Source organism: Clytia hemisphaerica, unplaced genomic scaffold (genome assembly GCF_902728285.1).
Source record: "Clytia hemisphaerica strain Z4C2 unplaced genomic scaffold, Clytia hemisphaerica genome assembly, whole genome shotgun sequence".
NCBI lineage: Eukaryota > Metazoa > Cnidaria > Hydrozoa > Leptothecata > Clytiidae > Clytia > Clytia hemisphaerica.
Window position 1 is genome coordinate 691,957 of NW_027104233.1, and position 133,816 is coordinate 825,772.

General features: G+C 35.2%; 6 protein-coding genes and 1 long non-coding RNA gene across 7 annotated transcripts; 4 read left to right on the plus strand and 3 right to left on the minus strand.

Annotated features, from left to right (window-relative positions):
• Positions 1 to 3,502: 3,502 nt before the first annotated feature.
• On the minus strand, positions 3,503 to 24,705 carry LOC136815966 (uncharacterized). The gene is made up of 12 exons (XM_067072389.1): positions 24,620 to 24,705; positions 24,357 to 24,445; positions 9,641 to 9,745; positions 8,919 to 9,067; positions 8,492 to 8,637; positions 8,109 to 8,283; positions 7,630 to 7,753; positions 6,767 to 7,109; positions 6,331 to 6,400; positions 4,968 to 5,096; positions 4,665 to 4,784; positions 3,503 to 3,746 (listed from the first exon to the last, which is right to left on the minus strand). The coding sequence occupies exons 2-12, from the start codon at positions 24,421 to 24,423 to the stop codon at positions 3,642 to 3,644; spliced, it is 1,533 nt and encodes a 510-aa protein (XP_066928490.1). The 5' UTR covers positions 24,424 to 24,445; positions 24,620 to 24,705; the 3' UTR covers positions 3,503 to 3,641.
• Positions 24,706 to 25,317: 612 nt separating this feature from the next.
• LOC136815967 (uncharacterized) lies at positions 25,318 to 55,486 on the minus strand. Its single transcript, XM_067072390.1, has 10 exons — positions 55,360 to 55,486; positions 55,056 to 55,202; positions 34,381 to 34,516; positions 33,937 to 34,101; positions 33,648 to 33,764; positions 32,905 to 33,342; positions 32,499 to 32,624; positions 32,190 to 32,309; positions 31,916 to 32,080; positions 25,318 to 29,375 (listed from the first exon to the last, which is right to left on the minus strand). The coding sequence occupies exons 1-10, from the start codon at positions 55,417 to 55,419 to the stop codon at positions 25,507 to 25,509; spliced, it is 5,343 nt and encodes a 1,780-aa protein (XP_066928491.1). The 5' UTR covers positions 55,420 to 55,486; the 3' UTR covers positions 25,318 to 25,506.
• LOC136815968 (uncharacterized) lies at positions 45,942 to 51,459 on the plus strand. The gene is made up of 16 exons (XM_067072391.1): positions 45,942 to 46,249; positions 46,376 to 46,480; positions 46,563 to 46,907; positions 47,098 to 47,205; positions 47,358 to 47,596; positions 47,986 to 48,164; positions 48,374 to 48,473; positions 48,672 to 49,004; positions 49,170 to 49,287; positions 49,385 to 49,476; positions 49,565 to 49,661; positions 49,820 to 49,915; positions 50,113 to 50,259; positions 50,438 to 50,575; positions 50,973 to 51,019; positions 51,134 to 51,459. Exons 1-16 carry the CDS (start codon positions 45,991 to 45,993, stop codon positions 51,374 to 51,376), a joined length of 2,646 nt encoding a protein of 881 aa, XP_066928492.1. The 5' UTR covers positions 45,942 to 45,990; the 3' UTR covers positions 51,377 to 51,459.
• Positions 55,487 to 73,666: 18,180 nt separating the features above from the next.
• On the minus strand, positions 73,667 to 76,882 carry LOC136815969 (uncharacterized). Its single transcript, XR_010847788.1, has 3 exons — positions 76,477 to 76,882; positions 75,150 to 75,246; positions 73,667 to 74,341 (listed from the first exon to the last, which is right to left on the minus strand). It is a non-coding gene; the product is annotated as an uncharacterized lncRNA (long non-coding RNA).
• Positions 76,883 to 88,317: 11,435 nt separating this feature from the next.
• Positions 88,318 to 89,352, plus strand: LOC136815992 (uncharacterized). The gene is made up of 3 exons (XM_067072414.1): positions 88,318 to 88,551; positions 88,599 to 88,802; positions 89,197 to 89,352. Exons 1-3 carry the CDS (start codon positions 88,318 to 88,320, stop codon positions 89,350 to 89,352), a joined length of 594 nt encoding a protein of 197 aa, XP_066928515.1.
• A 34,825-nt stretch (positions 89,353 to 124,177) lies between these two features.
• LOC136815974 (ADP-ribosylation factor-related protein 1-like) lies at positions 124,178 to 124,893 on the plus strand. Its single transcript, XM_067072395.1, has one exon. The coding sequence runs from the start codon at positions 124,215 to 124,217 to the stop codon at positions 124,821 to 124,823; it is 609 nt and encodes a 202-aa protein (XP_066928496.1). The 5' UTR covers positions 124,178 to 124,214; the 3' UTR covers positions 124,824 to 124,893.
• Positions 124,894 to 125,625: 732 nt separating this feature from the next.
• On the plus strand, positions 125,626 to 130,631 carry LOC136815971 (poly(ADP-ribose) glycohydrolase-like). Its single transcript, XM_067072393.1, has 2 exons — positions 125,626 to 125,834; positions 128,545 to 130,631. The coding sequence occupies exons 1-2, from the start codon at positions 125,672 to 125,674 to the stop codon at positions 130,443 to 130,445; spliced, it is 2,064 nt and encodes a 687-aa protein (XP_066928494.1). The 5' UTR covers positions 125,626 to 125,671; the 3' UTR covers positions 130,446 to 130,631.
• The last annotated feature ends 3,185 nt before the right edge of the window (positions 130,632 to 133,816 follow it).

Consider the following 133,816-nt stretch of genomic DNA (forward strand, 5'->3'; position numbering starts at 1 on the left):
ATTTTTGCTCCATTTTAGAGGTTTTAATCAAGATAACAGAGTTTGCATAAGTCAACCCTGTTCTTGTTGAAAGGCGTGAGCAAGATTTTGTGGGAATCCCATTTATAGTGCGCAAGGTATTTAAAAGGTATTTTTGCTCCATTTTAGAGGTTTTAATCAAGATAACAGAGTTTGCATAAGTCAACCCTGTTCTTGTTGAAAGGCGTGAGCAAGATTTTGTGGGAATCCCATTTATAGTGCGCAAGGTATTTAAAAGGTATTTTTGCTCCATTTAGAGGTTTTAAACAGGATAACAGAGTTTGCATAAGCCAACCCTGTTCTTGTTGAAAGGCGTGAGCAAGATTTTGTGGGAATCCCATTTATAGTGTGCAAGGTATTCAAAAGGTATTTTTGCTCCATTTAGAGGTTTTAAACAAGATAACAGAGTTTGCATAAGTCAACCCTGTTCTTGTTGAAAGGCGTGAGCAAGATTTTGTGGGAATCCCATTTATAGTGTGCAAGGTATTCAAAAGGTATTTTTGCTCCATTTAGAGGTTTTAAACAAGATAACAGAGTTTTCAATAGTCAACCCTGTTCTTGTTGAAAGGCGGCTTGCATAAGTCAACCCTGTTCTTGTTAAAATACGTGAGCAACATCCGTTTTCTACAGTTAAGTGTAAAGCTATAGGAATCATTTTTGGCCTCATGAAAATTTATATTGCCAAAATATAAGAAATAAGACATAATTGATGTTGGTCAATGCACCCAGGGTTTGATGCACCTTTGAAGCAAGCTTAATAATAGTCTTTTGAGAATACATAATTTCCAACGGTAAACTTTACTCTGAAACTCGGTCCCACTCCCTTAGTTCGGTCCCACTTTTTTATGATTCTGATGATAAAGCTCATGAAAAAGTACATTTATTTGAAATCTGAATTATATGACCGGCCGGTAATATTTACCACAGCTTTTGTATCATATCCTGAGAAAAATCAAATATTTGGTCCAAGTGACCCTGGGTACGATATTTTATGTTGGTTGAGGTTCACAAGTCTCCATGACAGATAAAATTTTTGTCACATTGAGTTATCCTGTGTTTAAAGCGCTTCTTTTTAAATTTTCCTCTAAGTACTCTTAAAACTTTGACAAAAGTCCTCTCAAAGATGAGAAGCGTACCTAGCGATAAGTTCAAAATATCATTGTTAGTGCAAGAGGCTCTGGGTGGCGTGGGTTAACGCAGTGAAAAGAGTGGAGAAAACCAAACCAAATACTTGCTTATATCGGGTAACTGTTAATTGCAGACAACAGCAACGATCCTAGGGTCGTTGTCATCATTTCATTTTAATATCTTGGTTAACGATACTAATCCCTAGCAGTTGAGATTTACGAAAATAAAAATTATAAACTGTTATTTAGTAAGTTGGTTCTGAATTACCTAGATTGCTTGCATTCATCAATCAACACATTTATATATTTTCAACTTGATGGATACCATAGCTGGTAAGTTTAAACCATGGTTGGGTTTACCGCGACGAATGTACAGTAAAGTTAGAAACCTGATAGGTCAGACTAGAACCTTTAACCTATACAAGAAAAGGATTTACGCCGTGTAGTAGATGATTACGGATTGAATCTATAATCATGGTTGAAATATATTGAGAATTCCGGTTATTTTAACGTTTTTCAAGATTTAAAGTTCCGGCGAGAAAGTCAAGTTTGGGTTATCTCTTTAATTTAATCGAATATTTCAATTTGAGAGGGGTTGGCAGACTTCCAGGCTATATTCTGAGCCTTATTGTATTGGACTATTTTTTAACTTTTGGATCCTAAGGTCTTCAGTCTAGCGTTAAAACTCAGAGTTAAAACTTTACCCTTCGAACCTACTTTAGAGCACTTACAAATCCGATTGTGGTTTCAAAACTTCCCGGTGGATTTCCCTTTTTTCTCAAATGTGATGACCTTGGTTGTAGCGCTTATTTCTTTATTTTATTTCTTTGTTTTTGTGTAAAAGCCAGACCCATGCGACATAGGAGATTAATCTCTATTCTTATTTGGCTGTATTTCTTTTATTACAAACAATTTTTTTCGGAAAATGAATTTAGTTTTAGTTATTTTTCTTCTTTGTTCATCATATTTTTAGTAGCTTTTTAGACTAATTTACAGTAGAAGACTATCAGCTAAAAAGTCTAATAAAAACATTCTTACAGTACTTATTGTCAGAGTGAACGATAAGCAAGTAGTTCCGCATCTCAACAGATAAATAGTTTTCCATTTGAATATTCATAACCTACAAAAAAAACTAGCAAAGGTTCCCGGGAAAACTTTTTACAAGACATTTTGCTTTTCGCTGTTTTAGTTAAAATTTACCCCAGGCCATAGTCTGAAAGGGGTACGGGGATGTGCCATAACTTTTTGCGCAGATTTTGGCATTTGTCAGCAAGGGTAGTATCCCCTCGAAATTTTAATTAATGTATGTATGAATTATATTTGAAAAGAAAATATGCAACAGGACCAAACCGAAAAAACAGGCTACCAATCTGTTTATAGTAGACCATCATCATGACCGAAATCATGAATTTTCAGGGCTTACAATTTTGCCTAAAAACGCAAAAAATCGCAAATTACGTAAAAACTGCGGGTTTTCAAGCTTGGTAACATTCAAATTCCGAATCAGCACCCTCAAATTGAGTAAGAAACATGTCAAAAAGTTGGTCACAGACATTTTGAATTTTTTCTTTATTTTTGAAACAATAACAATCCACTGGCCACGGCCTATAGTTTGTAGTTCTGAGATAACAAAGTGTAATCAGTTCCAAATGCCTCCTAAAGTGACTTGTGACATTGTGACTTAATTTCTTGAATAAAAACCAAACGCATAGAAATTAACGAAACGATATATGGGAATGTAGATGTCCGCTCAGAAACATCAGTCTTTTTTATTTTTAAGGGGGCTTCAGTCCGTTAACTATATACGATAAAACTTTATTCAGAAATTGACAACGTGTGTACTTTACGAAGTCGATGATCGTGTACACGTGAGGCTTTGTTCATATAGCAAGAAAGTTTCTTGTTCATAGCAAGCTAGGAAGACCACAAGCAGACTGTATATTAGAGAGCTTTGTACACCGAGATAAAGTTTCTTTTTCTTTTCTATATAGAAAATAATCACTACTATAAAATACAAAAATATGATTTCATTTACATAACAATCTGACAATAGGTTAATATGAATAAGGGCTTTTTACTTTTTGATCCAAATAAAGTGGTTTAAAACTTCTCGATAAAGGCCGGGGCGTATCATCTAGGGGCGTATGCTTAACAAAAGGGCTAGATATCCAGAGGGGAAGTAGAAAAAAAGGTATTTATCTTAAATAAATAATTTTTTTTCTTCAATCTTTAGGGTTGTTAGTCATGGATACCCATAAAATATGACGAAATATTAATAAACTGTATTCAAGTTTTAACTACAAGGAATGCAAAGCAAAAAGCAAAGAGCAAAACAAGCAAAATTATGTGAGAAAGAGTCAAGATTCAATGTATCAAATTGCAAAACCTGAAATCTGTTCATGAATTGATATCCTCGACATCCCAACGCAATTTTTTGGAAAAGTGCAATACGGTCGAAGAAGAGTTATTTCAAAATTGAAATGAGGGGTATAAAAATCATAAATCATATTCTAAATAAAAAAGGATATTGGAAATCGTCATCTCCGAAACATTCCGAATGCCATTTGTTGCCGCCAAAGTTTGGCAAATCTTGATGACAACCTTAAAGAGATATAAAATATTTATTACAACAAAGTGTTTTTTATTGCATTAAAACATGGTTTCCACTGTGTATTAGTGTGTGACTTAAGCTTTGTTTACTAGAGACACACCTGTTGAGGTGACAAAGTACTTATTCGAATTCGTTACTGAGGTTACTGCTAACCTATCTACTTATTTTTCCCATCAAGAAAAGTCGTAAGTCGTATTCTTTTTGTTATAAAAACTGGATTTCAAATTCATTTTGATATGTAATCTTTGCTTCCATTCGGCTTTTCCAGAAATAGGCCGTGCCCAATGAAGTATAAGCCCGAAGAGCTAGAAGTCAATCTCCTTGGTAGGATTTGAAGCCAACAAATCCTACCAAAGTAGGCCTTGAGCGGCTCGCCTGGTTTTTACACAAATGACAGATTGAAACTAAAATTTGCCGCTACATTTCGAAAAAAAATATCAATCGTAAACAAAGGAATTGCTAGATTCAATCTGTCGTCAAAAATGCGGCGTATTTTTTAAGGCTTCACTTTTTCTTGCCTGAGAAAGGTTAGAGATTGAACTCTAGCCCTTCGGGCTTTAAACTCAATGGCCGTGCCCCCCTGTCGAGGATATCAAATATCCACGGGGTTAACGATTTTTGTTCAAAGTGGATATCCATGGGGTTAAATATCTACACGGGAGTGTCAAGGGAGTGTCTTTTCAAGTAAAAAATACGATATCCAGGGGGTAAGCATCTTTATAAGAGAGGATATCCAGGGGTTGAGCATATTTTTAAGAGTGGATATTCAGCGGGTCTTTTCTAATAAAGTAGGATATCCAGGGGGTTCAATACTTTGAAAAATCAATATCCTCAACAGTGGGGGTAAAAAATTGTTCTGGAAAAGCCCATTGTCTTTGCATGGTCAAGCAAGCAAGTATTCTACTTACATCTGGCATAAGCCATTCTTCGATCAATTTCTCGATCTTATCCTCAGGGAATCTCTTCATAAGTTCTTTCCTCGACTCGTTCGTAATAGAGTTCTTCACGAATTCGACTGCTTTATTATACTAAAATAAAGATTATAAATTAATGAAACTAAAACCAGCAATTTTATACAAACCTTATGAATTGGTTAGTTGTAATAAATTCATCTGATAATTTTTGCTTGAGATATTTTACAGTTTCAAGAATTTTTCAGTATTCATGATCTCTTCGGCATAAAGAATGAGTTGAAAAAAAATAGAACATACCGAGTTGGCTGGCATAACATTTTTGAAGAAGCCATTCCACCACTCTGCTTCTTCTTTTTCAAAGAGTTTCGTCGCTAAATTGCCCCGAAACGTTCTAAACATACCATTTGCCAGCTGTTTTACAAAATCCTGTGATAGTATGAAAAGAATAAAAAAAGAGCCAGTGAAAACCTTAACTTTTACATTCAAACTATGCATCAATTGTTAAAAGGTCTAAAAGCCATTCAGAGAAAAAAGTCACCCACAATTAGTCAAGGTCCTTTTGGTCCACCTTAAGGGCTCTGACCAACGGATTAGAATAGGTGGATTAAGAACTCATAGAAAACACTCCTCGTTAGGTTATCAAACTTTTTTACGAGTTTGCTAGCAATTAAAACTTGATAAGTTGTAAAAAAGTTGTAAAAAATCATTACTTTCAACATTTTCATTGGTCATTACGTATCACGTGGTACATTTTAAATAAGAAAATGCACTTTTTTAGCCCTTTCTATCCAATGCAGAAATTAGCCAAATAATTTGAAATTTATTTTCCTAATTCTAAATACAGTCTTCTTTCACCAGTATGCAACCCATTCGTGACCCATCGATAGTTTCTTAGTTATAGACCATACGTTAATTTTCACTTATCTGAAGATTGCCATTGACAAAAGATTAAAAATTTACATTAAAACTGGTCTAGCGTTTGTTGATGCTAAAACTTAAGTGCAGGATTTAAAATATTTGCAAAATCATAAAAATGATCGAATCATAGGACAAATTCGTTTTCGAAACTGTATAAATTGGAAAATTGTTCTTATAAAAACAATGAAAAAACTAAACGAGGAGTGCGCAGAGTCATTTACAGATTTTTCTTGTAACAATGAGAAGACAATGGATCTCTCTTGGGAGCAACGAGAGAAGTTAATCCACCTATTCTAATCCGTTGCTCTGACCATAGTTTCTAATATTTGCCAAGTACAAAATATAAATGTCTGCATGATGTAGCTTTGGCATGTTATTTTCTGTTAGGCCGACTATCCTTGAGCCTGAGAATTTAAGAAACATAATGAAAAAAATTAACGAAGACGAAAACGAAGTCTTTTTAAAGTTCATACAGGTTCATAACGTCATTTTTGCAATTAAATTTTTAATTACTCTTAAGGGATTTGATTAAAAGGCAATTCTTTGTTAAAACTGTAAGGAACCTATAAATGTTATGTTCAAATAACAAAATCAACTTTTCGAGGGTCATAGCCCTTAATCGATATTATAAATTGGTTTTTGGTAAACAACGTGACATACCCTCTTGGTCTGAAATGACCGCAGAAATTATTTTCAAATCGTTGGATAACCAGACAGACAAAAATAGTAGATATTTTCTTACCCCAAGGAAATCTACTCCTATGTCAAGATATTTGTCGAACGTATCGGGATCGAGAATTTTTGTTTTTACACTAGAAAAAAAAATTCTCTATTTACAAAATGAATTATTTTATTGAAATAGAATAATTAATAGCGGTTGTTATGCCACATGGGCTTTCATACAGTGGGCTATGGGCTTAACGTTTAGGCCAGGTTAAAATAATACCCCAAGCCAAAAAAAAAAGAGAAAAAAGAAAAAAAGAACGGTCCCCAACAAAGATGAAAATATAATCTAAAACCAGCTCTTTTTACAATTTTGAGACAAAACTTAGACCCATTAATGTCATAACTTAAGCTCCAAAAGCATAAACCATTCGAGCTATTATGAAGATAGATACTTTCAAGGGAGGTGCCTGCCGACAAAAGATCAAATGAAAGAAATATAATTTGATACAGACCTTTGTGCCAGAGGAACCAGGTTATCACATCCACAGAATTCCTCATTCCAAGCCACACAAAATTTATGGTAAGTCAAAGTCAGTCTACAATGCTTGCATTTCATGACAGCGTGACTTGAAATAGGAGAGGCCCAACAATACGGGTTCTCCCCACATGGACCATTGTTGATGGGCTCTTTAATCTTCATTAGACTACAATAACCCGATTCAGACTTCAGTATTGTTATTGTTGTGCTACTGGGATGTGAAGTCTTCTTTGCAATCTTGTTTTCTATCCCTTCCATATCAATAATATTGATTGTCAGGTCGAAAGCAAGAACACACCCAAAAAGATAATACATTTCTAAAAAACAAATTTTATTTTATAGTTACACATATTATTATACATGTTTTTTGGAGTCAATCAATGTCAGTGACCTTTTGTTGTATGTCAATTACCCCCGTTACAATCATTTAAAAGTAGTACAGTTCAGTTGTTATTCGTATACCGTCAAGTTTTGTCACTATTCGTCGGCAAACAGTTCCGTCAGTCCTTTAAAGGAAGAAAGAGTAAAACATCAATATATATCAATATGAAATAACATGTTAACGCCTTAGATTTTGGTTCTCCCTTGAGCTTTGTTGCCTTCTTTTTTTATCTTCCTCCCTAAAGTTTGAGCTCTCTTTTTTTTTTAAAGAATCTTGAATATGGTTTTTAGTTATTGCTTTTAAACCCCGGTAAATTTCCAGATCATCGTCAGGAGACATATTAAACCTTTTACTAATTTAGTAATACATCTAAGAATTATTGGTAACATTTATGGTAAGGTAGCAAGTTAAATACAAAAATTCATTGCACTTTAGAATAAGACAATAATAATTACCACTAGCACTGGATATATTCATTAAATGGTCCTTAACGATGTAGGCCTCCGTGTTAAAATCACCATCAACATTCAGCCAGGTTTTGATTTGGCTTGCATCTATAGAATCAGTACCTTCTCGAACCTAAAATTACGAAATAAAAACTAAAATAAAGTGTTGACATAAAAGTGCTTTACAGAAAATGGCTACCGTGGCATTAAGTTAGAGCATCCAGCTACGGTGCGCAAGGATGTGGATTCGATCCCCAGCCGGGTTGTACGGAAGATTCTCGGTACTTGATGCCTCTCTGCTTAATGATCAGCAACTAAAGAGACGGATCAAGGGTAAGTGGAGAAATCCAGGAAAAAGAGTGGCGCCCTCTCCCCTACCTTCGGTAGACAGTTAGAGAAAAGAGAGCCTTCAGGTCGCCCTCGACTGCGGTCGCAAACTTACTTACAGAAGTAGTGAGAAAAAAAGCAAATATCCCAACAAAACTTACAAAGTTTAAAAGAGCTGAAAAATCTTTAATGCATGCAGCAAGTGCAAGATTTTTAATGAATTTTTCTTCTTTTGATGTGGCGAAAACAGCAAAAGAAAGAGATTTCGTTAGATTTAGCCACCAAAAAGGTTCTCTTTCGGAGGATGCAATCCAGTCCGATGTGACAGATCTAAATCTGAATAAAAGTAGAAAGGAAATGAATTTAACTTATTCTTTAAAGTTAATGATTGGCTGTTTAGATTTTAGGTTTTTATCCTTGTATCAAAGGTATTGTTTCGTAAAATAGTTGTACGGTTGGTATTCAATACTAATCGCAACTACTACGTATTCGTTCCAAAAATGACATGAAATAAACCTACTTAAACGGAAACTAAGCAACAAACCTGCGCGAAACAAATCTTTTGTTGATCGTGGGTTCCTGCCAGTCACATTTTACCCAATCTACCACCAAATCAACTTCTTCAACGGTCGTATCTGCCCATTTCTTCAGTTCTAACCAGGGTTGATTAGGCATCTCTGTAATTTGATTCTAAATCCAAAATTTAGTTAAAAAGTCGAATATCTGACAGAGTAACGCATCATTGTCATTGCTACATACAGATAAGATCAGATAAGATACAGATAATTGACCATACTGTATTATCATTGGGTTTATGTTACTAGCATTTTCTTGCATGAGTGCGTGAAAGTTGGGTCCGCTGAGGTCCATACCGATATTTTCAGTCCAAAATTGGACAGAAGTGCCTATATCATAATTAAATAAATAAAATAAAAGACGGGTTTATGACAACCATAATAGAAAAAACTCACAATCCTCGACTTTATCAACATCTTTCGGTAAGCATCGAGTATTCGATCGCAAGATGCAACATTCACACTTTTCATGTTACCGAATGTAAGGTTAGACGGCCACCAGAATGGTGTTCTTTCCTTGTCCCATTTGAAAGCGTCCCCCAAACCTGAACAGAAATTAGAAAACCAATAAAAAGTTTTGTTCAAGACGAAAAGATACTTAATTCGAAAGTTTGTACTTAAACAATAAAATAGATTTAAAATGAGTTAATTTTTACGGAAATTCTTAGATTTGAAAAACTACGCTTAGGTGCCAAATAAACGGGGGGGGGTTCGAATAAACGGGGGGGGGGGGGGGGTTGGAAAATTTTCAAAATTTTAATAAACGGGGAGTACCTAATTGCCGGGGGGGGGGTTGGAAATTATACTTCGGAAACCCCAAAAATAAGGTAAATATAGGCTAAAATCAGGCTATTAAGAGCAAAATAAGGGGCCTTCTCTTTGACAGCTGAAAATATTCTTAAGAATTAATAAACGGGGGGGGGGGTCCTTATAAGGTCCGGGGGTGTTGGAAAATTTTCGAAAAATTAACAAGCGGGGGGGCCCGTTTATTTGGCACCTAAGAGTAAACAGGAATACTCATAGGTTGAAAATAACTGACCCATCCTCTTTATATTTTGTTCATTCTTAGAAAGACTTCTTTGCAATGATAATTAAAAGCCGTACTGAAAATCATGTACCTGAATCCCAAACCACGATATCTCGGATGACTTTCCTTTTTTTATGGACGTTGCCAGTATTCCATCCTTCCTCCAAGGGATATGTTGCACTTTCTTGCTTACTGCCTATGAACAAAATAAGTAAAAATAAGGATAGGGGATGGCAATTCAGATTCAATTTCACACTTCGGAAAGCACGGTGTGAATTAATTCTTGAAACTAATATTTATTTTATTATGTATTCTCAATGTTGTTGTCGTTGTCGTTAAATGACAGTTGGGTACTTTTATAACCACTCATTTTGAGGGCTTGCTCGTACTGCGGTTTCGCCTGGTTGAAAATGATTTCACTTGATGAGTTTTTCGACAATCTTTTGATCGATAGCAGTAGCTGCTTGATAATATTACTGGGGTGATTGGAAGATGTGTGGATATATTGAAGTGTATCATTTGGCTTCTTGTAAGGTCGGTAAGTTCCGGTGGATAAGTCTAGCGTTAGGTTTAGGAAATCTACCGTTTTCAGGTAGATGTTTATTTCGATATCAAATCCAATGGTTTTGAAAATTTTGATAATTTTTTGACGTGTGGATTCGGCATCTTTGTTTTTCAGATTGTGAAAAACCATTAGACTATCATCACGATATAAACCGATGTCACGTTTTCTTGTCATTTCTGCCAGATGGTTTAAAATGTAGATTCCCACAAGCTCGCAAACTTCGGCACTGTCGAAGCTATCCATTGTAACATTGAAGCAATCGTGGGATTTGTTCTTTTTCCATGCTGTGTTGTTGGAGTAAAGGAGTGATTTCCGACAGTGGTTTATAGTTCTAAGTTCCTTCTCGGTAAAAGTAGCGTATTGCATGGCAAAATTCAAAGCGTTATCTAATATACTTTTCGTAATATTCGGGTAAAACTCCTTTATGTCCATATGTATAAAGGAATGTTTGTGCTTGTTGTTTATTGAAGAGAACCACTCGATGACTTGATCAGAGTTTTTCCATTGATTAACGTTTAGCGTATTACGGAGATCTGAATTTATCCAATATGGATTTACTGATCACACCGAGTTCGCTTTTACAGGGGTTGATGAGACGACAAGGATGCTTCTGATGGAAGTTTGACTTGTGGTCTTTCAACGTGATAAATGCGGGTGAAGGAGCAAGTGACTCTGCACGGTCCTGGACACTGAACGAGGTTGCAATGCATTTGGCTTCGTTGTTGATAGCACTTTCAAGGTTGATAGGTGCCTGTTCGTAATTTTTCGTAACGTTTTCACGAAGCAATTTGTTATGTTGCTCGACGGACATGGTGTAAATATTAGATATTTTGTCAACAAAGACATATACTTTATCGGATTTGTTGATTGAGGCGATGACACGATTCAATTTGTGTTGAAACGAATCATAGCTGTCACGAAATTGGAGATTTTCAATCATATCAAATAAATCAGATTCAAATTCTTCAAGTTCTTGGCATGGTGGAGGGGTGTGCATAGCACTACTTCGTCACATATCCTTACTTCGTCTCCTATTGTTATTTTCTTTTCTACGTCATAATTTATGCTTAAAAATTAAACAGCTGAATATACATGGTTTCTACTAGATTATTGTTAATCATTTAAACATGACGTAACATATGCTATTATGCAAGCTAAGAAGTTGATTGACAGATATAATTTTCTAAAATACATAAAATAATTACCGTTAGGTGTGGAAATGATGGGCGCAGAGGTAAATAAAAAACATATTTTGACATTATACATTTCTTTAACCATGAACATATAAACGACTGCACATATCTTTTATTATCTCTTTGAAGCGAGCTTCGTTGCCGCCTGTATTTCAAAATTGGTATGAAAAATCCGACAATATTCCGTCATAATTTTATTTCTTTGAATTATTTAGGTAAAAGGATTGATAGAGCTTGAAAATTACTCCTAATGCACAAAAAATTATTTTCGGATTTTTTCACAAGTTTGCAATATATTTGATCAACATTTTCAACTCTGAAATGCAGAATTTCAACTGCATGTATACTTTTGAATCTCTTTTGTAACTCCAATAATTTTTTCTTGACTTGAAAAAAAATAGCTTGCCAACGTTGAGAGCCTGTACCATAAGAATATCGAAATTAGAATGTGACACTTTCTAAAATTATTAGACACTTTTAAGTCAAAATTTAGAAATAAAGAACAACATAGACTTTTGTCGAAGTTTTGACGTTATTAGCAAGGTATTCCCAAGTGGTATATCACCAAAATCTATTGTTTCATTTTATGCTTTTAACGAGGCGGCAACGAAGCTAGCAGCCCTTTCTAAAAAAAGACAAAGGAGATGGATGTCCAGTCGTTTATATGTTCATGCTTTAACTGATCAATCAAATCACTACTATACATGTAACATTTTGAAGAGTGAATGCACGATGAACAATCGTGATTGAAATTCTAAAGAAATATCTCGAAGAAACCATAATACGCATGCGCAGGTGCTCTACACATGATAACATGATTTGAAAGTTAGATTTTGCAGATCAGTCAAAAAAATTCATCCTTACTTGGTCACCATTCATTGCGTAAGAGTTCTTTAAAACTTTCACAACAATTTATATTCCCACTACACGGTCACGTGATTTAAAAGTTAGATTTTACAGATTAGTCAAAAAATTTATCCTTACTTGGTCACATGACTTGAAAGTTAGAGTTTGCAGATAAGTCAAAAAAATTTGTCCTTACTTGGAGACGATGCATTGCGTAAGAGTTCTTTAAAAAGTTCGCAAAAATTTATATTCCCACTACACGGTCACGTGATTTAAAAGTTAGATTTTAAAGATTGGTCAAAAAAATTTTCATTACATGGTCACATGACTTGAAAGCTAGATTTTGCAGATCAGTCAAAAAAATTTGTCCTTACTTGGTCACATGATTTGAAAGTTAAATTTTGCATATCAGTCAAAAAAATTATCCTTACTTGGTCACATGACTTGAAATTTAGAGTTTGCAGATAAGTCAAAAAAGTTTATCTTTACTTGGTCACATGACTTGAAAGTTAGATTTTGCAGACCAGGCAAAAAAATTTATCCTTACTTGGTCACATGACTTGAAAGTTAGATTTTGCAAACCAGGCAAAAAAATTTATCCTTACTTGGTCACATGACTTGAAAGTTAAATTTTGCATATCAGTCAAAAAAATTTATCCTTACTTGGTCACATGACTTGAAAGTTAGAGTTTGCAGATAAGTCAAAAAAGTTTATCCTTACTGGTCACCATTCATTGCGTAAGAGTTCTTTAAAATTTTCACAAAAATTTATATTCCCACTACACGGTCACGTGATTTAAAACTTAGATCTTAAAGATTAGTCAAAAAAATTTATCCTTACTTGGTCACATGACTTGAAAGTTAGAGTTTGCAGATAAGTCAAAAAAGTTTATCCTTACTGGTCACCATTCATTGCGTAAGAGTTCTTTAAAATTTTCACAAAAATTTATATTCCCACTACACGGTCACGTGATTTAAAACTTAGATCTTAAAGATTAGTCAAAAAAATTTATCCTTACTTGGTCACATGACTTGAAAGTTAGAGTTTGCAGATAAGTCAAAAAAGTTTATCCTTACTGGTCACCATTCATTGCGTAAGAGTTCTTTAAAATTTTCACAAAAATTTATATTCCCACTACACGGTCACGTGATTTAAAACTTAGATCTTAAAGATTAGTCAAAAAAATTTATCCTTACTTGGTCACATGACTTGAAAGTTAGATTTTGCAGATAAGTCAAAAAAGTTTATCCTTACTTGGCCACATGACTTGAAAGTTAGATTTTGCAGACCAGGCAAAAAAATTTATCCTTACTTGGTCACATGACTTGAAAGTTAGATTTTGCAGACCAGGCAAAAAAATTTATCCTTACTTGGTCAAATGACTTGAAAGTTACATTTTGCGGATCAGTCCTGATCAGTCAAAAAAATTAATCCTTATTTGGTCACATGACTTGAAAGTTAGAATTTACAGATCAGTCAAAAAAGTTTATCCTTACTTGGTCACATGACTTGAAAGTTACATTTTGCGGATCAGTCCTGATCAGTCAAAAAATTTTATCCTTACTTGGTCACATAACTTGAAAGTTAGAGTTTACAAATCAGTCAAAAAAATTCATCCTTACTTGATCACATGACTTGAAAGTTACATTTTGCGGATCAGTCCTGATCAGTCAAAAAATTTTATCCTTACTTGGTCACATGACTTGAAAGTTAGAGTTTGCATATCAGTCAAAAAAATTTATCCTTACTTGGTCACATGACTTGAAAGTTAGAGTTTGCAGATAAGTCAAAAAAGTTTATCCTTACTGGTCACCATTCATTGCGTAAGAGTTCTTTAAAATTTTCACAAAAATTTATATTCCCACTACACGGTCACGTGATTTAAAAGTTAGATTTTAAATATTAGTCAAAAAAATTTATCCTTACTTGGTCACATGACTTGAAAGTTAGAGTTTGCAGATAAGTCAAAAAAGTTTATCCTTACTTGGCCACATGACTTGAAAGTTAGATTTTGCAGACCAGGCAAAAAAATTTATCCTTACTTGGTCACATGACTTGAAAGTTAGATTTTGCAGACCAGGCAAAAAAATTTATCCTTACTTGGTCACATGACTTGAAAGTTACATTTTGCGGATCAGTCCTGATCAGTCAAAAAAATTAATCCTTATTTGGTCACATGACTTGAAAGTTAGAATTTACAGATCAGTCAAAAAAGTTTATCCTTACTTGGTCACATGACTTGAAAGTTAGATTTTGCAGATAAGTCAAAAAAGTTTATCCTTACTTGGCCACATGACTTGAAAGTTAGATTTTGCAGACCAGGCAAAAAAATTTATCCTTACTTGGTCACATGACTTGAAAGTTAGAGTTTGCAGATAAGTCAAAAAAGTTTATCCTTACTTGGCCACATGACTTGAAAGTTAGATTTTGCAGACCAGGCAAAAAAATTTATCCTTACTTGGTCACATGACTTGAAAGTTAGATTTTGCAGACCAGGCAAAAAAATTTATCCTTACTTGGTCACATGACTTGAAAGTTACATTTTGCGGATCAGTCCTGATCAGTCAAAAAAATTAATCCTTATTTGGTCACATGACTTGAAAGTTAGAATTTACAGATCAGTCAAAAAAGTTTATCCTTACTTGGTCACATGACTTGAAAGTTAGATTTTGCAGACCAGGCAAAAAAATTTATCCTTACTTGGTCACATGACTTGAAAGTTAGATTTTGCAGACCAGGCAAAAAAATTTATCCTTACTTGGTCACATGACTTGAAAGTTAGATTTAGCAGACCAGGCAAAAGAATTTATCCTTACTTGGTCACATGATTTAAAAGTTAGATTTTACAGATTAGTCAAAAAATTTATCCTTACTTGGTCACCATTCATTGCGTAAGAGTCCTTTAAAACTTTCACAAAAATTTATATTCCCACTACACGGTCACGTGATTTAAAAGTTACATTTTACAGATTAGTCAAAAAATTTATCCTTACTTGGTCACCATTCATTGTGTAAGAGTTCTTTAAAACTTTCACAAAAATTTATATTCCCACTACACGGTCACGTGATTTAAAAGTTAGATTTAAAGATTAGTCAACAAAATTTATCCTTACTTGGTCACATGACTTGAAATTTAGATTTTGCGGATCTGTCCTGATCAGTCAAAAATTTTTATCCTTACTTGGTCACATAGCTTGAAAGTTAGAATTTACAGATCAGTCAAAAAAATTTATCCTTACTTGGTCATGTTTACATCAAACACTACTTGGTCACGTTTTTTTATTCACTAGAAATGTTCATAACTTCGACCAACAACTCCAAACACTACTTGGTCAAGCCTTTTTACTCATAAGAAATTTTCCTAATTTGGACCAAAAACTCCAAACACTAATTGGTCAAATTTTTTTATCCTTAAAAATGCTCATATTTTTCACCAAAACACCAAACACTACTCGGTCACGCCTTTTCACTCATAAGAAATGTTCATTATTTAGACCATAAACCACGCCTTTTCACTCATAAAAAATGTTCATAGTTTGGTCCAAAGACATCAAACACTACTTGGTTACGTCTTTTTTCTCATTTGAAATGTTCATAGTTTGGACCAAAAAGACCAAACACTGCTTTGTCTCGCCAATTCACTCATAAGAAATGTTCATAATTTTGATCAAACAAACCAAACACTACTCCGTCGCGCGTTTTTCCTCATCAGAAATGTTCATAGTTTGGATAAAAAACACCAAACACTACTTGGTCGCGACTCTTCACTCCTTAAACATTGAGATACTTTTCAAATAAAAACCCCACCAAATGTTACTTAATCATATCTTTCATTAAAAGCTCTCCTCACTTCCATTATTCGTCCAAAAATTTCTTCGATATTTAAAGAATTTTACGACATATTGAAAGTTCAGCTCAGGTGAAGAGGAGTTGCTAACTTGCACTTTTAGTACATTTGCGGCCGAAACACCCGACGAGACAGAATGACATATATACCTTTTTCTATTGAGATTTGTTAAGAATATTCAAATTTTTTTTAAGCTTTAGGGTGTTCTTTCTTTTGAATCTTAACCCTAAAAATATTATTGAAATTTTTACGGCGATCTTTAACCGGTATGACCGATTTTAAGGGATCCCAACCGTGATCAGGATAGGACAGAGTGATCTGTCGAAAACGAAAGTGTCCCAGAAATTGTGACCTGTTTGATGTATGTATCAAAAAACTTCTTTCTTCTACATTTTGACTTGTCATAAGGAGACTTTATCATTACTTTTAGAGATACTAAAGAAACGCTACACAGATAGTGATCTGTGAAAACTAATTTATTTAAAATTATTTAAAAAATAATGTCAAATTCGATTCCATTATTTTATAAATTTTCTTGTGCCGCTTCTTAGAAGCCGTATACAGTACGTTCTTTATAAAGTTTTTGACATTGAGATTTCAACCATTACTTTTTGCTAGACGGAACAAGAAAGCGATCTTCCATTCACTTTAATAGTTTGTTTGTTAACACCTTTAAACAAAGAGAGAGATCAACCATAGACTATTTATTGTTTCATTTGTTTATTAACACCTTCACATGAAAGAACAAATTTTCTTGTTTAATTTCAACAGCTATAAAGGTGTTACAGAACAATACAATTAAAAAAAAAAGCAAGTAGAAACCACCTCTAATCTCAAGATCAATCAGAAATAATTTATGCGATTATTCATGCATATATTATGACGTAAAAGAGAAAATAACAATAGGAGACGAAGTAAGGATATGTGACGAAGTAGTGCTATGCACAAGGGGTATTTCTGGATTTGAAACCATAATACTCCTGAGGTTCTTCGTAGTCAGGTTGGTTGATCCAGAACATTTTGCAACGCATTCTCTTTATCTGCTTCAATTTTATCAAATTTATACACTCGGATATCTTAATAATTCTCAGAAGCTTTAGGCTTCCTCCGGTGGCAATAAGGCGAAAATAAAAAAAATGTAGTGTTTCCGGAAACCGGCCGGGTGAAAGAAAAAATTCCTTCCCCGGCCGCAGACTATGGGTTCATCTATATGGTAATTGATACATTATTATTCAGGGCTTACTTCATTCTGTTTGTACATAAAAGTTATCTGTAAAGTTTTATTTCAATGATCTTAAGTTATCAAAAATAGCAAAAAAAATGTTTTTTCCGGCCGGCTGCATGAAATCTTTTTTCCTTCACCCGCATTCTGGAAACACTGCATTTTTTTATTTTTGTCTATGATTAAATATTTTCACATTTTAATTAAAGATCTAAAATTTGGAAAATGGGCAGCGAATTTTCTACATTGGTTAACACAAACAAATATTGGACCAAATGCGTTTTGGCCCTGATTGTACATGGCAAAAAAGCGTTACTGCGTGTTTTCCACAATGATATCGGTGGTAATTATGCTGGATTACCAAAAGATCCAGCCCAATTGTACAACTTTTTTAACCAGCCAAAGAACAGAAAGATTCTTAATAAGCTGAAGAGCTTAAAAACTTTGAAACAGGATCAGTTTGACCTGATTTTACCACCGAACAGTAATTTATGTAACTCAAATTCATTCGATATCACGCTTATTGTTTTACTCGTCATTACTTTTGTGAATATCCCTGCACCTTTGGGTGGTTGGAAGAAAGTACCAAAAGCAAATGATCAATCTCTTGCAGCATTTGTTGTGTTAATTCGAAACCTGAGGAATTTGATTTTACACGGCTCGTTAGATGATTTTGACGAGCCGTACTTTAAAAAGATATGGAAAGATATAAAAGACTGTTTAATTGGATTGCAATACGATCAAACCATGCTGAAAGATTTTGACGAACTGTTAACAAACGACAAAGTTGTGTTTGATTTCCAAGATGGAGCAGACTTTGTTGAGGGGCTCTTCAATGAATTGGAAGAAGAGATCAAGAAAAAATTCGATTCCAATTTCAAACAGCAAGAAAATGAACTGAAAAAGAGGTTGTTTTCTATGAAAAAGGACATTTTACAAAGTGCACTAAACACTTTGAATGAAGTTGCAGAGAAGCGTTTAGAAGATTGCAAGTTAGAAATACGCAAGGAAACGAGTGAGCGAATAGAGGATCTGAGGACAGACTTTGAGCACGAGCAAGACGAAATGAAAGATGTCCAGTGCAAGATCATAGATGACCAACAGAAAACGGAAGAGAGAATAGATGTCATCGAGCATGAGCAAGACGAAATAAAAGTTGTCCAAAGCAAGATCATAGATGAAAATTAACAATGACATTCGTTTTCCTTCTTTTTTTGAGGTATGCGGCCGGTTTTCGGAAACACAACATTTTTTTATTTTCGCCTTTTTTCCACGAAAAAAGTGTTAAGAACCTTTTTAGAATTTAGCTAAAGAACAAAATAGAACACATCAATAAGTTTTTGACTACCTTCAGGGAAATAATTTTGGCGGTAATTAGTTTTCGCAGATTTCACTTTGAATTTTTCACCGTAATTAATTTTCGCGGTTGGTCAAATTTTGTAATAGTTTCAAAGTGATATCAGAAAAGTTTTTGTTGAATTTTCATTCGATGATCTTTTGAAACAGTAAAATTGTTAGTAAGTGAAGTAAAATAAACATCTACTTAAAAAAAGATCAAAGGCATTTTTTTCAATTTTTCAATTTTGAAAGCATTTTCTTAAATTCTTCGCGGGAATAAATTTTCTCAGTTTTGAGCTTGAAAACGTTTTCGCAAGTTTAAAAAGCAAGCATTATTTCCTGCGAAAATTAGTTCCCTTAAGGTATATCCCTTCTCAGAAGACATTCATCCCTAAAAAGATCTGATTTCGCTACTATCATCGGAACTTATATCAAAATTTCTTGAAAGATCTAATTTTCCTAAAAGATCTGAAAATCAATAACATTCCATATGGAAAGATATTACAAATTAGTAAAGACCCTTTACTTTCTTAATTTAGAACCCAGTCACACTCTCCATCCAAGCAAGATTCTCAGGCAGGTTTAACCTTATGTTGTTTATAAACTCACATTGGTAAATTTCCACTAAGATTATCTAACATTTTTCAAAACTAGAGTTTTTCAAGCCATTATGTTCTGTTCACACGTGTTGACTTATTAGTAACATTAAGAGAATCTGAAGAAAAAATATACAATACATTTTATGAAGCCCGGGGGACACTCCATTACTAAACGGTGACATGTGCCGCCAAAAAATGGCTTTAAAAATTAACTAGCCATAACTTTCATTAAGGTGCCACCGCAGCAAAACGAACACATAGAGTTGAATTTGCGTTCAAAAGGAATGATCTTAGCCCTACAGTAATTTTTGTTAAGAGTGATCTCTCATCTGAGACAAAATTCTTTCAAATGCGAACAAATGTGTCACTTAGAGTGACACCCGTGCCTTGTCTTACACGTTTTTTATAAGAACAATTTCGTAAGAATACGAGGCTGAAATTTGGCCAAAACCTAAGAACAAATTAAGAATAATCTGAGTCTCAGATCTCAGAAATTACTGAGAAGTACAGGTTTCCATTTTCATTAATATTGACATTTAAGCCTGAAAAACTCATATAAAATTAAGAGCAGCCCAGTCGGAAAGAGTCATATGACTTACTGGTTTTTCCTATAAAAAGCGTATATATCTGAAGATACTGCTCTTCATATGTTATTTTACTAATGTACACGTTTTGCAACATAACTGTTCGAATACGATGAATAGAGTAATATTTTAAACATATGAAGAGCGTTTAATAACTACTTGTGGTTTAAAAATAGAATTTCCCAGAAAAGGGAATTTCCTTAGATTCATTAACTCGCCAGGGATAAGAAAAAGACAAACTGAGATTTCAAAATGAGTAATCAGATCAAAATAACTCTGGAAAAGTCTTTTTGATGATGATAAAACAATAGAGAGACCGTAAGATAAGAATGCTACCGTTAAGCGGAACTAAAATACTGAAAAACGCGCGCAAATTATGAGATGTTTGCCCTACCGGGCAGGATAAGCTCGTTAGCGTTGCCAGCAGTTATCCTAGGAGAAGGAAAATCTCTGATTTCAAAACCCGGGTAGGATGAGCTCGTTAGTGTTGCCAGCAGTTATCCTAGGAGAAGGAAAATCTCTGATTTCAAAACCTGGGTAGGATGAGCTCGTTAGTGTTGCCAGCAGTTATCCTAGGAGAAGGAAAATCTCTGATTTCAAAACCTGGGCAGGATGAGCTCGTTAGTGTTGCCAGCAGTTATCCTAGGAGAAGGAAAATCTCTGATTTCAAAACCCGGGTAGGATGAGCTCGTTAGTGTTGCCAGCAGTTATCCTAGGAGAAGGAAAATCTCTGATTTCAAAACCAAACAACTTCTATCTCTTGGGGGTAGTCGTAGTGTCAAAGGCAGGTGTCAACATATCGACTCTCTGGCTTTATTCACATTGCAGCTCTTTTGGTGCACTGCTCTGAGACAGAGCACTCCAAGGCAACGACAGATCCGGCCAATCATCGTTGCATCTCATCGGCTACAAGAAAACATGATAATGTCTCAAAACAGCACCAGGGTTGAAGCCCCTGAATTATCTCGTTCTATACTCATGTCTGATCGTGTCCAAAGGACTCGTAATGAAGTTGATATCCAAAACCCCTTTGGGAGGGTAAAGACTGATGTCAGAAAGAGAAAAGGACTCTTAAAACAAACCTCTTATGTGTTTATTGGTCAGCTCAACTGCCGCACCCTCAACTCTTTGTCTGCAAAAAAAGAGCTATCAATTATGGCCCTCAAATACAATATCTCAATCTGTGCTGTACAAGAACATAGAATAATGCACTCCGCTGGTGACCCTATATGCACCAACACTATAGGTCCATATACGCTCTTTACAGCCTCAGCTTTGAAGTCTTCAGTTAACGCGACAATTGGCGGTGTTGGGATTCTAGTCAAGTCGTCACTTCTCAGTCTAATACAATCAATCGACAAGATTTCGGATCGCATTGTGTCTATCACATTTAAAGGCAACCCAAAAACAACAATCATCTCCTGTTATTCGCCTCATTCTGACCACTCTGATCTTGAAGTCGAACAGTTCTTTGAACCCCTCACGAACCATCTAATATCTATTCCTCGTCACTCTTTCGTATCCGTTTGTGGTGATTTCAATGCCCATCTCAAAGGAGCTTTTTCGTACCATTCAGAAAACAACAGGAACGGTTCGTATCTACAGGACTTCATGAACGAATGCAATCTTCTCGCGTCTAATACTTGCTTTCAAAAGAGGAAAACTAGCCTCTGGACATGGAAATCACCTTCCAACCAGTTATCACAAATTGACTATATTCTATGCCGAAAGCGCTGGAGAAATAGCATCCACGACTGCCAAGCCCACTCATCATCCGATCCCGTTGGATCAGATCATCGCATCGTCGTTAGCAAATGCAAATTGAGCCTTTGCTCTACCAAGAAGAAACCTTTAAATAGACTAAACTGGAATGTACTAGAAAACCCCACCATTGCCACAGCTGTTAAAAATGAAATTCAAACCAAATGGACTGAATGTACCACAAAAGATTATAAGCACTTCTCAGAAATCGGTATGGCTGCTTGTATGAACCACCTACCAGTCAAGAAAAAGACCAAGGACAGTGAACCCATATCAATAACAAACGCACACAGACAGGTCTTACACTCCAAAATTACCGACCTTCAGAGGAACCAGACCAATCTGAATAACGCTTATGTCAGAGAAGAAGAAAGAAGGATAACTCATAAACTCAACCAGGCAAACAAATCAGAATCTACTGATGGTCTAAGAAATGCTTGGAAACTTGTCAAGGAGTTAAGCGGGAAGAAAAAAGCAGCATCTATCTCTAATAAAAGTGACGACCCAAAAAAGTCGTGGAAAGATCATTTTGAAACCCTTCTAAACAATATTCCTGAAAACGTAAATGGTGAGGCCAATGAAATTTATCCAGTGTTCCAATTGAACGAGGAAATCAATATTGATGACTTTACTCTTGAGGAAGTCAACAAGGCACTTAAACAGATGAAAAACGGAAAAGCTGCTGGACTTGATGGTTTACCTCTGGAATTCTGGAAACTTGATTCTCTCAGTTCCGTTCTTCTACACTTCTGCAATGCAACCCTAAACGGTGAGCGCCCAGATGAATGGGGCCTATCCTGTATTGTACCTGTGCCCAAAAAGGGTGATTTAACCAAAGTTGACAACTATCGCGGTATTAGTCTAACTCAAGTTGCTGCCAAACTCTACAACAGACTAATATTAAACAGACTTCGCCCTGAGATTGATCAAAAGCTTCGTTTCAATCAAAATGGTTTTCGTCCGTCCCGATCGACATCATCACAAGTTCTTGCCCTTCGGCGCCTTGTAGAAGAAGTCAACAACCATAAAGTTGAAGCTGTATTAACATTCATCGACTTTAAAAAGGCGTTTGATAGTGTTAACAGAGAGTCAATGTTCAAAATCCTCCTAGCCTACGGCATTCCAGATAAGCTTGTTAACGCAATCCAGATTATGTATACCAACAACAGAGCCAATGTAATGACATCTGAAGGAGAAACCGAATTCTTTGATGTCGTAACTGGTGTGCTTCAAGGTGATCCATTAGCACCTTACCTTTTTATTATTGTGCTCGATTATGCTCTGAGGACAGCCATTACTTCTGAAGATATTGAAAAACGCAGAAGTAGACGACATCATACCGAGAAATTAGCAGATCTTGACTTTGCAGACGATATATCTCTTCTAAATGAAACAGTAGTCGAAGCTGAAAACCTCCTACACAAGCTAGAGATATCAACTCAATCTATCGGTCTCTTTCTCAACGCTAAGAAAACCAAGTATATGCACATCAACCCTACAACAAACGATGGCATCCAATCTGTTAATGGTATCGCCCTGGAAAAGGTTGACGATTTCAAATACCTCGGAGCTTACACAAACTCTAACCATGACATAGAGATAAGACTTGCCCAAGCTTGGTCGGCACTTAATTCACTTGAGAAAATCTGGAAATCAGAAGTTTCACTCAGTATAAAAGTGCAACTCTTCAAGTCAACTGTCGAGTCCATCCTCCTATACTCCTGTGAATCATGGTCACTAACGTCTACTCTGACAAAGAAACTAGACGGAGCGTATACGAGAATGCTGAGAAAAGTCAAAAACATCCAGTCTAATGTCCACATTACAAACAAAGTGTTGTACGGTAAGCTGCACCGATTGAGCAGTCTTATCCAGAAAAGAAGATTGCAGTTAGCAGGTCACGTCATCAGAGGAAATGAGCCGGCATCTAAACTTCTCCTTTGGCAGCCAACATTCTTGACAAAGAAGAGAGGTCGTCCACACAAGACACTACTTAAAGTCTTAGAACAAGACACTGGACTTGACAAAGGCGAGATGGTTTGTTTGGCGCACAACAGGGTCAGATGGAAAGACATGGTCATCACTTTCAAGTGGATGATTTATGTATGTATGTATGTATGTTGCCCAACCTCCTTATGCGTGAAGCTATGAATGTCATCCTCGGGAGCTTTAGGCTCCATGCGGTGGCAAAAACTAAAAGTGCAGCCCTTGAGAAGTGCAAGGGTACCCTTAAAGTGTATTTTACCGAACGTTTCTAACCTTTACAGTGTAGTTTTATTTCATATCTTATTTTTCTGGAGCCACCTAAAAATGAGGCTGGAATGTCGACACAATGTTTAAAAAAAATAAAGATGGGTGCGAGTCAAAACTATAAAGATACAACAAATGGCGTATTAGAGGGCTAAGATTGAAGTTTTCTCCCATCAAAGCAAACCATGGTTGCGCTTCCTTCTTCAGTTATCCATTAGCTACTCTAAGACCATATCATTACAAATGGGAATTAAAACTTTAGCCGATCGGCGCAAGGTTGAACCCCCTTAGACTTTTCATCACAATACCATGATCCTCATGGCTATAAAAACATAGAATTCGCTACTCACTGCCATCTCCAAAGGGGGAAATGTTATTTAGTTTCGATTTCAAAAATCAAATGTGGAAGGTTTTGTGGTGTAAATTCGAAAAAAATGACGTGCTACACCTAGACCAAAATCACCCAAAAAAGCTAACACCCCTGTCTCAGTGACCCGGTAGAGTTTCAAGATCCACCGGGGTGACTTTCAGAAAAATTTAATTCGACCGGGTTTTTCCTCAAGGGTTAGAAGATCCACCGGGGTGGAAAATTTCGACTTACTTTTCTCCGGGGTGAATACAATATCTGCCCAGATGCTACAAATGTTGGTTGAACAAAACATCAGCATCCACAACTTTAAAGTGATCTTTCTGTAAGAAGAATAAAACGTTTGATATTTATTTATCTATGAATTAACAAAGCATAAACGAAAGCATTTAAATCAAACTATCAAGGAAACTTGGCGAGCTCGTAAAGATCAGAAATAAAGAACATTTGTCAGTCAAATGTATTGAAGTCACTTAATTAAACGCGAAGCAACTTACTTTCGAATAAAGGTTCTTCAAGCACCACCAATGAGTTAGTTTTAAGTTGCATTTATCAATTTCAATTTTGCGTTTTTATTTTTAATTTAACTGAAAAAGAAGAAAAGCATCAGGAATAAAGGCATCGATCAAATTTATATACAATATTACAGGAAATAAAAAGGAAGGCTCGTCGAATACGGGTTCGATATCAATCAAGGAATCAAGACACGTTTTTAATGTTTTCTAAGTTTTATTACAAATCAAAAGTTCCAGACACTTCATATTATTATTCTAATAAGGTGACGACGACATTAAAATGTGCAATAGGTTCTTCATTAGCAGTGCCGTAGGAAGCATTTTTGTTTTGGGGAGTGTAAAGTTCAGTGACGCCGCGAGGGCCAACCATGGTTTGTCCCGAGGGGGGAATTTTAAAATTTGAGCCTCTAGATGGTCTAAAAACGCATTAGAAATAGACTTTTCTGGAAAAAAAAGTTTTATTTACTACTAATTTCCATTAATTAGAAATACTACAACTACCGCCTCCTACGGCACTGATTAGCTTACTTGATTTACACTTAACAAATAGATAAAGATACCCCTTTAAAAAAATAGTAAAAGAGGGGAGAATCGATTTGGATTACGCGAAGGTTCTCTGTAAGTATATTGTAGGCTATGAACCTACTTAAACAAGTGTTGGTAAGTTTTTTTGATGACAAATGACCCGGATCTTTGTTGGCAAATTGATATCAGAAATATCGAAGAAAAAATGTGAAAATGTTTTAGTTACTTTGTTTCAACCTATTATACGCCCGGGAAATCAGAGATTAAACAGTCATAATATATAAAACAAGTCTATTTTAACGGGTGACGTTGTCATCTAGTTCACTGTACGCGACAAAAAGTCTTCATTGTAATAAGCTGGCAATCACACCAGCATATCTGTTTCCCCGATTTCTTCTCTGTCTTCTTCCAACAAATGGTTGCTGTTCCTCTTCATCGGCATCATCCTCCCGTTCGTCTTCATTTTGTTCGACTGGTTTTTCGACGGTATCTTGTTCTTCATTGGTGGTTTCTTCTTCAGGCTGCGCAGGTGTTCTGTTTAAAGAGTTCTCAAATTCAATTGACAGACTGACAATCTCGTCGTAGTCGCTTCTTGGCAAGATGTAGGTGACGGTATTATCAGACATATCCAAGGACATGCTGACAGTGATGATGCTCCCGTCTTTATCAAGCACAGCATCTTTGAATGGTTGACTGCCCCCTTCCCAATTTGGATCTTTGAAGAACATGACAGATTCGGTACCGATTTCATCATCATTTGCAGCGACCAAAAAGTTTCCAACTATTTTGGTATTGTGTTTTAAATCAGCTATATTCCACACCTGCGTTAACTGGATAAAATTTATGGGGTAGCCATCGGACCCCCTCATCACTAACACCTCGCCAACAGCCAAAGCGTTCAACTGTAATTCGGTACTTCCTATTTGATGGCATTGTTGCAATAGCGTTAAGGTGTTAGGAAGATTTTCGATGGCACGGCGTGAAGAGTGAACACCTAGAATTGTTGGAGCGGTACCAAATTTCCGCTTGCAAAAGCCACGCAATCTCCGCATTGGTCTCGATTTCAATGCACTTTTAACCTCTCTGAATGAAACTTTAGATGCAGCACTTACTTCAAGTTGTACTTTTTCCATGTAGTCGAAGCACACTCTTTTGTTTCCAAAACTGAAATTTCCCGATTTTGGTTCTTCTGGATTTTCGATGTATTTTTTCTTCAATTCACCTTTTCGCCCAATCGATAGAAGTTCTCGTTGTTTCTTTCTTAGCTTCCAAATCAACGCAGAATCCTTAATTTCGATATCACCTTGGCTATAAGAGTATGTTTCCACCACACGATCCTTTTCCGTCCGTATTGATACCCCGCTATCTGCAGAATTGACGTACGGTAATAGGAAAGTAAATGCATCGTTGGTTAACCTTCTCTTGATATCCATGTATCTTAGGTTATTTCCATTCACATTGGTTGTCATGTGACCGAAAAAACACTCAATGAGGCGGGTGGTAAAGCATTTGGCTTTCATCTTATGGAGAAGACTCTCTTCTTCCAAATGAACAAAATAAGCATTGATAAAATGAATTCCATTCTTCATAGTTCGAAAGACGGCCTCCGCAGTTTGTGACGCCATGGAGCCATCTGTAATGTTAAGCCTCTCATGCCCATGGATCTCTTTCACTTTTCTAATCAGTTGTTGCAAAGGCTCAGCCACATCGGGAAACTTCGCATTCATTTCGAAAAGATTCAAACTCTGTGGTGGCTCTATATGGTTCTTTTCAAGATACTTGCTTTCCCGTTTCGAAATCATGCCAAAGCAACGAGCAATATTTTGCCAAATTTCTTTAACGTTTACAAGTCCATTTAGGTTAGTAAAGACGCGAATACCACCTTGCCAGTTTTCAGGATGTTCTGCCACGTACAATGTTGCTTGACGAGCGACAATACCAATAGGAGAAGTCAGTTTACCTTTTGGAGCAGGTCCATCTTCAAAACCAGCTACGCCGACATCACCAACAATTAGATTCAAATCATCACTTGGCCAATCATAAGAGTAGATGGCGTGATATTTCGTATCGCTGATTACAAGTTTACCATTTAATGTGCACAAACCAGAGGGAGAGATGTTTTGATTCATCGTGTGGATAACCTGCTTCGAAGAAATTGATACAATGTGTAAAAGATGTGTCGCATTTGATTCAGTTGGTAGATCGGTTACAGCTATTTCACCAGAAGAGAGTTCTGTACAGTCAAATAGTTTCGCAGTTGATTCAGGAAAAACTGATACTGAGGCCAGACAAATTGCGGATTTTAAATCTTTAGCAACATCGATAACATTAATGCTTCGATCGATCGGATCAGCAACAACAAGATGCTTGGACTTTGTTTCACAAATACCAAATGGAGCAAGACATGCTTTGTTTTCGACATTGAAAGCATGCACCGATATCTTTGAATTTGGAAACTTGCGCAAACTAGTGATCGGGATGCTTTTGATCTTTTCTTCCGCTACTTTTGACTTTACGACCTTTATGCATTGAATAACTCTGATGGTCCGGAACCCGAAGTCAGCAACAAGAACCGCGCTGTCATTTCTGAAAAATAGTATACCAGATGCAGCCTTCCAAATGGTGTTAGAGGCACTACTTGGTGACACCAGTAGAGGATCGTCTGCGGGGTTTGTATCCTCTAGACATTTTTTTCCAATGAAATTTACTTTCCTAGGAAGACCAGATGGACGGTAGAAGAAGACATTTTGACGTTGATCATCGGAAGCAAAAACCAAACCACAACTGCTGACCGCAACAAAAAGTGGCTTGTCTATCTGATCATGCCCTTCAGAAAACCAGGGTCTTCTCTGCTCCGGTATGTCTGTTTTCAGGATCGTTTTTACCTTAAAAAGTGACTTGGTGACATTGGCTGATATCCTTTGGAGCGACAATTCGTCACTTTGCTTGTCATACTGTAGAACGGCTCTGTGTGACAATCCTGCATTCAAAAAATGGTAATCCTCTTGGTCGACGGAAGAAAGTACAACGGCTAGGTCCACGCTATCGTAAGAATAGTGACCATCAAATTGTGTACCTCTCTCCAACGATGCTTCCGCGTTTTTGATATTATGGCCAATGTCATGAAGATGTAATGTACCCAATTTATTACCCGCTAAGAATTCTTCGAAGGTAAAGGACACTGCTTTGCCATATTTCTCGTACGAGGGATCCATGTCAGATACTGATACCAAGACTTTGAAGCGAGTACATCTTTTCTTGGAATGTAGACATTGTAAACAAGGGCGATTATCTGGGTTCCATGTATCATACAAATCTTCATGTTTTGCGCAAACCATTTTCTTCTGAAAACAATCATGGCAAAAACTTTCACAAAACGGGGGTTGTTTGGAAGATATTGAGATTTTCAAACATTGATCACATGCGTTTGCATATTGAAAAACCTCATCCATTCTACCAGTGACAACTTCTGCTTCACCAGTCTCATCAAGACCATACGATGCAATAGGTACAGCAACACATATATCGAGCATCTGGATCATGAAAACTTCCACTTGTTTCACCCATTTCAAATTTTTCTCTGTAAACATTCTAATCAGATTTTTGAGCATTTCTGGATATCCATTTTCACACAATTTGGACACGTCATCAGGTCCAAGATTAGGGGTGATTCCATAAATCATACCATCATACTCATCGGCCCCAGGTGAAATTCCTTTCTGGTCAAGAATTAGACAACCATACAATGTGCAGGATGTTTTCGTTTCCAGCTTGACTTTGGTGACATTAGGCATGACATCAAGAAGGGTCAAAAGAAATTGAATTATGATTCCATCATGAAGGGCTGGACAAACCTGCTTTTTCATCCATGAAGAAGGAGCCAAGCCAAAGTGAAAAACAGACTCTGGCTTCGGGAGAACAGGTTGGCTACTCTTCAAAACATTCCTTGTACTGCCGACACCATGCTTTCCCAGGTAGATATTGTAAGCAGCTTTACCACTTGTTGCTAATCGCATTCTTTCCTGGAGATACATGAGTCCTGGATATCTTTCATGTAACCCAGTGAGACCACGAACAGGATCAGTGGCTACGTTTCCATACATTGACGAAAAATATTGTATCTCTTGAACGAATGGGTGGGAATCATTAATTCGTCCTTGGTTGAACATCTCTTGGATCTGCATTAAACAGGGGTGCATGTCTCCACACGATACTAATAAGAATAAGTGAAATGATTATGTTGGTATGATCTATGAGAATTTTCTTATATATATTATTACCAAAATATCTTTGGATATCAATTATTTAGGAAAGGTCTTATATAGTAAAAGCTTCAGATAAGTAAGTTTATATTCCAAACAAAATACTTAGAAAGACGAAAAAGGCATAATCTTGGGAAAGGTGTACATAGTATATACCAGAAAACATTGTTGCATTTTGTTTATAAGAATTGCATTCATGGATGTTCAGGATTAATGTTGAGCATTTGTATTTGTTCATTTGGAAATGAACTAATTAATCGTTATAAATACAAAGTAAAACTATCAAATCTCTTTCAAATTGAATTCTTTTGTGTGTTCTAGCATTGGACACATAAAAGTAGTTGATGATGCATTTGAAAGTGCAAATCTAACGATTTCAACAAATCTAAAACAAGACGATGAAGTGTCACATCTCTTGGGAGTATGTAATATTGCAAATTCGGCTAAAGGAATTGATTGATATGTCGAGCTGTTTGTCAGTCTTGATTTGAGTGACACACTCCTTCAGAGAGTTTGAAAAGGAAATATTCAAAATAATCCACAATATTAAAGTTTTTGGGTTGCAATTCAAAGTTCATGTATTAGACATAGCTACTCCTGTTATGCTAAGAATGTTTTCCGAACTCGGAAAGGCTCCAATAAAGTCGGACAGCTCGTTAAAGAATGAAACGTTTTCATTGGATGAATCTACCTTTTCTTTTGTGAATTTATAAAGGAATTGCACGCTTTTTAAAACAAATGCATCCAAACCTCGAAACAAAGACAGCTCCGTTATTTCGTCTCATCTTTTTACAAACCCTGGTATTTGTAAGCCGAAACTTGAGCACTAATAAAATTCGAAACCAAAAGTTGGGAAATATTCAAATGCCTGATTCCTTAATTTCTTAAATAATTCTTAAAATTTGACGATTTAAAAGCCTTGTGATTCTTATTCAAAGAAATCCAATAAAAAGAGTGTACTGAAGATAAGAATAAATTCAGCCATTTTAAATACAACTTTTATAAATAACTTTCTTTTTTACTTATGGATAGGATAATGCGTTTAGAATCGGCATAAAATAGTTTATACTAGTTATACTTACAAAAAAAACTAAATAAATAAAAACTCAAATACAATACAAAAGAAATACAATGACGAGCCTAGTAAATTTAACAAAAAATATTACACGAAAGATGGAAAATTATGAGACAGATGAGTTATCCAAGCTTGCTTTTTTTCTTAGCATAATAGTTAATAAAACTAGGTCAGTGTGTGGACACACACACACTGTCAGGCGACCGCATGTTTAAAGAAATGTTAAAAAGGTAAAAAACGCGGCTAAATCTGTCGCGAAAAATTATGATTTCACTTTGAAAGATCAAAAACAACTTCAGAACTCACTTGCAACATAATAAATGAAAGGAAAAATAAAAGATAAGAGAGAAATATTACTTTGTTGCATGAAAATTTCGCGGTTTCGCGGTCGAGTTAGAAAAACCGCCAAATTAAAATGTATGTGCAGCTCGACCGCGAAATTAAAATGCAGCGAAATTTAATTTTTGGCAAAAAGATCCATCAAAAACACTAAAATACACTTTTTCTCTTGGAATGCCGCAAAATGTGCATTTCGGCTTCGACTGCGAAATTTTCATGCCGCGAAATTTTCATGCAATTAATAAAGTATATTTCATTCACATATTGATAAAAGTTTTCATATAAAACCCAAAACACTTTCAACCAATCAGGTATACAAGGGTAGTTTTTTATTTGCTTCATATCTGATTGGTTTTAAAAAGCGAATTCTCAGCGTCCGCAACGAAAAAGGCAAAAGGCTCTGTAATCAAGACGAAAAACTCGCTACTCTAAAATCTTTAAACGGAGATGAGGAAGTCAAACACAGAGGGTATTTCCCTCAACTCAACTTTTAAACGTGTATAGTAAAATAACCGCTTCAGCGGTCGATTAACCCACTTAAAAAAGTCTCTCTCCGGAAAGTAAGTGGTAAACATCAACGTACATTATGTAAAATTAACAAAGAAAAAGTTAAGCATATCAAAAGAATAAAAATGCATGTGCATATAATAAAAAAATATCAAAAGTTAAACTAAAAAAACCAGCTAAGGCTGGAATGTCAGCCAAGATAGGCTAAAATAGGCTCCCTGCTGAGCTAAAGAGCTTATGAGGAGCCCAGAGGTGTAAATGTGCGAAATAGCACTTCATGTGTACTAGAAACGTATGTAAAATTTTAATTGGAAAGCTAGTACAAAAATAATTAGCAACCTACAACCTCGATCATAAGGTTGTAGACTTTTTTAAAATGACAGAAAATCACCAAAACACAGAATTACTTACATCAACCTTTGAACGAGATTGTACAATAATATAAGTCAGTAGCAAAAAAGAATAAGACAAAGAAAATTATATACGGAAATGAATGCTCATCTTTGCTGACCAAAAAACTAGAAAATGGATCTAAGTAGTGGTGTTTTTTTAAGTAAAATATTTACTTACCAATTATTCCATTTCTGGCGGCATCGGCTGTATCATTTATCACTATTTCGGCATTTGGACCTTTGAAGAGAGCCTGACTTGTGGCACTAACGTTGATATGAGGTGCCAGCGAAGAAATATAATGCGTAAATTCGGTATTCGTGAGCCTTGTTTTTGTGGTGATATCTGAAACACAATGTGATAAATATATAGAAATGTGCAAGGAAATATAAAAATAAATATGTGAAACAGAATAAGAAAAGGAGTACTTGAAAAAGTATTTAAAATCACTTACTAAAAGCAATATCAGCACTTGTTAGATCTGTATCCGAGTGTTCCTTACACTTCAGGGGTTCTGGAATTTTGGGAGGGTTCAGCGTTATTGGGCTGTTATCGAAAGGTGACTTTCTTGTACCTTGAAAAAATGAAAATGTCTAAATGAATTGTCTCTATCATATACATGGTACATAAAAACTTGGTCTTGGTGACAATAGCTAAATGGTAAAACTATTTTTTTAGCCGTAGCTTCAATCTTTTAATTTAAATTGTAAAAACCTACAATAGCTTAATAAATTAAATAATAATGCACACATTCAGGCAGTACCTGGAACTTCAACTTGACAGAATTTGTGAAGTGAACCAGAGCTGCATTTCTCTCCTTTTGGTATCTCACAAACCTTGTTGTTTGTCTGATATTGCTCGTTGCGTTGTATGTACATATAGCCCAAACCTAAAATGGTTAAAATTTTAATAAATTTTGATACCTCTCAGACACCAAAAATTATAGCTCAAATTTTAGGATTTTAGGACATTTTTTTAATAGAATTTTAAGACATTTAAGGGTGATTCTTGGGACAAAATGGGGAAAAATGATTTCAATCTTTCTACTTCATATACAACCCCAATTTCTTTTAATTTTAGGACAGCTGGGAGCCCTGAGATCGTATGGATGGGTCACTGTACATATTTTAGACGGCATACTGAATTATATTTCATAATTTCAAACTAACCTCTGTGGCTACTTCTCACTGGATCACTGAAGTGTTTTGCTCTGATATGTTCAATTAAATGGTCCTTTTTCTGACAAATATCATTAAAGTGGCCCAAAGATACAATTGTGCCACAAATTGGGCATTGGGCATACAAGCAATTCAGTAGCAAGCTACCATTTCCATATATTGTTTCGAATATTGCCCTCTTCAAAGATAACATTCTAACTTCTGTAGGAATCATCAACGTTTCGATGTTTTCACTGGACAATTTATTTATATCAATAAATTTAATGTCATGCCTGTTTGTGCAATCGGAACACTTGGTTGTGCTCAAAGCTTTCGTTACTAAATATTTCATAACTTGCGTTCGTTCTTGTTCAGCAAAAGTATGGACATATGAAATATCCCAATCTCTTTCATTTAATCCGGCAACAATGGTTTCTACGTTCATCTCATCTGCAAAGTAAAGTAATTTATTCAAAAATAAAAATATTTGGCATACAATTTGGCCTTATTTCGACCTAATATTTCGATAAAATGATTGAAAATCATAATAAAATATTGCAGTGTTCACTATATTTACCCTCGCATACTGATGATTATTGAAAGCCCAGGTGAAAGACCCAACTTTAAGTTGAAATGATGTGGTTTATAGACTAGACAACATTGATAAAAAGAGATCGCTATTCAAATTTGAATCAAAATTTAAAAAAGAACTACTGATTGAAAATGTTTAGTACTTAAGAGATTAAAATTACAACCTTTTTGTTTAGTTCTCTTATTTGAATTATGTTGCATCGTTGAAGAGCTGGAGGGTTGTTGCTCATCCATTATTTGTTTGAATGGAATCGTTCCCATATTCAGTTCAACTGGTGTGTCTGAAAATTTAATGATATATAATGAAATGATACGTTTAGTCCAATTTAAAAAGCTTTTAAAATGCATTTAAATGATATGACAATGTAGTTAATATATCATTATATTCTTTGATTCATGAAATTGTTTGAAAAATCCTTTTCTGCCTAGCAGAAAATAAAAAATAAAACATACCTGTAAGGGCTTGTTTTTTTATGAATGTGTTGAAAGTTTCAAAGCTTTTTCCATTCAGGTGGCATTTGATCTTTTGTCCAGCATATACTTGTGTATATGTTAAGCTTGTCTTGACATTGCTGGTAGATGTCAGCTCTTCAAGCTTCTTTTTAAAATTTTCCCAGTCTAGCGTCAAAGAGTAAGAAATATGGGATGAATATAAAAAACCTTTATCTCATGATTTACTACCAAATCATGTTGATGCTTGATAATGGACACATACCTAAATATTTGTTTTCATCTTAAATCCAAATCTTTGATTTTCGTTAAGGGGTCACTCATAATTTGAAAATTGATTTTGTTCTTAGTGGATAACTGCATGGAAATACATTTAACTGAAAATTAAAATTGATCTGAGGATAAACACTTAAAATTTAAAAATATTCATTACATAAGGCAAAATACCTGGTGCATATTGCAAAGGATGGACACTGTCATCCTTATCTTTCCTGATGAACAGTGTAACCTCAAGCTTCTTCTTCTTTTTTTTTAAAGAGCTGCCAGATTTTTCTGATTTTCTCTTACTTGACATTATTTTATCCTAAAATGTGAATAATGAACAATGATATAGAAATAGATATAGTTGTTATAAAGATATTGGTTCATGACAAAAAAGGAACCAATGAATTCTTCCTCCTACACTACAACCCAAAAGAATTAAAAATATTCCAGAAATATTTTACATAACATTTACTTTTAATTGCTATCAATTGCATTTGAAAAGTTTGATGGATGTTTTAGATTTTTAGCAATAAGGCCATTCTTGATCTTTTATACCAACTTCATCATTTTTTTCCTTTCCTACAATTTCTGTAAAAATATTGTTTTGTTTCTGGCTAGATGGAAAAATATAATTGCATGTGTATCCATTCTGCCTCAAAAAAAAAACAGTATAATTCCAACTTTAATCAACGTTGTGAAATAATAATTGCAATGATGGGCTATTCCATTTAGGGGGTGGTTACACGTATGCTTTCACTTCGGACTGCTGAAGTGAAGTGAAATGAAGTGAAGTGAATTCACTTCGGTCAATACACAAAACTCACATGTTGTATATACACAGACAGAAGTGAAATTTCACTCTGGAGTGAAAAAAGTGAAAAACAACGTGTAACTCAGTGTAACTCAAAATTAGGTAAAGTGAACTGAATTTTTGCAACTTTCTTTCTAATTTTTGATCGGAAAAAATGATTCTTATCATTCTTTCTTCTCAGATATGGTTTAGTTCACCTCGTCTCAAGAGATCTATGCTTTTGAAACAGAAAAAAATCAACTTTTATTTTTACCCGAAGTGAAGGTGAAGTAAAGGCAAAGTGAAAATAGCTAAAGTGAAGTGAAGTATAACAGGATTAAAATTTCACTTCAGTCTCCAATTTCACTCCGGCGCGAGTTTCACTTCGCCTACGTGTAACCTCCTGCCCCCCCCCCCTTAGAAACCATAAAGATGTATAGTATAAGAGCTAAGCTCCACAGCCAAAATATCTTAAAAGGCTGAAATGATAAAACACAAGAACACAAAATAAAAACAGGAAACACACACGTACAACACAGACGTATTACAAACAACATGAATAAAACAAACAAGCAAACAAATAAAAAATATAAACCTATAAATTTAGAACGAAGGATATCTATAAGAATTTAGATAAAAAGAAAAAAACAGATGGTTTGAAAAAATCTGTAATAACCCCTGCCTTTGCGCTTTTTTACCCGTGATCAATTTTTCTTTCTCCTAACAAACTAACCCGCAACAAAAACATAACAACGTATTTTTTCGATCAAATACATTTTCTCCTTACCTTACAAAAAGAATTCTCGTCTTTTAAAAAAAGGTTCAATTTTCTGAAAATGTTGTATGGCATGGTGGAAAAAGTGAAAAAACAACAAGCAACAAATCAAAACAAACACTTCGTCAATACAATACCCCTCGCATCATTTTGAAGCATCGCTTGGTTTGTTTGGGTATAAACCCATTTGCATTTGGAAAGAAAATTGAAAACCCGCTGTAAAGGTTCAGTGTCAGTAGTTAGTTATTGGAATATCTCAGAAGATATATATCGCCTGACTGTCTTTAATGATAGTCAGCCTGTCCCAAGCCAGGAGAAAGACAGAGGGACCCAGAGAGGACTAATTACCCCTTCATTGGGTCCATTTGTTTCTTACCTCAAAACTTCCATTTTTGCCATCTTTTCCCCAAATGCCACCATCGTGTGAAACAAATGGAAACCGTGTTAAAAATGGCAAAAGTCTACCATTTTGCGAACTCTTGGTTACGTCAATAATGGCCGCATAAATTATGTCGGAAATATAAACAAACTAACAAGAAAACGAAAGTGGAACGCATCGTAATTATGCATTCGATTATTGCCGCCATTTACAATAACATTCTTCCACTTTTGACCCAGAAAGCAGAAACAAATGCGAATTTCTTTTTGCTTGGAAAAGCTTGGCAAACTTCCACTTTTGACACAAAGAACACAAATGACCAATGTAAATTAAGGTGGTAAAAATGTAAGTATTTTTTAACACTTTTGAACACATTTTGATGAAACAAATGGGAAAAAGGTGACATAAGTGGCATAAGTGGCATAAATGGTGATGAAACAAATGGACCCATTGTAACATCGTCTTTCTAAGAGAAAAAAGAACTCTTTGTTGTTTGTAGGTCTGACAGGAGAAAACATTTTATTTTTCATATTATATATATATATAAGATAAGAGAGCACCTTCACATCACCTATATAATTCCATACTTACTATACTTACAATAACCCACAGAAACAACTTTATCAAACCCCCAAAAAAATTTCCTGACAATATTCTGAGAAAAAATTTACTTTTATTTTCCAAGAATTTCGATTGAAGTTCCCACGCTTATCTTCCGAGCCAAGTCATCGACAAAAACAGTTTTGCTCTTCATATTATCCGTCCATAATCGATTCGATTGGGAGTATTATCGGCAATTAGTGGCTCTCTAAGACTAGCGTTGATCACTTTTTACTCTATCAAAAAAAAATTCATTTGCGGAAAAAAGAAAATTGGTACATAAGCTCCTATGAAAATGGTAGCAAAGCCGCGGTACCCATTCAGTTAGGTCAAAACAAGGTCGCAAGCTTGATGGTGGATAAGTGCTTGGTTTGATTAGGAGTGAGTTTCTAACTTCAGTTTTATGTTTTTTTTGTTTCACTTTTCTGACAAAGTGAAATTTTAAGTTATGTTAATAATAGAATTTCACCGGGGAAATCAGATTCACCAGATTTCCAACCGGGGTTAGCCACTGTTTTTTTGTTTTTTCCCCGGGTTATGGAAAACTTTGGCCCTATTGCCCGGGTTAACTCTTTTCCTCACCGGGGCTTAAATTTGGGCTATTTTGGAGCATTTTTTTCACCGGGCTACTCACCGGGGTGGATCTGACCGGGCCACTGATTCAGGGGTGTTATAGTGAAGATATTATTTTTTGTTTTACCGTTACTAAAAGTGGTATGTTTTTCCTATAATTTCTTCATTTGAAAAACAAAAGCATATTTAGCATATTTTGTTTAAATGTCTACATTTTATTTCATTTGATATAACGCTTAGTAACCTTAAAACAGACCTGTTTTAGGCGATCAAGGAGGGCTAAAATTGAAAAAAAATTGCTCTATTACTTTCAAAGTTAAACCCAGTTAACCCACCCTGTATTGACAAAACAAAACCGAAAAAAACATTTTATAACAGTTCTCAGCTTGGATTGACTGAATCTTGCCAAATTGACGTTTAGTAGTAAAAGCAGGGAGTATAAACCTGAAATGTCTTAATATTAGCTTCAAGAAAAGCATTGCATCAAAAAGTTTTTATCTAAAATACTGTACCCCGGTGAAAATTTACCTCAAATTTTCCAACCCGACGAATTTATTCAGTCAAAAAATCTAGCCCGGTGAAATCCTGTAATTTTCTTAGCCACCCCGGTGAGCTTAACTCCGCCGGGTTACTGAGACAGGGGTGTTAAAAAGGAACTTCAAAAAATATGCGATGAACAAAGTAAGTAAAAAGAACTTAGTCGGCCCTAAGTGACTAAATTTTGGCTTGGTGGCTAAAAGTAGGGCCGACTAATAATTTGGACCGACTAAAAATTTGGGCCAAATTAAAAGTTTACAATTAAGCTTTCCTTATTTTGCAGTATTTTAAACTTTTTTCTATTCTCCATCTGCTTGTAAATTTAGAAATGGCTTAGTTGGTCTTAATTATTAGTGGGCCCTTAGTGACTAAATTTTGTCGAGGTGACTAAAATTAGGGCCGACTAATAATTTAAGGGACTAAAATTATAGTCGACTAAGTTTTGGCCGATAAGGTAGCCTTCACTACTTTCAGGCTATTTTGAAATGTTTTCAACGAACCTCGGGACTATTATTCCCTAATCACCCTCCATACCTTGTTATTACTAGTACTAATAGCTGAGGTAATTATCTTTCAATTATCATTTCATTTCGTACCTTATCGGGGAAAATTTTCGTCAGGGAAAATTTTCGTCGGGGAAAAGTATTCGTCACTTGCTAAGATTTTTGTCACTTCTGCCCGATGAAAATTTTCACTGGGGTATTTTTCAAACAAGAATTTCATGTTGCATCTATATATATTTGGCCCAGCCGCGCAGCGCAAGTGGGCCTTTAAAAAGCAACTGAACGAAAAGATTTTGGCTTTGTCGGAGCCTGTACGCGCAATAGATTAACAAGTCCAGTAGTCCAGGCTAAACCAGCGGCCGATTTAGAATTTTTGCCTCGCCTACCCGCACTATGTTTGACCTACTCTTATATTGGATTGAATTGGTAGTAAAGTCAAATTTCATTCTCTTTATGGCAAAGTATTTTTTAGGTCAGGGAGCAAGTGGGAGCATTTGGATGTTGGAGTTTTATATTTCAAGCTTGACAGAGACTTTTTTCAAGTAAACTTATGTTGCAATTCATTAAATGATAATAAAATGCAGCTCATGTGTAAATTTGAATAAGTTTGGAATGTTTTTCATGATGCTACCCGTGAAGATGGTCAGTTTGGATTTTATATCGCTCTAAACAGTCGGTGGCTGGATTTTTTAAACCTGACAGAGAATTTTTCAAGTAAATTTATGCTGTAACTCATTAAAGGATACTAAAATGCAGCTAAAGTGTAAATTTGAATAAGTTTGGAATATTTTTCATGATGCTACCCGTGAAAATGGTCAAATTTGGATTTATTACTCTAAATAAACTAAACAATCGGTGGTTGGATTTTTCAAACCTGACAGAGAATTTTTTCAAGTAAACTTATGTTGTAATTCATTAAATGATAATAAAATGCAGCTCATGTGTAAATTTGAATAAGTTTGGAATGTTTTTCATGATGCTACCCGTGAAGATGGTCAGTTTGGATTTTATATCGCTCTAAACAGTCGGTGGCTGGATTTTTTAAACCTGACAGAGAATTTTTCAAGTAAATTTATGCTGTAACTCATTAAAGGATACTAAAATGCAGCTAAAGTGTAAATTTGAATAAGTTTGGAATATTTTTCATGATGCTACCCGTGAAAATGGTCAAATTTGGATTTATTACTCTAAATAAACTAAACAATCGGTGGTTGGATTTTTCAAACCTGACAGAGAATTTTTTCAAGTAAACTTATGTTGTAATTCATTAAATGATAATAAAATGCAGCTCATGTGTAAATTTGAATAAGTTTGGAATGTTTTTCATGGTGCAACCCGTGAAAATGGACAATTTTGGATCTATCGCTCTAAACGGTCGGTGGCTGGATTTTTCAAACCTGACAGAGAATTTTTTCAAGTAAACTTATGTTGTAATTCATTAAATAAAGGATACTAAAATACAGCTCATGTGTAAATTTGAATAAGTTTGGAATGTTTTTCATGATGCTACGGGTTAAATCGATATTTCTGAAACTTTGACGGTCAACATTTGACATTTGAAGTTTGTGAATTTATTTAAACCGATTTTTTCTTTCATACTAGTAACAAAAACATAAAGCAAATCTATTATATACATATATTGCGTATCATTTATCATTGCTGACCTTCCCCTGACCTTCCAGCGCAGCTGGTTTCTTTCTTTTCATTTTTCACTTTTTTAACTTTTTGAATGTTCAATGTTCCGTATTTCAATCTCTGCCGAAAATGTGCATTAGGATTATAAGACTCGATGTTTCCTTTAAACCCTAAAATTGCAAAAATACGATTCCGCAAACATTGATTCTCTTAAGGTACCCGATACAAACGACATTTGGTTATTGCCACGTCAGCTGGGCCTTCACGCCGCTTCGGCTTCTTGTTTATTCTTTAACAACATCTAACTCCATATTTTCAAAACTTTTTTTTTTTCGCTGGGTTTTTATTCATTATTATCCGACTGTTCATCCTTGTTAACATCTTGAGGGCACTCTGGTTCAAGGCTCGAAATCCACGTTTTAATCGTCTGTGTCTTCATCTTCACCGGCAACAATCCCTGTATATGTACACGAATAGAAATTTTCAACAAATTCTTCCATTTCATCTTGAATTTTTGAGTTGAAAGGATGCCTCGGTTGGACAATTTTTGCGAAGCGAATATACATGAGCGAAGCAGTTTTGCTATCGTGTATATGTACCTTTAAAATCTCACCTACGCTGGGGAGCGCAAATGAAAAATTACTATATATATCCAATCTTTCAAACGCAGAAATGATTGAGAAAGCCGTCCGCCCTTCCTCAGATCAAACCTAGAACCGCGGCGGAGAGACCTGAAATTACAGATGGTTTAATTCGTTTTTTTTCAAAAAGTGTCGCCTCGTGCGTTTAGATATACCAATTCTTAAAAGCTACGGAGATAATACACCTGGTTACCGGTACTAGATAAGCCTTGTTTTTATCTCCTTAAGTTAGGAAATCTAAAGAAGAGATCGGAAAATCAGCGCGGGCTGGAAGCGTTCAAGAAGCGTTCAAATGGCGCTCATTTTTCAAGAAGTCATTGCATTGACTCGAACAAAGACTTTCGAAGGGCTTTCGAACTTTTCCAAATTCGAATGTTGACAACAAACATTTATTGTTGTTTTGAAAAGGGAAATTGGTGTTTTGAAAAGAGATGGTGCTTGATGGAAAGAAACGAAGAAAGCAGCTGAACTTGCGGAATGAGAAGAAAGAAGATGGAATTTTTATTCTTTCATCGACAGGCAAGGCTCAACAGAGTTGTTGCTTCATTGCAAGAAGAGGATCTTAGCTGAAGAAATGAACTGTATACATATGGTGGGAAAGCCATTCCCTTATTCAGTGGAAGGAGAAATGTTTGTTTGTCGTTGTTTATGAAATTTCGGCTTGGCCGACCCTCGATGATGTGGGATCTTTGGTTGTTTGTTTTTTATGAATATGCATCGATGGTCAGAGATATAGAACTTCATTGACATGTGACTGTATTATAAAGGATTTTATCGTTGGTAATGGTAATTAATGGTAATGACTTGTAAAATGTTGAAATACAACGACAAAACATGACATTATGTTTATGGATGCATTTGAACTGTTTTAAATTCCTGTGTTACAGCCGAGAAAAAAGTCACAGATTTTTTGCTTTTTATGTGAAGAGTTTGCTCCTGTTTGTCAACAACTTAAGGGTAAAAAACTGCCAAATATTTTTCTCCAGCAGACTTAAGACGTTAAGATTAGAGCCTTTAGATTTCCCAACTTTGAAAAAATACACAGCCAGGAAAATTTATATGTTTTGCTGAGTAGACTAGAATCGTTGGAGAATTTTTTCTAAATCTCTGCTTTTAATCTGAATTTTCTTCATTTTCATATCAGGATTTTACAGCCCTATATAATAGTTTTAATATAATTTCAGAAATTTGTTACATTTTTCAGAATTTATGATGCAATAATACTGGTTATTTTAATTCTGAATATCGAAATTGCATAAGTTAACTTATTTCCATTAAATTCTAGTCTTGAAATCCTTTGTATTTGTCCTATACTGTCTCGACAACACATTATCACATCAATATCTACTAAATAGGGAGATATGCAAATGAACTAAAATCTACGCAATGATGTAGAAATTCGAGATCTCAAATATCTACTACTATGCGTAGAAATAGTCATAAACCTTGCAAGTGTAGTATGACGTAATGTTATTGCTGAAAGGAAATCGAAATGGCGAACCTTGCAGTGGGAACAAAAAGTAGAACGAAAAATGAATAATGAAAAGTTAGGCAATTCAGGTGGGAATTCCAATTAGGTAACCTGATGATGGTGTCTGAGGCAGGCTAGGTGAATTGATTAGGCAGATCATATATCAGTTGGGCAAATTGCATTAGTCCAATTGGTACTGCAGATGATGATCTTGCATGGCATGGGACGACATGGCATGATGGGCTGGATCACAAATGACAAATCAAATATATGTTGTGGGATCAATCATCTGGGATGATGGGATAGGAGGATCAGTTGGGTAAAATCAGCCAACACTGAATCATCTGGTTATAGGGTGGGGAATGGCTAGATGTAGGACAGGATGGGATTGGCTTGTTATGATGGATTCAGCTGGGTTTCTGGGATCTGATCTGTGGATGGATGGAAGGAATTTGACGCATATTAGGGTAGGGTGGAATTTGGCAGGATAGGGTTGAATTTGCAGGATAAGTTAGGGATCTCATTGTATTGGATGGGATTTGGGATTGGCTGGGTAGTAGGGTGGGATCTTCTGGGTGGATGGATGTATGGAATTCATTGGCGGGAAGTGATGAGTTTGGCTGGGTAAAGGGTGGGATTGTCTGGGTGGATGGATGTATGGAATTCATTGGGAAAGGATGAGATGGGATCAGCTGGATAAATGTGATTGGCTGGCTTGGGTGAGATAAGCTGGGTGGATCAGTTGGGTACGGTGAAATCGGCTGGGTAGGGTGGAATCAGCTGGGTATGGGGAAATCAGCTGGGTACAGTGAAACGAGCTGGGTAGGGGGAATCAGCTGGCTATGGTGAAATCAGCTGGGTATGGTGAAATCGGCTGGGTAGGGGGAATCAGCTGGGTAGGGGGAATCAGCTGGGTAGGGGGAATCGACTGGGTACGGTGAAATCGGCTGGGTAGGGTGGAATCAGCTGGGTATGGGGAAATCAGCTGGGTACAGTGAAACCGGCTGGGTAGGGGGAATCAGCTGGCTATGGTGAAATCAGCTGGGTATGGTGAAATCGGCTGGGTAGGGGGAATCAGCTGGGTAGGGGGAATCGACTGGGTACGGTGAAATCAGCTGGGTAGGCTGGAATCAACTGGGTAGGGGGGGGGGATCAGCTGGGTATGGTGAAATCAGCTGGGTACAGTGAAACCAACTGGGTAGGGGGAATCAGCTGGCTATGGTGAAATCAGCTGGGTATGGTGAAATCGGCTGGGTAGGGGGGAATCAGCTTTGTACGGTGAAATTGGCTGGGTAGGGAGAATTGGCTGGGTAGGCTGGAATCAGCTGGGTACGGTGAAATCAGCTGGGTACGATGAAATCGGCTGGATAGGGGGAATCAGCTGGGCACGGTGAAATCGGCTGGGCACGGTGAAATCGGCTGGGCACGGTGAAATCGGCTGGGCACGGTGAAATCGGCTGGGTAGGGGGAATCGACTGGGTACGGTAAAATCAGCTGGGTAGGCTGGAATCAACTGGGTAGGGGGGGATCAGCTGGGTATGGTGAAATCAGCTGGGTACAGTGAAACCGACTGGGTAGGGGGAATCAGCTGGCTATGGTGAAATCAGCTGGGTATGGTGAAATCGGCTGGATAGGGGGGAATCAGCTTTGTACGGTGAAATTGGCTGGGTAGGGAGAATTGGCCGGGTAGGCTGGAATCAACTGGGTACGGTGAAATCAGCTGGGTACGGTGAAATCAGCTGGGTACGATGAAATCGGCTGGATAGGGGGAATCAGCTGGGCACGGTGAAATCGGCTGGGCACGGTGAAATCGGCTGGGCACGGTGAAATCGGCTGGGTAGGGGGAATTGACTGGGTACGGTAAAATCAGCTGGGTAGGCTGGAATTGACTGGGTACGGTGAAACCGGCTGGGTAGGGGGAATCAGCTGGCTATGGTGAAATCAGCTGGGTACGGTGAAATCGGCTGGGTAGGGAGAATCGGCTGGGTACGGTGAAATAGGCTGGGTAAGGGGGAATCAGCTGGGTACGGTGAAATTGGCTGGGTAGGGAGAATTGGCTGGTTAGGGGGAATCAGCTGGGTACGATGAAATCGGCTGGATAGGGGGAATCGACTGGGTACGGTGAAATCAGCTGGGTAGGGGGGGATCAGCTGGGTATGGTGAAATCAGCTGGGCACGGTGAAATCGGCTGGGTACGGTGAAATCAGCTGGGTAGGGGGGAATCAGCTGGTTAGGGGGAATCAGCTGGGTACGATGAAATCGGCTGGATAGGGGGAATCAGCTGGGCACGGTGAAATCGGCTGGGCACGGTGAAATCGGCTGGGCACGGTGAAATCGGCTGGGCACGGTGAAATCGGCTGGGTAGGGGAATCGACTGGGTACGGTAAAATCAGCTGGGTAGGCTGGAATCAAATGGGTAGGGGGGGATCAGCTGGGTATGGTGAAATCAGCTGGGTACAGTGAAACCGACTGGGTAGGGGGAATCAGCTGGCTATGGTGAAATCAGCTGGGTATGGTGAAATCGGCTGGATAGGGGGGAATCAGCTTTGTACGGTGAAATTGGCTGGGTAGGGAGAATTGGCTGGGTAGGCTGGAATCAACTGGGTACGGTGAAATCAGCTGGGTACGGTGAAATCAGCTGGGTACGATGAAATCGGCTGGATAGGGGGAATCAGCTGGGCACGGTGAAATCGGCTGGGCACGGTGAAATCGGCTGGGCACGGTGAAATCGGCTGGGTAGGGGGAATTGACTGGGTACGGTAAAATCAGCTGGGTAGGCTGGAATTGACTGGGTACGGTGAAACCGGCTGGGTAGGGGGAATCAGCTGGCTATGGTGAAATCAGCTGGGTACGGTGAAATCGGCTGGGTAGGGAGAATCGGCTGGGTACGGTGAAATAGGCTGGGTAAGGGGGAATCAGCTGGGTACGGTGAAATTGGCTGGGTAGGGAGATTTGGCTGGTTAGGGGGAATCAGCTGGGTACGATGAAATCGGCTGGATAGGGGGAATCGACTGGGTACGGTGAAATCAGCTGGGTAGGGGGGGATCAGCTGGGTATGGTGAAATCAGCTGGGCACGGTGAAATCGGCTGGGTACGGTGAAATCAGCTGGGTAGGGGGGAATCAGCTGGTTAGGGGGAATCAGCTGGGTACGATGAAATCGGCTGGATAGGGGGAATCGGCTGGGTATGGTGAAATCAGCTGGGCACGGTGAAATCGGCTGGGTAGGGGGAATCGACTGGGCACGGTGAAATCGGCTGGGTAGGGGGAATCGACTGGGTACGGTGAAATCAGCTGGGTATGGGGGAATCGGCTGGATAGGGGGAATTCAGCTGGGTAGGGGGAATTGGCTGGGTAAGGGGGATCGGCTTGGTAGGGGGAATCAGCTGGTTAGGGGGGAATCAGCTGGTTAGGGGGAATCGGCTGGGTATGGTGAAATCAGCTGGGTAGGGGGAATCGACTGGGTACGGTGAAATCAGCTGGGTAGGGAGAATTGGCTGGGTAGGCTGGAATCAACTTGGTAGGGGGGATCAGCTGGGTACGGTAAAATCGGCTGGGTAAGGGGGATCAGCTGGGTAGGGGGAATCAGCTGGTTAGGGGGGAATCAGCTGGTTAGGGGGGAATCAGCTGGTTAGGGGGGAATCAGCTGGTTAGGGGGGAATCAGTAAAAATGAAATCAGCGGTGAAATCAGCTAGATACGGTGAAACCGGCTGTGTAGGGGGGATCGGCTGGGTATGGTGAGATCGGCTGGGTATGGTGAGATCGGCTGGGTAGGGTTGAATTGGCTGGGTAGGGTTGGAATGGAATGAGGTCAACTGAATGAAAATGATTAGTTTAGTTTCTATTTTGTTTCTTTTCTATTTTCAGGAAATAAATTACATTCTCATAAAATGGCTGAATTAGCAAAAACAATGCTAAAAGAATTGGAAAAAAACAATGGAAAAGAGAAAAAGAAAAAGAAATCAAAAGAAAAATCACTTGGTGAACTTTTAAATTTACTTCCAACCAGCAAGAAATTATCCACATCTGCCAAAAGAAAATATCCTCAAAATGTATGGTATGGATTAAATGGCTCGTCGTCAAAAAGTTCAAAAAGAAAACGCAATTACAATAAAGGCAAATCAAAGTTGCAAAAAGCTAGTAAAAACGGTACGTGTTCTCTTCTTTTCCATCTCTATATTAATTATATCTTTGTTTTTTTGACAGACTATTTTTATTTGATTTGGTTATATGAAATTATAGGGAAATTATGATCAGAATATCTTTATTGATTAGAATGTCAATCCATTTCCACAAATGAAGAAGATGAATTCGAAGAAACTTATTTTGAACAGTGTGACGACATAAATGACAGTCATGATACCGATGACGAAAAAGAAGGTAAGCGCTGTTATGCCAAATTTGTATTTTAAAACAACTAGCAGAATTATGAGTAAATGAACTAAAAATAACTTTGTTGCAGATCTATCAAAGGCACTGGAGGAAGTAAAAACTATGGTAGGCGAAAGACCAAAGCGGACTTGGGGAATGAGGGCAGAGAGAAACGATCAAAGATGGAGAGAATCAAAAGAAGGTTTGTTAGAAGAGACGATCAGGAGAGAAGAGCAAGAGACATTTTGTTTTAAATGTGGTCAAAGAGAGGCTGAAATTCGATGTTATTCGTGTACTCATGCAATATTTCTTTGTACTGTTTGTGACACTGAAGTGCATAAATCCAAATCTTTTCATGATCGCCAATGGTTTAAGGAATTTTATAAACCTCTCACCCCAAAAGAACATATTGAAGATGGTCAAGTTGTCATCATTGGTAAGAAAGATTTAACAGTTATAAGTTATCATAACCAATCTTTTTCCATTTTTAAAGAATTTAGGTTTTTTATTAGTGACTCAACTTAAGTTTTTAGCTGTTTGTGTTGGGGCCGTAGTTAGAGTAAAATTTATTCTATGAAAGAATATTTTGGTATTATTTTACTATTTTATTATGTTTGGATATTTAGAAAAACCATTGCTTCTTACAAGTAAATGTTCTTTCTGTGGCCACTTTTGCGAAAGTTGTGACGTACAAGTCTTGTCAACCGCACCCATTACAGTTATTACAACAAAAGGTAGCTATATTTTTCAGTAGGAGTTGTTAAGAAATTAAAACCTTGATGAACATATTGTGTCCTTTTACTTTCCGTTATTTATATGTTGAATGCGGTTGTATGGAATATTCCATCAAGTTGTTATGACCGACCATTCTTATCTCTCTTTGTAGGACGCTTTGATTTGAACAAATTTGAGCGAATTTGTTGTCATTGTACAGAGAAATCCAATCCCTTTCAAATACGAACGTTACTAAAGAATGGATATTGGCCTGTATCGCTGAACTACGCTTTAACAGTCATTCGCGAAGATTGCTTTTTACTTTGGGATCGCTTTTCAAAGAACATGCCTGGCTCTTCTCTTGGAAGTTTTTTGAAATCTTTATCCGACATCTCCATACATAATGGCAGGGTTTGTTTTTCTTATATAATTTTTATTTATTTAGTTTAACTTTTGGATCAAGAGTTTGGATCACAAAAAAAGGCACAACATAGGAGCGGGCTGGGATTATTCGAAATATTTGGGTATATAAATTTTTAAGGTGAGGGTGGGGGCTGGCTATTTTTTTCTGTAGCATTTAGAAATTTTCCATTGTTGTTTCACACTGCTCCATATTGTTTACTTTCATATCAGAATTACTAAATATTTGGAGGCTAATCAAAAACCTCAGATATTTGGGGGGACCTGAATCTTTTTTAGGGGACCTGATTTTTTTGCCTGGGGCCTAAACCCTATGGAAGTTCAATAAAGCTTCAGTTTGACTCATTTGTATTTTAATAGTTCCGGGATTTTCCTATTAGGTTGGAACAATAAACCAACCGATGTTTGCTCACGCTTTCAAAGAGTACCAACATTTGAAATTTGATGTCGAACAGTTGTGTTCACTGTCTTGGTTTGAATGTCCTGGCTGTGGTGATCAGCAGCATTCTTGCCACGTGGATGGAAACAATAAGTTGTATCGATACAAAACGTCTGGAAAGTCAGTATTAATTTCTTTTAAAGGTTGATCTTTAAAAAATTTTAAAGAATAATATCTCAGATAGCTGTCTTGTTTTTGTTTATGTTTATCTTATGATTGTCTTTTTAGTTATATATAGTTATTATGTGAATCATCTATATTCGATTTTCTGATTAAAGATAGTGGCAAATCTATGCAATAACTATATTTTTCTTATTTTCATTTTTTAGACGTACTGCCAAACCTTATTATGGTGACATTTTTATTGTTAAGAACGAAAAGGTCAATGATCATTTGGCAAAGCTGAATTACAGTGTCCGTCAACCGAAAGTATGTATCATTTTATTTTATTCTCTACGTATTACTTTACTTGTTAGAGAAGATATGAAACCTTTTTCTTTTTTGAAAGATAAATGTTTATTGCTTGTTCTTTTTCAACAATACAATCAAAAACGAATTAGCAACAATTGCGAAATAATAAATCATAAGAAAAATATTCCTTGGATGCTGTTTGTATTTAATTTTTAGAATTCTGAACCTGTCAATTGCGGAGGCAATATATTAAAAGCTGCTCAGAATGTGTCCAGGAAAAAGGCGTCTTTGGATGAAACGGGGTTAGAGTATTGTGTGTGTCGACATGGTATTGCACAGAGCGGTGTCAATATGTTTAGGGGAGAAATCTTCGGCTATGCTCATTACTTGCAAAAAGATCACATGGTGTCTAAAAACGTTAAGTTTATATGGTATGATGTCATTTGCAAGTACTGGTCATGGTTGAAGTCAAACGACCCGTTCTTAGCTGAAGAAATGAAACCTGCCCTGTCAGTCTTACATGGAAAAATGCACCAGATGTCTTGTCAGGTTGTCTTAAATTTTTACGTCTAATGTTCCTTTTTACATTTAACACTGATTCTTTTTCTTCTTAACATTTTTCGCACTTTTCAAAGCTTTTAATGTAACATCGATGATAACAGAATCGTAACTTTTAAAAGGTGGTGTTAACGGTTTTTTCATGTATCTCGATAGATTGGCTTTGGTGGTAGATGGACCAAGGGTGCTGCATTAACTACAGGAGAAGAAACTGAGCAAGTTAACAGCTACTTGTCAAGACTCACCAACACAACAAAATACATGCTTCCTCAAAGTAAATTTCATAGACTAAAATTGGTACATTGATTGGTATACAAATTTATAACAGTTTCTAAAAGTGAATAAATGCATTTGAAATCTCTTTACCATAGACCGCGAGGATACTATCACTGAATTTGCCATGGAGTGGAATCAAAGAAAGGTGAAAAGATTATCCAAAAGTTTGATGAAAAAGTATACAAAGGTAATTTAGTTTGAAGGATTAATTCTCTGTGGAAGGCTTCTCATTTCTTCTTTTTTCTTTTGCCACTTTTCTGTATAAAATTTTACAGGTAGAAAAAGAGCTGAAGAACCTTAAAAGCAAGAAACAAGACGATCCAACATTAATAGACGAATTGAAATGCGAATTGCTCATTTATTCACAAACAAGTAAAGCTTATCGGTTTCATTTTTATTGTTGAGAATCAACGTTTACAATTTGAGAAACCTTTTCATACTTTTTATAAGACTTTGTTCTCGTATGAATGTATCATTATGTACTGAAGTCTCAAGATTAATGCTAAATATTTCATCGCTTTCTATCGTAGATAAAATTAAAGAAGGCAAAGATAAATTGATTGACGACATTGCGAAACTAAGATTCGAGATTGGAATGAGAAAGATGTCAATGGGTAAATTAGCAGGTAAAAAAGTACAAAATGCATGATTTTTTTTAAATGATCTGTTTATTTTCACTCATAAATTCTAATCTTAAGTGGACGTATGCAATTACATTTTAAATTTTTCACTGAAGATATTATAAAATACCATTCATGTTCAGGAAAAAGAAAATAATTTATATTTAAAAAACTTTAAAAGATCTAACTATTATTGATTATAGATTCAAGCAAGCAAAGAACTAAACTTCGGAGAAAGAATGCCAAAGACAAAGTAAAGATTACTGGTTTGGAGAACGAGCTCAAAGGTTTTTTTAATGGAGACGATTCTAGCTGGAACAAGTATATTGAAGAGAGAGAACGCGAAATTAGTATGTTTTTAACAAGCATGACTCATCTATCAATCAAGATCTGAATTCGATGATTTCTTCCATTTTCCGAGGGGTTTTCGGAAAGCATCAAATAAAATTTTTTCGGAGATTTAATATCAAGAAATGACAAAAATGAAATAAAATATACAGTAAGCATAATATAACTTAAATTTTTTAGGCTCGAGGAAAGAGAAGAAGCAAAAGGTTGAAGATGCAATGATTCTCACAAGATACTTGGAGGAAAAGAAGCTTCTTGTAGAAGAGATGAAAAACATGCTGTGTCATTATCGGGAAAAGCTAATTTCATTAAAAAATGGTATGATATTTGTGTTCGTATTTATTAAAAATTCTTCAAGATATTAAGGGAAATATGTTTTGAATATTTTCATCAAGATAATCAAACAAACTTTGGCGCGTATTAGTTTTGGGCGGACGAGGTTATTAATTATTTTTATGCACTACCTGACTAGTCGTAAGATTTGATTCCCTTTCCATGATAAAGAAATGCATTTAATGCACCCTCGAGGTATTATTTTGACGCCCTTGATAATAGCTTCATTAGAACATTCCTGTTATTATCGTCATTTAAATTGATAAAATAACAAGTACAAAAGCATTTTATTAATGTCTTCTTTTCGTGGATTTGAGATCTATGTGAAAAAAATTAGCAAAAATACTATAATAAAATATTTTTAACCACTATTCTACCATAGGGGAACTGTTTGACAAATTAAACGCAGAAAATGGATTCCAGCGTTCGGTAAATACCTTATTTACATATTATTTGAATGTTAGATAATTTCCCATGAATTTAGAATATAATTCTTACAATAATTTATCTCATTATTTTTCACTGTCTCATTATGTTTTTCAGAGTGTTACAGAAAAAGGAATGGAGAGTTTGAGACAGAAAACAATCTCGTTCTGCACACAACAATTATTTGACGCAGTTGATTTATTTGATAACATTCTCACCGGTCAATCAGTGAATCTAGAAGAAGAAGAAGAAGAAGAAGTAGAAGAAGGGACAGTAGAAGAACAAAAAGAAGAAGAAGACGAAGAAGATATTATCTCAGACACTGAGTCTGAAGACAATCCAGCCGAGGATAAAGACTGAGTCGGCAGACAGACAGACTCTTATTTTGTATTTTGTATATATTACTTATAGTTTGTTATTATAAATTGCTTGAAATTCTAATTTAGTATTCTTTCATTTGCAAAATTTGACATTTTTCAAATGGAAGGATTTTAAAAAATAGTTTCAAATGAGTAGCATTTTACGACAAGTTTTTTAATTTAACGTCGTACGTTCTTTGTAAAAAGATTGACTTTTGTTTTTTCCTACATTTTGAAATAAAAATGATTAGATAAAATTTCTCTTTCCTTTACTGGCCAATACCGGGTCCAATTTCCAATAAAAGGAGAGGTTCTTTCTCGGTAGACAACTATAATCATCAATAAGTCAACCTAAGAATAGCTGCAGTAATAGATTTTGAGTATTTAACCGCAGACTATGGGTTCATCTATATGGTTTATCATAAAGAAAATCAAGTTGACCGTTCAACCTATCAAACGTCGTTTGGTTAGATATGCCCGCTTGTAAATTAAGTTTTGTTCGTTATTAGTTGATACATTAATATTCAGGGCTTACTTCATACTGCTTGTACATAAAGGATATCTTTAATGTTCTATTTCAATGATCTTAAGTTATCAAAAAAAGCAACAAAATTTTTTTTTCCGGCCGCATGAGAGTTTTATTTTTTCACCCGCATTCCGGAAACACTACATTTTTTTTTCACTTTATGTCATAAAACTTTAATTGTTAATCGAATTGCTGGTCGAAATTTGTCCTCAGAAAAGAATTTCCGATATGCGACTTCATTCACTCCAAATTGCTCAAATAGCTGTATGATGTATAGAATATAATTCGATAGTCCCCTATTTTGTCAAAATTTGTCCCCAGAGAAGAATTTTCGATATGCGACTTCATTCACTCCAAATTTCTCAAATAGCTGTATCATGTATAGAATATAGTTCGATAGCCCCCTATTTGGTCGAAATTTGTCCTCAGAGAAGAATTTTCGATATGCGACTTCATTCACTTCAAATTTCTCAAATAGCTGTATCATGTATAGAATATAGTTCGATAGCCCCCTATTTGGTCGAAATTTGTCCCCAGAGAAGAATTTTCGATATGCGACTTCATTCACTCCAAATTGCTCAAATAGCTGTATGATGTATAGAATATAGTTCGATAGTCCCCTATTTGGTCGAAATTTGTCCCCAGAGAAGAATTTTCGATATGCGACTTCATTCACTCCAAATTGCTCAAATAGCTGTATCATGTATAGAATATAGTTCGATAGTCCCCTATTTTGTCAAAATTTGTCCCCAGAGAAGAATTTCCGATATGCGACTTCATTCACTCCAAATTGCTCAAATAGCTGTATGATGTATAGAATATAGTTCGATATTCCCCTATTGGGTCGAAATTTGTCCCCAGAGAAGAATTTTCGATATGCGACTTCATTTACTCCAAATTGCTCAAATAGCTGTATGATACATAGAATATACTTCGATAGTCCCCTATTTTGTCAAAATTTGTCCCCAGAGAAGAATTTTCGATATGCGACTTCATTCACTCCAAATTGCTCAAATAGCTGTATCATACATAGAATATACTTCGATAGTCCCCTATTTTGTCAAAATTTGTCCCCAGAGAAGAATTTTCGATATGCGACTTCATTCACTCCAAATTGCTCAAATAGCTGTATCATACATAGAATATACTTCGATAGTCCCCTATTTGGTCGAAATTTGTCCCCAGAGAAGAATTTTCGATATGCGAATTAATTCACTCCAAATTGCTCAAATAGCTGTATGATGTATAGAATATAGTTCGATAGTCCCCTATTTTGTCAAAATTTGTCCCCAGAGAAGAATTTTCGATATGCGACTTCATTCACTCCAAATTGCTCAAATAGCTGTATGATGTATAGAATATAGTTCGATAGTCCCCTATTTTGTCAAAATTTGTCCCCAGAGAAGAATTTTCGATATGCGACTTCATTCACTCCAAATTGCTCAAATAGCTGTATGATGTATAGAATATAGTTCGATAGTCCCCTATTTTGTCAAAATTTGTCCCCAGAGAAGAATTTTCGATATGCGACTTCATTTACTCCAAATTGCTCAAATAGCTGTATGATACATAGAATATACTTCGATAGTCCCCTATTTTGTCAAAATTTGTCCCCAGAGAAGAATTTTCGATATGCGAATTAATTCACTCCAAATTGCTCAAATAGCTGTATGATGTATAGAATATAGTTCGATAGTCCCCTATTTTGTCAAAATTTGTCCCCAGAGAAGAATTTTCGATATGCGAATTAATTCACTCCAAATTGCTCAAATAGCTGTATGATATATAGAATATAGTTCGATAGCCCCCTATTTGGTCGAAATTTGTCCCCAGAGAAGAATTTTCGATATGCGACTTCATTCACTCCAAATTGCTCAAATAGAAATAGCTCTATGATTTGTAGAATATAGTTCGGTCGAAATTTGTCGCCTCGTGTGACTTAGGGCAAGTCTCAAAAACCTAGCAGTTTACCCTAAGTTTTTGCGCCCAATAGCAGTCAGATTCAAAGATTCACTTAAGGGCTCTAAAGTATCTCTATACCTTAAAGTTTAGGAATCAGAGGTTCTGACTTAATTAATTATCACTCCAAAAATATATACATAACTAAAGAAATTCATAATTTGATCAAATTTGGAGACGTCATTAATCGTATAATCGCTATAATATTAAAAACACATTTGTAAACTTTCCCAAATTTTCGATTTTTTATCATTTTTTGATGACGACATCAAAATTTCAAAAAAAATTTATTAAAGGGCCGAAAACTTCATTTGAGTAGATCTGAGTCAACTGATGACCTCCTATAAGCTCTTCAACTTAACAAAAACAACAGATAATCCTTAAAATTCATGACATAACTATTCGAAAACATTATCTTAAAAAATCTCAATAATCCAAGAAGATAATGAGTTATAAATGAGTTATAAATCATAAAAATATATTATCTGTTACATCAAATTATGAATATTAGAAAAAATTTCACTCTAAAATTTTTTTTTATGACTTCTATACCTTCAGAAACATGACTTCATTATTCCATGTATCTGCTCTCCCTGTTACAGCCTAGGGTCTCTATCTCTTTAAAAATCTTATCGGCAGTACTCTGACCATTTTTCAAAACTATTTACTGACGATTACCTCGGAATCGTATGTTTTGTCGTGCAATTAACGATTAATCACTCGTAACAAAGGAGAAAATACCGTAATTTGCACTCGTCCTTCGGACTCGTGCAAATTACTATTTTCTCCTTTGTTACTCGTGATTAATCGTTAATTGCACTCCAAACCATACGATTACTAGTACTAAAAGGTTATACCTAAGTTTCAGACAGAGTTCTCTGAAAATTATTACCAATGTCTTTTTGCCTAAAACGTGTGCTCTTCTGAAGGGATGGTACTTGGTACTGTTAATTGGATATATTAAGCCCTTCTTGCCCAGTACTTTTATGTTTGTTAAAAAGTGACACTGACAATAAAAAATAGCTAATTACCTCTTTGTCAGTTACTGTGTATCAAGAAATTAATAAATATACAATCTACCGTAGACCAAAACAATACGAACATGCAAGACAAATTCATTGACAAACCAGTTTACATGCATAGATAGAAGACAAACTTTGGGTAGTGAGATAAAAATGCTGTTTGGAAAACTTACGATCTTTTTTATGTCCCCCTTTCTTCTCGATGCATTTATCGTCCCACTTCGTTCTTTTACCTGACTTTCTTTTTTTGTTATAATGTGGCCACAGTGGGCACAACTTTTAGATGCCACCCCAATCTTCTTCGTGCATTTCGGACAAATCTGTAAGAGAAAAATCATATACTGTATTTAAAGAAACCAACTTATACGTTTCAACTTCTTGTCTCCAACATTAAAAAAATGTTAAATAATAAGGTCGATTTAGTTTTGAAAGACTTAGTTTTGAAAGAAATTGAACAATATATAATTTATTTATTACCTTCATTGCAATGAAGCCTTTTTCAGTAATTTTGGGGGCAGCAATTATTTTATCAGCCATGTTTTTTTCTTTTACCTAAAAGAAGAAAACATATATACAATAAATTAAGGTTACTTAATTCAACTATTACAACCACTAAGAGTGTTATATATATTTACAAACCATTCCCCAAATTTAGAAAAGAATATAACAAGAAAAATAATAACTTCAATTCAAGGATTTTTTAAATAATATTTTCATTTGGCTTCCTTTAATCTGAAATGTTTCTAAAGATTATCTCTGGAAGAAATTTGTATACCATGTCAATCATTATAAAATCATGCAACATTACAGTATGTCAATAAAAACTCTTTTCATCTCACTTTTATCATGGCTCCGAATGGGGTTCTAGGTCCCCCCAACAAATTTAGGTCCCCCCTAAGTTTTAGGTCCTCTCACTTTTCAGTAAGGTTCAGGTCCCAGTTGAAATCTAAAGGTTCAGGTCCCTGCAAAAAGTACTTTCAAGATTCAGGTTCCAGCAAAGAATATTTGGCACCAAATTATTTCGATTTCAATAAAACAAAAAAATATTTTACAATTCCTTAATCATTGTAATTAGCCCCCAGAACTTCAGTGCAGCCCTTCAGGTCCCCCCACTTTTTTAGGCCCCTGAGTTTAAAAAATGAGACAGCTCCCACCCACTTTTAGGCCGATTTTAGGGGGGGGGGCGGAGCCATGTTTATTATCAAGAACTCCAATATACTCATTTGCTAATTTTTTCAGAGAATTCAAGTTTGCAATTAAAATATGAAAATTTTTCATTGATAAAATCTTTTGGTAAATTTGTTGGCTAATTTTGCCCTTGTAAACCAAATTTAGGTGGCGTATTATATATTTTACAAATGCATTTTATTCTGTTTCTTGTAGTTGCAAAATGTATATTGGATTTGGATTTTATCAATTTTATCAATATAATTCCAAAACTATTGAACGACCATAAAAAAGAAAACTTTGATAATTAGAAAAACATTTCTCAAGGTGAACAATTTTTTTAAACTTTTCAATAACCTACTACAAGGACATCCATCCCCATCTTCTGATCTTCTTAACAAAATTCTGTACTTATGAAAAATGGTTGTTTTGCAATTTACATTTACAATCATTGAATTGTAATAGGTAAAGGTAAAAAGGTTTCATTAAAACTATTTTTTCAGTAAAAATCACAAATGTTTTAGAAATTCATGGACTTTCAAGGAATTTCCAGGACATTTTTTTACTTTTTTCCAGGAATTTAGACAGCGAAATTGACTGTAATGGTTGATACTCAATATTTAATTATTTATAATTTTATTAGAATGTACAATATAACAAAAATTATCCAGTAGTTTTAAACATTCCAGGAGATTCCAGGACATTCTGGAAAAATATTTGAAATTCAATTGAATATCCAGAAAAATGAAATTCCAGGATATTCCAGGAGCATGGCCACCATGATATGCCATTTTGCCTAACTTTCAAGATCTTGTGAATATTGAATTTTGAAACCAAAAGTAGAACTCAACGTTGTTCTGGTGAAATTGCTAATAAAAACTTTTTGTTTTAAAAGAAAACAAAATTATTTGGTAGTTACAATAGGTTAAGTTAAGTTTGTGTCCTATTCCGGATCACCCCAGACGCCATAAGTAATCTGATCAACATTTTTTGTTACCGTAAGTTGGTCTAATACCGTGAGTGGTCCTAAATCCGACAGCCCTGCCTAATTCTGCCCCCCCCCAAATAACTGTTATGAAAAAAAATTCTATGTTTACAAACATTCCCTCTCCAAGTTGAACGATAAACTATTGCAAGAACAAGACATCTAACAAGATGACTTAAATGTCAAGATGTCAATTAATATGATAAAAAAAGTGTGAGTTGTAAAAAAAATTTCCGTGAGAGGTCCTAAATCCGACACCACTGCCTAAATCCGATTGGGTCTTTCAAAAATACAAACTAAAATAAAAACAAACCTTTCGCTGTGACGCAACGAAGATACCAAAGTGTCAACGAAACTGAGAAATTTGATACACTGAACCAATTGAACCAAATAACAATAATTGCTTCTTATAACAAAACATATCTTTTTATTGCAATATGCACAACGTCATAAATGACAACAGTAGTGACAACATCATAAAAAGTAATGAGATGTTTTGATTTTCCAAAGCACACGAAAATATAAAAGAGGTCTGTGTTGTGTACGAAAGTGCTCATTTTGAAACGTTACGTAATCAAGCCTGGTTTTTATTACTTTACACTGGCACTTCCGTAAATAAACATCTGGACTTATGGGTGGTAAAGAGGGCGTTGATAGTTGCCGCCTCATTGATTCGATGTTTGTTATTCGAATTAAGTGCTACCGCATCCGCCCTTTTTCAACTTCGCACCATTTTTGCAATTTAGTCTGTTTGTTTCTTGATGGAAACCAGCCCAAGTTGTTTCGTATTTTTCCCGCACAAGTCACTTTTATTACAAAACTGTTATCGTATTAAACATGAGCAACTGATCCAGAATAAAAGGTAATTATTTTTACAACTTACACTTTTTAATTACATTAATTGACATCTTGACATTACAGCTATCTTGTTAGATGTTTTGTTTCGAGAGTTCTAGCAATAGTTTATCGTTCAACTTGGAGAGGGAATGTTTGTAAACATAGAATTTTTTTTCATAACAGTTATTTGGGGGGGGGTCGGAATTAGGCAGGGGTGTCGGATTTAGGACCTCTCACGGTTTTATTCCGAATCCATTGTTTGTGTTCAAAATGTTAACAAATGTTATTTGATTTAATGGGTTCAATGTATTAAATCTCTCAGTTTAGTTGCCACTTTGGTATCTTCGTTGCGTCACAGCAAAAGGTTTGTTTTCATTTTAATTTGTATATTTGAAAGACCCCTCGGAATAGACCTTTTCGCCTTTGCGTCCGCCATCTTGAATTGTATGCAAAAATACAGGAACGAAAATGCCGTGGTTGGATTTAGTTGGAATGTATGCAAAACATATGCAAGTTTACACAAAGATTAAAAAGACAACAAAGCATCTTATAAATAAATATCATAATCATTAGAACAATAAAAGATGGAATTTCTTAATCCAAAAGGAAATATTTACAGAACAACAAAAGCCTTTTAATTAGGAATTTGTTCTTAAAGACATTGCATATTCTGTTTTCATGCCATTAAAAAATTCCACGAAGACGGAGTACACACATCAAACTTTCAAAACACGCAAACTGAAAGCAGTAATTATGACGTCACACTTTATCAATGTTTTGATTTGATCATTTGGCGGCTCTACTCCCAGGAGAATAATTTACCGTCAGCCGAATAAGGTTTATTTTTTACCTTCGCGGGTGATTTTTCAGTTTGAGTTTCTGTCTAATGTTATGGTTTTTTGAAGTGCATGTTCTAAGAGATGAGTGAATATAATTGTTTTTAGTTTTCAAGAGAAGCAAATTTAATCTTTCTTCTACAAGATTACACTTTAATATAATGCAAATTATGCATGTAAGTTTTTATTTAATACTTTCTTTTTGCATATGTTTTGCATACTTTCTAAGGGAATTTCACCACGGCAATTCGGCCACCATAATTTTTGCATACAATTCAATATGGCGGATGGAAAGGCGAAAAGGTCTATTAGACAGGGCTGTTGGATTTAGGACCACTCACAGTATTGACATCCCTCATCCACGTCTAATTCTGACACCCTTCTTTAGAGAAAGGAATAATATGAAAGCTTGAATCACTGATTGAGAAAAGGTTGAAAAATGATTATTCCTCTCTGACCACTAAGCAAAGAAAAACAGTTTCAACTTTTCTATAAAATTTAGCTGATAAAAAGGGTGTCGGAATTAGAGGAAGGGTTATTTTTCTCAGTCTTACCTTTGTCTTTATTTTAAATCCAAGAGAGAGACACTTGCATGTTCGCACACTCCAACCAGGAGGAATGATTTCTAAATTTCATGAAAAAATCTTACAAACTAATTTAACATAACATAAGTCAGAGCTGTCAAAGTCTCTGGCTGTCTGAATTCAAAACCCCAAAAGGAAAAGGTAAGACTGAAACAGATCAGAGAACAATAAGGTTTATAAGGAAACCATGTTTGAATGACAGCCAACAGCAAAAGCCTAATCAGGTGGCTATTCTATCACTTTCCCAATAATTATAGACGTTTCTGGCTATCTTTGATAACTCTGCACAACAAACAGTTATCTTATCTATCATCATCGACCAGTCAGACTTCTATGAAACAAAGTTCAGGATTCCAGCATGTTGCTTCAGCCGTTCCCGCCAGCTAGCTTGTGCTATGATAACCTATAAAATTACTTTTTTCCTTAAATGAAAGGCTAGGCGGTTTCTAGGCGGGTAGTTATGAGAGACGCTCGCAGGTTATCCACAAATTAAAAATCTACAGAATGAGTAGATTAATACTTGATTACTATTTCTACGCATAGTAGTAGATATTAGAGCTCTCGAATTTCTACATCATTGTGTAGATTTTAGTTAATTTACATATCTCCCTATTTAGTAGAAATTTGTGCGATACTGGCCTGTTCTTTTACACTAGCAATCGGAAAGTTTCGCTGGGAATAAGGAAGTTCTACGGTATGTAGTGTAAAAAACCTTTCGCTTGCGAACACGAGATTTTCGTATCGTGCGTAACCCCTTTTACAAGAACATGTTCAAAAATCTGAGGCAATGCATTGGACATCTCAAAATTCACTAAAATCGATATTTTGCTATAAAATTGACATTTCTCAACATTGGGATCTGAAATTTTCAGAAAAGACCCGCTGCAATATTTAAAATGATACGGCTTTGTCAAAATGTCAAAATTTGCATTCAGTACAGAGAAATGATAAAAAAATAACATTGTTACTATTTTATCTCATGTGTGTAGTAATAAGTTAGTTCATTGCTAATAACTCACTTAATTGGTTAGAATTACCTATTTAGGTAGTCCCAATGTCTTCAGGCCAGTGCGTAACATAGGTAGAATTCAAGATATTGATAAAAATGTAACATTGCATAAATAATGACAAATTCCTTCAAGATTTTCATTGTAACAGTGATTTACCAATGTTTGTAAGTTATTATGATGTATGTTTTGAATCAAAAGAATTATAGTGAATTTGAATTAAGTTCAACGACACAAAAAATGATAAAATTGTAACAACCCGTCAGTTTTTCAAGCTTCCGTCAGAAGATTTTTCTAATTCTGCCATATCTAATTTATTTTTATCAAACCATTTAGCTTGGTCAATTTTTTAGCTGTTTATGTATCATAGGAAAAGGATTTTATGTATATCTTACATTCTTTAAAATGATTCCTTTTGTTTCTTGATGTGTTGAGAAATAAAATGGAATGATGAAATTGAACATTATAGTATGTCAGAATTAGACCTACCGTATTAGAGAAACCTAATCAAAGAGGCATACTGATGTATCCCATTTTGCTTTCAATGTAGAGAATTTACTGTGAAGATGTGAGTAAACAGGTTTAACTTTCTCTCTATTCCTATACAGCGACTCAGCCACTAAGTTTACACCCTGATTGTCCGGATTTTAGAAGGTAATATATATTGATACAGATAAGTGAGGATTCCTGACCCAATTACAGGTAGTGTGAAAAACATAATAAATTTCATTGTCATGACCCCTTTAGAGTCAGAAAATAGCTTAGTGGTAGTGTAGCCTTGCCTTTAGATCACCCAAAGTGTTGTTTAAAAATAGCACTAGATTTGGAGAAAATTGAGTTTAAAGTTTCAAAAGTCCTGTCAAAGCCCTAATAGACTCGTTCTTAATATCATGAAATGGGCAACAAATTGTTAGAATTTCGTATATTACTATACCTTGATGGGTTGTACTGATAGAATAGAAACTTTTTCATTTTTTCAGTTTGATTGCCAACTTTAGGCATCATTTTTGTATAATGGCTGGTTTGGTTCAAGCAATGCCTTGACAATGAAAACAAACAAAAATGGTCATCAAACAAAAACAAACTTTTTCAGAATAGCAGGTGCTTGTTGCATTGACATTTCTTTACTCAGCCACTATGAAAACTGCTGCAGGTAACAATATTTTTGAATAATTTAGCAAGGCTTATTATCAATGAGACCTTCATAAAAAGAAAGAATCAATATCCAATATAATTATGATGCTTTTTATAAGAAAATAGTACAAATATTTATGATGTTAAGGAAGCCTTTTTTACATAATTCACTTTTTGCGTTTGTTGAATGATTTTTAAGAGAGAGACTGGCTAATTTCAATTAAACTTTCATTGTAAAAAAGAAATTTATAAAAGGGTTTCTTTGCTTGCTTTTTCAGACAAAAAAGACCGCAACAAAGACCTCAATGAGATTCAATGCACAAACACTGGCTGTACAGAAAAGTTTAAATGGCGAATGCAGCTCAAGCGCCATCTAAGAAAATGCAATCACGAAAGGCCTATTGCTAAAGTTAAGAAGTACACTTTTTCAGATGGTCATTATGTTTGTAACACGTGTTTTAAAAGGACTAAACATCAACCAAACATGAGTCGCCATGTTAACAACTGTAACCCAAAAAAGGCTCAAATATATGCATGTGATTTATGTGCGCAGACTTTTGAATACAAATGTCGCCTTGTTAAACACATGAAGAAACATACATCTGACAGTGAAAAAATCTGTCCAAACTGTGGAAAAATGTTTAGAAGAATAGATCAATTCAACCTTCATAAAGATCTTTGCGAAGACTTTGTCCCAACTTTTCCAGAGGAGTTAGAATCACCATGCCCTTCATTAAACTTTCACGTTGAAAGTCTGATTAGTAATACCCTTGAAATAAGCAACGTTGATGTTGTTGATGCTAATGTTGATGTTATCGAGACTGAAAATGATCAAATAGTTCCTGGCAACACTGAAAATGATCAAATAGTTCCTGGCAACACTGAAACTGTCATCCAAGATTTAGACCTACTGTCGATAAATTCAACTCCATTATCGTCAAGGTACAATGAAGTGAAAGATAAGTCTTGGAGTGTACGTAAGCAAACCCAAAGAAAGTCAGCAAATCTTGAAAACATTATTCAAAATTTAACTTCTCCTATCAAGAAAGGTGTGATATCTAACGTTATTAGTAATCACAAAAAAACAGTTGAGGAGATTTTAGCGTACACTGATATAGACACTATTTATGAAGCAAGGGTATGCGGAGCTCTTTTAAATGACTTGAAACAAATGCATAAATCAAGAAGATACAGAGCTTTTCATGAAAAACTGAACATTTTGTTTGAAGAACACCTCGAAGAAGACAATTTTTTAGACTGGTTGGCAGATAAAATGGATATCAATCATAAATCCAGGTTCAGAGAGTCAATCAAAAGTTGGAAGATAAACCAGTATCAAGAACAAAGAGGAAGAAATGGTCTTTCACCAGAGACAAGGCAGGCAATCTACAACTCCTGGATTGAAAACTGTTCCACTTCTACAGATGGAAGTAATGGTCGAAATATTGTTCAATTGAGCAAAATGAAGTTCCTTGCAAAGTATGGCAGTCTCATCCACCCATCAGAGATAAAGATTGAAGAGAGGAAAAACAAACGTGGTCATGTTTACTTTGCATCTTCACGGATGGTCTTAACATGCACAGTAAGATCCATACGAGAAAAAATCATAAGCAAAGGTTTCAATGTTTCACTGGGATCTGTTCTTTCCCTTCGACCATTCTTTGTGGCTTATCCAACCGAAAAGGAATTGTCTCTTTGTCTTTGTCAGCTATGTTTGAATAGTAGGCTATTGTTTGAACCGGTACAAAAACAAGCCAAAAAAGATGGTGACCAAATCACAGGGTCAGTGACCAGCTATTTTATGTCTGCTTCTGTGTGTCCAAAATCTTCAAACGGTTTCTATCAGTGGAAATGTGTAAATGGAAAGTGCAAAGACTGTAAGTCAGTTCAGCCATTGAATTTAAAATGTCAAAACGATGAAACTCAAGTCAAGGTTTCGCAATTTGAGAAAACTGTTACTGAATACATCAATCGAAAAAATGAAAAAAAGAAATCAACCAAGACAGAGAGAGTTGACCATCAAATGAGTTACAAGAGCATTCTTGAAAAGTTAGGATCAATGAAAAGGGAATATTTAATACACAAATATCAGATTTACAACGATAAAACTCATTGGCCTTTAATATTAGCAACAATAGAGAACCTTGGGGAAATCTACCATATGGATTTTTCTGAAAATTTGACCCAAAAGTTTAAATATGAACCACAATCTAGTCATTTTAATAAGAACCAATATTCTCTTCATTGCACGGTTCAGCATACTGGAAATGAAAACTTCCCATTCAAATATTTGTACCATTTATCAGACGAAAAGCTTCACAATCATGCATTCACTTCGGCTGTTATTACTGACATCTTGGAGCGTAATAGTGTACCTAAAATGATTCGGTTCAAATCCGATAATTGCAGCACTCAGTACAAATGCAAATGGATGTTCAGGTTCTGCAGCAATCTTTCAAAAGAGGTCAACACTAAAATCATCTCATATTATGGAGTTTCTGGGCATGGAAAGGGATTGGTTGATGCCATGAGCGCATTTGGGGTTAAATCACCTCTTACTAGAGCCGTAATCTCGGATAATCTTCAATATAGTTGTGCTGATGATATCCATTCATTTTTGATCAACCACTTTCTCAATGACAAAGCTAAATTTTATAAAGTCCTTGAGCCAGAAGAAATCAAAAAATTCAAAATTGATGAAAATCCCTTAGTAATCAAAGATTGCAGGAAACAGCACATGATCTGCTTTTCACCTGATGGCTCAGTTCAGACAAAGCTAAATATTTGCTCGTGTGACTCTTGCTTGGAAGGCAATTTTGTGACCTGCACATTTGAAAACGGTCAGGTAATTGTCGCTGGTAATGACGATGATGAAACAGATAGTGAATTCGAGTTTGATTATGATGATGAAACTGTTGAGCCTGAAGACAATACAGAGTCGTACGAGTTGAGGTCTGAAAGTGTAATAAGTGTGGTTTCGAAAGACACAACAATGGCATTGTATTCTTCCTCAAATTCTTTGGAGCTCTTTTACTTGTGTAAAGTGCTGGATTACGGGATTGCCCAAGTGGATATGATTGATGATTACAGGCACGTTGTTCAAAAAGGATCACGATATATTGAATGTCAGTATTATCAAAAACTAAAGGAAACAAGATCTGAAGTAAAATACAAGCTACTTCCCAAAAAAGTTTATGCATATCCAGCACAAGTCCTCTCGCCACTAGTCAACTTTGATATGATGAAAAATAGTTTGTCCATTGAGGAGTATCAATGGCTTTCAGATAGCTTGTAGTTTTTTTGTGACATTTAATTTATTAATAATATTTATTAGGTAATAAAATTAGCAAAATGTTCCAAAGAATTTGAATATAATTATGAAAATTTTACATATCAGTATTTATATTTCATTTTCAGTATTTATTTGTAGAGTTACAAAAACTTCATATATTTTTCACAATTTTTATAGATTATTTTCTAGGGAACTTTTTGATTTTAATGGCTATTCTATTATTGATTCCACAATTTGAGTGATAAAAATTTCCTAAAGTTCCAAATCTTTTCATAAATTTGTTACGGTTTTATCAATTTTTCGAAATTTTAGATAATATTTTCAGGGAATTTTTTATTCAAAAAGGTTATGATAACTATTGATTACACTATTTGAGTAGTAAAACCTTCCTTAACCTTTTTTCATTGTCATTTTCTTTATTTAAAAGCTGACAAGCTAATGATTGAGGTATTACAAAATTGTAGAGTTTGAAGACTTTTGAGTAGTCCAAATTTGTTTGCTACGTGCGTTACATTTTGATCAGATTTTGTACTTGAAAGTAATTTTCTCGTTATAAAATATATGTTGATTTGGTAAGTGAAGGGTCCTAGATAGGTCGTTCTAAATCAGATGCCTTTAAAAAGACAAAATATTGATATTTATGTAACAATATTTATAAAGTTCCAAATCTTTTCATATATATGTTACGGTTTTATCAATTTTTCGAAATTTTACATAATATTTTTAGGGAATTTTTTATTTAAAAAGGTTATGATAACTATTGATTACACTATTTGAGTAGTAAAACCTTCCTAAACCTTTTTTCATTGTCATTTTCTTTAGTTAAAAGCTGGCAAGCTAATGATTGAGATATTACAAAATTTTAGAGTTTGAAGACTTTTGAGTAGTCCAAATTTGTTTGCTACGTGCGTTACATTTTGATCAGATTTTGTACTTGAAAGTAATCTTCTCATTATAAAATATATGTTGATTTGGTAAGTGAAGGGTCCTAGATAGGTGAGTTCTAAATCAGATGCCTTTAATAAGACAAAATAGTGATATCTATGTAACAATATTTATAAAGTTCCAAATCTTTTCATATATTTGTTACGGTTTTATCAATTTTTCGAAATTTTAGATAATATTTTTAGGGAATTTTTTATTTAAAAAGGTTATGATAACTATTGATTACACTATTTGAGTAGTGAAACCTTCCTTAACCTTTTTTCATTGTTATTTTCTTTATTTAAAAGCTGGCAAGCTTATGATTGAGATATTACAAAATTTTAGAGTATGAAGACTTTTGAGTAGTCCAAATTTGTTTGCTACGTGCGTTACATTTTGATCAGATTTTGTACTTGAAAGTAATCTTCTCATTATAAAATATATGTTGATTTGGTAAGTGAAGGGTCCTAGATAGGTCGTTCTAAATCAGATGCCTTTAAAAAGACAAAATAGTGATATTTATGTAACAATATTTATAAAGTTCCAAATCTTTTCATATATATGTTACGGTTTTATCAATTTTTCGAAATTTTACATAATATTTTTAGGAAATCTTTTATTTAAAAAGGTTATGATAACTATTGATTACACTATTTGAGTAGTAAAACCTTCCTAAACCTTTTTCATTGTCATTTTCTTTAGTTAAAAGCTGGCAAGCTAATGATTGAGATATTACAAAATTTTAGAGTTTGAATGAAGACTTTTGAGTAGTCCAAATTTGTTTGCTACGTGCGTTACATTTTGATCAGATTTTGTACTTGAAAGTAATCTTCTCATTATAAAATATATGTTGATTTGGTAAGTGAAGGGTACTAGATAGGTTATTATGAATCAGATGCCTTTAAAAAGACAAAATAGTGATATTTATGTAACAATATTTATAAAGTTCCAAATCTTTTCATATATATGTTACAGTTTTATCAAATTTTTGGGATTTAACTATGTTTCTTATGTCTTAAATCCTAGTTTTAAGTTCAGTTGGAACTTTGAAGTAACAGTTCACAAAATATAATTCAATAATAAACAATTATACATTGTATAAATTCACTTGATGATAAACCTATCTAATTTAGCCTAAAATTCAGCATCTTCACGGTGATATGTTTTTTGTTACCTTTTTATCTTATTCCTGTTGATAAAGAAAATTGAAACTTTTTGAAATCGATAGTTGGAATGCTATGAAGGGCTTAGTTTGAGTTTTTTTGTCATAAACAATAAATCTTTCAAAAAAAAGGATTGATAAAATTGCCCATTTCTTGCTGGAAAAAGTGTTACAAGTTTATCATTTCATTGTATTGGAAGCTAATTTCTTGGAAATAAGCTTAGAATACCCCCTTCTACCCATGTTGAAAATTTCAGAGCAATACGACAACTATAACTCAAGTTATTAAAGCTTTTATCATTTTTCAAAATCTTGCTTTGTTACATTTTTATCATTTTTTTGTTTTGGAGTAATTTAACACTTATTTCAGATGTAGTCAACTTTGTCTTGAATAAAGTATATATTTATAAAGAGAATTTATTTTTTGAAAGGACTGACAAAAAACCAAACATCTAACCAAACTTCAATAGATTTTATTGATAAAAATGTAACAAGAATCCAAATGTCCAAAAAACAGCCAAATTTTGCCTCAGATTTTTGAACATGTTCACAATTGATTTGATTTTTTTGATGACTTAAGTAATATATAAGATCATTGAAATAGAACTTTAACAATAACTTTTATGTACAAACAGTATGAAGTAAGCCCTGAATATACTAATGTATCAACTACTAACTAAAAAACAATAGACCTTTTTTCAAAGAGGACGTCCTGTTGAATAATTATGTAGTCCAGTCATAAAAACAATGATAGAGCCATGCATAATTACTGTATCAGTCCGTCACAAACCACCATATAAACAAAATTCAACATTCTCACAAAGGTGGTCTTTTTGATTTCCCAAACATTCCTCTAAAGCGTTCACTTCCACAATAATTTATGTAAATTGCAATTTCGGTCAGTCCACAGTCGGCTTCAACATATACACATGTTTTTATTTACGTGACCGAAGTGTCTACTAAAACAATCCGGGGAATGTGGCGAAGCAACACAGCAGATTTTTTTCAGCTGGATTACATAATTATTCAACAAGGTGGCCTCTTTGAAAGAAGGTCTATTCTTGATCTACAAGTGGGAATATCTAACCAAACTACTTTTATAGCTTAAATGCTCCAACTTGATTTTTTTTGTAATGAACACCGGTTGGTTTCAAGAAACGCCACATTTTTTTATTTTTGCCTCAATTGAAAATTTTTTCAAGCAATATCCTGGCATGAAGACTTTTTTTCTTTTTGGAAATTTTGGAAACTATGATTGCCAATTACTGTATGTGACATTTTTTGCTTTTGCAGCATGCTTTCGAAAATTACAAAATGCCTTCTGCTAGGGGAATTTTTTCCTTTCGACGTTCTTTCAGATTATGAAAATGTTTCCCAGTATATATATAGTGAAGATATGTAATATCTGTCATTTTAGAAAAAGAAAAGTATTGATATATAAATAACTCAAACTGATAAAAACGAAAAAAAGTTAAGAATATTTTTGTTGATTGTGTATATTTACGATTTTTTTGGTATTTTTAATTTTTTAATCATTCCGAAACATAGGGTAATTTAGCAAAAAGTTAAAGGGAATTTAAATAGTGGTATGTGAAAGAAAAACCTAATCCAAATGAAGATAGAAGAAAAGTAATAGTGGAGAAACAATGAATTGCAAAAAACTTTTTTGATAAACAGACTTCCGTACAATCATTTACACAAGTTCATCAAAATACATAAACATACAAACACAAAACAAAACCCGAAGTCCCAGACTTGTGACTGGCATAGTGACTTTCCACGTGTTTAAGGGCCCACACTCAGTCGCCTTCGGAAAACATAGTAGAAAAAGGAACTGACCAGCAGCTTCCAAACAAAAAACAGACAACAAACAGACACTACAACAAAATACAGTACAAAAGGGCAGAAAGACACACTGTACCAACTATCCCACATACACTACAGGTGAAACAAACATTTTGTAACAAACACAATCTTACATAAAAATAGAAAAAATCACACAAAAACTGAAAAGAACAGAATCGTAAGTTGGCCGCGAACCCGGTTCGGCGTGCCGCGACGGGAGGACTGCACAGGGAAAAGAAAAGTAGGAAATGAATACCTCCGATGCTAATGCTAATTCTTTAGACAGAAAAAAAAAAAAAAAAAAAACAAAAAAAAACAAAAAAAACACACTTACAATACACAAGAAACAATTTCACAATTTGAAAATATGTAAAAATTCTTCGACGGTTTTCCCGTACTTCATAAAACAGTCAACCTGGAAAAACCTGGAAAAACATTTGACAACTTGCTTCTTCAAGAAAGCGTTTGAAGCACCCTGGTTTCGCATTCGAATGAAAAGCTCAGTGACTCTAGGAGTCAGATCTTCAAACATGAGTGTGCTACGTGCTATCCGTAAAATTTCTGAAAAGACGGATCCATAAAAAATGCACGATGGGATGTTACTGTCGGCATGTGGCATCCTTACAATGAAGAAGGGAAAGGCATCTCTCTTATCAAAAAGTTTATATCTAAAAATATTGTTTTCAACGGTGATATCTAAATCTAAATACGATGCATGGTTTCCATGGTGCTCAACTTTGAGATCTAATTCTTTAGGGTAAATCTGTTTGTAGCAATTATGAAACTCATCTCTGTCATTTAAGGCACACAAATCATCAATAAATCTACCTACAGAGTGGAAGTTATAGGCCATAGGCGAACTAGCAGAAATGAGACCTTTAACATACTCAGATTCAAAATGGTACAAAATATATATACTGTATATATGAGATTTTTTTTTCTTCTTTTGCATTACACTTTTTTTATATAAGAACCAGTAAAATTTTTCGGAGCCTCGAGTGTTCTTTTTTTTTTTTGCACTTTGAGCTTCTATCATGTTCTTATTAATAGGATGTAAGTCAGGTATTTTAAGAATTATACCAATCATACTTTGACCCCTAAATTGATTGAAATTGAGTAGTTTCAGGCTCAGCATTGTTCTTAAATTGTTCTTATTTTTTGGCGATTTTGAGCCTCGTTGTTCTTATAAAATTGTTCTTATATTAAAAAAAGTGTATGTTTGAAATTATGAAATTGTTTCCCTGTTTTGAAAGTTTTTTACTTTTTGACATGCATTTCAAAAGATATAACTTTTGGATGCTATAATTTTTTACCTTTTTTTCAAAATTTTATATATTTTACCTTTTCTCCAATATTTTATATATTAAACCTTTTTTCCAATATTTTATATATGAAAGAATATGCAAAATATTTCATCTATTTTGAAAATATAAATTTTCCTTTGGTTTTCTTATTGTAAAATATTCTCAATTTTTGATGAACAAGATCAATTTTTGTAGATATACATTACCCCCTGATTTAAGAAAACGAGAGAAGAGAAAAAGTATTTTAGGTTGAAATTTTAAGATATTTGAGTTAAAAAAAATTCAAAAAAGCAGTTTGTCTTAAAAATAGAATTAAATTTCTTTTGGTTCACCAGAGTTTGTACATGTTTAAAATGCATTGATAGAAATTTTCCTTGCTCTCGTGACGATCATGAAAATTACCAAAAATTACTTTTCACTTCATATTAATTTGGTTCACGAAATCTCATGATACAGTGCTTTTATCGAGAAAATAATATCCGCATTCCACAATTATTTCAAAGTATTCTGAAGTTTTTTAGTCAACAGTCTCCAGAGTTGAATTTAAAAAAATCATTGGATGAACAAAAATGTCCCATCTTGAAGAACAAACCATGAAAATTTTCTTTGAACGATGCTTTCTTGTCTTGATGAGTTTCATTCACTTCTCAGATCCATCCATACACACTTTCGAGAGATGAACAAGTCTTTCTTGTCTTGATGAGTTTCATTCACTTCTCAGATCCATATATGTACACTTTCGAGAGAAAATAGAAGTCTCATTCTCCTCTTGAGTGTTCAAAATTGACTACAGAGAATATTATACACAATATCTGTAGGTCTACTTGTTATTTAACTGAAAGAAGCAAGAGAAGAGATAGTTCTGTTTAAATTGGTTAGCAAAAGAATTCAGCCTTCAGAAGCAGCCACCGACCTAAAATTTGCAAATATCTGTTCTGATTTGCCAGCTGGAAAAATTTCCCCGAAATTAAGAACAGTTCCTCGTTTTCCAGGGGAGAAATTTTTACTTCAGAACAGTTATATTTTTCCAGCTAGGAGGTAAGAAAACTTTCGGAACAGGTACGAAATTATCAGGCGATTGATTTTACGCGAGTTAACTGTTCTTATCTACCAGGGCTGACAAAATCTTATAAGAACAGATCGCTAAATTCCAGCTCGACATTGAAGGACTTTTAAGAACAGAAACTTAATTTCCAGCTAACAGTTTAACTTTAAGTATTTTGTGCGAGCAGACCGACAATTTCCAGATGTTTTGTAGAACAGATGGAGAATTTTCAGCTGCCACTCAAGGCAACCACATTCAGAAGGAAAAGAACAGATCTCAAAGACTTTTTGACTTTTTTGAAATTCCCTCAGAACAGATAGGAAATTCTTAGACACCTTATTTTTTGGATATCAAACTATTTTTTCATAAGAATAGATCATATTTTTCCAGCTGGTCCCAATTTTCAGTAGAACAGACCACTTATTTCCAGCAAACTTTTTTCTTTAGTTCGCTAAGAACAGACCACCATATCCAGCTGGAACGTGCCTTTAGAACAGATGTTTTGAAGTCCCCCTTCGGTGGATGCTTTCGAGCCTTGTTGGAAATATCTTCTTGTATCTTCAGCGTCATAGAAAAATAAACATTGAAACTTTGCACAAAGATAGTTGAATAAAAACACTTCATGATTTTGATAATATAAACATGTTATAGACACCTAAAAGTATATTTAATCGGTGGTAAAAAAATATAAACATTTCACTGATCAAATTATCTCGCTTCCATTTTGCTTTTTAAGGCCCCAGGTATATTTTCCAAGAATTTAATTTATAGTATTCTGCGGAACGAGATTTTAACTAATCTGATAAGCCCGATAAACCCGATAATCCGGCATTGTATCCCCGCAGTTTAACCCGGCAGTCTGGTTCGGCCGTTCGACATCACGACACGACCTTTTGATATTACGACCTGACCCTTTGATATTACGATCTGACCTTTTGACATTACGACCCGACAGTTCGACCCGACGACCTGACCTTTTGACATTACGACCCGACGGTTCGACCCGACGATCTGATAGTTTGACATTACGGCCTGACGGTTCGACCCGACGATCTGACAGTTTGACATTACGGCCTGACGGTTCGACCCGACGATCTGACGGTTTGATATTACGACCCGACGTTTTGATTTTGACACCGATCTGACTTTATACTTTTCCGCCTTGTTTCAAAGCACATGTTAAGTTATAACTATTCTGATAAAATACTTCATTCCTCCTAATATTCCCATTCCTCCCAATTCAATTTTATTTGACGTCAAATACAGTCGCATTGCGAGAGCAGCAAAAAATGTGCACAATATGGCGGAAATAACTGGAAAAATATACAAACGAAATTCCGAGGAAATTGGTTCTTGTACCCATCAAGCTGCCTTATCCATGCAAACACAAATAAAAAGGACACTTTACAATGCAAGAAATGCAAACGTCGACTTCATTTGCCTTGCTCTGAGCTTCCTCTTTATCAAATCCAGCTTTATCTTCAACACAAATCTAGAAGCTATCAATGCATGAGCTGTGTGATCATAACACCAGAATTGAAAAATAAATTGAACTTCAAGTCTGTTGGAGATTTACAAAAAGATATCAATGCATGTGAGAACATAATAAAAGCACAACGGGAGGACATTTCAAATTTGACGGCTAAAGTGTCAACTAACAATGTGAATAAAGCAGTCGCAGAAATTTAAAACACCTTCAATAAAAGAATTGACGTGCTGGAAGGCAAAATAAATAAAATCGCAAACAAGAAATCTTGAGTCGCAAACGAAAACGATAAAGTGTTTCCTTGAAAAAGAAAATAAGGATAAAAAATGGATAGAAGCGACTTCGTGTAATCTCATGATACATCACCTATATGAAACTACGGAAGACACGAAAGAGATAGTGGATAAGAAAGATATCGACTACATAGAACAAGGCGCCCAAGGGCGTGAAGGCCCAGCTAAAAAAATCCGTAATAAAGACAAAATACAAGGATGCTTGCTGCAGGGTTAATTTGAAAAATAATCCGCAAAATTGATTTTTCTATAATTTCCGCTTTTGTTTTATCTTATGACTTACAGTAGATTGATTAAAATGAATTGATTGATTAATCTTAAAACGAATTTTTCAGTTATTCAAAGTAAATTCTCATCCACCTTGGAGCTTCGAATAACCGGGAGTCTACTGTTTTTTTCTCATTGTAGGGATCGATGATCAAACAACTGGACGACCCAATTTGCATTCCTAAGGGGTCGTGTAAGGAGCAAGAGTTCCTGAATATGTAAATATCAATAGCAGTTTTTAACATATAATATATCTAGACATTGTCACTTTTAAAGGTACTAAAAAAATTCTCCCTTCACTATTTCACCCCACCCCCCTTTTTTTTGAAGGGAAAATTGTACCCTTCGTTTGCAAAATTGATTGTCACTTTGTAAAGATAGTAAAAAAATCTCCCGTCACTATTTCACAAGTCGTCTGATATGGAGAGTTCTTCCATGACCACAGACAAAGAAAGTTTTGAAGTTTTGCTTGAAATAGAAGAGTTGACTACTAAATGACGATAAATTGAGCGGAGATCATATTGCCTTGTCCCGTTAAAGTTGCCGATTGAACTACGGGATGCTTCGATCGATATCATGTTTTGAAAAGGGGAATGTAAAAAAAATGATAAATACGTCAGTTTCAAATATAATGTATATTTATTTTAATAACCTATTGTTTTTTAACAAGTTAAAAAAGCTGAGCAAGTAAGTGGTAAACAATGAAATGTCAAAAAAAATCATAAATTCTGGTTTAGCCTCGGAAATCTGAGTTACCCAAATGAAACACAAGTTAATTGAATCAAGTGAGCCGAGTACTGTCAAGTTAGCCGAGTAATATCAAGTTAGCTGAGTAGTGTCAAGTTAGCTGAGTAATATCAAGTTAGCCGAGTAATATCAAGTTAGCTGAGTAATTTCAAGTTAGCTGAGTAGTATCAAGTGAGCCGAACATTATCAAGTTAGCCGAACATTATCAAGTTAGCCGAGTAATATCAAGTTAGCCGAGTAATATCAAGTTAGCCGAGTAATATCAAGTGAGCCGAGTAATATCAAGTGAGCTAAGTAATATCAAGTGAGCCGAGTAGTATCAATTGAGCCGATGAGAAATATCAATTGAGCCGTGTAAAACCAAATAAACTGAGTAAAACAAAGTACTCCAAGTGTATTCTGGTGAGCCAAGTGAATCGAGGGGAATCCTTTAAATCTGAGTTAACTGTGTGAATCCAAGTTAGCTTTGTATAACCAAGCTATCTAATGTAAATCCAGATTGACCAGAGTAGCTATACACTGAATGATGTGGACTTGATGAACCCTGAAAAATAAAAACAAAAACGAAATTACCCAAACAGTCGCGTTCAACTGGAGTATACTACCATGTTCATAAATCGTAAAGCTCAAGTGCAGCGTAAGCTTGTTCCAAGTTCTGGAAGACTTTCATAATTATGTCCACCTGTTAGGAAGATACTTGCTTTTTTTGAAAATTGAGGCGTGCAAGCAATTATAGGTCACAATTTTTTCGCACAACATAAAGAACCCGAGATGAAATCTGATCATGATGTTTTACAAATACAAGTGAAAATCTCATTTCTAGGGCAGCAACTTTAAAGGGATAAGCAGATAAAAAATAAAATTCAGCCCAAAGATTCCTTCCATAGTCCTTAGCAAAACCTCCAAATTTTACAGGCTACTTGTTTTTCAAAGTCGAAATATTTAGGTAATTTTTAATTTCTGCTGGAAGACAATAGAATTTCAACATGAGGTACGTATGAGGTACGAAAAACTGAGATTTCTTATTGTCATATCTTGAATCTGGAATGTTATTTCTCAAAAATATTTGGAGGGCTTACTAAAGACTGTGTAAAGAATCTTTTAGCCAATTTTCATATTTTATCTGGTTATCCCTTTAAAAGTTTCAAACAAAAAGGACAAAAAATTACGAATCAAAAAAAGAAATCCTTCTCTAGACTATAACCAACAATGAGCTTCTCTTTACCACGCTTCCCCCAACCTCACAAAGATTTTGCAGTAAATGGTAATACACAGCTTGATTTTTCACTTAAGTCATTAGGTTACCAAGCCTTTTAATGATAAATCCTGAAGAAAATCAAATTCAAACTCACCTTAAGATTGGGTATCAATCAATCAGTGGGAACCAATCAGTCTGGATATGATGTACGATAACAGTCTTGATGTATATGGATGATAGATGGTCCAAAACTGTACAAAAAGAAAAATAAATATGATTCTTATTAACAAAAAGTAAAATCATAAGGCATGGCCTGGAGTAATACCTTTAAGGGAAAATTTTTTGGCGAGAACTTATTTTGGCAAACAACTAAAGTCAGCAAAAATTTTTATCTTCGTGAGAACGAATTTTGGTGAATGAATATATTTTAAATTTTGACAAGAACTTATTTTGGCGAATGGCCAGGCAAATCTCCCCTTTCTTTACCTTTTTTTAATGATTGACGGCAAGAATCAATTTTGGTTAGAGCTGAAATTGGTGAATTTTAAGTTTTTGCTACCTCAAGTGTCAAGTAAAAATTTTTTCTCCATTTCGACCAGACGATCTTAATCGAACGGAATTGAAATTCGATTGTCAAACGCAATTGAATCTCAATCCAACGACCAAATTCTGGGTAATATTTGATTCGTTTGATTCGTTCGAGTGATTGAATCGATGCAATCGAACCCAATCGAACGCAATCGAATCTCAATCGAACAACAAACGAATCCGAAAATTGGGGTAAGGCTGATGGAATTTAATAATATGTTTATCGTAATGACGATCTTCAGAATTCGATGCGGCCAAGTTTTCATTATTCATTATTTTAGGGAGAAAATTCTCAATAAGTTGTGAGCAAAAAAATCATCTCCATAATTATAAAAATCAAAGAAGCGCACTTTTAAAGAGATGGTAGGGCCGTACGGGTTCGTTTTTAACCGGATATTTGCCGGACCGTTTGTTTTGATCTTTCAAAATCCGAAGCGCCAAAATAACAAAATAATGGCAACTTGGTTGCAGCAGTTTTTTTGACATGCGGGCGGCTTACGGTAAATATAACATTAAATTCCATCGGCCTAATATTCTATTGAGATTCAATTGCGTTCAACAATAAAATTTTAATCGTTCGCTTGGTTCGATCATCGGTTCTGTTCGATTGAGATCGTCTGGTTTCGAGTATCGACTGACCGACCCTATTATTGGCAGACGGAAGTAATAGATAGAATAGCTGTTTTCAAAATCAGATGCCAAACAACCTGATAGTGATCTGCGCTGCATTTTTTGTAAGTGGAATTGCCTGATTCTTACCCCTCCTACCTAGCATAGCCCTTAATTTGAGAATTAACCTTGCAGATTTTTTGTATTTCGCAGAGTGTCTTGTTGCTAAAGGCCAATAGCAATATTCTTATGATACTACTGGAGCACACACAATAGAGATTTACCTTTATGAATGGCAGCAGCAGTCAGTGACAGTTAAATCTTGATTTATCCTTTTTACTGCTTGAACTCTTTAATTCTCAGTCTTTGAGAGAAAAAGAGGATGAACACTCCACGTTCAGTTGAGTTGAAGATAGTCTATGTAGGTGGTAGACTATACGAAATACAGACAATAACAAGATACGGTCTTCAACCATATATCAACATATGGCTTTGCTCGGCTTTGCTAGAGGATAGATAATTGTATGCTAGCCGACAGACGATCCCTGTCGATCCCTCTACATTATAGCGCTGAGTTTAGCCTGGAAAATATATGTACTCTCGCGGAACACCGCCTAATTGCTTTGCGTAACTAACAAACGTACGGGCACTGTGCAGATGAAAGGCCCACTACGCTGCGCTGCTGGGCCAAAAACATGTAATTTCAAAACTGAATATAGGAGAAATCAAGGTAAAAAAATCAGAGAGAATCGGTACCCTAACACTTGAAAACGAAGAGAAAAAACATTACCGTCCATTGAAACTTACATTTCAAAGTGAGGAAGATAAAGAAAAGGTGCTAAAGGGAATCTGCATTTCAAGACGCCGTTACGAATTTGAAGCAACAGACGATCTGTCAAAAAACGAACGAAATCTCGTTAAGGAATGGTGCCAAAAGGCAAAAGAACGAAATATGAAGAAGAACGAGGACAGCTTCCAGTGGAAAGTCCGTGGAAGCCCAAGAACTCGACTTTATATGAAAAAAGTACTTGTACAATAAGAATAATCACGACCAGCTACAGAGGCCCTTGTGCCTAGAACTTTGTTACATTATAAAGATAAACTGTAAATTTAAATGAGATTGTTTCATAGAGGTCAATAGACCTGCGAAATATACTTCTATAATATAATATAATGACCAAGCAGATAGCAAGAGAGAAGTAATCATTACATAAGTGAACATACCTGTAATAATTTGCTTGGTGTTTGAGCCTTCATCTTGAACAAAAATAAGAAAACATCCAAGCAAAATCAGTTGTGTTGTACAAAATACAACTTTCAAAACAGTCTTTCAAAGCTTTTAAGGTCAATAAGTATGGGCAGCCACTTCTGTGGGTGTATTTCAGAGCTACACTAAAATAAATAAACAACTTAAGAAGATATTCAAAATGAACCAACAATGGTGACATTTTATTTTTGTGACTATATATATTTCGATCTTACGATCATCCTCAGGTCTAAAATCAATAAAAACAAGAATTAAAAATCCGTTAAAAAAAAAAAAAATTTATCAACATATCTACAAACACTCCTTCCTCATCTAAAACAAATTGCAAATGAATAACCTAAGAAAACATTTTTTTCCCTAGAAAACCGTATCTGTTGGGACATAAAATGAAAAGTCTCCAGAGAGGAATAAAACAATTATAAACTATTAAAATTTTAATGTCAACGCATGACTTTTGTATTCGTCCCTAGTGTTTAATTTTGGTTTTAGTTGATTAATTAACAAAGCCTCAAGAGTCATTAGATATTCTTCTGAGATAGTGGATGATGCAATTATCTCGACATCATCGATAGAAAGTTCCCGTGCGCAAGCATTCATGTGAATAGAGACAGGTGCCCTTAGTGAACAATGTTCCTTTATTCGTGTGATCAAATGTCGACAAGTAATAGTCCCGCTGCTGAGATCGAAAAAAGTGGCTAGAAAACGATTTACGTGACACACATCTTAGAACTAACTTTTTTTGGTGGAAACTCGCAAATTAGTATATGTAGATTCCAAAATCAAAAAGTTTCCACGATATTATCGTGTAAGTAACGAGTAATTCGCGATTTTTTGCGTTTCCAGGCAAAATTGCATTTTTAGGGGGTCTTCAAATTAAAAAAAAAACCTATATCACATGATAGAGCTCTTCAAACTGAGCAAAAAATTGTATTACACCAAAATCCCAACTTCTCTAGATCAAAAGTTATGGGCCTATTTGTGGTCAAAAAGGTGTATGGAATCTACATATACTAATTCGCGAGTTTCCACCAAAAAAAGTTAGTTCTAAGATGTGTGTCACGAAATGAAACATTCATCGACCTCAGCAGCGGGACTATAAAGCCAACATAGCACGACTGACATCGTGAACATTCAACTCCTAAAGGATATTTCGATCGGACACTTCAAAGATGGTAGCACTGTTTTTAATTTTCTGATTCTAAAAATTATCTTACACGGTGCATTCAATCTAAATAGTGATTTCTGGAACTGTTCTGAAATCTTTCCTCTGTATTCAATGAAGAACTTTTTCTTTTCTTCCTGATCCTCAACCTCATTTTCCTCAGGTTCATTCGAGACACTATTGATTTTTGCTAAGGTAACTGTAATGACTGATTCAACAAATTTCTCTGGATACTGGTTCCGTTTTAAGATTCTTCTCGCACGATTGACACTTTCATTGAGATTTTCAGATGTACTACAAGCTCTGTGAATTCTATATACCATCCCTATTAAAGTTGGTCGTTTGTACTGTAATGGCGCAAGAGCATAAAAGTTTATAATTTTTTAAACCCGTATCAGTTGGCTTTGTGTACCAAGTAGAGACTAGCTTTTTACCTTTACGGATTACTCTCATGTCAAGAAAAGGTATAGAATTCTCGTTTTTTCTCTCTATCGTGAACTTTAGGTTATTGTTTAAACCATTCAAATTCGTTAAGGTTTCATCAATTTTAGATTTTGCAATATCGCGTAAGATATCATCCATATAACGATTGTAGATCTTAGAGCCTTCACTGATTTTTGTTTCGAAGGTGCTCATCCAGCCATTTGCTAACATTGGAGCTGGAGGGCTTCCCATAGCGAGGCCGTTGGTTTGGCGGTAGAAGCCATCATCCGTCAACATTATTACGTCCTTACTACAGATCGTTAAAAGTTCAATAAAAGTTTATTTATCCTATGGAGGTTTTGGGTAATCACCATCATACAATAGATCCGAACAAACTTGGATGGCGTCATCTACGGGCACGTTGGTGTATAACGAGACAACATCGAAACTCACAATCTCCGCATCCTCGTCTAACTCAATTTCATCCAAACTCTCGGATACTTCCTTCATTGAAGTATTTATGTTACACTCAGAAACGACACCTTTTTGGAGATTTTATAATAAGATGATCCCGGCATCGATAAGACAGGTCGAAGAGGTACATCATCCAAAATCCATAAAAAATCAAAACATTGACCAAGAGCCAAAACGTGAATTTCAGGCGCCATCTTGGATTTGGTTCGGCGAAAAGGAAAGCCACGGTCGCAGTAGAATCGGTTTTGTTTAGCCCAGGCATCCAAAGACGGCCCGAGCAAATCGATAAATTTTATGCGAATGCCCGCGATTGAATCGTGAAAAGTACTCTGAAATTTCAGAGTGTCGGCCATCAAAGAAAACCCGAGAACCTTCGCAGGTCTTCTTGCATAACCATTCCCTTTAGAGCGCATGCGTAGAATGCGTGGAGCACGAAGAGCTGCTTGGAGGTTTACTCCAGGTAGCTACAGGTTTGCAATCAGGAACGGAGGGGGCAATACATTTGATGAGAGAAATTTTTGAGCAAGATGATACCAATGCAATTACCCTAGTAGATGCAAGCCATGCATTCAACTCACTTAACAGAAATACTACTTGGCATAACATACCCACATTCTTTGCCCACAGTTCTCGTTCATTCTATAATGAACACCATAGTTAATAGAGAAAAAAAGATGATTAGGAAGGCGGCTCACTTCAAAGGGCGAACTTATTGTTGCGAATTCCTCGTGTTGAATGAACCGTGACAGTGCAAAACATTATCAAAGATGGTACCTTCGCGCTTATGTTTTGCTCTGTTTTAGCTGGAAGCTTGCAGAAATTTACTAGCTTAACAAATGATATGAAGTTTGGTTTGATTTTTTTTATATTAATATTATAGATGATAGAAAAAGAGGTCTTTTGTATCATTTTATTAACTTCCAGTTGTGTTTTTATTATGATTTTGAACATTCTGTGAGAAGGAAGGGTTTTGACTTTTGTCTTGTTTTGGTGATTTTTGTAGCAGAACAGTGGAGAGTTAAAGTCGAATGTTTATGTTTTTTATTTTGAAATATATGATTGCTCGTCTCCATTTTAGAAGTAAAAAAGCATTTAATATTTGAAATAAACTTAACTGGAACCCAATTGTAGTATTGTAGGATCAAGATATAAAAAGAAGAAAGACATTGAAAAATCTGATATAAACTTTGACGAAAATATTCCTCCTGACCCTGATGAAAACACTGATGTTCCCGTTAGAATCTTCAAGCTTCCATGCTCTAAACCCAGAGATGAAAAACACGAAAAGTGGAGAAATGACTTTTTGAAAGCCATAATGTCAACTAGAGAGGAAGACTCGACCTTCAAAAATATGATTGCAAAAGGAAATATTTGGGCATGTGAGAGACATTTCAAAAAAGATGATTACACCACTCGTAAATTATTATCGTCAACCCAGCCATCTTTCACACAAGGCATAAAACATTCACACCCCCTTTTCATCAAGTTTTTTGGGGTTTGTGACTTTAAATCTTAAATTTAGTAATTCGTTTTCAGGTTTCTAGACAAAACAGAACAATAGTTTTGAGATAAGAATTCTTTAGATCAGAAAAATGTTGATTTTTGGGGGTGTGAATGTTATATGCCTTGTGTGAAAGATGGCTGGATTAACGGTATAATATACTATTGCCAAATTGTATAATTTTATAGAAAAATGAGTGATGAGAATACTTATTTGCTTTTTCATCTTCACATTAGGCATTCAGGAGTGTCTCTCAAGCTTTTATTTATGATCGAGTCTTGTTGTTGGTTGCCCATAATTAGTAGACATACCGGGTGACCCACGAAAAAGTATAAGAGTTTAGAGGGTAACTGTGTCCGAAAAAAATTGAATTTTAACTAAATTCTCTTTTCGTGGTAAAGAGGAAAGGCAAACTTAAATTTTGATGTATCATTTTTTATTTTGGAAAAGTAGTTATAGAGATATGGAAGTATAAAGTCAAAAGTCATTATAAAAAACAGTCAAAAAACGTCAAAAAGACAGTATCAAATTTGTATCAGAACAAACATCTTTCCTTTGATCATTTGCTATTTCTTTGTCTTTTCGCTAAGAAAAAAGGGCTAGGGCTCGTCACTGTATTAATGCTAGGGGTCGTACTTTTCCAAATGAATAAATATGATTAAAAAAGAATTGTCAACCTTTGTTATCCTTCTGGTAAAAGAAATTAATGTCTCTTTTTATTTGTTAATTAATTAATTAATTTGAATTTGATACTGTCTTTTTTGACGTTTTTTGACTGTTTTATATAATGACTTTTGACTTTATACCTCCATATCGCGATAACTCCTTTTCCAAAATTAAAAAATGATACATCAAAATTTAAGTTTGCCTTTCCTCTTTACCACGAAAAGAGAATTTAGTTAAGATTCAATTTTTTTCGGACACAGTTACCCTCCAAACTCTTATACTTTTTCGTGGGTCACCCGGTATAGCATCTTGTGGTAATATTATATATCAATCTTCAATTTTGTACAGCTGGAAATCAAAATATTATTTTTTTATTTTTAGACGTTGCAGCCAAATTGACCTAAAAGACTCTTCGTCCAGGAGCAATCCCAACGCTGTGCACCCCTAAAACGTCCAGACCGTTGCCGAAAGAAAGACAGTTTTTTATTCAAACATCAATGAGGTTATCGACCGAACCAAGCTTAAATGTATCGTTGATAATTGGGTTGTCCAATCAGTTAGATACGAGTCAATGACAATTTACACTGCAAACAATACACTTGTGCTACCGAAATTTCAAATCACTTTAGATAAATTCCTCAGATTTACAATTCTTGTTTACGGTTGGATGTTGCCTTACCAGAAGGATAACAGTAAAGACAGTCTGAAACATGTAACAATCTCTCAGTTGATTGATGATTTGATGAAGAAAACTATTTGTATTGGGTTAGAAAAGCATGAAATTTCTACAAACGTTCTCATTCATTCCATTCCTTACAACACAACCTTATCAACAAATATGGAGCTACCCTTTAACAGTAAAGATTTCTTTCGTTCCAAAATATGCCATGTTCTAATCCAAAAACAAGAACTCTGCAATACATGCACGTCAATCAGAAACATTTTATTGGGAAAGGAGAAAATCAGGAGTAAAAACAGTAATGAGCCCGCGAAATTGAATGCACCACTGTCATCAACATCAAATGAAAGACTGACCCTCTCAGTTTAGAGTATGCAAGCTGAAAACACTGCATTGAGATTTGAACTAGAACAGATGAAACAAGAACTCGAAAAGAACAGTATTGCAATAAATGACAATCTTTGCTTTGATCTAACTGGAAAACAAGAAAAACACACCAAAAGTTGGCTTCAATCCGGCTGTAACAGATGAGCTCATTTCCTTAACTAAAACCTACACAGCTGAACAGCGGTTTGTTACATTGTTGATTGACGAGATGAAAATCAAATCAAACCTTGTCTTTCAAAGGAGTACAGGAGAATTGGTTGGATTTATGGACCTGGGAGACCCTGATCTAACTTTGCATCAATCGACAAAGAACGCCAAGATGATTTGGCCTCATATGCATTGGTACTTATGCTGTTTGGACTAGTATACTTTGGTACTGCTGGAGCCACTGGACCACAGATTTTTTCACTGTTCTGGGATGCAGTTGCCATTGTCGAGTGTTCGTGTAACCTTAAACTTGTCGCAGTGACTGCTGATGGTGCATCACCCAACAGAAAACTGTTTAACATGCACAAAGGTAAATATTGTTCTATAATATAGTTTTGATTTGATCATTTCCATTTCGGAGTTCTATCCAAGATGGGAAAATTTGAACTGTTCTGCTCTGGGTTCTCTCATAGTTCTTTGGGAATTCTAACTATTTTTCATTTTCAGGAGTTCAATCTTCTTAGTCTTTCAATATTTTCTATGCATAATATACCCTTCTTTTTAAGGTTTTGTAGACAAAGCAAACGAGATTTCAAGCGGCGACCCGATCGACTTCAACGTAGACTCGATGAATGAAGCCACTCTAGAAATACTATACTATACTATACAAATACTAGTGCGACCTTCAATGAGAACGGTCATGCTGTAGAATTTCGTTTCTGAAAAAGGGCGTTTGAAATTTTTGCTCATGTTATGATAGATTGCTGATTCAAACTTTGTTTTTATTTAAATGTTGATATAAACTTTGATTGTTTGATTTATGCTCATGATTTAACTCTGTTTTGCTTGGATTACTGGTTTGATTTTAATAATGAGCAACCAAAGGAATTCAAGATCTAACACTGAAATGGCCAAATTTGAGGAAGTTATGGAAAAGAAATTAACAGAATTTGGTAAATCCTTGGCTGTAGAGGAAGGTTTTAACGATTTGAAAGAAATGTTTAAAAATCTATGTAAAACTCTATCTGATCAAAAGTTGGAAATTGATAATCTTAATGTTAAAGTGACTAGAAATGATCTGAAAATCTCCCAACTTGAGGACAAAGTGGCTGTTCTGGAAGCTTCTGTTGAAGCATTAAAATCTCATGCTGACAATAACGAACAATATTCAAGAAGGCAGTGTCTTCGAATTAATGGTATACCAAAAGCCAGAGAGGAATCTAGTAAGCAATGTGTTGATAAGGTAATCGAGGTATGTAAAGAATCATTGAAAATTGAAATCAAGAAAGAAGATATTGACAGGGCTCATAGATTTGGCAAAGAACGAAAAACTATGATTGTGAAACGCAGTAATATCTATAGAGCAAGAAAAAGTGGTGGTGATAAAGTGAAGGTGTACTTAGATTTGACAACTAAAAGGTTAAATCTTCTCGACAAGGCTCGTGAAAAAATCACACCAGATTGTAATGTTGAATTTTTTTTCGCAGATATAAACTGCAACACTGTGGCTAAAATCAAAGATGGTGGATTTTTTGACAGCGAAGAAAAGTTTGATAAAATGATTGAGTAAATACGCCTTTACGCCTTATGTTTTTTCTTTATTCTTCTTTCACTCAAATAGACACACTCTTTAACCTTTGAAATCTCGTTTTTCAACACAAAATCAGTTTTTTTTTCTTTTCAGCAAACTTAACTTGATATAATTAATCGCCTTTTTACCTATTCTTAACGACTTGTAACAATGTTTCGAGTCCTTTGTTTGATACATTTTTCGTGTTTTTTTATCATCTTTTCTGAGATGATTTGCTTTTCAATTTTTTTTGTCATCTTTTTATGTTTGAATATAATTAGTGTATTGAGCTTTTATCTGAATAATGGTTCTTTACGCATCATACATTTCTTTTCTTGTTTTACAACTTTTTTCGGAATTATCTTTTTATTTATTTGTTTTTACTTTTTTGGCTTAGAGAGCATCGAGAGCAAATTTCCTATGTCATGTTGTTTGATCGTTGTTGAAAATAAGAGTTTGTCATGGGGGTAAGTCTTAGTCAATACAGAGCATGCATCGTATTTTTCAATATTTTATGTTTGAAATATCGTGAGCCTAACCACTCCTTTAGTTTCTCTATGCCTTCTTTTATCCGGAATATTGAGGTTAATCATGGGCCGGAGAGGGAAACCACGCTTAGTGTTTGTCATTGGAATCTGAATAGCGTTTGGGTTGAAGATTCTATGGGAGATTTTATTAAGATTAAACAACTTTCTGCATTTCTAAACATTCATAAGTTCGACATAGTCTGCTTGGGTGAAACTTTTCTTAACTCTGAGATAAGAGATGACGATCCTAGGCTGGTTATTGAAAATTATGAGATCAAAAGATGCGACCATCCCTCTAACAATAAAAGAGGCGGTGTTTGTATTTATCATCGAGACCACCTAGGTCTTGACGTAAAACCACAACTCACTACTTTGGACGAATGTCTTGTAGCTGAGATGAGAACCGGTTTTTTCTTTGTGTCTGTTACCGTTCCCCCATTCAGACTTCTGACGAATTCGATGTTTTTTTTCGTAAATGGGAGGAGACTATAATAAATATCCAAAGATTTACTCCTACTGCTACACTTTTTCTTGGGGATTTCAATGTTAAGAATTCTGATTGGTGGGGCGGTGACGTCACTGATCCTAGAGGTAGAGAAATTCAAAACTTAGCTACCCAGCATGGTCTGCCTTGATAATTCAACTTCTTGCATTGATCTAATTTTTTCATCAGCTGTATCCTTCCATCCTTGAACCCTAGGTGCCATCACCAGATAACCTTTTGTAAACTAAATTTTAAAATCCCCTTCGCTCCATCTTACAAACGAATGGTTTGGGACTTTTCCAAAGCAAATCCCGATCTTATTCGAAGGGCGGTGGACATGGTTGTGGATGGCCGGGTCTCCTTCTTGACTGAAACCATCATTAATATCATGTCAAACTTTGTGCCTAATAAAGTCATCACCATCAGGAATAAAGATGCAGTATGGATGAGATAAAGAGAGCCCTACTTGAAAAATCTAAAGTTTACGAGGGGCATGTAAATAATGGGAGAAGAAAAGAAGACTCCAAGAACATCAATCTAGCTGTAGAAGGCCTGTCAGGGATGCTAAAGATTTTTATTTCTCTCACTTAGCAAATTTAACTTCAATCATCCAAACTTGGGTTCTAAGAAATAGTGGTCTATTCTAAATCAATTTCTTCATAGGAGGAAGTCACCAAGGATTCCACCTGTTCGAGATGCCAGCAATAATCTTATTGCTGATGTTCCAACGAAAACAAATATTTTTAATCAATTCTTTGCAAATCAGTGCTCTCTCATAGACACTGATAGTGTATTGCCGCAACAAAACTATGTAGCTAATCTCAGAATAAACAATATACCTCTCGATCAAGTCAAAATTTTAGCCCTCATTCGCGGACTTAAAACTAACAAAGCACGTGGTTGGGATGACATATCTATACAGATGGTTAAGATCTATGATGAATCCTTGGTTAAACCTCTTATGAAGATCTATCAATATTCTTTTGACTCGTGCATTTTTCCATCAAACTGGAAAAAGGCTAATGTTGTTCCTATATTCAAAAATAAAGGGGACAAGAGTGTAGTGAAAAACTATAGACCAGTGTCTCTCCTGCCTATTTTTGGAAAAATCTTTGAAAAGTGCATCTTTGACTCCGTCTACACCTATTTGTTTCACAAATTCCCAGTCTGGCTTCCGCAAGGGTGACTCCTGTGTGTCTCAGCTGTTATCCATAACACACGACATTCTGAATGGTTTTGATGTTGATCCACCTTTAGACACCCGTGGAGTATTCCTTGATATTTCCACAGCTTTTGACAAAGTTTGGCACGATGGTTTGTTATTCAAACTCAAGTCATATGGTGTTTCTGGCCCCCTTCTTTCATTAATCCAGAATTTTCTTTATGGGAGATCGCAGCGGGTGGTTCTTGATGGTCAGGCTTTTGATTGGCCAGAAATCTTGGCCGGTGTAACCTTGGAGATCATATACGGAATCTTCCAACTATTTAGTCCTTTAAGCAAGCAATTCTCCAATTCCTCAGACCCATTGCTAACTCAGTTTTCAAAGCTAGTGACAACATGGGCGTGGTTCTCCTAAACCGATTAAGGGTTGGTTTCAGTCATCTTCGTGAGCATAAGTTCAGACAAAATTTTGCTGACACAGTTGACCCTTTTTGCAACTGTCGACAAAATTCAGTCGAAACAACACAGCATTTTTTGGTGCATTGCTCTGATTACTCTAACGACAGACTTGTTATGTTTGACAGCCTTCTTCAACTTGACATAACTTTGTTTCCATTTAATCCCAGAATATTGTGTAGAATACTTCTTTATGGTGACCCCGAATTTAGCGTTGTCCAAAATCATGATATATTGAGCATAGCGATAAAATTGATCTCCGATACTGGATGTTTTGGGGGACCCTTATTCTAGTCTTATGCTTCAAGTGCTCTCCTAGCTCTCTCTCCTTTTTCATTTAGTTATCAATTATTTTCTGTAGTTAGTTTTTGTTGCTTTTTTCTTTTTATATATATTTTTATCTCTTAGTCATTATTGCTCATTTTGTAAGCTCATTTTGGGTTCCTTCCTCCTGGCGGTATGATCTGGTGGTCCTTTTGCGGGAGGATAGAAACCTTTAGATTTGTACTATTTGTTCGTGTTACTATATTATAGATAAAAAAAAAAAAAACTCTAGAGATGTTGCCTGAAGAAACCTGTGTGTGTTGTATACAAGACAATAAACCTTTTTGCAAGGGATCGATTTATTTACTTTTTCTCTGACACACCTCATTTAGTCAAGACAGTGCGTAATTGTCTTTAATTCTCCGTTGGTGACGAAAATTACATCCGTCAAATGTGGAAGGATGGAGATTATCTGACGTGGCAGCACATCAAAAATGCCTACAACAAAGATACGGAAAAGGAGATCAGATATCTTAACAAATTGATACTCGAACACATCAAACTCACTCCTTATTCAAAAATGCGGATGAAACCTTGCAGCCCAGGTACTCAACTCAACAATGAGCAAAATCTTGAGAAATGATTCTCCTGATTACAAGGAAACAGCCAACCTTTGTGAATTTATGGACGGTTTTTTTGATTGCTTAACCCTATTTTTGTCAGGGGAGTGTTTTCCACCAGGCGGCACTCTTTTGCTAATAGCTCACTGAAATTTTTTTTGACACTCTGAAAGTTTCTGACTTTTAATATCATCCTATTAGCAGCATGTATACCAAATTTTACAATTATACACCGACCAGATCAAGTTTTATGACTTTTATGTGCAGGCATATCATAAAATTCAGCTAAAACCCTGTAAAATCCCAAAATATTAAATTTAGCATAACTTTTGATCCATGCATCCACAGGGTAATTTAGCAATCGATGAGCGTTTAGTGAAATCGAAACACAGGTCAGACATTAGGCAGTATATAAAAAACAAGCCAGTAAAATTTGGGATCAAACTATGGGTCATCAATGACAGCAAAACTGGCTACACGTGTGACTTTCTTGTTTACACAGCAGTGGCGATAAAGTCATTCATCCAAACCATGGTCTTTCCGCAATCAATGAAAGGAGGGAAAGTTTGGGTAAATCGCAAGGAACGTGGTGACATGAGATGGTGTCGCTCAATAAGGATGTGACCATTGATAGTTTTGTGGAGGTAGAAAGGAAGACCAAAGTCAATGACAAATATTGTAAAGTGACTGTTCGCCAACCGCAATGTGTACAAAGGTACAACCCATATATGAATGGTGTCGACAAGTCAGACCAGTTGTTGGCAAAGTTTAATTTGTTGCGTAAATGTATTAGATGGTGGAAAATCCTGTTTTTCCACATGGTTGATACTCTTGTCTCCCGAATAGACGTCCCCCCGCTAATTGTTAAGAGACAAAAAAATCCATCCTCCCCCCCGCTCTTATTAAGACCCCCCGCTAATTAAATTCGAATAATTCAATATTTTATTACAGTGTAGATAGACCTTAAACTTGTTAGAATTTTCCTTTTTGTCAGTATTGGGTCTTATTTTACGTATTCATTTGTTAAAGTTTCTTTTTTGTTGTTGAAATTGATACTAGTTAGAAAAAATTATGTCTTCAAATTACCCCCTCTTATTCCATCCCCCCTGCTTATTAGAATTTAGAAAATTTTCCTACCCCCCTGCTTGTTCGGACCCCCTGTCTATTCGGGAGACAAGAGTATGGCTGTTGTAAATGGTTTCATTCCTTTTCAAGCTAGCACGCAATAAGACAATTGATTCTCTAAAGCGTCCAAGTAGTGATTCTCTTCTTGAATACCGTGATGCCTTTATCAAGCAATTTACTGGCCTTCCTGAATATGCCAACCCCCCCTCTCCCCCGCAGTTTTCAAAAGTTTCAAACAACCAATAGATGAAAAATATCAAACTGATCACATACCAGTTGACACTGCTGAAAAAAGAAACTGTAAAGTTTGTTACAAAAAACTTAATATTCAACGAACCGTTTAATTTACGCATAGCGCACCACAGTGTGACGCATATCTGCTTTTCACTAAGGATAAAAACTGTTTTGCAGAATGGCATACAACTCATAAACATGATAAATGATTCCAATCACATTTTTTGGCGTAGTGGTGTAGTGGTTATCGTGCTTGACTTCTGTCCAGACATTGTGTGTGTGTGCCGAGACACTTAGGAGGTTCTTCACCTGCGAGGACATCCGTTCTCCTGTGTAGTTCGAGTGTCGTGGTATACACCATGGCTCGGCAGCTCGCATCTGCAGGGTTGCAATGTCTGCTTGCGCTGTGATTCCTACTCCACCGTGGGTAGGACCCATTCCGATGCATCGGAGGGCATATCCATCTATCTATCACATTTTTTCATATAATCTATACATCAATGCTCGTAGTCTGTATGTTGGTTTGTTTTCTGTGTGTCACTTTTGTTTTCGCAAGCAATGTTTTTTTCTCGAAGCCTGGTTTGGACTTTATTCAGCCTTTGTTTTGAAATTTAAGGCCCATCTACATTTGTAATTTTAATTTCTGCCTAGGCATGTCCGTCCCTTTGTATCTCTCTTTTTAACACGTTCGCTGCCGACTACGAGTATACTCGTAGTGTCGATCTGTGCGAGCTTGCCAACTACGAGTATACTCAGAGTAGAGAAGAGAATTTTCAATTTAACGCTACTAATTATTGGCTTTAGATTTTTCAGTTCTGTTTTTTTATTCTGTTCCAAAAAATACTATATTTTTTAAAAATCATCTACTGATAAAACGGGCGCTTCACAAATTGCCTTTCGATTTGTGACCTCTTCCTCATTGTTATCCTCGATTCGAAATAACCATTTGACGAAATGCTCTCGATACTTGAAAAGAGAAGAGTGACATGATCTTCTGTAACATGGGCAACATTTAATGCCTATGCGTGGATTTGGGACCGCTGGGGGGGGGGCTCTTATATTGATGTATGTATTTTTGCTAAATACTTATTTGATTATAGTTTGTAATAATTTGAACGAAGACAGATGTTTCTATCAAAATAGAAAGATGAAAATGGTGATTCACTGAAATCCGATAAAAACACGTCTTGCTTTGATTTTCCAAAATGGCAAATGAAAATCGTTATGAAAATAATAACAATTGAATGTCATCAAAAATATGACGTTTAGACATAGTCGCGCGGCTGAGGTCGAAAAACGTTTCATTTCGTGATACATATTTTAGATTCCAAAAAAAACAACGGAAACTCGCGAATTAGTATGTGTAGATTACAAAATCAAAAAGTTTCCACGATATTATCGTGCAAGTAACGAGTAATTGGCGATTTTTTGCGTTTCCAGGCAAAATTGCAAGGCCTGGAAATTCATTTTTTTTCATGATTTTTGAGGGGTCTTCAAATTAAAAAAAAACCTATACCACATGATAGAGCTCTTCAAACTGAGCAAAAAAATGTATTACACCAAAGTCCCAACTTCTCTAGATCAAAAGTTATGGGCCTATTTGTGGTAAAAAACTGATGGAAAACAGGGAATTTCCCCACAATCTGCATTAATTTATGCAAAATTAAACACCTTTTTGACCACAAATAGGCCCATAACTTTTGATCTAGAGAAGTTGGGACTTTGGTGTAATACACTTTTTTGCTCAGTTTGAAGAGCTCTATCATGTGATATAGGTCTTTTTTTAATTTGAAGACCCCCCAAAAATCATGAATTTCCAGGCCTTGCAATTTTGCCTGGAAACGCAAAAAATCGCCATTTACTCGTTACTTGCACGATAATATCGTGGAAACTTTTTGATTTTGGAATCTACATATACTAATTCGAGAGTTTCCATCGAAAAAAGTGGAATCTAAGAGGTGTATCACGAAAATCATTTTCTAGCCACTTTTTTCGACCTCAGCCGCGCGACTAACAGTACAACGACATCTATAGCCTGTTGTCAATTTTTTTCAAATTAAAATCTTCTTTGATCATGATGTTTGGCACTAGGATGTTATTTTTTTTAAATTTTCTGACGTCAATTTTTGAAATTTATAATTCGTTTTACCCAACGCAATGACTTCGGAGGAAGTAAGAAATCACAAGGTTTGTAATCATGAGAATTGGTTTTGATGTGTTGCAAGTGTTTCGTATTCTTTTTAAAGCTATACCTAATCGAACGCCAAATTGAACCGATTTAATTAAGTCACATGCAATGACGCTGCTAGGATAAGGATAGAGAAAAGATAGCGATAAATGTGTTACCATAAAAGAGTATTTTCAAACCTTTGAAGATTCAGTCTATTCTCCTATTAGAGCACTACCTACCGAAAACAAGTCTATCCATTCAAATTGATGGGACATTACTCACCTTTTTACCGACGCAAAATTTTTGTCGTCAAAGCTTGTTGCATCTCCAATCATATTTTGCCACAGTCACCGCATATGATATTAACAAAGTAAACATTGGTAATTCATATCATTCCAAATGCAAAAAATGCAAGACAACATTTTCTTATGGGTTTACAGAAAAAACCAAAGGTATGTGAATCAATTCAAGCAAAAATTATGGTTCTTGTCCACCTAGAGTGTAGTCTTATATTGGGCACCTTTAATTAGATCAGATATGGGCCTATATTTATTTCGCTGATATAGACCACTATTTATATTTTTGACCGAAGGGCTTTACATTCCAAAAAGAATATTCGATGATTATTGAATTGGTATTTGTTTTTTGTTTACATTATTCAGGGTCGAGGACAATTTGATGCAGTGGAGATTATCTTATGTTTAATAATGTTACGGCATACAACAAGCAACTGATGAAATATATCGACAATATGATAACAATTGGTGCAGTTTCATTTGAAAAGACAAGTGAAATATTAGAAGACAACTGGAACGGAGATAAATTCAATCCTGACCGGATTGAAGAGGTGTGGTTTGTTTATCGAATTACGGAGTTCAAAACTGTTTTTAACAAGTGGCCACGTCATACAAAAAGTAAAGCCCTGGATTTGGAGCTACTTTGCCTCACAAATTTTCCAGACATAAAGGAACTTGTCAATGAAATGTGGATTAAACATACATGTTCTGAGGTTGGTTGTAAAGAACGCTACATAGTGATTGATGGGAATGAAAAGCTCTACAGATTTATTTGTTCCGCCGAAAAGATCAAAGTCACTGGAAGCGTTGGAGAAGTAAATGATCTTGAAAAATTTTCATACGTCAAAAAAATGAACACTGAAGTTGCTGAACAGTCCTTTAGTAAGCTAAATCCTTTCAAATATGCCACGAGAAAAATGAGTTGTCAGATGAGTTGGTAGATCATGCATCAAACAAAAGACTTGAAAAGCAACTTAAAGTCAGCTAATTGCTTCATATGTTATCAATTATATTTGGAGTAAAGAACTCAAATATTCATATAAAGAAGACATGTTTATGGAAGGTTTTTCAGTTGAATTTTTTTATTAAATTTTAAATGTTTAGGTTTAACGTCAAGAAAAGAACATTTCAGCAAAAAGGAACAATATTCAAGTCCATGAATAAACTAAAAAAAAATCCTTTGAATAAATCGATGTTCAAAAGTTTACGAAGTTCCGCAGAATATCCGCGAGTGCTACCGGTAGGAGCGAAGATTTCGATTCTATTTATAATGCTTCCGCAAATACCTCTGGAAATCCTCTCGATTTCTATGCCCAATTGGGGACCCCAGCTCCGATGGAAAATCTTGCAAAAAAAAAAAAAAGAATAAATTATCCAAAAATTATATTTCTAGTTTCCTTTCTGCTGCATCATCGTTCCACTCAAGTTTTCCTTCAAAGAAGTCTTTAAACTATTCTTATAGAGAAGCTCCCGAAAAGACGTAAGGAATTGCCTTAATTTTAATTATTTATGATAAAAGTTGTTAATTCAGCAGAAAAGATTTGATAAAATTGATTTAAAGGTCAGATTTGACAGAAGTTTTGCAAATTCTGTTAGTTTTTGTTTCCGGGGTCAGAAATATATGTCAAGCGAGGTTAGAATTCTTTTTCTTATTCACTGAAAATAACCATCCCGATAGATTCTTTTTGTTACAAATGATTTGAAAGTTGAAAATCAAAATTGCCCTTAAAATTTCAATTGATATGTTATGTACCGTTGACAGGAAATAAATTCAAGGAGAATATAGATTTAAAATTTTCTAAACATTTTTGAATATGGTGTGAGCGGTTGCTGAGTATGTGTGCGAATGCTAAATGCTCTGTCCACATACTTTTGGGACAGACTTTGTATTATTTTTCATCTTTTAGAAGCCAAACATTGCATGGAGAAGAAGCAGAAGAAGTTGGTGAAGAAAACAACTCACCTTCTTACGACATAACCGTCTCCAGGCGACTGAGTGAACGCCTGGAGATGATAAGATCGAAAGTAAGCACGATAAATTTTATAAGAAAGTTTTTCAATTTACTTATAATCATACCTGTACAATGTGTAGCCATGTGCCTTCCCGGTAATCATACCTATATGTATAATAATTTGAAACAATCAACTAACTAGGAATAGCTATACAGTGTTTCGCGCTATGCAATTGTCAGGCATTTCGACGATGGTTGCGGTTTTACTGATACGAGCGTCAATAGATGATGTAATTGTTATATAATCTTTGTGTTTTGTATTTCAGCAAACCTTGATGAAGTTAAAAGTAGGCAGGGGAAGTTTCGGGACAGAACCCAAATGAATGAGGATGATATCCCTCAAATTGAAAGCACAGACGATTTGGAATCGTGAAAAGAAGCTTTACTTGATGAAGCGACAAAAAGAAAACTTGTAAGAGTTGTTTATAATTTCCTAGACATTGTAAAATGCATCATACACTTTTTGATTTCTAGCAACCTCATTTGGGTTTCTTAGTCTACTTATATCTAAGTTATTTATATTGCTTAAGTTTTAGCACGTTTAAGATAACACTTGAAAAAGAAGATGTAGTTAAATCTGTAGTTATGTATTTAAAAAAAGATTCTTATTGTTTTTCTAAGTGAGTGTTTCATTCTTGATATTACTATATTTCAAACATCAAACGATTTGGTGGATCCACATTACTTTGAACAGGTGATTACTTTTAGCTCTTCTAATCTTATCTTCTCTGACCTTTTTTAAACCCAAAATTTCTTTCATTCTATCCCTTATGAATCTGTTCTCTCTTCAAAATAACCTGTTCCCATAAACAGGTGGGTGTTAATAATAAGATATTATTTTCAACATCTTTCAATGTTTCACAAAGCCTGTTTTGAAAAGGGTACTACAAAATGTGGCATTTTTGGTAAAACTTCTGAACAAATCTTTCAAATGAAATTTCAAAAATCCCTTTACATTTCGATCTCTTACCTTTTTTATGATACAGAGTTATTAGCCTTTTGACAAGCAAAGCATAGCATAGCATTTCAGGCATGTGGAATTTCTTCGGCATCTTTTTGATAAAGCGTCCAAACATATTGGTAACTTTTATTATAGATTAATGACCGTTAATTGCGTTTGGTTAAACCAATCTCTTCAAAACTATAAAAAGTAAATACCTTTGTTACACATTCAATCTGCATCAAAAACGTATTTACTGCTTTCGATATTTTGGTGTTTTTAAAACTTTGGCCATATTCGGTAGAAAGTTGAAAGGATATTGCTCCTAAGATTTCATTATAAATCACTTTGCATGAAACAAGCTTAGTAGTGTTATCTTTACAATTAACTAAACGTTGAGATGTAAATCCAACATGAATTAGTAAATTTTCAAAAGCAATTGGTTTAACACCACTGCTTGTGTCTCCATATTCAATTACACCAACCCAATTACAGTGTTTAGTACTTTTCACAACGTCAATACCGAAACCGGCAGGTTCAAAATGCATAAAACATATTGCATAATGCATAATGCATAATATTTGAAAAATGTCAATTTTAGAGGCTATAATAAGGAGAATTTGAAAGATAATACTTTCAACAAAACAAATATACCATTTTCTACCCGAAAATAAAGGGTAGAAAGCTGTAAATTTGAATTTTGGATGATGAAGAAAATCCATGATCCACTGAAAATGCTTGTCGCCATTTTGGTTTTCATAGTTGTATTTTACAGAGCGTAGTAAAGTTTAGAAAAAACACGAAAATATCTCCTCCGTATATTACTTTTCTAACTCGAAAACGTAAATTTTATAGCAAGATCTTTATTCTGGGTTTTCTCAGAGATCTTTTCGAACGAACAATATTGCTAATAAATTTCGACGGGTTTTCCCTCTTATAAAGCATTAACCATGTTTAACCATGTGAATGCTTGATGCTTTTTGTTAGAAGCCAATATCCAGCCAATATACAAAATATATATAAATTAAAGAGCTTCATGCGAAAACTAGATCAAAGAAAATAGACTTCCAATCTTTTTACATTCGAATGTTTGTGTATTTATATACCTTTTTTGAAAAAGAAAGAAGGGGAAAACTTTCTGATCTGTTGCATTTTCTTATTACTTATGCTGAGGGAAAACCCTTTCTGTTGTTATGATTCGAATATTTTCTCTTTCTTTCGGATTCGAAAAGTAAATATTATGTCTGGGGAAATCCCTCTGATTGGAATGTTTACAAAAAACTCTTCTAAAGAGGTTTTCGCGGTTTTTGCCTCTGCAAAGGAGAGTTTTAGAAAATATAAAATCGTTCTGTAAATTACACAATACTATTATGCATTATGCAATATGCATTATGTTTTATGCATTTTGTACCTGCCGATACCGAAACCAGATCTTTCAGATGTCGTTCCCATATTATTTTCTTCTGTCGCTATTGAAGAAATGATCTCAGTGTTTTCTGATGAAGAGGATATCAAACTATCTCTTTCTTTCCCCTCTCCTTCAAGAAATTTTCTGTAGGCGGATGATGTCAAACCAAAAAAGTTTGTACCCGGCCAACTTTTTTCTGTCGTAAGTTAATGTCCTTGAAGAATAGCACTTGCAACATTAGAAATTTTCAATTTTGAGACTGAACAAATGGGAGCTTGGAAGGTAGTATCTTCTTCCTTAAAAGCAGTACATTTGAATATTGGATATAAATACTTTGGTTCTTTATTGATTTCACAAATCAATTTTATTACTCTACTATCTTCTATATACAAGTTTCTGACACCTTTGTACCCATCCCGAACTCTCTTCTTTCCAGCTTTCCACACTGAATCATCTGAACAACGCACACCAAAATTTTCAATTTTTATGAACGCACTAGTAAATTTCAATAACGGATCTTCGACCACGCTCGCCATGTTTTTCTGCTTTTTGGCTGGGGATAATTTATCCCTCGCGAAATATCAAAATATATCCCCACACTAAATAAATCGATTTCACAATGAAAAACCTTAAAATAATGATCAATGTAACATGGGAAGAGAAAGCTTGATACTTTATTGGCTAATAACCTTAGAGCACTCTAATGGTAATTTCGGCGTCAAATTACATGAGCTTTTAACCCTGATAGATCAAAACTTAATTCGCCAATCTGAGGTTCACGCTCATTCGAGTCTTCGATTTAAGTTGACTTACAATCTTAGTCGAACATTAATTGTGCGAAAAATTTTGGATAAGGATACCGTTCAATTGGTTTGTCTGGCTTAATTGAAGACTCGCAATTCTAGGGACTTTAAAAAGTTTGATTACACTCTCTGCATTCTCTAATCAATCTTTTGTTGTTGAGTAAATTTGACAAAGTTTGATCAGTTCGGTAATTCATAATTATTTATGCCTATTGTTATTTGGAAGGGGTCGCCCTTGATAGGATCAGATCATCAGGACAATTCGATGACGGATTGATATGTGATCGATGAATTACTTATCAATCAAGATAAGAGATATATCGGAGATCGATACTAAAGATTTTTTAACAAAAATGATTAAATATCGATTGATAACTAACTTGTTAAATGATCAACAAAGGATCGATACTCAAGAATTTTTATGGCTAAATTTTGACTTAGAAATTGATTTTTGCCCTTCATTTCAGTCATTATACCAACTGCAGGACTTTTTGATGAATAACGAGATTGCTCACGCGCGCAGGCAGAAAATTTTGTGCACATAAGTGCACATGCGAGTGCGGCATTTTGTTAGGAATAGGCACCAGCCTGGTGCCCATCCGTCCCTAACATGCACCCAGACGGCGGTCACCCTCCCGTTGGTGCACCCGTGATGTGTGGGGTCTTCTTAGAGGTACGGCGATCATAGCAGTTAGCCTAACTTGTGAGGTCTGTTCACCCGTCTCAATATATGTCATAATATGTCACTTCATAAATAACCTTGAATTTCGGAAAATCGGCAGCCTTCCTGGTCTAGTGGTTAGTTGAGTTGCGTGTTTCAGGTTTAATCATGCAGGTTCAAACCGGGGTAAAGTTAAGAAAAATTTTCAAAAAATAGTCCGTGAGAAATCTTTAATTCAATAGTTTAATAGTTAATCATCACCATGTACTGCAGGCCCTTACATTTTTAAATTTTAGCTTCAAAAGTAATTTTGTGAACTATCCAACCTTTCTTTATAGTAAAATTCAACAAAAGTTCTGACCAGTACATCTTATTTAGAAAAGCTGCAACTTATCCATTTTAGGGGGAGATGTGCATTTTTTTAGCACTATAAACAGCTATAAAAACAGTTACTTTGCATTGATTCAGCTCCCCTTATTAATGAGGGGTATTGGAGTTTGATTTAGGAGTGTAAGGGCTTTTGCTTTTAAGGGGTAAGCTCTGTTCTTATTCTTCATACCCATTGTTTAGTTATATTTACTTAAATGGAGAGAAAACGGAAAAATTCTAATGTTCATTTTGAGACACCCTGCAAGAAAACAAAAGTACTCTCACTGAAAGAGTTCAGTGCAAGAAGTTTTGCAAGATATAGCAAATTGGTTAAATATCCAACTCTTCCTAAGCTGTCAATTGTAAGGCAGATCATCGAAAATTTGATTGATGACGTTATCTTTGGAGGAGATACAATATATATTGATGAATCCTGCATTGAAAGCTAGACTAATAAAATAGGTAACTAAGTTTTAAGTAGAACAGCTAAAATTTGCTGCTTTAAATTTTCAATTGTGCTACAAGATAGTCAGTTTGCTTTACATTTTTCCACGTCAAATCCACATCATGACACCTTTACGTCTCAGATTTTTTTAAAGGTGGCACATGGGGAAAAACCTCAATTTCATGGCAGAGACCTAAACGCAGCCTGCCGCTATGGATTTGTGATTTGTCTAATCAGGATAAAGCAATTATTAAAGATTTGAAAACTTATTTTTTAGGATGGGGTGTATTTGCCAAACGTAAATTCGAAAAACTTGACTTCTTTGTTGAATACCGTGGCTTTCTGCGGGATAAGCTTGACATGGATGAGCTTCAGAAAAAAGACACTATTCCAGACACTTATCTCTATGGTTTTTTTTCATAATGGACCAAAGTGGTGAGAATGCTTTGATTTTTTAGGCAACAGCTTATATACAAAAATTCAGCTAGATTTAGCACTTAGCATCAGTTGAGGTAGCCCAGGGTCCACTTAAAGCTTTTTACAGACTGGATGGCACGATCAAGTGGCTGGGTAGTATATGGGGATATGCTTTTGCCTAAGTTGATTTTGGAAGGCAAAAAAAGGGTATGGCAATTTTCTTTTGCAAATAGTGTATTGTAAATCTGTTTTTGATGTTGATTTTCTCAACGAGTATTTTTTCTGTTATTTTGATTTTAAGTCTTTTTTTAATGTCTACTTCACTTGACTCGGCATCATAAAAGAATCGTCAAAAAACAAAGTTCAGTTAGAAGTAGACTGTAAACTACTACAATTGAGGCAGAAAAAGTTTTATGGTATTTTTGAATGGGCTATACACACTTTCTATAATGTTCTTTGGCAGGGGTCAAGAATTCTAATGAAATCACCAAAATTTGGGGTGAAATACTCTTGACGTATTCTTACTTTTTTAGACTTGACTCTTTACAAACATCAGAATTGATCATTTAAAAGTTTTGGGACTTTGCATTGTAAAAAACCTGCGTGGTGTGTCAGCAACTTTTCAAAAATTGTCAAAACTTACAGTATAACCTTATCTTTTGAAGGTAGCGCAGACAAAGTCTTTGCCCCTAACAGGGAGACTGTTCCCATTGCCTTTAAATTTTAGGTTTAGCTCCCCATCCAGATATGGGCTATGCACGGATTAAGTGGACGAAACTTCATCAGCTTTGAATCAACCCAAAAGTTTTTAAATGGACAGACAGACAGACAGACTAACAAACAAACATACAGACAGACTAACAAACAGACATACCGACAAACAAACATACCGACAGACCGACAAACATACAGACAAATTGACAAACATAGACAGACCGAAATAAGCATACAGACAAATCATTCTTGGATCCAAACTTAATTAACTTAAAAGGGTATAATTATTGATAGTTTGGTCCTCTATCACTCATCAAGCTGTTTTAACACATTTTGTCGAAAAAAATAGAAAGATTCTTAAGTAAAATCACTTATGTTGTGACCAACAAACTTTGACCTTGTTAAATTTATAAACATCAAAATTGAGCTTGACGAAACAGATAACAGAAACTCCAGTCCCTAAAAAAATCTTATATAGGATAATTTTGAGTCACAATTTTATGTGATGGTTCAGAAGAAATATTATATTTTGATTAAATTAAGGAAGAATCGCAACAAAATTAGTACTACTGGCTGATACTGGACCACAAAGGTTTTTTTCTGGATCCACAAAATTACTTTCCCAAAAAAAATTTTCTAGGTCTACATTTCTTTGGGACCAACATTTTTTTTCAGGGACCACCTTATTTTTTTCACGACACACGTAATTCTATTATGACCCACATAATATTCAGGACCCACATAATATTTTGGGATCTACAAGGGCACAGGATGCACGAGACACATGAGACATGAAGTCACAACCTACGAGGGCACTGGTTGCATAATTAATCACACTCATATTGTCAATGTCTTGAATTTTATATTTCTCACTCATTTTGGACTTGCTTGTTTAAAATAATCCTTTTCTTGGTTTATATGTACTTATTTTGACGTAGTGTACTAAATGCAAAATCTAATTTTGTTTCAGTCTTGATGCGTCTATTGGTGATGGAAGTCTGGGGAGGCTTATCAATGATTCGATGGACTCGCCCAACGCCAAAATGAGAATTTTTGAGCTAGAGAATAAGCCCCCGCACCTGTGCCTTTTCGCTACTAAAACTATCCAAGTGGACGAAGAAATCACATATTTTTATGGAAAGATTGATCAGCCCTGGTATCATACTAAGGTAAAAATTATCTTCTGGAGTCAAAAACTGGTTTTCTTGTTTTCTGGATGATTCAGGTGGACTTTTCAAGACAACATTTAACAATTAGCCTGGGGCGACTTATAGCTTTTTGATAAATTGGATGGCTCTGATAAGTGGCCCGGCAGAATTTGGCAGGTATGATATTTTGATTTTGGCTTTGCTTGAGGTGGTAGCAAATACATACCTAGATCAAGTCCCTTTTTGGAGAAAAACAAACAGAAAAACATGGCCAATGGGACCAATTTTTTTCACATTTTGGAGGTATTTTCATGTTTTTATCCAAGTTTTATAAACTTTGATGGGGTTTTAGAATAAGATTGATTGTTTTGTTGTTTTCTTAAATTTTTTTGAAAACAAAAGTAAAAAAATTTAAGTTGGCCGAATTCCTCTAGTCTATTTCACTGGACCATCAAATTCATCAGGAAGCAAAGTTCAGTCAGAATTAGACTCTAGTCTAAGTAACAATTCGATTTTTCAAATGATCTAGTAGAGTTATTATCTTGTCTTCAGGACAACAAAGACAATGTATTGCCTGGTTTAACAGTGATGCATGAGATTGATATACTCCCTGATATTGATATTGGAAGTAAGGATGACACCATTGGTAAATTGAAAGATGTAGGAAATACTATGGACACTGTTGGTGAAAAGGAAGCCGTAGGAGATACAGTAGAGACCGTTGGCCAAACAAAAGCCGTAGGAGATAAAGACATTGTTGTCGAAGGGAAAGATGTAGGCGATACTGTGGCGAATGAACGATTTTTTTAATTTTGGTGAGAACTTATTTTGGCGAATGGTGAATTTCTTTAATTTTGGTGGGAACTAATTTTGGCGAATGTCTGCGTAAATATGTTCTATTTTGCCTCATTTTGAGCAATTTTGTTGAATTCTAAGCAAAACACTAAAAGAATTAATTTTGGCGAGAACTAATTTTGGCGGACCAGGATTTTTTTTAATTTTGGCAAGAACTTAATTTGGCGAATGATCTAAAAAAAATAATATTGGTAGGAACTAAATTTGGCGAATTTAAATTTTGCTTGCCAATTTCGCCAAAATTAGTTTCCACCAAAAAAAATTCCCTTAAGGTAACATCAAACTGAATTTTGCCACTTTCTCATGTACAAGCCTTGTCTGCAGTAATGACATTATTGTTCACTCTCCTTCAATCATAAAAATTTTTTCGTAGCAATTTAATTGCATTTCTCATCAAAACACACTTATCTAATTCCCAAATGAGACTTTTAGTATTCCTCCGAGGGAGGATTGATTTTACATACTTGATGCGTGAATCTCTAGAATTTCTTTTCAAAATTTTGGCCAGCAAAAGTACAAATAGAAAATGTTAGAAAACTTTTTAGAAATAGGAGTATTAGTCATTTTTAAAAATCAGAGTCCTTCGAGCCGCCATGACAGTTGTCCTTTGCGGACAAAGCTTGTACATCGATTGTTTTCTGAAACAATAGAAAGGCAATACTTCGCTCTCCACCGTTTCATTCGGTGTTTATCCAGAGTCTCTATAATAAATCCATGACTCATTGAAAAAAAAGTTGCAGAAATTTCATTATTAATAGTTGTTTTATATTATATTAATGATTAAAGAGTTTTGAAAGTGAAGAAACATTGAAAATAGTCACCCTATATCCATATTCTCTCTTGCTTATCACTCATCACAAAGCGATTGAAGGATACTAATCAACATTTCAAAAGTATATCGTAACAAATTCCAAAGAAATGGCTCTTAAAGGGATCCTCTAGCCTGGATATCCAAGCTCAAAATTTAAGAAAAAACAAAATTTACCTCAACATACAAAGTTCTTAAATTATAGAGCTTGGTCTCCCTAGAGAATGAAAGTGAAAACCCATGTTTCCTAGCCAACCCAGGGCAGCAAAACAGAAATTAATAAAAAGCAGTCTTACAAGATCTAAAACTATTTAAAACATCCAAAGATTACACCAAAGTCCATAAAAAAGTTTGCATGCATTATCATGACCAACCATGTTTTCTTGGAAAATGAGCTTGCCTCTGTTTTCTTCTTTTTCATGCTTTCATGTAACAGAAAGCCCTATCTTCACTAGCAACTGGAGGACTATCCTATTTTTGCTTTAGAATTGCTCAACACCGTGTAGATTGGCCCTTACGGTTTTAGCGAAGTGAGCGCAAGCAAGCGGACTGCATTCTCTTAAAGAGAATGCAAATCGCTCTAGGGAGACCAGGCTGTAAATCAGAACATAAAATATCTAAAACTAGACTGTGAAATAATTTACAGCCTGGATATCCAGGCTAGGGATCCTCCAGTTATTTTTTAGGTTCTTCTCATACATGTTTTTTTTTATAAGCAAGTGTCTGCCCCTACATCAGGCTCGCATTATGCTTAGCATTCTATTGTTCTCAAACAATAGAGTCATTGTTTAGGTACCAAAAACTGAGCCTGCATATGCTTATAAATGTTATGCTTATAAAAGAAAAAACATGTATTGATACAATCATAAAAACATATCTCTTTTCCTCTAAAAGTCTCTTATAAAGAGATTATGAGCACTTTTTGTTTGACAAATAGAGAAAAAAATTCAATAACGGCCATCTTATTTTCAAACGTATTTTTTAACCGGATACCGAAAGTAATGGTTTATTGCGTCACGGATTGGATAAAAAAAGAGGGAAACATTTGTGTTCAGTAAAGAAGCTATCAAATCAAGTGAAGCAATTCTTTTTCTTTTTCGTTTATCAATCGACCTCGTTTTAGGGCAGTGATTTATAGTCTTCATACGCGTTGAGCTTGAAGAATCATTTCGATTAGGGTTGGGATTTGTCAAAAATATATAATCTAAGTTACATTAAATGAAAGCATAAGATGTCTTCGTGTGCTGCAGTTGGTTGTATGAGAAATCAAAAGAAAAACCATGATGTTACTTTCTTTGGTCTGCCCAAAGATAATACTTTAGCAACAGAATGGGTCAATCGTTTGAAAACAAAAAGAGAAGATCCTATCCCGAAGAAGGTTATTTTATGTGAAGGTCATTTTAGTGCAGAAATCAGAAGTCAGTGGATCTTGAAAGAAGAAAAAAAGAAATTTTCGGATGGAGCTGGAAGTATTTCAAGTGTTAATACCAGGGTGTAATATAGCATTAATAGATCGATAGCATTAATGGATCGAAAAACTGTTAATATTATTAAAACGAGCCACCACTTCTTCATAGAAAGTTTTATCGGACACGCGAAAATCAAAACGTGAACCAGAACGAAAAAAATTTGGGAGCTTCCATCAGGTAATACTTGCATCATTCAATATCTTTTTTCAGATAGCAGGTATTCAACTTCAGAAAGGACAAAGTTCTGTTCGTCTTCGAAAGTCAATTGAGAAAACTCTTGAAAACTTGTCTCAAATGTGGCGAGCAACCTGTGATCAAACATCATGTCTCAGAGCAAGTGGGCACACAATATTCAGTTAAAATGGAGTGTCTAAATGGATTTTTAACCACATGGGCTTCACAACCCAAGGCAATGTCTTTGAAGGGAAAAACACTGGCAACGATGTAACGACACATACATTACAAAATTGTCAACAGTCTGAAATTCTTTGATTCCAACTCTGAATAGTCTCGTTTTAAGGATATTCTCAATATTGTATTCTCAATTTCAGGTATCGGGCTGGTATATCATACCCCAAGTTTAAACGATTTGCACACGCATTAAACTTAAAAGTGATGGGAAAAAGTACCTTCTTCGATTTAAGAGGTTAGAAAGTTACTTATTGATTAAATACACAGAATATTTTAGACCTAGAAATAATGATTTTATATCACTTTCAGTTCAGAATTATTTTAAAATTGTACGATAACCATTCTCATTTCAGGTAAACATCTCTTCCCAGAAATACGTGAAACATATAAAGAACATCACGAAGCTGTCATTAAGGAGGTCAATGCACGAAATAAGCCCGTTTCACTCAGTGTTGATGGACAGTGCTATAGCCCTGGTTTCAACGCGACATACTGCACTGTCACTTCAATGGATGTTGATTCGAACAAAATCTTGGATTTTAAAGTGGTAAATGTCAAGGAATGCAAAAAATCACAAGGTTCGATTTATAAATCTACTAAATTACTCGATATGATCATGAAAAGGGCTTCCACCAGGATAATAAGATATGCAATTGATCTACCAAATAAATGTATAACTTTTATAAAATACTTCATATATTTCATTTTTTTAAGGAATGGAGAAAGAGGGATTTATTAGATCAATCTTGCAGCTTATTGACGAGTTGACCGATCTCAAAGTAATCTCGACTGACCGCAACACCCAGATCTAAAAATTGATGGCAACTGACCCCCGGTTCATATGGTTACTTCAACAATTCGATCCATGGCATGTGGCGAAAAGTTTATCGAAGAAAATAATCAAGGCTTCTAAAAAGAAAGGTATCTTATTCGTTTTTGACTTCCATGTATATTGAACGACGAACCAGTAATTTTTCAGCAAAATGCTACGGTTGCACTGAGATCATAATTAACATTTGCAGGATGAGCAAACCTTAAGAGATTTTCTTATTTGTAACCATGAAATTTATTCGAAAATTAAAGCACTCGAGTATGTGTTCTTTCATAAATTTTAGTGGACATATTCTTATGTCCCGGGGGGAGGGGGTACTTAGGCAAAAATAGGTGCTGGGTATGTGCGGACGGTAAGGGTCGGGTTTTTCACCTTTCAAAGTCTCTCTAAGGGTTACAAAAATCAGGAAATTTCAATGTAGTCTCTCCAAGGGTGGGAAAAATCACGATTTTTAGAAAAAAAATTTGATTTTGAGAGAAAAAATTACAAAAAAGTCTCACTAAGGGTAGGAAATTTTTGAAAATCAGAGAAAATTTTTCGAAAAAGTCTCTCTAAGGGTCACTTTTTCACTAAAATTTGGTCTCTCTAAGGGTCGGTTTTCGGAGGTCCCGTCCGCACATACCCCTCATTCACCAACCCTAGTACCCCCCGGTCTTATGTCAACTGTGTTTATTTCAATCAGGACGGGAGCAGCTGGCTGAATGGGCCGCAATGATAGTCAATCATTTGTACTGGGCTGTTCAAAATTGTAATAAAAATGGAGAGGAGCTGGCAGAGCGATTTAACAGTGTAATCCACCAAATTGTCAATCGACACGAGTTTCCTGGACAACACTACACCAGTTGCCCTCCACACGACAACCCAGATGCATATGATTGGCTAACAGAAGGGTCTGGTTCTCATGAAGCATTGAAAAAGATCATTTTCAATGCAGAATTCCAAAAGGATATTCGAAAGCTGAACCTAAATGTCTTTACTACGCACCTGGAGGTATTCCATTCTTTAAAAATTCTTTTTTGAGCAGAATAAAATGGAATGTGGTATGATGCTGGCTGTCTTAGATCACAACCTCAACATAGATCGCGAGCAAAAGCAAACATTGAAAGAGGGGAAGTTGGTTGGGAGATTCAAAATTGCTTATCACAAGTATTCCAAAAGATTTGTGGCCAAGACAGTAAAGAAGAACAAATCGTACGATTTTTTAAGAGATATCGCTATCCGATGTTATCAAACAATTGCTAATGGGGATCGAAAAACGGTTTCGAAGAGGAAACATCTCTTTGTCACACCTGCTGAAAGACCTGAACGGGTGGAAACTGTCGAGCGTTCCACCAAATTTTCAAGAATGGCAAAGGAAGAAATTTGAGATTTCGATTTAATTTTTTAGAATTTTCTTTTGTATAAGTCCTAAAAATATATTCTAGCTTTACTCAACAAGCTCTTCGTCTTCTTTTCGTATTCTCCATGATACCATTCTACTCTCCGGTGTAAATTTCCCTTCCTTGAAACCTGTATATACACCATCAGGAGCAGGGAATCTTTCTCTTATGACTCTCTAAACACAAGCTGGCAATCTTCTTCTAACGTTCTTTCTTCCTTTACTATGAGCCCACCAAGTGAAATGTCTATAGGCAGCATACCTGTAGTTTTTTGTTGTTGCCTTATCACGTGGCGGCAGATAGTCACTGAAAAGGTCGTGTAATCTGACCAACCCCATGTAAAGATAACCTTTGTCTAAGACATATTTTTCAAACTCAGGGTGTTTTGTCACACATTCGTTTTTGTCCATTTCAAAATACGGGTCCTTCGTTTTGACTACTTCATGGCAACAAATGCATTATTTTTCCTCCAAAAAAACCATACGCTGTCATCACACTGCAACATCCACACTTGCACCAATCGTTTCTTTCTGACCGTAAACCATTTTCTGAAGAAATCTCTTGGTTACCACTCGTCTCATCTCTATCTACGTCTAGTTGAGCCGGTGAAGCCGGTGTGTTTTCTGTGCTTCGTTTTGGTTGAAACTGAAATCCCATAACTTTTTTAGCTTCCATATTATGATTCTACTTTTTTCCAAGAGAAGCTTCTTGAAGTAATGTTAGAAGATAAAAGAAAGTTTTAGCTTAAAAAAGAAAAAATGAGCTTTTCACAAACCCTCTCTTTGCTTTAAACAAATTAAAAAGTCTATCCAATCCATGACGTCACATGCCTACTATATCAATTTCAGCTGTTTTGAAGAGGAAGGGGGAAGAGAGATTTTTTTATGAAGCTTCGACTGTTTACAAATGTGAATTATGGCTCTATGAGAGCGTTTTAACTTTTATGAAGTTTATTTTCGTAATCACTTCACCAATACTAAAATTATTAGGAATACTTGAAAAATAACTGGAGGATCCCTTTAAATCTTAATTAAAGATCTGAATCAACCAATGTTCAAGCCTCCATCAATCTGATCCAAATATTTACAGTTTAATCAGAAGTTTGAGATTACTAAGTATTTCCAAATTAAATTGGCTAATTTTTCCTAAAACCTTGTGCCATTTTCTCGTGTTTGATAAAGAATTAGGAAAACCTGAAAAAAACCTACAGCTTCCTATAGGGTAGACTATGATGAGTCAGTTCAATCACTGCAAAATAAGTTTACCAATATTGGAGAAAAAAATGTCTTCCGTATGTTTAACCAATTGAGCAGTCACGGGACATTGCAAATTAGGGGAGTATCCCTTAATTAAGAAGCCTTCCTAATTAGGGGATATTTAATCCCCCAATTAGGGGATCATCCCTTAATTAGGTGAGCTCAAAACTTAAAAAACGTAATATTCGCCCGCAACATAATAGTCGGCAGTTTTTGAAGCGCCCAATGTAAAGAATAAAAGAAGGCGGATTTTTTTATAACCAATTTATCAACCCTTGGACAGAGGAAAATAAAAACTATAGCCCGATTCCCCGAAAAACTTCCTAATTAGGGGATGCCCCGCTAATTAGGGGAGCTTTGATTTTCGCGTGTATGAAATTTCCCGCCAAAAAAAGAAGGATTACGAAAAGTTCGATTTGTGGGTGCTCTTGTAAGATTCAAAACAAAACACAACAACACACTATTGACGCTGCGCGTTCTTATTCTTTAATCTTTCTCATCTTGTTCATTTTTTGTGTCGTGATGGACAAAAGGATTTGTTTGCTTGGATCGGAGATCGACAAAGAAGGCGATTTACAAGATGTGGTGGACTACAATATTTACAGATTTGAAAGGAAATGGCATAGAATCCCTTATGTTGGTATCTATGCAACAATAAATGGGTACCATCATTTCGGTGTAGTACCACAACTAAGAGCGCAATGGGTGTTTGAGAGAGCCGAAATAAAATTGCACACCGCATTAAAATCATGGTGAACAAAGATGTTTGTGCTGGGCGAATGCCAAAAAACTTGTGTGCCATTGTTTCACCCCTTATGGAATCTGGCTATATCACCAGCTTACGTGTTTTTTTTTCTCGGTTCCATGCACCATGGACCGACAGCAACCTTTGGGGAGGGACCAAAGCTAAAATGCATTTACTTTTTTAATTTTGAGAATTGTACTCAAAGAAATATTTTTGTAGATAGGCTTATGCTCGGTTTGAGCACAGTAAAATTAATCGAAACACCATAACATAGCCTGGGAATCCAAGCTCATAATTTTAGAAAAAAAAAAAAAAACCTCACCTCACAAAGTTCTAAAATTATAGAGCTTGGTGCAGGTAGATTAGTCTGATACAGAATGTTTAACAGTCTGATAATTATTCCAAATTATTATGCACATATTCAAAATGGCCAAAATGGCAGCCGAGTAGTGTAGGTAAAATAAAAATAGACACTGTGGTGGAGATCAGGCAAGGCATATTTGAGTTAAAAAAATAAAAAACCCAAAATCACCCTTATAAAGTTCAATACAAAAAGATAATGTAATGCCACTGGAGAGTTTCGTCAAAGACATGAAAACCAGGACTGACAAAAGATTAAAGAAGAACTGCAAATCTAAAAGGACTAAATTCAATCTAAATTCACACATCAAAAAACAAACAACAACACCACAAAAAATTAACAACATTCCCCTTCCATGTTCTACATTTTTATGACCGTAGCTCTACTGCCATTATGATTTATGTTTATGTCTGTAATGGTCAAACTCCCCAGGGAAGATTTCCATTGTTTTAGCTAATTTCTTTAAAGATAAAGGAGAACAAGGAAAAAAATCAAGAGAAAGCCCGGAAATTTCCTCCACCGTATCTCAACAACTTCTCCACCGCAGAGGCTTAAAAGCTAAACGGGCACTTATGAAAGCCCGCGGGAAAAGCGAAACAATCAAATTCTTACTTTCGCATTTAAATAATATTGAATTAGAAAATAACTCCCTAGTTATAAAATCTAAAATTCTGACCCGATTCAGAATGTACCATACGGAGTAAGGGTCGCAATGACAATTTCAGGCCTGCTAGCAAACGTGCATGACGTGGCCGATAAAATGTCACATCCAGGCCTGCCTAAGACACACGTGCATGACGATGGCGCATCTCAATTGTCACCTTTGTCGAAGACCATACCGAATCGATGAAAATGGTAAAAAGTTGAGAAGCTGCAAGACTTTTCAGATGTTCACCGAGAAAAGTTTAAAAGAAAGGCTTGCAAGTATCAACATCCAAGTAAAAAACGAGAGAGATGGAAAAGAAACAGTTTGCGAGAAGTGCCATGGTCATATCAAAACGCTTGAGAAGGCGTTTCTAGTAATAGACAATTGGGAGGACAATGGAAACATCACGCAGTTGGACATCGGAAACCCAAAAAAGGTTTTCATTCAATCGGTAAGCCTCGTTAAATTTGTTCAACAAGTCCTATTTCATCGAGTGAGGATTGAGCAACGACAATGAGAGTTGTAATAGGTTTTTTTTTTACACTGAGGGAAAAATTTCAGTGAAAAAAATGAGATTGGTCCGTGTACACGATTTTTTTTAAATGGGATATAAATGTGCAGGTTAAAATACATACAAGGGTTTTATGAAAATTTAGTTGATTTCTAAAATATAATAGATCTATGTATAAAATTGTTTGGCAAATACATAGGTCCCTTCAGGCCAAATTTACAAATCATACTCTTCGAACTCAAAGTGTAATTTCTGATATTCTCCCAAAAAGTAACAAAATAACAAAAATGAGAACGTTTTAATTAATGCTTAGAATCTTCGTGAGACCTAAAAACTAAAAGGAATTTAGCATGCATATGAGAAACTGGTCATGTCTGGTAAAGCGGAACAGAATTGTCGCAAATTTCAATTTCAACGATAATTTCTGAAGAGTATAACGATTAATAAATGCTGTATATAAGATACTGTTCTAAATTTTGCTGGTATATCATATCTGTTAACGTTGTCTAACTCATGGCCAATTCTTCGCACCATAGATGACAAGAGAATCAGTTTATTCAGAGGTCAGGTCGGATTGCACGGAAGAGTTTCCACAAGTATTGAAGTCCAAGATGATTGACAGTTCAGTGGAAAGTCTTCTTCATTTGAAAGATAGCGATCTGTGTGATGAGATTGACAGTCTTTGTCCAATGCTCAAAGTGGCAATACAGTCGTCCATGGGCCAAAATGCAGCATCGAAGGACACATTCAAAGCAATACGACTTCAATGCTACTCATTAATATTTAAAGCACGTTATGGCCAAAATAAATACGACATTGTTGCACACCGAAACGACCAACTCCTTTTGGCTGCAGGTGGTACAAAAGGATCGTTTGGCTGGTTCAACAAGATGGGTGTGACAAATTCGTACAGTACTGCCAACATCAAGCACAAAGAACTTGCAAAGGACCACGACAAAGAAATCACTGATTGGAAGAAGCGTGTGGAGGAAGCCAACTCGATATCAGCTGTGGATGAAGTACCTGATGTAAGAGAGACAAAAATAATAAATTTAAGAGTGGATAAGGGGCCCTCTATTATAAAGAAATAAGAACTTCGAAACGCAAGGGACCATTAGACGAAACCAGTATGAATTAACGCAGGGTCCCGTAAAAAATTTCAAGTTTGCCTTTAAATAAGGGCGTACAGTGGCGTCACTAGGGTGTCGCTGCTGAAGACTCAGCGACACCCTTTTTTGACAAACAAAAGTTTTTGAAAGACAAGAAATAAAAAGCGCTGGTAAGAGGACGACGCGTGGCGACTAGCGCTCGTACGGCGGACACGCGCGGCGACGCTACGCGCGCGTAGCGCTCGTACGCGCGGCGTGCGGCTTTTTTAGAAAATCACGCGCCTTCAATGGGCGGTTTTCAATTGGCGGCGATGTTTTAAATTGGCGGAGATATTTAGATTTTAATAAATTTACGGCACCGAATGAAAATTCAGTATTGCGATTCCTTAGCTTAGTAGAGCTCAGTCGAAATGAAGACGGCTCTCCGGGACCGTAAAATAAGAATTTTTTCTTCACTTTGGCCTTCATCGTCTGCACAAAAACAATGACACGGCTACCGACTTTAATATTTATTGTTATCCTCTTTGTTAAATTGTTAGCAGAACAAAAGAGGTCTCGTCGGTGACCGTAAAAATTGGAAACCTGGAGTTGAGAATCGTTTCGCATGTTTGAAAGGCCTCTTCTACACTCAAAAGCCATGGCTTCGGTCAATGTTTTTGAAGAAGGGTCACTTGCACTTAAAAATGGTGATAAATTGCAAGTTCAACGTCTGTATGATAACCTGTTGAGTGAAATTGTACAAGCGGTAAAGAAACGAGATTTGATCAAATCAACTGTGAAGAAAGTTTCCAGAAATTTTTCTGTTGATTGGTGTCTGAAGTTGGTTGACAACCCCTCAGTTCACAAGTTAATTCCCTTGAGGTAGGTAATGGTTATCTTTTTTTGTTTGACACCATCATGGTGATTTAATTTTTCTTACTCATTATTATGATAATTGACTTAATCATGATGGTTTATTGTGGTCAGATGAAAAAAATATCAAATTACTTGCTTTATTATGATCATATGACATCTCACAACAAAGCTTTGTTGGTGTTTTTTTGTTAGAAATAGAGAGAAAAACCACAACATTTTTTAAATTGAGATTTAAATACTGTGATTGATTTACCATGGTAACTTTTTTTTATTGAAACAAAAGAGTCAATTATTATGTTATTGAGTGAGGAGAGCAGGGCTAGGATATTACATCTTGTGTCGTGTTTTTTTTCATGCATCCCGTAGGGACGTAGTTTTACGTACTTATTATATTTTGGCTGAATTTTCTCAAAAAGAAAAGTTTGATTGGTTAGAGCTTATTTTGGTTAGCACTAAATTAGAGGTTACGATGTTTTTTGTTTTGACGACAACTTTTTTTTTTTGAAGGGTTAAATTTTTATTTTTATTTTACTTAGTGAGGATTCATAGGCTAAATCTGTTCTATTTTGAATTAGATTTTTTTTTCAAAATTATCACCTGAAACACGAGCTATTCATTTTTGTAATAAGATTGCACATTTATTCCAGACGGTTGTAATCGATGAAATTGAGATGGTTAGTATAAAATCAATCGATCAGTTATTGATTAAAATCTATAATCGATACTTCATCGGATAAAAAATATTGTGAAAATTGACAAGCCATCGGTTGGCCAACGATAGATAATTGATGAGCAGTAAATTATCGATAAATATAATCGATAATAACCGATTATATCGATTCATAATTGATGATTTCGATTAAATTGATGACCGATTTCTTTGATTACGACCGTTTGAATTGAATGTATTGAAAGTCAGATAAACTAACTTCAAGGGGCATTCAGAAATTGTGGGGGTGGGGGTTTGGAAATTATCTTGTCACATCTATTAAACTAAATTTCATTTCTTTCCCTTTTTCTAGCTCGAAATCCGATGGAAATTGTCTGTTCAGTTCAGTATCAATCCATTTGGTGGGAGATTCAACATTAGCTGACAAGTTGCGGGTAGTATCATCATGTCTTGAGCTTTTTCTTAATGCCAATTTTTATTTTAGTCATCCAAATTTTTTCTACTTTTTTGTTATTTTTCGTGAAACTTTCAAGAATTATAACAATGTCTTTAGTTTTGCTCTCTCATCTCAGCCTGATGATGGGGTTCCTTATTCTGAGGATGTGATTGTTGCTGAAGCCATTAGCAAGTGTTCAAATAAATCATGGGCTTCTTATGTCTGTATTTTAGCTCTTTCTTCTGTTGTTAATCAACGCATACGTGTCCATCGTCCCATTCTTGAAGCAAGGAAATATCCATATGAAGTTATGTTTAATTCCATGATTCTTCCACGTTTATTTTACCAAGAGCAAGGCTCTAAAGGAGACCCCAATGATTGGCTTGATATACTTTTTTGTAGGGAGGGTTCTGGAGATACACTTAACCACTTTGTACCCCTTATTACACTAGGTGAATATCGTTTTCAAAATCAAATTAAGAATTTGAAAAGGTCAGTTTCCGACCATTCTCCTAATCAAAGTAAGATAAAGTTTGAGCCTCTTCCTAAGAAACCTACTTTTCCAACCGCTACAATTTCTACGTCGCAAGCTTCCAGAAAGAATTCTTCTTTCAAATTGTCTAAAAAAAAGTCTCCTTTTCAAGGCAGAACAATTTACGATTCTTTTGATAGAAAAGCATGTGTTTTGCCCTGTTCTAGCTCTTCATCTACTATTGTTACTTCTTCATGTTCAGTTGTTACTTCATCTTCATCATCAACTATTTTGACAACTATGTCAAATTCAACAGTATCTCTATCCATGACTAATTCTATTTCTTCTAATACTATTTCCTCTAGTAAGATTTCAAACATTCCTCCATCCTCTCAGAAATCTCTTATTGCTGTAGGAGATCCTATTTTGAGTGCAAGCTGTATTACAAAACTTTCTCCTAGTGAACCTAAAGTTTCTACTTCTCTTAGTGTGTCCAGGGTTTCCATTTCTTCTCTTTGTGAACCTGGAGCATCTAGTTCTTCTCTTAGTGAGCCTGGAATTTCCATTTCTCCTAGTGGGTCAGGGGCTTCAATTTCCTCTCTAAATCAGCCTAGGGTGCCTGTTTCAAGTTCTTCTGTTTCTCAAGTTTCAAATCTTTTCAACAAAGGGTCTGCTATGGACTTTAAACCTTCTTATTATGTAGATGTTCCTATTAGTGACAGATATGACATTGCCTTTTATTTTCCCATATCCAAAAACTTAACACATGAGGAAAGATATGACTTATTAATGAACTGTTTCAAACCAGATAGAAATTTTAGTTTCCCCTTGAAAGAAAAAAAACGTTTTGACAGAGAGTACTTAAGTAATTATCCATGGGCTAGGTATTCTAAATCTCTCAATGGTGCATTTTGTATAGATTGTTCCCTGTTTGCATGCTTTAGTCAGAGATTAAGTGCTCACAAGAACTTTATCTCTCAGGCTGTTTATCCTGGAAAATCTTTCTCTACTTCTTTCAAACGCCACATTGGTAACAACTCTGGGTGTGTTAATCAGACCTTGCACGAAGAGTGTGCAGCATTGTCACTTTCATTTAAACGTCGTTTTGAGGGTAAATCTAAAGATGTTGATATGCTTATCAATAAAGAAAGTTTGAAAGCTATTGAAAAAGCCAAACAAATACTTCCATCTATCATTGATACTGTTATTGTTTGTGGCCACATGGGGATTTCATTTAGAGGTCATAGGGATCATCGGAGTAATCATCCACCTTCTGGGGAGTATTCCTCTAGGGCTGGGCTGGGAAATTTTGTTGAATTAGTTAATTTTGGTATTCGAAGAGGGGATACAATTTTAAAAGATCACTATGAATGTGCTCCTCTCAATGCCCATTACCTATCTCCACCAACCCAAAATGAATTTATATCAATTTCGGGTGCTCTTGTCCTTGAAAAGGTTTTGATTCAAATCAAACCGAATGAAGATTTTAGTTATTTTTTTTCCATTCTTGCTGATGAGGCAATGGATTGTTCGCAAAAAGAACAGCTTTCTCTAGTGTTGAGATTTATTGATGAGAAAAACATCATCCACGAAGAGTTCACTGGGTTTGTTCATTTGAAAAATGGTCTCTCTGGTAAAGCTATTGCCGATTCTGTCCAAGGTAGAGTCTCTGATTTGGGCCTGGACATTAAAAAGTGTAGAGGTCAAGGATATGATGGTGCAGGTAACGTTGCTGGTTACAAAAGTGGTGCTGCTGCCCATATTCTCAGACTTGTTTCCAAAGCTCTATTTGTCCATTGTTTTTCCCATAGACTGAATCTTTCTGTTTCAAAGGGCTTTAAAGTTATTTCTGTTAGCAACATGTTAGAAACTGCTACTAAACTGTCATATTTTTTCCATAATTCAGAGCAAAGACAAAGATGCTTTGAAAAACATGTGAAATCGTTTAGGCTTCAAAAACATGTTTCAGATGATTTAGATTCTGAATGGCTTTCTTCTGGACTCGACTCAAAAGTAAAAAAATTGAGAGATCCTTCGAAAACTCGATGGGTTGAACGGATCAAAGACCTCGAAATTTTCATTCAACTTTTTGAACCTCTCTGGTTTGCTCTAGAAGAGATGAAAGTTAACTCAAAAAGAGAGTATAATGATAATACCAGGAAAGATGCCTTTTCTTTTTTCAAAGCAATTGATACTTTTTGATTTCATTGTGAATCTAGTCATTTGTTACCGTGTTCTTGCGCTTTCATTGCAGATCACTCAGCTTCTTCAATCTAAACTTAATGATATTTCAAATGCTGTTCACATGATCACCTCTTTGATTACTCAAGTTTCAGAAATGAGAAAAAATGTTGATAAATATCATGATGATTGGTACCAATTTTCCTTAAAACTTGCCAATAGGCTCAATATAAATGCCTCTAAACCAAGAACTAATAAGCGGCAAATTTTCCGTGACAATCATCAAGCGGAAACCATATCAGATTTTTATCGAGTTTCATTGACGATTCCTCTTCTAGATACTCTGCATCAAGAGTTGAATAGTCGGTTTTCTGAAAATTCTTTAATTGCTTACAAAGGTTTACATTTATTACCTAGAAATCTTTTGAGTAAGCAAGAGAAATATCCACTCCGTGAACGTGTTCACGCTTTTTTTTAACTTTTACTCTGACGATATGCCTTTTCCATTACGTTTGGAAGATGAAATAAATCTTTGGGAGACTTATTGGTCGACTTTCGTACACGACTTACCAACTGATATTTCTGAGACGTTAAACGCACTGAAAGGTTTTTCAGGTTTTCCTAACATTAAAACTGCTCTTAGAATTTTGGCAACTATTCCAATTACCTCTTGTGAATGCGAAAGGTCGTTTTCAAACATGAAATTTATTAAAAATAGTTTGAGGAGTAAAATGAGTCAAGATAGACTTAATGGTCTTTGCCTTCTGAATGTTCATCTTGACAAAACTCCAGACCCGATGGCAGTTTGTGAAAAGTTTTTAGCCAAAAATCAAAGACGAATTAATAAGTGAGTTATCATTCTTGTTTACTTCCCAATTAAAAAACAAAAAATTAAAAAACAACTAAAAATTTAAAAAATTATAAATTGAAAAAAAATCTCCTCTTCATTTCTTGTTCCTTTCTTTCTTTCTTTCTTCTATATACTGCTTCTCCATTCCAACCCGCCAAGTAACGGTCGATCCTATGACACAGAGAGTGTATGGACACTTTATTAGGTGCTGACCAGGGTTAAACTTTCGTGTCACTTATCCTACAAGAATGGAAAGATCCAGCAGGCACAATAGAACGAAATTCTAGCTGGTGGTTTTCCTGGGAAATTTTCGTGCCTTTGTAGTCCTTTGTATATTCTTCCGTCTTTCCATCATCTGTCTATGTCCGTGTAATGCTGACGTGATCTAGTCAAACTATGTATTGTTTTACTAGTATTATTCAAAATGGTTTTTTTCATATTAGATCACGGCAGAATTATTCTAGGCATACTGATGAGCTCTGATATTGAGCGAAACAGATCTTAATGTAAATGCCTCACATCAGACATATCTTAAATATATTTTATTTTTCTCTCGTTTTATGTACAACCGAGCCGATATGCATTGACGGATAAAGCTAACGTATACAAAACGGAAGTCACCAACGATCAATTTGGACAATCTTAATTTATTTGACATTTGTTTTTAATGAAAATATATATTTCGATAGTAAAATACTATGCATTGTATTAAATTACTTTGAATTTCTATCCCGAATTGTTTAATGATGAGATGGAGAAGATACTAGTAGAGCAACAATCTATGTTTTTTAAACCCAAGTGGATTTAAACATACCTTCTATGATTTAAACAAGCTAAGATCCGAGACTTTAATCTTTGCGTTCCAGTTCCACCTTGGCCTGTATTTTGAAACACGCCCCATACAAAATGTTCCATCAAACCCACTTCTATACCAATTTAAGCTATGGGCGTCCACGCCCACGAAAACTTACACTTTTGAAAACCTTTCGAAATAATTTCATCCACCCACGTTTCCCAATAGTACCTGATAGTACATATGAGAGAGTGATATATAGCGGTACCATTTTAGTTTCGTCCGGGAATTTCCCTAGGACAAAAGGAATTTCCCAAAGGGCAATATCATTCTTTTAGAAACCACAAGCTATTATTACGAACGAGACACTCACTCTTTGAATATTTTCGATCAAATGTGTGGCTCTGCCACCCATTCAACAAATGGTAAACTCGTCTAATGGTGAGTTGCCGGTTAACCACGTGCAACGTGGCCTGTGTTTGGGGTTCACAGGTATTGGGATCTGCAGCCCATAACGTCCCCCGGTTGTTTGGAAATATTTGGGCGTTAAATCTTAACACCGCCCTAATGAAATTAAAAACCGCCCTCTAACCGCCCATTTGAAAATTGAAATTTGCGACACCCCTTGAAAATCCTGGCTACGCCACTGAATATGTTATTTTGAATCCGTCTCAAACCAGCAAAAACATGCTTATTTTTAAGTATAACCATCATTCTTTCAAAATAAACAAAAATCGTTTAATTCTGATAAATCTACAAGTCAGAATCTTCATTTTAATGAAAACCTCTGTTTTGGGGGCCATATACTGTATGTGTTTGATTGTGTTTAACTATATTGAATTTGGCTTACAACTTTAATATTTGGCAAGAATGTAGAAATTTCCTTCCGAAATGCTAAAGCTCTTAAGATCTGTCAAATTATCAAATTCCTGAAAGGTTTGGATTACAGAATTCTGCGTTACTGCGTCACAGACAGAGCTTTACAGTTGCGATCTGTAACCACAAGTGTTACGCATAAGCCAAATCGCGTATTACGAACAACCTCTAAATTGTTGAGTACAGGAGAAAAAAAATCGAAATTCAAAATGGCGGCCAAGCCCACGTTGATAACTATCAAAAATCTTCGTTTTTCAATCAGCTAATTGCAGCTCAATAAATTAATGAAATAATTTGAAATAAAAAGTAAACAAACCTTGAACCTTTCATGAATCCAAATAAACAAAAGTATTCATCTAAAGTGAAGATTACATTTCAAAATAAAACGATTTCCAAACCAACCTAAAGTCAGTGTTTGCCAACTAAAAATTTCTCTGCGCGGTCACTGGCAAGGAGTTACGACTTCAGACTTTAGATTCCAATTCTTGTATAGGCTGCAACTACACTCTGCCAAATGGTCTGTATTTAAAAATACTTCCAAATGGGTCCATAAGTTAAGAAAATGAAATTATCATCTAGCACGGGGGTTTTGTTTTTAAAAACAAACTGCAAAATAAAATTGTTAATGAACTTGTTACTTAAAATATCACTTACTTACATAATTTATTTATGATATAACAGCCCTTTCTTGAATAAATGGCCTCTTAAAGTCTTTAATGTTTGCCGCAAGAAAGGAGAAAAATTTAATTTGACCCCCAGTTTTTTCTCTCTTTTTCTAGCTATTTCCCGCATGTTAGTGTATACCTGTGTAGACACAACTTTAATCCGGGGAAATAAAGCGTTTTCATTGGTCTAAAATCACGGATGGTCACGTGACCAGAATTTTTATCCAGGGAAATGCCGTGGCGGCAATGTTTTGCTTTAGTGAGATTGACCATTTTGTTGTTTTGATTTGAGCGGGCGAAATTTCTGTACAAACCAAAATATTGCTTAGTTGAAACACTTGTGTAACCCGACCCTTGTTTTAGAGTAGTTGACCCTGACAGGCAGTATAGACCTAACTCCTCATAGTCATACAAAAATTATGGGAAACGCATATTTGGACAGTATAGACTTAAAAAACTTGTTTATCAAGATTACGGGATTTCGAGTACGATCCAATTTTACTTTCGTTTTGAGTGTTTTCATTTTCGATTTCAAGCCAACATCTTAGCAACGGGGTGCTCGCCCATAGTTACAGGGGTTTGTTCAAAAAAAACTAAACGTAGAAAATTTTCCAAATCCCCCATTTTGATTAAGGCAATGGAAAATGAAACTTTTCTATGTTTCACTTTTTTGCACCTATTCTTCAAAATTAGAATATTTAAGATTTTAAGTTCTTCCTTTATTCGATGATTTTTTACGGCACTTTGTTGACAATCTAACTCTCGCATCAAATTCCCACTTTCTTCAGTAAATTGAAGATGAGAAAAAAACTAAACTACGGATCACGGATTGAAACAAATATATGAAGGGTGGGATTTTACAGCCGCCCGTCGTGCAAGGCACTGAAAGGCCACAGGTGCCAAAAAAGAAGGGCCGTTTGAAATGCGGCAACCTCATTAGTGGAAATTTGATAAGCAGCTGCGAAGGAGCCGTGGGAAGCAATCAGTAGAATAGACCACTTTCGTTTTTGTTGCAGATTTTGATATAAATTTCTCTCAGAGATTACTTGTCAATGTACATGTACACATGTGTTGTGTCAACTTATCAACATTGTATTGTTGTAAACAGTAAAGGGAAAGATAAAAGAGGTAAGACTAGCCTAGTTTCTAATCTTGATATAGGAGTTTAAGCTTAGACTGTTGGACTTTGTACCCTATGCTGCACGCAAGCACTTAAGCTAAAGTCCTGCAAAAGCAGGACAAAAATCAGTTTTTTGAAATGAAGTTTGCAAAAAAACGCCACATAGAAGATCTTTCAAATTCAGTATGTGAATAGAGCCAGTAATTTTTGGTTTGATTATTAATGATTTTCTTTTCTATTATATTTATAATACACCTCAAAAAAAAATCATTTTTCTTGTTTATTTTCCATTCACACAATAAAATATTTATATATCTTTTTAATTAAAATACAGACAGGTCCCATTAGGATTCCACTTATGTCAACTTTACTTTAAATAAAAACCTTCACTTTTATTACAATCACTATAGCCACAACAAATACTTTTTAACTAAACAAACAGATCCATGTCAGTTAGTAACAACAACCTATTTTTAAACTTTTAAACAGTTGAGAGAGAGCCTGGTTAGGCTCCTCATATTATCCCACTATACACACGCACCGCACATATATTACGTTTTAGTAGTACAAACCAAAGTATTTTTTTAAACCTTATGTTATCTTTTTATAATAGCCAATAATCTTTTAGTTTAAATTATTTATTTTTATATCCAAGCTCTCTTCACAATCTCATACGTACCTCTCTAATATTTTTAGATAAAACTTTTTTTTACATGCTTAGCACTTTTGTTGCTTTATACTAATTCTTCTTTTTTTTAAGCATAAAATTTTTTAATTCTCAGTAAGCTGAATGCAGAAGCCAAGTTGTTAGTAACAAAATCTGTAATGGGCAAAGGTGGTCTAACAGATCACAACGCCCCCCCCTCTAAAATGGTAGACATAGCTGTGGCAGATCATTTCGATGGAAGTTGTTGGAATGTTTACAAGGCTCTTGACAGAATATCGTTTGTTTAATTGTCAATGATGACAGTGCCAATTATTAATTTTGTTAGATCTGACAAATTTATGTTTGTAAGTGCACTTTATAGTTTTGATTCCCATTGAAAACCCATATTCTGGTTTTCATGTTATTAGATGCTGTTTTAGAGCTTTAGAGCTAGCCTGTCAAAAGACTTGCAAAGTAAAATTGATATGTAAGCAAACAATAACACCCTTATTTAAAAACAAAACTTTTAATTTTGGACAAGCCAAATTTTAGAAATGCAGGGCAGCGCCCTATAGCTAGTGACCAAAAAGGAAACTTTTTCTTTAAATAAATCAATCCTTCCATATCTTCAGTAAAAGATTAAATAACAGAAGCTGCTTTTGGTTCAATTTTGAAATTTAATTTTCTAAACGTTTCGGCCTCAACAGAGTACCATCATCAGTAAAAAATTTTGTTGTAATGAAAATTAGCTATCCATAAAATGTACAAGTTTAAAGAAATTCGAAATAAAAGTGGCTAATTACATCATCAAACCTAAATCAAAAGAATATGATTATGATTCTTCAATGGGAATCAAAACTATAAAGTGCACTTACAAACATCATTATGTCAGATCTAACAAAATTAATAGCGGCACTGTCATCATTGACAATAAAACAAAGGATTTTCTGTCAAGAGCCTTGTAAACATTCCAACAACTTCCATCAAAATGATCTATGATCTGCCATAGCTAAGTCAACCATTTTAGCGCAGCCCAAGGATTGAGCCGAGAACGCTTGCAGAATGCCCGTAGAACGCCCACAAGCCCCTGCACGGGTGAAAAACTTTAATCTGTCAATAATTTTCTCAAGCAAAGCATGAGCGAAGCGATTCTAGCTTTACAATAGTGCCGCGGATCATCAGTGGATATTCAATTATCATTATTCCATTATTTTCATTCCTAGAACTTTTGCAAAAAAAAAGGAAAAATAGAAAATTGTATTTTACTGCTCTATTCACATACTGAATTTGATCTTCTATATGTGGCATTTTTTTGAAAACTAAGTACCCACAAAATTAAGTACCCGCAAAATTTTGTAACCCGCAGAATTTTGTACCAATTGTAAGGTAAAGTATTGTTTGTGATTGATGTTGCAGAGTGCTCAATGAAACCAGAGCCAAGTAAAATATTAAAAGATATCACAAAAAAAAAAAATAAAAAAAAAAAATAAAATGTAGATTTTTGGTTTGATGTCTGCTGAAATTTATTCAGTGTGTTTACGGCCAGACAGAAAACTTTGGAAATGGATAGTCTATAAATATATCAATATATATTAATCAAACGGCCAAATCCGCCAAACTTTCTTCCTGCCAAAATTTCTTCCTTTAATGTCGAAGAGTTTTTGCCACCAAATGATGGTGGTAAAAAATTCTTGAAAATGCCTCTGTATATAGCTTAGTTGCAAACAAACTCGGTAAAAACATGCTTGCCTTTGCCAAAGACTTTTAGTATTCCAAAGAGTAAAGGCAATGATAATACTTTGTTATCAAAGCCAAAAATCAGGCCAACACACAGAAAGTTTGTGCACAATTTTTTGTAAAAAAATCCCTTATGAAACAAAGGAAAATAATCACAGCCAATCAGCCATTTTGAAGGAAAACAAAAACAGTGAAATTTCATTTGTCATGATCCCTGTTGCAGTAATGTTGTCTTATCTGTGTTGTTAGATACTGAGTTTATGGAAACAAAAATGCCACTGTATAATCAACTGAAAATAATACAACATTATTCCCAAGAGCAATTAAAAATGACAAACTTTTTCTCATTGTTGTTTTGATTGACAGAGAAAATACTAGAATCTGATTGGATGAAATTTGTTCTCTATAAGTGTTGTAAAAACCTAAAACTCTGGCTATAAAACCCAATGTCAAGGTGTAAAATTAAAAACAACGAAACACAAAAGCATTAGTAAATGTAAGCTTGGACAAATTTGTGTGTTTTGTTTGATATAAATAAACTCTTGTGTTCTTTTAAGGCCACTTGACCGCTGACAATTAGGCTAGGCTAGACATAGTGCGGAAAGGGGTCTGAATTCCCCCCCTTCTTGGCATCCCCCCAACCTTTAAAAATGCCCCAAGGGTTTTGGGCTAAATTTTTTATGGTAAAAAGGGAAAGGAAACAGTAAAGAAAAATTAAGTCTGGCAAATATAATACCACTTTTTAGTGAAAATAAAGAACTTCCTTTCATGCAGACCAAATTTCATAACAGTGCTGGAAAATAATCTACAATATTTGTAAGCCAAACGATCCCCCCCCTTTTTAATGAAAATTTCTAATCCCCCCCTTCTTCACTTTTTTGAAAGGTGTCATCCCCCCTTAAGAAAGGGGGGGGGGGGTCCGAACTATGGCTAGACTTACCTCTTTTCTATTTGATCTTTGATTGGTTTCTATTGTTGATTGCTTGTGTCATCAATGACTCACAACACAAGTTTTTCACTTGAAATGGAAACACACAATTTGTCAAAGCTGACTGTGTGTACTGAATATTTTCTCTCATCACTATTTGGATGCAGGAGTCAGTGAGGTTTTTAATTGACATTGTGTCCTACAAAAGTTAGGACAGTCCAGTTTTTTGAAGCTGTTGCTTTAAGATCTGCTTAATGAAAATACTGACATCTGATTCGCCATGTGCAAATCCCCTCGCCTCCCAAATTTTAAGTTGTCTCGGAGATTCCTTTACAAATAAAGATCAGGGCATTTTTTCAGGCTCCTACCAATCAGGCTGAGGACCCAAGAAATTGTAGCCATTGCAACATTAAATTGGGCCAAATGGGACAAATATCCTTATTAAAAGAATCAAAACATGAAAAATAGGATACTCGTCAGAAAGTTTTGAGATGTGTTTACGCTGAATCCATTGGTAGCCTCAGATATTTGATTTTTCGAAAAAACCGTGAGTAAAGGGGGACCCTTGATAAGCTCTATCGATTAACTAAAAATCGATTCACTCGAAAACTGCAGGAGATTCGAAGGGCAATTTTTTTTGTCAATTCTACACCCTATTAGAAGCAAAATATCAAAAATTTGCCCTGATTTTAGGGGTGCCCTACGAAAACCATTTTTAAGGCCCTTTCTGAATCTCTGACGCTGGTCTATACAGGTTATTTTTTCAATTGATTAAAATCATAATATAAATGTTATGATTTAGCAAGTTTAAGTACTTTATTATATATATACTTTATATATTAAAATGTCATTTTAGAAAAATTAGAATTCAGTACCAAAAATGTTTACTCTGCTTCGTGGATTATGGAAATATCTTTTCCAAAAAGATGAGTATTGTATTCTCATAGTTGGCCTAGATAATGCTGGAAAAACAACATTTTTAGAACAGACAAAACGTAAATATGCAACCAAAGCCTACAATGGGATACCTTTTGAAAAAATTGGGCCCACTGTGGGTATGAACATTGGGAAAATAGACTTGAAGAGTGATGTACTGTTACTATGGGATCTTGGTGGACAAGAGGAACTACAATCACTTTGGGATAAATATTTTTTAGACTGCAATGGTGTTATATATGTTATAGACTCGTCAGATTCTCCACGTTTGGGTGAGTCTTATGAATGTTTTCGGAACCTGCTGACACACTCTGATTTAGAAGGGATACCGCTGTTAGTGCTAGCTAACAAACAAGACAAACCCAGTTGTATTACTGTTGACGAAGTCAAAGAGGTATTTAATAAGAGTGCAGCTTTCCTTGGTAAACGTGACTGTATGCTACATGGTATTTCAGCTCTGGATGGCACTGGAGTTGATGATGGCTTACAATGGATGCTAGAACATGTGAAAAGGAACTATAATAGACCACCTAGAGAAAAAGATATAAGGTGAAATGTGATTTCTGTTCATATTTTTATTTTAAATGACGAATAAAGCAAGCTTAGCAATATTTCTCTATGGATTAAATAGATAGAATCGGTTTCTCAGAATACTCAATTTGTCATGCTATTTCCTTAGCTCCTTCAGAAAATGATCCTTTTTCTGAAAACTAGCCATGAAAAAAAAATTGGTGTGATAACTAAATAATATCTTCTCAAAAACCTCAAGAAAGATTAAATGATATATAATAATGATTATGTGACATTATTTTTTTGAAATTATATAAATACAGATTTGTATGATAATATTTTTTTTGTATAATTTAGTTTTATTTTTTAGACGATTTATTTAAAAATGAGATAATTCAAGTCAATTTTACCTCATTCAAATCAATTATATTTATGGGTTTGGCTGGAGGGTTTCTTTAAGTTGTTGTCTCTTATCTCCTATTTTACTAAAGCAGCAATCATTACGGTTTGTGAGGTCGACACAGTGTATTCTCCATTGCTTAAATTATATGACTCAGATCTCTTCAACGCTTTTTCTTATCCTTTCTGATCAAGAAACTGTTTAAACGACTTTCAGTTTCTGGAAATTGAAGAAAAATACTTATTCTGTGAGTGTTCGAGTTTTAAAACAAATAGAATATCGAATTGGGCAAAAATGTATGGCCCCTTTTGATGCTCACACTTGATGTTTGCAATACCTTCTTTTTTGCACAAAATGCTGATTTAGAACAAACAAAATCCTATATAGACCTGACCGACCAAAATCGTGCCCAATATTCTTAATATTAATTTTTGTTTTCAGCAACAATAAGAAATAATAGAATTACAAACAAAATCATAACAATATGAATAATGAGTGACCGTGGAGTGATTGAAAGTAACGGTACCGACCAGAAACCACCCATTGCAACATCAGATGAACCATCCAGTCAAAAGAGGAAAACCAAACAAATTAGTCTGAGTGATTATTTCACGAAACGAAGAAAAATGTCAACTACCAACAACGAGAAAACTGGTGTGGGATTTTTTTAAAATTTTTATTTATATACTTTAATTTGATTTAATTGCTAATAAGCAAGGAGCAAGAAAGTTTTTGGATGCTTTAAGTAAGAACTTATAAGGTCAGAAACCCCTCCAAATTTCCCTTGTAAATTACTTTTCAAGTTTGAAATTTTTCACTTTTAAAATGAAATAAACCAGCCGAGGCTGGAAGGTCAGCCAATAGAGCTTAGCTAGATAGCTTTAATAAGTGGGCTAACAAACAGATGTAAGAGATGTACTGAAACAGAGTAGACTAAAAATGTTGAATAATGTACAAAATGTGAAACATTTGATAACTTGATTTAAAATTATTCAAAACAAGCCTGAGAGCTCCTCCAAGCCCCCCCCCCCACGAGAAGATCAAAGTATGGAGACAATATCCATATGTCAGATATACAAAGTGTTATCTAGTAGAAATAAATAAGAAAATTGCCAAAACGTCAGAACCAAAATAAAGATATCCATCAAATATACATAGAAACTGTACTTTTTGTTTTACTTGATAAAACTCCAATAACACTTTAAACTAACAAGCTACAAACTTTAAGTCACAAAGCGCAAACTCCAGAAAAACACAATTTGCATCAAAATCTTTGCAAAACGTAGTTCATTTTTATAACATTTCAACAGGAACTGTATTTTGGTAGACTTGGTCAAATTACAGAAAAAAAACATTTGTCAGTTGTCTGCAAGGCCAATGAGGTATGTAAAAACTGACTGCTATTCAGTGAAAGCCAAAATTTGGCAAGGTCAGAAAAACATAATTTACATCCAGTCTTCGTAAATAAATTTTGTAGTTCAGTACCGTCAAGTAACACAACATGCACACAACCATCTTGAAGACTTTGCTGGTCGCAAATGATAATCGAAAGCAAAACTTAAAATTCATAACTATGCAGGGAAGCTCATTTTCCCCCTATTTTGCTTTAAACTCCCTTTTGAATGGTCTATGAATTTGGGTGATCGCTTTACCGCCTTGGCGGAATAAACACACGACCATAATAAATAAATTCAACAGGGCAACGGAGTAGCAATTAATTTCAACTGGGATTCCTCTCTTCTGTGCCAAGCACTGGTAGTGTTTTTTAAACTTTAAAACAATGTTAAATGAAGACCAGATGGATCTGTTTGTTATGACTGTGCAAGTTGTGACGAGAGTGTGCATGTTGTGTAACTTGACGGTATAATTCATTAAATTCTAGAAACCATTTTTCATAACTTTCTGCAGTCCGCTTTCTGCAAGTCTGATAAGAGATATGTATAAACTGTTATCGCCATTTATTCCATTCCATCATTCAGTCAAAACGTGCGCCAAGGTTAGAAAAGGTTAGAAAAACACTATCTGCGTCCGGAACTGCGTGAAAAATAGTTTGATCAATTTCAACAAGAACTGTATATATTAATATTAATATAATTGATCAAATTCCAAAGACCATTTGTCATAATTTTGCAAGTCCAATAATAGGAGATGTGATGTCATCATTTGGTTCCCGTCATCTGACCGCCCCTGATATTTACGGTCAGCAGGTAGTTGGAGAGTCGGAAAGTTTTTCCGCTGCTTTGCTGGATTTCCACTGTCGACCTCTGCACGCTCTGTGTTTACAAGTTTTCAAATCGAAGTAGCGAGCCGCATGCTAATGGAGAGTAAACCGAAAACCAGTTTATCCACGGTTTCTCAATTTCTTAATTCAGATCAGTCCACACGGGTACGGATTCCCTTTCAACAAGATGTATATAGCTGCTTCTTGAAAGGAAAATATTTTCGACAAACTGACCCCCACTTTTTAAAGTAGAAATGACGGGAACCAAACAATTTTTTGCGATTCGCCTTATCAAACATGTCCAAGCAAACCAAGTCCAAAAAAGCACGATTGCATCCAGTCTCTATCAAATTTAGACAGTATCTGTACTTTTGTAAACTTTATCAAATTCCAATAACATTATAACATCATCAATCCCACCTAGAGGCAAACAAGAAAAATATGTTTTTATTGCAAAAACTAATAAAAAGCAGCAATAAAAAGTATCAGAAAATTCAACATAAACAAAAACTTGAGCAAACGGCTTTAAACCTTCAAAAGGTGTAGAAAAAGAATCCCCTTGATGAAAATCATGTGTTTGATTTGCCGAGTTAAAAAAATAAATGACAGAAATTGAAGCTTGCAACAGATTTACACTGAAAATTTTTTTTGCCGTCTTATGATGATGGAAGAAGAAATGAATTTTACGGATTTGAATGCTCAGCTTAGGCTGACCAATTAGAGCCAAATGCAAGAACCCATTTTCAGAGAATTCAAATCATCATAATCTATGATCTTTGGTCCAGAGTCAATTCAGTTCAGATCTCATTCATTATGACTTATGTGGTGGCATACCAAAATTACTTAAAATCCTTTTAGTATTATACTAAACTACCAAAATGGACTGGTTATCAAAGGGAGATTTGGGAAGGATTAGGGTACTATAATCGACAATATTTGTTGTTTTTGCAATGCTTTTCTTATTTTTTTTCCAAAAAAAGGCCCAAACCATCTGATAATTCTTTGTTTGGGTAAAATGTCTTCCACTTTAATGTATCTGCTAATTAGACCTTAAAAGTTTGAATTTCGAACTATTACTGAGCTATTGAAGAATATAAAGAATTATTAGTTAATTATTAATTTAAAATGTTCCTCCTTTTCTAGAAACCGAAGATTCAAGTGATGCATCCAAGCGCGAGATATTGGCATCCGCCGCTGAACGTCGTCTCAACAACCCTATCAAACGTAGTGTATCTCTTCTCGACGAATCAGAGGCCGAGAAACGTCTTTCGGTTGTTACTAAAGAGACGTCATCCGTTGTTCCTTCAAACCATGAAAATGACGATAACGTTGTAAAAACAAACAGCTCCGAAAATGAAAACTCGTCCTCGAAAGAGGAGGAAGAAGAAACAAAGCAAACGAAAGTTGAAATCCCGCCCCATTTTAACCGATCGCCATATTGTTATGACGCCCTACCATCGTTAACGCCCAACTCGCATCATACTGTTCTTTTCAAGCCTCACATCATGCAGAACAAAACGCCCCTCCCTTACCCGGACAAATATAAAGACCGCTGGGATAAAGACCACGTTCGCATGCCTTGCTCACCCGAGAATTTATACCCTACTCGTGATAAGAAAGTTCAAAATAGATGGGAACTAGTCGAGACAACTTTACTGCAAACGTTTTCTTCTTCTAATGATCTTGAAGAAGCAATCCTTGTTTACAATCATCACTACAAAGATAAGTGGAATTTTCATTCCTGGCATAGCTATTGTAATATTGTTCTAGATGCTGTTCAAAGGGAGGAACTATTCTCAACGCTACTCCCTGGTATTGTCAATCTAGCTCTTCAGCTGCCTAACGTAGTTACCCAGCCACCCAAACTCCTCAAGCAAGGATGCGATCACACCATGACATTCTCACAACATCAAATCGCTTGTTTACTGGCCAACGCATTCTTTTGCACTTTCCCGCGTCGCAATTCATTGAAGAGTTCCGAATATTGTAACTATCCGGATATCAATTTCAGCCGGGTATTTCGTGGTATCCATGACGTTGTCAACGAAGTGAAAACTGAAAAACTGAAATGTATTTTGAATTATTTCCGTCGTGTTTTACTTGATATGCCGACAGGTACGGTAACTTTTCACCGGAAAGTTCTTAACGAGAGCGATTTCCCAGACTGGGAGAACTCGGGCGTTGAATTCGGTGATCTGTATGTAACAAGTGATGGATCCATTGAAGTTGAAGGTGAAGGCTTTTTACAGGTTGATTTTGCGAATCGAATGATTGGAGGAGGCGTTGTTGGGAACGGTTGTGTTCAAGAAGAAATCCGATTTTTGTTATGTCCGGAAATGATTGTTGCCCGGCTTTTTACGGAAAAGCTTAATGCCAATGAGAGCTTGTTGATTATCGGCGCTGAAAGGTATAACTCTTATTCAGGATACGCGTCCACGTTCAAATTTACGGGAAATTTCAATGATTTTACGGCACGAGACCGTTGGGGTAGACGGTACTGTGAAATGGTCGCAATAGACGCACATGTTTTTCACTGTTACAAGGATCAGTTCAAAGGACCTAGTTTAAAACGTGAACTTGTGAAAGCGTACTGTGGCTTCCGTCAAAAAGCACAACAAGCTAAAATAGCTGTCGCCACTGGTAATTGGGGTTGCGGTGCTTTTGGAGGGGACGTGTACTTAAAATCGTTGCTACAACTGATCGCAGCGTCGCAGTCTGGTCGAGATATTGTTTATTTCACATTTCGTGACGAAGGACTTGTCGAAAAATTACGAAACATGCATGAGTACTTACGTAAAAATAAAGTAACCATCGGCAAATTATGGTCGTATTTAGTTAAATACGGGAACATATTGAAATCGAATACGGAACATGTTCCGTTGTACCCTTATTTGAAAGACTTGCATGAAAAGTATGAGGCAATAACAGACGATGATGCTAGCTCATGTAATGAGGATAACCCACTTGAAATACGAGGTGTTCCGTGTGAAATACCATCCGATATGTCGCCTCTTTCACCTGATTATGCCGGTGATACGCCGTGAGTGAAGATTGGTGTGATGATTTACTTTTATAAAGGGTATTTATGTCAACAAAAACATGTAAAAGACATTTTTGTTTGTAAGTTAGTGTAATGTATATTATATTTGTATTGTTTAATTGACGAATCGTTTGAAAACCTTCTTTTTCCTCCAGATAATTTGAGAGAATGATTCATTTTCAAATTTCAATTTCATTTGCTAATATAAATTTCACTAAGCGTCCTAAGTTAAAGGAGCACAAGAGTATCCAGGCCTATCGCTCTATTAAACCCCTCATCCTGTATTGAGCAATTATCTGAAGGTTCCTAGTCAATTTCTACTGAAAGTATTTTTTTATTTTATACTTTTCTTCGACCCTTTTTTTAGTTTTGTTGTATATTATAGGTGACTAAAGCTATGAATGGTTTCTAATAGAAAACCTTATTAAACTGTCCTGCTTTCCATGTTTCAAAAAATGAAAAATGCTATGTTTTCCAAGTATATACAACATTATATATTTTGCTAACAAATCTACTACGAGGTTACAAGATTTTTGGCTACATATAAATGAGAATTAAAGGTTTTGTTTTTAAATAAGAGTGATCTCGTTTGCTTACTCATCAATTTTAATTCACAAGCTTTTTCGCATTGGATTGACACGGATGTAGAGCCAAAACTGGCCAGAAAGAGGGAAAAAAACATTTTTTGCTTATATCAGCATAAAATAACAAAAAGCATGCACTGATATGAAATATGTGTCTGATATGAAACGGGAACACTTATGTCAAAACAAAACCTTTAAGTACCTTCGTATTTTATATATTTTTACCTTTCACGAAATTTAATTCTTAAAATAAACTGACAGTAATTGAAGGCAGAAAAATATGCCCGATATATAAGAAAATGTTATAACACTCTTACAATATAAATTGATTTTGCTAATCTCTATGATCTTATATAAAAGATACGAAAATAATCCAAGTCTTAGCACAACAAAGGTTAACAAGTAGAAAATTTTGTTGAAAATGGCCAGTTTAGTTTTCCTCATTTTAGCTTCTTTTAGCAGATTACCAAATCGTAAGAATTGGTTTGTAAACTCTATTATCCAAATCAGAGTTATAGCTTCTAGAGTTCCAGATTCACAGTAGAGACAACAGAATAATGAGCTTAGCGAGACCAAATTCAGGAACATGGTTGCTGCGATTTGCTTAGTGTTTCGTTGGAAGAAGTAAGATAGAATTTGGAACAAATTGTAAGATGTTTGGAAATAGATGATAGTTTTCTCGCTAACTTGGTCGATAGTACTGATTGTTGTTGATTTCGTTTCGTTGCCAATTTGGTTCAAAGGGATTTCACCGGATTCGTAAGCAAGGTATTCGATTAATCTACACACTGTGAAACTCTGCATATAATTGATGAGCTTATGCGTAAATTTAGACTGGATGCCAAAAAGCCAGATTAGACTTCCAAGTATGATTTTGAGCGCAACCCAACATAAAACGCCAAATGATAAGACTTGTGATAACTCAACCAGTTTTTCATCGTAAAGGAATTTACGTGTCGAGTTTTTGATAAGTTTAAACTGATCAGGCTTGATCAAATCACGTGCGTAAATTTCCAAAAAATTACCAATTTCCATAACGGCTGAAAATAAGATTGACTTTCGCTGTCTTTACACCAAAAAAATAATTTTAAAACTAACTAGGTCAAATTTGTATGTACGCTTTATAGTTGTTATTTTTAACTGATGGATTAAAACCTTTCTGTTTTTTTTAGTCGAGAAAGCCTCTATTGAAATTTAGTGGTTTTTGGAGGCTGGTAACTAGCAGTCATTGAGATCTTTATCAGACCGTTTATAATGGTGTTTAAAGATTTATCAACGATTTAAAAATGTTAATGTTATATAACATGTATGTAGCTATATGTAAAAAGTTATAAAGCATTATTTTATAAGCACATCAGAGTTAAATTGATATTTTTAGTGTAACAAAAAACTCAAAATTCTAAACTCATTGCTTGGTTATTTTATTATGGATAAAGAATATCCACCCTGATGCACTGTTTTGTATTAAAGGATTGATATTCTAAAATACGACGTTAATTTTAGCTCAAAATTAATGACTTTTTAAACTTCAATGGGTTTGTTAAAAGTGCTTTGTTTAAAGTAAATGCCTATCTATCAATAACGAGTTGTTTTAGATAGCGTAAAGTTGTTATCAAAATCAAGTCTCGATTTCTAGACCACAATTTGTTATATGTAATTCCTTCCTATTTTCCACTCCTACTTATCTTACTCAAAGGGTTCAAAACACATTGAAATACACATATTTGTTTTCTCTGAGCATTTGGTCTTTGGCTGGCGTGAACAGTGTACAGTATATTACGTTAGCCTGGTTGCAACATTGTGAAACGTACTTCTCTTTGTCGTGTTCTCAAGGTTGACGAATCAGACTAACTTTCGGATAGGGCTGAATAGGGGCCCCGAAGGCTAGATGGGCCCCAATTCCTCATGGACTAAACCCTCAGTCTCTTCCGCAAAACGGAAGTACATACCAAGTATGAGTATTTTGACAGGGAGAACCTTTGAGCTACCGTTTATCCGAACGCCAGCAATAAACTAAAAATATTAATACAATTATTTGAAGGCTTGATTTGAATAATAAGTCAAATTAACGTGTTCTTCGCGGGAAATCGCATCTTCCAATCCGAGAAATCCCGCCAAATTCGACAAATCACATTTCTCAACCTGGAGAGAAAGAATAGAATAAAGCAAGCAAGGTCACAGTTCATTATATTTACGTTCCCTAGTTTGAAGAGAGTAATCATATGAAAGCTCGTGATCTCTCTTTTCCCGACTCATCCATAATCATTTTTATAATTTGGGTTTCAATTTTCCGGTGCGATTCCGAATATGCAATTAGAAAGTTAAAGATATTAGTTTTCCACGTGTGGAAATGCGTTATCACTAATACATTGGTCACGCACTTCCAGATTAGGAAAACAAGTTTCCTTATTTTCCCGAGCTTAAATTCCAAATGAATGTGATCAATTAAATCCACATCTGAAAATCAATACCGAGATTATGTATTTGCACTTTTGAGGACGGTAGAGTGACTGAAGCGATTTGGAAAAACCCGCAATTCCGCCCCGCAAAATCGAGGACGGTAAAAGTGCTGATTTACCGTCGTCCTCAGTTGGTCATGATCTACTCAAATTAGAACCTTACCGTCTCCGTCGCTGAAAAACACACATACATAAACTCTCTAATACCTTATAAAGGGAAGAAATTTTCGCGGAATTTAATTTCGCGAATCAGAGTTTCAAAATGGCAAATTTCGCGAATGAGCCGATTTCAAAAGTTTCACGGAATTAATTTCGCGATTGAGAAATTTCAA

Excerpts from the sequence above, each read along its gene's own strand:
- LOC136815966 (XM_067072389.1), bottom strand. The coding sequence starts at position 24,423 with ATGCTGATGTTTTGTTCAACCAACATTTGTAGCATCTGGGCAGATATT. Across the intron at positions 8,284-8,491 it reads AAAAGATTTGTTTCGCGCAG|ATTTAGATCTGTCACATCGG; the intron begins GTTTGTTGCTTA and ends ACTTTTATTCAG. Across the intron at positions 7,754-8,108 it reads TTTCAGCTCTTTTAAACTTT|GTTCGAGAAGGTACTGATTC; the intron begins GTAAGTTTTGTT and ends TCGTAATTTTAG.
- LOC136815968 (XM_067072391.1), top strand. The coding sequence starts at position 45,991 with ATGGCTGAATTAGCAAAAACAATGCTAAAAGAATTGGAAAAAAACAAT. Across the intron at positions 49,916-50,112 it reads GTCAATGGGTAAATTAGCAG|ATTCAAGCAAGCAAAGAACT; the intron begins GTAAAAAAGTAC and ends TATTGATTATAG. Across the intron at positions 50,576-50,972 it reads GCTAATTTCATTAAAAAATG|GGGAACTGTTTGACAAATTA; the intron begins GTATGATATTTG and ends ATTCTACCATAG.
- LOC136815967 (XM_067072390.1), bottom strand. The coding sequence starts at position 55,419 with ATGGCTGATAAAATAATTGCTGCCCCCAAAATTACTGAAAAAGGCTTC. Across the intron at positions 33,765-33,936 it reads AAAAAAACAAGCCCTTACAG|ACACACCAGTTGAACTGAAT; the intron begins GTATGTTTTATT and ends TTAAATTTTCAG. Across the intron at positions 33,343-33,647 it reads TAAGAGAACTAAACAAAAAG|ATGAGATGAACGTAGAAACC; the intron begins GTTGTAATTTTA and ends TTTACTTTGCAG.
- LOC136815992 (XM_067072414.1), top strand. The coding sequence starts at position 88,318 with ATGCATCCACAGGGTAATTTAGCAATCGATGAGCGTTTAGTGAAATCG. Across the intron at positions 88,552-88,598 it reads TGAAAGGAGGGAAAGTTTGG|GATGTGACCATTGATAGTTT; the intron begins GTAAATCGCAAG and ends TCGCTCAATAAG. Across the intron at positions 88,803-89,196 it reads AAATCCTGTTTTTCCACATG|CTAGCACGCAATAAGACAAT; the intron begins GTTGATACTCTT and ends TTCCTTTTCAAG.
- LOC136815974 (XM_067072395.1), top strand. The coding sequence starts at position 124,215 with ATGTTTACTCTGCTTCGTGGATTATGGAAATATCTTTTCCAAAAAGAT.
- LOC136815971 (XM_067072393.1), top strand. The coding sequence starts at position 125,672 with ATGAGTGACCGTGGAGTGATTGAAAGTAACGGTACCGACCAGAAACCA. Across the intron at positions 125,835-128,544 it reads TACCAACAACGAGAAAACTG|AAACCGAAGATTCAAGTGAT; the intron begins GTGTGGGATTTT and ends CTCCTTTTCTAG.